General features: G+C 38.7%; 1 protein-coding gene across 1 annotated transcript; it reads left to right on the forward strand.

Annotated features, from left to right (window-relative positions):
• The first annotated feature begins 9,598 nt into the window (after positions 1 to 9,598).
• dchs1b (dachsous cadherin-related 1b) lies at positions 9,599 to 99,602 on the forward strand. Its single transcript, XM_053476349.1, has 21 exons — positions 9,599 to 9,879; positions 19,230 to 21,026; positions 77,122 to 77,310; positions 77,880 to 78,111; positions 78,526 to 78,762; positions 78,902 to 79,939; positions 82,443 to 82,630; positions 82,846 to 82,942; positions 83,609 to 83,766; positions 86,107 to 86,956; positions 88,095 to 88,334; positions 88,812 to 88,937; positions 89,047 to 89,256; positions 90,890 to 91,756; positions 91,924 to 92,037; positions 93,487 to 93,698; positions 93,859 to 94,010; positions 94,267 to 94,397; positions 94,541 to 94,827; positions 95,111 to 95,252; positions 95,368 to 99,602. The coding sequence occupies exons 2-21, from the start codon at positions 19,251 to 19,253 to the stop codon at positions 97,953 to 97,955; spliced, it is 9,834 nt and encodes a 3,277-aa protein (XP_053332324.1). The 5' UTR covers positions 9,599 to 9,879; positions 19,230 to 19,250; the 3' UTR covers positions 97,956 to 99,602.
• Positions 99,603 to 135,688: the final 36,086 nt, after the last annotated feature.

The raw sequence follows: 135,688 nt of genomic DNA on the forward strand, positions 1-135,688 counted from the left end.
TTTTTTATTTGCCAGTATAATAAAAGCTGTTTCACTCTTTAAAGAGAAGAAATAACACTATAAGTCTAATTTTTTAAATAATAATAATAACAATAAGATTGATTTAATAATTTTCTAGAACTGTCTATATTTGAAATATTCTAGATATTTATATACATTTAAGTTATTTTCACAAACTGATAGTGTTTTTCAGTGTCATAAAAATGAGTTCAGAAAATTTGAGGTTAAAATAGAAGACATATAATTTATGGTATAATCAAAATCCTAAAAATCTGTAGGTAATCAAGAACAAATGGCCGATTTACCATGTTGATTTTGGCAGGAGAGCGTGCCTTATGATCATCTTTGCATTGTCTGAGTTCCTATTCTTTTTCCAGCTGGACATTGGAAACTATCCAGCAACTGGTTGGACGTGAGAACACCTCTGTAAGCTGGGGATGGAGGGGAAATGATGTAAATGGTGTCCTCTCTATTACACATAGAGGCCATTCTCCTGAGAGGAGGATGTACTATATGTAATAGTTTAAAAACCCGATATCAAAAGCAGCTCTGTCAGTCTCCTAGAGACTTATTTTGTTGTGTGTTAAAACCTCAGTCCTATAATCTGAGGTCTGTACCTCCAGATCCAAAGTTACCATAAAATAGAAGTGGATAATTACAAGGAATGAGCACTTATCCATTAATCACAGGAGGCAAGGGCTAAAAAAATGACTGTACACAGAGGAACATTTCTCATTCAATGGATTAACAAAATTACATTTTTGATGTTTATACTGATTATATTTTACATTTAGTTGGACTATATACTTTTCACTGGCATGGTACAGCCTGCAAAAGAGCAAGAATATAAGTGTTCTGTGGTGCTTTCAGGGTTACGTACTGTAGCTTGGACTGCTTCTATGGCTGGCCATATTAAGAATTCTAACCCTTATTAAACTGTCATATATTTAACATCCCTTTATTACTCAATACCATATAACCCACTTCCATTTAACTAAACTCTACTTATTATAGGCTAGGACGTCTAATACACATGCAATATAAGTATGTGCATAGTCTGTCAGCTTCATGGGTATGTATGAGTTCCAGTCCCCTTATACCCCTCCTTCCCCCACAAAGAAATTGGAGCTAAGCCTGGAAGAAATTGGAGCTAAGCCATTTCTCACACTCATTTATTTATTTTTTTAAAGATAAATTAAAGAGGGAAACATGTGTCAGGGAATCGGGGAGAAGATATAAGTCACAGCAGATGAGCTTTCCTGTGTTACTTGCCTTTTTCTGGAGATTTCTGGACAAATAAATAGCATGTTGCATCTCCAGGGTCCAGGTTCGACTCCCACCCCTGTGTGCATGGAGGTTGCATGTTCTCCCCATGCTTGGTGGGTTTCCTCCAGGTACTTCAGTTTCCTCTCACAGTCCAAAGACATGCAGATTAGGTTAATTGGTGTTACCAAATTGCCCACCATGTGTGAATGTTGTTCTAAGGTCACCACTGGCCTCCACAGTCCCTAGTTTGACTACAGAGGTTCCTAGATAGATGGATGGAAATAGCATATGACACTGCAAAGGTATAAACAAACCCTTTAATTAATGATTAAGATGATAGCAAAGATGAAAGCTTTGGCGTGCCTTTGGCGTTTTTTTAAATACTGTACATGTAATCCTTGGTGCATTATGTAAATCAGAGTATTAAATTATTATTGTAGTATTTTGTCACATTAAGACAGTGGCATGTAAGTTTTTTTTCTGCTTTATATATTTGAGGACAGAACAAAACTACAGAAGCTCCACAAATTGTGCATCGACGCTGGCTGTTGTGTCAACACTATCAGTCAACATTACCCAGTTTAGTCCAAAACAAGGTGTCATCAGCAGGCAGTGTAGCTGTGCATCTGCTCTTTCCTGTTCCTTCTCCTGTTCCCATAACTATTTGTCATTACTTTTTTTTAGCCTAAGAATAGGATAAAGTTGCCCATGCATGGGGAAACAGGAAGTAAATATCATCAAGCAAGAGAAAGAGCATTTTCCGAAGCTGAGATATAGCTCTTCAGGACATTCTGTGATTCTCAATAAGAGTTTCCAAACCCTTTGCAGTGTTTCGAAGATTATGGATGAAACACACAAAATAATTAGACCACAACAAATTTATTGAATTGCTTTTTTACGAGTTCTTGCTAACATGTTATCATTGGTGCTGTTAGGGGCAGTAGACTCACGGTCTAGACCGCTTTATCCTGTATACACAGGGTCCTGGATTCTATCCCAGGAGACTTAGGGCATGAGATGGGGTACACTATGGACGAGGCACTTAAACATATACACATACACTCATTCACACACTATGGACAATTTAGAAACACCAATCAGCAGGCCTTTGGAGTGTGGGAGAAAACCAGAGAACCCTGGAAACTCCATGCACAGACCCCGAGCTGGGCAAGGCAACACTGCTAACCACTAAGCCACTATACCGCTGGTATATAAAATAGCACTATTTTATTTTAAAATTAAATGTTACTTAACAGAATTAATCTATTTGTGAACTCCAACCATTATCTGACTGGCTTCATAAATCAAATTGGACTACATTCCATTCAGCAACCTAGTTTCTTTAACATGCGTTTTTCTATTGCATCATTTTTTTAAAACAAAATGTGACAAAATGTATATAAGTTCATGATGATTTTCGCATAAAAAAAAAATCATTTTGCGTAAAAATAAAATATAAATCATCTGATAACCTTTTTTTCATGTTGCAATTATTTATTTAACAAAAATGAAGCTAAAAAGAAACCGAAACATGTGGACAATATAAAAGTACCCCTTACTGCTTCCACAAGATTTAGGAGGGTAAGCTGTAGCCAGGTGCAGCTAATCATCAGCCTTGGATTAATTGATCATCCGGGGGTGTGCAGACCTCTATAAAACCAGAAGTTTTGGATGTTTGTTGGTCTGAAGCATTTAGGTTTGTGTTAACACAATGCCAAGAGGAGAATACATAAGCAATGATCTTAGAGAAGCGATTGTTGCTGTACATCAATCTGGAAAAGGATATAAAGCCCTTTCCAGACGATTTGTAGTTCAATGTTTAATAGTGAGAAAGATTATTCACAAGCTTGCTCTTCTGCTCTGTCCAAAGATTTTAAGTTTTAAATAAAAACAGGGATTTATAGTAAACCTCCTATCTGTCAAACTTTAACTGTTAAATAAACATGCCAAATAGAAATCAGATATCATTACATGATGCATGTAATTGATGATGGTACATGCACAATTTATTTCATAAAACTATATGAGTGACACTTTAATTAAAACTACAACATAGAGATGTTAGACCTTTGGTAACATATAAGCCTTAGTTTTAATGATTGAAATCAGCACAGCTTTTTACAATTGCTCCTTGCCATGACTTTCCCAGATCAACACACAAAGGTGATTAGTAAGGGCTGCTTTCCTGATCTATTTCATGCCACATTCATTATAAAGATTACTCAAAATTTCCAGTGTTCATTTAACACCCACTATGTTCAAATAAGACCATATGAACACACCATTCTACAGCCGTTAATTCAACTTTTGGGATTTTAACACACGTATGTATTTGGCACTGCTGCTTGGTCATTTTAGTCAAAACATAGCAATAGAGAGACTGGCGTGATAGTGAGGTGGAAACTAACTTCCTTTCCCCCTTTAGCAGCACAGTGAGTGACCTCATTGCTCCTTTGAATGAGGGAAGTGTATATCAGATAAAAGGACATGACTGGATGGGACCTCGCCAGCTGATGCAGTGATAATGTAAAACGAGCACTCTTTCTTGCAAAAGTGGTCCTAAAAATTTGTGGAAATTCGCTCACATAAAAACTATAAATCATAATTTATGTTATTATTGATGCTTTTGACATATAAATACTGTATGTATGATTCATCTTTTTCCAAGCTTGTAAATGTCTATTAAAATGTTTAACTCACCTTATCTAAAAGGTTCTATAGAAAACCAGACGAGAACCATCATTAACTCCAACTGAAGCAGAACCAAATGACTTCACTGTGACTGAATCATTTACAACTGCTGATATATTTGGACCAGAAAGACAGACTGAACTGATATCTCTCAAATTCCTTCAAAATAGTCATGCCTTACATAAAAGCTTGCTAAAGAGACTGAGACACTTTCTGAGACAAACCGTGAGCTCCTGGATCTAAGTATTTAAAAGTCACATCAACAGGAATCAAATGGGTTTAACATCTCCATGTGCATTATGCGAATAAATAGGAAGAGACAGGCCCTTCCTAAATGTTGAAAGTAGAGTAACACAATTGCTCCATCTGTTAGCAATGCATTCCTCCCACAAGGGATAAAACAATGAGGTGGGTTGTTATAGAAAACAATATATGTTTTATATGTATATGTTTTGTATATGTTGAAATATTTATATAAAATGTAATCATATGATCATGGTTGTATTGGTGTTGTATTGGTGTTGTATTGGTGTTAGGCAAACTTTATCAGACAAATAACAGCATATAAACACCTAAAAAAACAAAAAAAACATGTGGGCAATAGTTAGTGCCCCTGACTGCTTCCACAGGATTTAAAATGGTAAGGGGGTGCTAATCAACCGCTCCTGATTAATTGATCATATGCAGATGTGCAGACCTCTGTAAAAAGCAGAAGTTTTGGCAGTTTTTCGGGCTGAAGCATTCAGGTGTTAACTTAATGACCAGCACCATTTTTGGGGAAAACCAAACAACATTTCAGCAGAAACACCTCATACCCACTGTCAAGCACACAGGGTTGATGTTTGGACTTGTTATGCAGCCACAGGACCTGGGCACCTTGCATTCATTGAGTTGACCATGAACTCATCTATATACCAAAATATTCTAGAGGCAAATGTGTGGCCATCTGTCCAACAGCTAAAGTTTGGGATGATGCACAGCAAAAAAATCTACATCAGTATGGCTTTTTAAGGAATCAAGGTTTTGGCATCGCCCAGCCAAAGTCCAGACCTCAACCTAATTGAAATGCTGTGGTAGGACCTTAGGAGAGCTGTGCATAAGTGAATGTCCAAAAACCTCAATCAACTAAAGCAATGTTTTGAAGAAGAATATCCCAAAATTCCTCCACAATGACATGAGAGGCTGATAAAGTCATACAATAAAGGATTAATTTAAGGTATTACTGCTAAAAGTGAATCTACCAGCTTTTGAATCATTGGGGTACTTAGTACTGCCCATTTGTACTTTTTCTTTTTGGCTTCATTTTTGTTAAATAAATAATGACACGGTAAAAAAGTTTATGATGTTTATTTGAGGTTGTATTTACCTTAAACTAAGACCTGCTATGATTATATATATATATATATATATATATATATATATATATATATATATATATATATATATATATATATATGTATATATATATTTGTTTTACGTTTTTACACAAAAACACAGAATTTAAATCGCACACACACACACACACACGCACACACCTGCAGGTATAAATAATCTACTTCACCAAATCTCTTTTATCTTCTGTTCTCATATTATCATCTTACTGAAGAACTGCCAAAATCTTAAACATGAAGACATTTCTGTGTTAGAAAACATGCAGCTTTATTTTTGTATTTTAAGTTAGAGCTTTTTTTTTTTTTTGCCATATCAGCCATTAGACACCTTTGTTATATAAAGTTAAACAACACCTGCTGACCCACTAGAATTACAAAAACAACAATACTTTTTAATAAATAATATCTCAAATATACAAAAAAAGAGAAATTAATATATATATATATATATATATATATATATATATATATATATATATATATATATATATTAGCTTTTTAGAATCTTTAGATTTGAGCAATTTCTGGGGTCCAGGACAAAATTTGGTTAGAAAGATGCCACTGCTGTCTGTCTTAATACAAATGAAAACTATATGTCCCTTCTCATTTTTCTTTCAGAGTATTTCACAGCCCATGCACACAAGCTATAAAGCTATACACCCTCCCTCCCTACACTGGTTCTGGCCCAATGAAGGCAGAATAAGGCTGACCTAAAATCCAAATTGATTAATGGCCCTGCTGTCCTGCTGAGATTCCTGGCGCTTCTTAATTTTATTTGCACATCACCATTTACATGATGCTATATCAATACATAAAAACATATATGTTAAATGATTTGCCACCTACTTCTGTAAAGTATTGTATTCCATCTTATATTTATGTAAAAATATATGTAAAATTACATAAATCAATTACTTGAACTGACTCCTGCAAGCTACATTTTGGACACTTTAGATGTATTCTGCAGTGTTTAGTGCTATATATAACTTTATGTTAGGTCTAATACAAATACAAACTGACATATTGTGGCGTGGGCGGGGCGGCGGCTGACGACCAGCATGCCTTGCGGGGATGTCGGTGTGTGTTCACCATGATGGGGAAAGGTGTTTGGGTTGGCGGCTTCGGCCCTGTTTGTGTGAGGGGTGTGTAACATGTGAAATGTGCTCTAGTTCATGCCATACCGGCTGTGTGCTAAATAAAGTACTCCCAGCCATTGCATTGGGTAGCAAATAAGCTCACTCGTCTCTCCAGCATTCTTCTCGGCGTAAAAACGCCACATTGGTGTCAGAAGTGGGATGGAGAGTAACGGGTTCGAGCGCACAACGGAAGACCTACTGAAAATCCAAGCGGGCCGCCGAGTAGCGGAGCGACTACTCGCAAAGAAAAATCCGGCGCTGGATCTCGGGGCGGAGGCTGGCGCAGCGCAAGCGGCGGAGCAAGAGACATCTCCGCGCGCCGTTAGCCGGCAAAGCGACCTGCCGCTGCGCGAGGCCGAGCGCGCTGAGCCCATATCGGCGGTACGTCACGGCGGAAGAGCCGAGCGACCGCCTGCAGCTCGATGGCGCTCTGTTCGTGAACCTAGCCGGGGACAGGGCTACCCGTCGCGGCTAGGCAACGAGCAGCTCTCCGACGTTTCGCGGCGAGGCGACGGCGCGGGTGATCGTAAGGAGGCGCTGCGCGAGGTCGAGCGCGCTGAGCCCATAATGGCGGCACATTACGGCGAAAGAGCCAAGCGACCGCCCGCAGCTCAGTGGCGCTTGGTAGGTGAACCTAGCCGGGGACAGGGCTACCCGTCGCGGCTAGGCCTCGACATCGCTTCTGAGATTCCGGGACGACGCCAAGGCCACGGACCGCCGGACTACCACTGCAGCGTTCTCAGGCCTGATGGACAGCCGGACTACCGCTTCAACGTTCTCAGGCCTGAGGGACAGCGTACACCAGCAGCCGCTAAACTAGCGCCGGGTGGACGGTTGGGGAGCCCCGCCGGGCTCTACATCGACTGTGTGCTGGATGGCGTCTTACTGCGGGCGCTCGTGGACACCGGCTCCACTGTTTCGCTGCTGCGCTCTGGATTACTGGGGCAAAGCAAGCGTGTTTGCGGACGGCCTGATCCTGCCTTCAGCATCGGCACCGTTGCTGGGGGCTACGTGAAGGTAAGGGCGTGTCGCACAGTGCGAGTCCAGGTGGGTGGACGGACTTATTCCCACGGGTTCGTTGTGGGGAATGTCGAGGAGGACTGCATTCTGGGGTTGGACATTTTGGGTAGATGGGGTGCGGTGCTGAACTTGTCCAGCGGTACTCTTCGTGGTAACTTCGGGGTAGCCAGGTTGCTTGGACCCAAACCACAGCCGGACAGGTTAGCAGCACTCACCCGGGGGGCGGAACTTCCGGTAGCAGACCGAGCGGGAAACCCTCGGTGCTGCGAGCGAGTGGAGCGCCGTGACGACGTAGAGCCCTCGTCGCCGAACATTGTTCCCGTGCAGTCCTCCAGGCTCTCCAGTGGTGGGCAGCCATCCGAGCCAGCGTGCAGCCATGTTCCTGCGTCACCCGCAGTCGCTCCGCCAGTCTCACAGAACTGTGAACCGCTCATCGCCAGGCAGAAGGGCCCCACCCAGCGCTCGCGGGCACCGCTGCAAGACTTTCGGGTGGGGGCACCCATGGAGCGAATGGGCGTGGACACTCACGGCCAGGGGCGAGATTTTGCTTCTGGCGAGCAGGTGTGGGTGTGTTCCTCCGGAAGGAGAAGGAGGGGGCTCTCGGCCGGGCGTGTGTCTCACTGGGTGGGCCCCTGTACGGTAATAGCCCGGCTCTCCGATGTCATCTACCGGGTGCGGTTGGCGGGGCGGGCACGAGTTTTGCTCCACCGGGACCGTCTTGCGCCTTGCCAGCCGCACGCCGGGGGAACATTGAACTCTGTGGAGGCCGGACCGCCTCAGGACTACGTTCACGTTCATCCCTCACCTGCCAAAGGACACCGGCGTTCCCACCGCCAGCGCCGACCGCCTCCACGCCTCCACGCCTCCACGCCTCCACGCCTCCAAAACAAAGTTCGTCATGGTGACCAGGGACGGTCACAGCTCGGGTGGGGGCAGTGTGGCGTGGGCGGGGCGGCGGCTGACGACCAGCATGCCTTGCGGGGATGTCGGTGTGTGTTCACCATGATGGGGAAAGGTGTTTGGGTTGGCGGCTTCGGCCCTGTTTGTGTGAGGGGTGTGTAACGTGTGAAATGTGCTCTAGTTCAGGCTGACGCTGAATTAGAGGTAGGCTCCTGAGTGAAGGTGCTGCTCATGCCATACCGGCTGTGTGCTAAATAAAGTACTCCCAGCCATTGCATTGGGTAGCAAATAAGCTCACTCGTCTCTCCAGCATTCTTCTCGGCGTAAAAACGCCACAATATTGTTAGGCTATTTGTTATAATTGACTGAGAAATATTGCATATGCTTAAGACAAAATTGTTCAAAAGGAAAAAAAACATTTCAATCATCAGGACGAATTTTTCACAGATTTCACACAGTCCATCTTTTTTCAAATGATGTAAGATATTAGTTAATATCTAAATGATAATTTATAATCTGTTTATCATCTAAAAACTGCAAAATTCTTCCTTTATAAATATCTTGTAATAACTTCTATGATTGCCCAACAGGTTTTCCTTTATAACTAACTCTTTCCAGATTTTGGGTCGTTTCACTTACAACATTTTTAATTTTCATTCCTGACATATCTGTAATAATTCTTCAACATGCCTTTTTCTTTGTCTTTCTCTTTTTAGGCCAACATGATCATGGCAAAAAAAAAAAAAAAACTCGCTCCTGTTTTCTTCATTTGGGTGAAGCCTGAATTATTATTATTATTATTATTAATACACAGGCCCATGTTTGCAAAGATTCCAGCATCCCAGAGACCTGCACTCCTAGACTAACGCCTTCTTCTCGTCTGGCTCTTTGTCTTAAAGAACATTTCTTCACGGCAGAGCATGGTGGCACCAAAGCTTAAGCAAGCACAGCCTTTCTTTCCTTTTTTTTCCTTTTAGAGCAGCTCCTTTCTTTCTCTCCGCTCCCCCTCTTTTGTGTGACTCCCCACGTGTCTAATACATTAGCGGCTCTAATCAGAAAAGGGCGGAGCTTCGTCGCCGTGTCCGATTTCACTGCGCGCTCGCGCTCAACTGAATTAGACAGACGCTCGTGCCTGGACCGTTATACTGCACAGAGAGGCTTCAGTGTTCCCTTTGATGCGCGTGGAACAGGACGGTGTATAGGACCCGTTGGCCTTTCTTTTTCTTTTTTTTTTTTAAATATACGGGCTGAAAGGACTCGGGGCTGAGCACGGCATTCACGCGCACCTGACGGGTGGCACGCTGGAGTGGAGATCCGATATTTGCGGCTGAAACACAAAAGCGCGTTTTTGTGGGCTGGATATGGATTTTAGCCTGGATCTGTAAAAACCTTATCTTGTTGGGTACACATCAGCATCCGAGCAGGGTTTGTGGAGGAACAACAGGAGCACCAGCAGGAGCCTCGATCTCATGCATGTAAGCAGATGCTTCATTCAGTGTCTTTTGCCAATCGATGCGCAGAAATGTCTTTTGCACTGGCCACAGAGGTCGCTTTATGTGCTTTCAAGACAAGCACACCCCTGAGCCATAGGTGATGTCTTTCCCATTCATGCATTTCCATTTTCAAACGCATGAGCCGGTTATCAGACTGGCACTGTAGGAGCAGATTCATTCATCCCAGCATCTCTGCTACCTGCCCCATTTATTGCAATAGCTGCAACCCTTTAACACGTCACGTTATCATGCAAAACACATGAATGATCACTGTAAGTGCACATTCAACACTGGGCATTTTGCGTGGATTTGCTGTAGGACTTCAGGGAAGTAGCATTGTGTTATAGTGATCAAGACAGAAGCAGTGATCTTTGTACAGTATAGGGGCAATCCTGATCTCTTCTTTTACAATTTGATAATGTATAACTTTATAACTTAACACCACATTCTTTAACTCTTTTGTATGATAAACCAATAAGGTTAATATCTTGTGCATGCATTAAGCATTGTAGACAGATACATGAACTAAACATGTAGATTAATTGCTTATACTTGCTATTTAACAAAGCGATTATACATTTCACATCCATGTCGAATTCACGATTTGTACAGCAGTATTAATCTGGTATATTATTTTATCACTTCTCATATAGACAGAGAAGCAGTCACTGTATTTGTACAGGTAAATTTGGGCAACCTCAGTGTAAGTGGTCAAGGAGTGATCCTTTCTCCTTAAACGGACGTGCATGGAAAATCAACACTCATCATAACTAGAAACATATGGTCATTTGCTGACCACATTTAAATTTTTTTGTCTTAGCGTCAGTCGGAGCTACAGCTCGGCTTAGGCTGTGATGCCTCCTGGAGGGCTGTGGAAATCTTTCTGCTTGTGCGGACACCTCGCTGGTCTAATGATGACAGCTAACATTTAAGTTTAAGTTCCTCGCGCAACTCAAGGGACACTGTTAAATCGACCACAGTACATGCACTTTAAAAATTCTGATGGTAATAAAATTGCTAAGCTGTTTTACCTATATATATAGGTTATATACTCTGATGCTATTCATGCACACTTTCACACATGGATTTATTTAGAGTTGACAATCCCACTGTTGGCTTATTTTTTTAATGGAAACTTAATAACCCAGGGAAACTCACACAGACATGGGTAAAGCATATAAAGAAACTCAACATAGACAATAGTCCAAGTTCAAGATCAACCCGGGGAGCTTGAAGCTGTAAGAAAGCCATCTACCTGATGCAACAACTAATAGCAAGCAATAACATGCATATTAATTCATTCATTCACATTCAGTAACCACTTAAACCAGGTCGGGTCTGGGAGACATTGTAATAAAGCGCATGTCAGGTCAGGAAGTACGGAACATGTGCATTCCCAGCGTGGGTTGTGGATCACAGAGCTATAAAATATAACAGTGCCCAGTAAGGGGCAGTCTGTTAGCACTGCTACTCGTCATCGCTTGGATTCCGATCACAGAGCTGCTCTTATTAAGGACTGATTCCTTTTAATGTTACTGGGACACACATGCTAACTTAAACCCTAGGAGAGGGTGTGTTAGGATGTCAAGGGCATGATACTATCCCACTGTACACTTTGCTTTAAAAGCATCTTGATTACTCTTGTACTGGGAGATTTGGTGATTTATTTATTTTTTTACATTAGTAACTTGTAGTCATCAGTTTCCAGGAGTAATCTGTTTCTGATGAAGAACCAATTTGAAAATGAAGTAAAAATAAGCTTCTCTGCTCTTATTTAAACTATTGCACCAATGTGCATGCCAGCTCAAATGAACAAGGCAAATAGAATATAAAAAAAACTTTTCCTCTTTAGTGAGAAGGGGGCCATAATGGAGATACCTGATTTCATTTGTCACTTTTTTTTGTACCACAAACTGCTCTCTCAGTCCCTATTAATTCAGATTGATTTGCAAAAAGACTCTGTGTTAAATACCAAATACTAATGTCAGAAAATGAATGCAGCTGCACACACGCACACACACACACACACACACACACACAAACACACACATTAGAATGAGTACCAGATGACAGGAGTAAGAACTACATCTGATCTTCTGCCTTAAGTAGCTGGAGGGAAACATTTATACAAGAATTACACAAGAAACTCCAAACCCTCTCCACTAGCTTAGGGCATCCATGAAATGATCTGTTTCTTCTTTTCTTGATCATCAGTGTCTTACCACATGAACCAAAACAATTCTGTAGTCTAACACTGAAAGCCTTCATGTCTGCAGATCATTCCATTTTAATCCGTTTCTTTCTATAGTTACACTACGCTTCCAGCCTGCTGGCACACTTGCTAAAGCAAAAGCTATTAGATCTGAATGCTTCAGGATAGCATTGCTGTTCTTTAATCTTCTCATTCTGCTCGTGCAACATCGTTAATGTTAAACATAATGATAAGGACAATAAAGCTGTCGTGTATGTGTGGTGACGTTTGAAATTTGGTTTTGTTGAATTATGTTTTTGATCATATTCCATTAAGATACTGTTCATAATATTAGTAATTATAGGATGTTGGGCTCATATGTATACGGTAGAAGATTTTTTTTTTTTTGCACATTGTTGATCTGTAAGTATCAGTCCAGAGATGTGCTTTAAAGTACAGACTACTGTATGTGCAATAAATACTTGAACCTACTCAGGAGAAATAAAAGGCACAGGAGCCAATACCGCTTCGGTTATATCAACTACCATCTTCAGTTTAATTAAATAGCTTTGAGCTGAGTGTCTGGCTCTGGTAGTGTTTTGCCCCAGTAATGGGTGTTGAGCTCAAGCCTAACTTCAGGCAAATGGTCTGGAAACAGAATGCTTAGAGATAAGGCCTGAGTTTGCCCAAGTCCTACAAACACAGCTGAGGCATAGTTCCTGTTCATTTCCTATAGAGTAATGAATGTAGACTGCCCTGTGTGAAAGTTTTAAAATGAGCTTGTCATGTAACTACAGTTTGTAGTTTTTTTTTTTTCTCTTTTTAACATTTAACATAGGGCACAGTGGCTTATTGGTTAGCACTGTCGCCTTGCACCCCTAGGGTCCAGCTTCGGTTTGTGTGCATGGTGTTTGCATGTTCTCCCCGTGTTTGGTGGTTTTCCTCCGGGTACTCTGGTTTCCTCCCACAGTACAAAGACATACAGATTGGGGAAATTGCTATTCCCAAATTGCCCATAGTGTGTTAATGATTATGTGTGTGTTTCCTGCAAAGGATTGGCACCCTGTCCAGGGTGTACCTCGTCTCATGCCCTAAGTCTCCTTTGTAAGATTTTGTTCATCTGCATTATTTTTTGCGTATTAAATTCAAGCTGGTAAAAAAAACCAAAACAGTTTACTTAGTTTGAGGGTCTGTAAAAATAAAATACAAACTCTTGGCTGTACAGTCAAGTCTAAACTGAGATTAATGAGACCCACCACTATATTATTCATGTGTTCTATTTTAATAACCTTGCATTACTCACATATATGCTGGTAAAGTCAGATTTCGTTTCGCAAATGTGTAAGAAAAGTACACATGCTTATTTTCTTCATTTGGACTCAGTAGGCAATTCAAGATATTATTCTAGAAACAATATTATGAACCGAACCAACCAAAGCAGGTATGTTTTTCTCATTATACAGTAAATGAAGCATAAAGCAACAAAATTTAAAGTTTTGCTGAAAGAGCAAGAAGGTAACTCAGAAAAAAATGCCTTTCCTTTTGTGTTTATGTGATTAAAAGTTTTCCTGAGCGTCCAAAATACCAGCGTAATTTCAGCACGACTACTGTGCAGTATATTGCATCTTAAGAAAAATCAACCAACTGAACTTCATGAATTCTATTTCATCGAAACTGTGATATCCATAAATACATTAACATGTAAATCCAGTCATTTTCTTTCTGTAACTTTAAATACAATCTGTTTGGATGCTTTTTAATCGCTCAGAGCGATTAAGTCCGATCTGAGCATCACTGCATTGTTTCTAATGGCTGGAATGTGAACGGGGGACGCAAGAACTCAATAAACCACAATTCCTGTGTTTAACATCTTGACATCTCCAATAACCCAGGCAGTCCATGCTTGTTAATAATTCAGTGATCTCGTTCCGCCCGCTGTCTCTGTTTTCCTTTTAAGTTTGAAGTTTTATTTCTCTGGAGAGCATGCATCACACTACAGTTGTTTCGCCATCCAGGTCTGATCACAACATGGAAACCGCAGGTTGTATTAGATTTGTCTTTGTCACTAACTACTTAGAGATGCTCTCTCTCGCTCTTTCTCCTTCACTCATATACTGTTCACACACTCACACGCACACACGTGGCGATACTGTACTGTATATGTGCTTCCATGAGGATGGACAACGGTCTCATGTGTCATAATACAGTTAGACTATTTAATTTCTACCAATTGAAATCCTACAGGGTATAAAATAAAAGAGCTAAACAACTGGTATGAATTAATTCAGTATTTAATATAGTTAGTACTGTATATGTATATACTTACAGTAGTGTGCATATATATATATATATATATATATATATATATATATATATATATATATATATATATATATTTGTGTGTGTGTGTGTGTTTGTGTGTGCTAACCACTAAGCCACTATGCCGGCAAATAAAAATACTATTACACTATTCATTGATTTGCTTTAACTGTACAAATTGTGTCTTAATAAATTCCAATAGAAGTTTAACTAGAATAGTGGAGTGCAGTATGTGACAATACGTTTTGTAAATGGAAACGTTTGATATACTGTAGTGTAGTAAGTTCCTTGAAGGCTAGTCAAAACTAAAACAAACATCATATTTCACCCTTGGTTAATGTTTCATGGATAAAAGAATGGCCTAAACGTTCCAACAGAGAAAGGACACTCGGTATTGATAAAATATATTCTTTGGAATCGGAGAATTAAAAGAAATGAAAAGAAAGGAAGTGCAGCGCGTCCAACCCAGTGATAACGTAGACAGTGCAGGTTTACAGTGAAAGCAAGTGGCCCACAGGAGCATGTGGTCTGGCATAAAATATGTATCACCTGGACCTGGCTGGGTCACTGCCTTGAAACCCTTGCTTTGTTTCCTCTGGCCTCACTTCCAGCTTGGAGGGGAAAAGTTGGAGGCCCTGGTGTTTATAGCTGTGCATTTCTGTGGTTACTACACTTTTTCAGGACGTTTCATATCCCATTAAACCTGCTTCACGAAGAGGCTGTAAAAAGCGAACAAGTGGACTGTGTGTGTCTGTTGTAGGTAGAAAACTGTCCGTTAAAGTCTTCCACTGCACTGTCACTGCCGGCTTGCATCATTTGGTATATCTGTAAATCAAACCAAATTCTGACCTCATTTCTTCACTTGCCCCTGACAGATCCTGTGGTTTTGTGTATGTATCAGTAGGTGGTGTTTTCCGCAGCCTGGATGTACAGTGTGCAAGTGGAGCTAGCCACGAGTCACATTCTGGCATTTATAACGGCCTGCAGTAGCATTTCAGGCCCATATCGATGATTTACTGTTAGGAAGTGTTTGTTGAAGTGCACAGAGGGTATTTATACACTAAAAATCGCAGCGTGTAATTGTGCCCAGGAGCGTAATCGCTCCAGAATTTCTTTATTGCAATAAAGACATTCTAAGGGTAGCATTTTTTTCTTGCCATGTGCTCAGTAAATGAGTCTGTGTTTACACGTTCTAAAAGATACTGCAATAACTCTGCTATTTTACTACTTTGTGGAATCGTCAGGTTGATATGATTTAGTGTTTGACATACTCATATTAAAAAGTCAGAAATAGGTCGCACAAATACAAAAGCCTTACAGTCCCTCTGAAACTTTGTTTCAAGCTGATATTTCTGTTCATGCAACATATAAATGTTTTATTCAACTAGTGTGAACTTGACTGGGGTTTCTGTAATTGTCAAGTCAGGTAAAGAAGAAGTCATTTAAACAGAACTGTTAATTACAGCAAAAACAGTTGCAGAATTTGAATAAAGATGGGTATAAGCATAGATTGCGGATATATAGTTTAAAATCTTTCCGTTCAAGTAAATTTGTCTTTTGATTTTTATGCAGTTGCAAAGTCAATATTCAACTGTCTAGTAAAGGGTTTCACCAATGCTTCCTCCGATTTTCTCCACGCGATATACCGAATGTTAATGCATGCTAAAAATGCACGGAATTTTTGTGTTCTACGGCTCAGTCGGTGTGCTACATCTGCTGTCCCTGCTTAGAGCGCTGTGTTGCATGTAAAAGGATCGGTCTCCATCCGTAAAAGTTGTCGCTGGCCAGGCTCCGTCTGCCACCTTTGCCCCAGGGCTAATTCTCAGATGACAGCTGGAAGGCTATATGCAGAGGGCTTGGGCTTTGTACTTGTCCAAGTCTTAGACAGAGAATTAGGGGTGCATTCCTTATTTTATACCCATTCAGCTGTGGGATGCATCATGTCTGCATTATAATGTTAATGTATAATACCTGTTGATAAGGAATGTGTATTATTTCTGTATCTGCTGTTGAAACATATATCTTATGTAAATCATTTAAGACAAAGGGCACTTTTACTAAATCATTCTGACCACACGTTCTAGAGGGATGCTTTATCTTCATAAGCAGATAAGTGTGAGATTAATGTGTAAACATTTTAAGATTTATTTTTTAACATTTTTATGCTTTTTATCAAACTGTATATATTATATAAATATATTGCCTTAATTCTGGATTCTCCTGGACAAAAGAGTAAAAAAAAAAAAAAAAAAAGATGCTGTAGGGAATATCATGTCTCACAAAAATCTGTACTGCATGTCTTCAGGACACACTACATACTGCACCACGCAGATCCTGATCTCCAGCTGTTCTGAGCTTGCCATTGAAGTGCTGAAGTGCAGCCATGTAGCTTAGGCAGTGAACAGAAAAGGTCCCCCACTGCTAATTTTCCTCAGACGTCCCTGTCAATCATTTAGCCTGGCCTGTTTATTCTGTGTGATCGAGGGGCAGTTGGGACCTTGACATATTTTAATAAGCTGTTAAATATAAGAATATATATAAAAAAAGAATGTTGAAATAGTGTGGTAATTCGTGACTCTGGAGCCTATTTAACTTGGCTTCTATTTGTCTCTGTGTTTCCACTGAGTCTGTTATTTGCATTAAGGAGAAACTGAGGCTGTTGCAGTCCTAACCAGTGCCTGCAGGGGGTGCCTGCATACCCCCAACTGCAGCGTAACCCTCAATACTCCAATATTCAACACCAAACCTCATAACGCTGTAGACAGAGATTGTTCTATTGACTGTAAGCCTATAGATTTTCTTCCCAGTATACAGTAGATGTATATTAGTCAAGCACACTTGTACATCCTCTTGCTTGCCCAAATGTACTTGTGCAGTATTAGACTCATATAAACACTGTGACACGAATGAAATTGAAGATGTACATAAAAAGGACATCATGTATAACATGATAATGCAGTCTCTGTCCACATTCAGGCCACATGTTTTAAATCTTTTCTCTTTGCTTGCATCCATTGAGTATCCTTAGAAGAAAATGTATCCTAAAATGATTGAAAACTGAGAGTTTGTGGTCTAGACTACTATAATAAAACAAAACCGAGCAAACAACTAGATCATTTAAATGCAGATTCTTTTTTATTTTTATTTTTGTGGCTTGTATGGATGCACTTTGTCAGGAGTATTGACAAGGACAAATTGCAGTCATAATCTGAGCATAAATGCAGTCTTCAGTGATGGTCCAAGTTATTCGCCAGTAAGGTTTGGAGAGTCGTACTTCCACTGACAAGTTGCATGCCTCCCCAGCATAGCGCAGGCTGAACTCAGGGGTTTGGCCACAGTTTCAGCCAAAACTGGAAACTGTCTAATCTCTGTAATGTTTTTTTAGTGTTTTCTAGATGAAATAGCATCTGTAAGTCTGGCCACCTGTGGCCCTCAGTGGTCTGCATTCCCATAAGTGACAGGAGTGGAGCTGTCAGCTTCAACACACAATCCTGCCTTCTGTTTCTCTCTCTCTCACACAGTTTACTGTTACTTACATCTCCATTTTGAATACGTTTTTAGGAATTATGGTCTTTTGAGGCTTTTAGATTGCTTGTCCCATATTCAGAAAACATTATTTTATTCCTGAATTAAAGGTAGCTTGGGGAATGAGGTTAACAGGTTATTCCTGAAACTACCTCTAATAACCTACTGTATGTTGCAATCATGTCATGCATTCTTGATATAAATCCTATAAAAGCAGATTTACATTTAAGGTATTAAAATCTATTTATTCTAAAAATATTTAAGTCGGTGTATATTGGACCTATAGGAGGGCCTAGGGGGGGTCAGGCACAGCCAGCCGCACCCTGAATTTAAGCAAGGCCATCCATCTGAACACTCTGGAGTGAAGGATATACTTACTGTATGCACTCACTTTCTGTATGCAGCTCAGGTTTGTTTTGTATCCAGAGCCAGTCGCAGTAACACTTGGTGCAAAATGGATAATTAATCCTGGGTGGGAGGGACTCCTTGGGTTTGGTCTCACCTTACATTGTTTAATAGCTACAGTACAGTATAGCTTGCTAGGTGACAAACATCTTTGCTTAAGTGTGTGCCTTTAACAGCACCGTGGTCCGGGTTCTATCCCTGCCTTCGGTCTGTGTTTGCAGTGGTTTGCATGTTCTGCTTGGTGGGTTTGCTCCGGGTACTCCTACTGTAGTTTTCTCCTACGGTCCAAAGATGCAGATTCGGCAAATTAGTGTTTTCAAATTGCCCAAAGTGTGTGAATGAGCATTTGAGTGTGTGCATGTGTGTGCCCTGTGATGGATTGGCACCCTGTCCAGGGTGTACTCTGCCTCATGCAAGTCTCATGAGATAGGCTCCAGGCCTCCGCGACCCTCTATACGGGATAAAATGCTATAGATGATGAGTGAGTCATGATGAGTGCATACAGAGATATGGTAGTCGCATTACTGTATATCACTTTCAGTTGACATGTACAGTATTAGTACTTTGCCTACACCAGACCCCATGACCTTTTCCATTGCTTTAAAGTCCAACCTTTATGACCCCTAGCAGATTTAAGTGTTTTTTTTCTTATTAAATAAAACTGGCAGCATGTAAGAATCATTATGTTTTTAGAAGAACACTGTGTAGAACATTGACAGAGAGCTGTTCTCCAACACAAATGTACTCTACACCAGTGATCCACACCAGGCTCTTTATGCATTCCAGTGCCTTATACACAACAGTGGTGGAATTTGGCATGTGTCTGGTGTGTGAATGCATTTTATTAGTGTGATTCCAGGCTGTGATCTGTTTTATTTTTCTGTGCTTGCAGGTGTAGGAGAACCGTGCTGTGATGAATTTATTCAGAGGCTTTGGGGACAATAGCTGGAGACCGAGGATGTTTCTGTTTGTTTTTTTAACTGTGCATTCGTTAACTAAAATGGTCAACGCGGATCCAATAGCAAGCATTCTGGAGTTACAGTTGGATGAAGAACAGCCTGCAGGGACGATAGTGGGTGACATCAGTGCTGGGTTACCACCTGGAGAAACAGCCACCCTTTACTTCATCTCTGATCATGTGGACACAAACCTGGGAACTGACCTCAACATCGATGAGACCACAGGTATAATCAAGACTGCTCGGCGTCTGGACCGGGAAGAAAAAGACCATTATAGCTTTATAGCAGTTACCATGACCGGTATCACAGTGAAGGTGTCCATCACAGTGAATGACATTAATGATCATGCTCCAGTGTTCCCCAAGAATAAGGCCTATTTAAAGATCCCTGAGCAGACCGCAGTGGGGACAAGGTTTTCCCTGGAGCCAGCCACTGATGCAGACAAAGATCAACTCACCACCCAGGGTTATGTCATCAAAGATGGAAATGTGGGGCAGGTGTTCAGACTGGAAACTAAGAGGGTGGCAAATAAGGTCCTTTACTTAGACCTTGTTGTCAATGGTGTCCTTGACAGAGAAAAGAGGGCTTCTTACTCTTTGGTTTTAGAGGCTTTTGATGGGGGATCTCCTAAAAAAACAGGTCAAATGACTCTGGATGTGACAGTGCAGGACATTAATGACCATGCTCCTGTTTTTAATCAGAGCAGATATCATGCCATCATCTCTGAAAGTCTCCCCCAAGGTAGCAATATCCTACAAGTGTTTGCCTCAGATGCAGATGAAGGTGACAATGGTCTTGTGCTTTATGAAATAAACCGCAGACAAAGTGACCCTGATCGATATTTTGTCATTGACCCTCATTCTGGAATCATCACACTTAACAAGCCTTTGGACTATGAAGTCAGAAAGGTCCATGAGCTCGTTGTACAAGCCAAAGACAATGCCAGCCATCCAGAGGTCACTAATGCATTTGTCACTATCCATGTTCGTGATTACAATGATAATCAGCCCACCATGACCATCATCTTTCTGAGTGAGGATGGGTCACCACGAATATCTGAGGGCGCCCAGCCTGGGCAATATGTTGCCCGTATTTCAGTCTCCGACCCAGATTATGGTGAATATTCAAATGTCAATGTCTCTCTAGAAGGTGGGGATGGTAAGTTTGCCCTCACCACTAAGGACAGCATCATCTACCTTATCTGTGTTGATCAGGTTTTGGATCGTGAAGAGAGAGACTCATACGAGCTCCGGGTCATGGCTACAGATTCTGGCACCCCACCACTACGAGCTGAATCCTCTTTTACAATCCAAGTCACGGATATCAATGATAATCCCCCACTGTTTGATCAGCAGGCATACAAACAGACTATTCCAGAAGTGGTTTACCCTGGTAGCTTTGTGCTACAAGTAACAGCACGAGACAAGGACCAGGGTCCAAATGGCGATGTCCGCTACAGCATCCTGCCCAACAAGGGGACACATTCGAATTGGTTCACCATTGATGCTGTGACAGGTATCATCACGACAGCTACTGAGCTGGATTATGAGACCCATCCAAAAGCAAGTGTCAATGTAGTGGCTACAGATGGTGGAAAGCCCCCTTTATCGTCTACTGCCATGGTGGAAATCAGTCTACAGGATATTAATGACAACAAGCCAGTCTTTGGGAGCAGCTCCTATAATGCATCCATCAAGGAGAACACAGCTGCAGGGACCTGTTTCCTTGAGGTAGGAAGTTATTGAGGCTATTCTTTTTTGATAATAATAAGTAATTATTAAAAATGATTTTGGTAACTATTTTATCAAATCACCACCAGTGTTATCTATAACCAGTATCTAGACATTTTGTTCTGCCAGTTTCGGGGATAGAGTTGATTTACTTTCTTTGTTTAAGAGATGCATTTAGGAAATCCCATACAGAGATTTTTTTTTTACTTTACAAGCTGTATGTAAACAGACGAGGTCTCAAAAAAGCTAAGCAATCAGAATTTCACTTAGTTTCCATTTCATTTTAGAATCCCATTAAAAATTTTGAAAAACTTAAAAAAAAAATATTATACAACAGTTAGCTTAAGTCAAATAACTTAATTGAAATTGAAAGAGGTGTGTCCCAATTGAATGCTGATATTTAGTATATTTTGCCTGCGCTAGAGCACATAACCTTTTCGAAAGCTTCAAAGTCCAACCTTTATGATCCCTAGCAGAATTAAGTGTTTTATTTCTGATTAGATAAATGCTAGATGATTAACTGTTTATTACATTATAAGATTACAATTCATTTATACATTATATGAAATTATAATTCCCAGTTAGTATTCCAATTAAAAAGCTGGGGAGCAGAGCGCAGGGTAGACTGGATACAGCACCTGTTAACTCAGATACTGCAGAGTTAAGGACTTTACTCCTGGGCACAACAGTGGCAGCTTGGTGGTGCTGGGGCTTGAACCTCTGACCTTGTAATTCGTAATCCAGAGCCTCAATCGTTTGAGCCGCCAATGCCTATTGCTACACCCATTATGGGCTATATCAGCTATTATATCAGCTAGTCTACACATTCCTTGGCAGAACGCAACACTCTATCCAGCTGTGGCCTATTTGGTAACTACTAAATTTTCATTGACACAGAAAAGAATAAACAGCATCATGGCTATGGCCGAATTAAAGCTGATTTTTTATATTCAGTACAAAAGCACCCTTGCAGGATTCCCTGCAGTTTCAATCTGGGTTTGTGCATAACCATTCTTTAGAGTAAACTTTTGGTATAGTTTGGTGGTTGTTTCATTTATGGTTTGCCATTGCCTCTACCACATTCATATATGTTCTGTGAGTTTCACATCATCCCCTGCCATCCTCCTATTGGTGACATTTTAATATGCTCTACCAGGTAGTCTGCCAGTGGGCACATCCTTATGTGTTCTAAGACTACTGATCTTAACTAGGAAATAAAGAATTCCTGCTGAAAAATCTGTCTGAAACTTGTACAGAGTAAACACAGAGGTAGTCAGAGCCACCATGTCTATACTTAGACTTTCGTTAGACTGTTAATAATATTTAATTTGCAATTCTTTCTAATAACAAAATGGATCCATGTTTTATGCTGATTATGTCTTGATCTGCCTTAAGGCCAGTGTGATCAAATTAGCTAACATTAATAACTTAGGCCATTCATCTTCTCAAGCTAGTTTTGCCTTTGTGCAAAAGAAATTGTTTTCTGTTTTTCCTTCTTCTCTGCATACATGAACTTCTTGGACTTCAAAGGCCTGCAAGATTGTATGCTTTCAAAGAAGCATCTGTGCTAAAAACTGCTTCCAGAAAAAACAGTTAAGATAAATACCGGAATTCCACGTTGTTGCCGCTTCATTTCACTTTAATATTTGAAGATGGCAGTTGTCTGTGATCAGAGAAATTGGAATGTGGGTTCTGTGTAAAGGGGACGAGCAGAAAGGAAAAGGAAATCATAAGAGAAGTAGTTCTACACCGTGAAAAAGGGAATGTGAAAGGAGTAAAAGAGAAAAGAAAAAGGAAAGGAAAAAAACAACAGATCTGACAGAGCTTTTTCTTTTTATATACCAAAACCATTGATTGTTAGGCACTAATGATAAATGCTTTGGATTGAATATAGTTTTTTTTCTCTGTATTTCTTGGCAGTTATTATTATCAGACACCATCTTTAGATCTCATTTCATGCCACACAGCACTAGTGTTGGTTTTTCCCTGTTTTTAGAATGTCCTTTTATTTATTCCACTGCATTCCTCAAAGCCCCACTATACCAAACAGAATACTTGGCCAGTCCACAGGATGAGATTGTTTTAGCTGTAGCACCACTGCAAACCCCATACGGTTCCAGCCTCTCCATACCGCACACATGGGCATGCATAACTCCAAACCGGCTGTGGTTCCAGCTTCTGATCCACACAGACATAGAAATTGGTCTTTGTGGTAGGTTCCTCTCTCAGCAAGTCTGATTCAGATATGTGACATGAGTTTCTTATTACATAAAACATAGTGTTGTATTTTTACAATCTTTTTTTCGTTTCCTGGAAATGTTTAATTTGGAGTGTTCTGAAAATGAGCATGTAATTGGTAAAAATCTATGCAGTGCATGTTTTTATGTTAAGTATGGGCTTGCTACATTTTACTAAGTGTTCTTGAACCATCCTATTCATTTACTTGATGGATACTTTTTTGAAAGAGGAGTTATTTAGATAGTCTACAGCCTATAGAAATTAAATAGGATTTACCATGGTTAGGTCGTTGGGTACTGTAAGTTTAGTTAACCAAATTGTATTAAAAAAATTCTCCCCATGTGTGCTCACTGAAGGTAATTTCTTGGGTGTTGGTGGAGATAACCCATTTGTCTTTCTCTTGATATAGTTTGGTAAAAATGAAAAAATGAAAAGTTGAGAACGATTTTCCAGGTTCGAGATGCTCAGGGTTGTTCCATTACTCTGGTTTTAGCGTTATGGTTTTGTTCCTTCCTTCTCACAAGGTTAGGTCTGTTATACTGTAGTTAGCGATAATGATTTTCAAAGCTCCCGTTTTTTTCCTCCACAGAATTAAAAATGAATCAATTTCAGTTTACAAATGAAAGGGCTCACCTCAAAACGAGATAAATCAATTCCAGTAGTTTTAGAAGTGGAAAAACAGTATATAAATAGTTAATATTTTGTGCATAGTTTCTTTGAGTCACAGTGCTGCAGGGCTCCAGATGGCAACTAAAACGGTCACCAATGCGCCTAAATGTTTTTATTGTTTGACTAGTTTTTACCAGAACAGTTACCAGTGGCAACCGTCCACCAACAAACAAACTGAAGAGGCATGCAGTGATTTCTAATCCTCAGCGTGAGAGTACAGTGGAGCACATAATGGTATATCAGGGCTGTGTTCAAGAGCACTGGCAAACATTAGAAAGTTTATCAGACCATTTACAGTAACTATTGTACATTTTAATTTAACATTTAATATGGTAGTATAAGTTTCTTGTCTCCATGGCTCCAGTTTAATTCAACTGGGTTACATAGATTTGGCTGGTTAGATTAAAATCAAAAGGGTTTAATTTTGGCTCTTAAAAAAATGATAATGCTTTTAAATATTATAGGCAAACTAATGTATCTGAGAAAAATAATTTGCAGAACGAATGGACGTCTGAATGTAGTTTATCCCAATTCACAGTGAAAGCCTTCACATTATTGTCTAGAAAGATTTACTTGATATATTTGGAGGATTGTTCAAAGCATACTTTGACTTTTATTACATTTGAGACAGGAGATTTTGTGTTTATCAGATTTGTACTGACCTGAGGAGTAGCTGTTTCATATATGAATCATACATTGTTTTGTTTTTTTCCCCCCTAAACTATGATCTACCCAGCTGTGCTTGAAAACGTACCGTATCAATATCACATTGTGGAATTTTTACGTGTGTTATACATTAGACACGGAGATGTTCAAGAGCACTCTGGGGCCATTTTATCTATAGTATTTCATCACTCCACAGCTTGTGTGATGCAGGACGTTTATTATGCTTGTGCAGTATGTATGTGCATGCAAGTGCAGGTGGGGAAACAGTGCATAAAACTGCAGTAATTTTTTCCACCTGTCTCAGCAATCATACACGCTATGGTGTTAAGTAATATTTTTTGCTGGATCCACTTGGAAAGACTAATCAGATTTAATAAATCCATGTGTTTGAACACATCTGGGCTGTTGTTAGTGAAGGAAGCTACCCGGCACAGTTTCCTGTAATATAAGATCTGGCCTATGGTGGGGTCATGGTAAAACGTGCCCCACTAAAAATATAAGCCAGACATGGGCTACCTGTTCTCACGGACTATGGCACACAAGACTGGAGAGAACAAAGCGCTTTTTATAAAAGTTAAGTAAAGGGTACAGCAGAAACAAGCCGTATGTATAATAGATGTGTTGGCTCGTAGAAATGTTAGAGTATTTCTAATTCAATTTCATTTACTGTTTTTATTTGTTTTAATAGTCTCATGAATTTTGATACTTTTAAATGTAATTTTTAGATTATTTTTAAAATTTGGCCTATTTTTAATATAGGAAGACCATTCCTGTGTTTTATAGGCACAATAAGTTTGTGTGCAATCACTTAAAAATATGTATTTTTACATTATTAATCCTAAATAAAATATCCATCCATCTAGGAACCTCTGTAGTCCGACTTGAGACTATAGAGGTCTTAATAGTCTCAAAAGTCTGACGCAAATTAGCCTAATCGGCATGTCTTTGGACTGTGGGAGGAAACCAAAGTACCCGGAGGAAACCCACAAAGCACGGAGAGAACATGCATACAACTCCATACACAAAGAGACAAGAATCAATCCTAGCCGGGAATCGATCCCGGACCCTGGAGGTGCAAGGTGACAGTGCTAACACCACATCACCGTTGTGCACAGTAGACTGACGCTAAATAGTACTACAGTTTCAGAGGTTTGAAAATACTAAGGTTTTTTTCATATTTTCGCATTTTGAAATAATCAATACTTTTACAATGCTGATGTCTGTTTGATTTGGCTAACAGGAATTTGTTTTTTAAGCACAATCCTGACAGCAGTGACGTATGAGAGGTAGCTGGAAAAAAACTCGAGAGCAAAGGAAAAAAGATAAGAAATTGTTTCTTAGATTAGAAGAGATTCACAGTAATTGAGTGTGTGCATGACATGGGTAACTTTGTATGATTCAAAGACATGCCGATTAGGCTAATTTGCGTTCCCAAATTGCCCGTAGTGTGTGAATGAGTGTGTGTGTGCCCTGCGATAAATTAACACCCTGTCCAGGGTGTACCCTGCCTCATGCCCTAAGCCTCCTGGGATGGGCTCCAGGTCCCCTGCGACCCTCAATGCAGGATAAAGCGGTATAGAAGATGAGTGAGTGAGTGAGTGAGTGAGTAAGTGAGTGAGTAAGTGAGTGCAAGACTAATGTAATCTGGTCATTTCTTATAATACCTCAGGAACTTCCTGTGTTCTCTTTTGTTTTCCAGTTATTTTTTACATTTACATTAACATTGACAGCATTTAAGAGATTTAATGAGAAATGTGTCACGCTTGTACATACTGTTTAGGGTCCAAATGTCCAACTTATTAAAAAATGTATTCTTCTAGAAAGAAAAAAAAGGATTCTTCTATGGTTCTTTGCCTAGTCAGCCATTTTTACTCATGTCCAAGAAGTCAAACACTCTTTGTCAAGTGCATTTGTAAAATCCATCAAGCACCATGATGAAACTGGCTCTCTGCTGCAGAGGAGAACTAAATTTAGAGTTACCAGCCTCAAAAATCACCAATTTACAGCACCTCAGATTAGAGATGTTATAAAGGCTTTACAGAGGATAAGTAGCAGACAATTCTCAAAGACAAATACGATGATTGCATATTTTGGATGCCTTCAGCAATGTCTTACAATGTAGAAATTAATAAAAATCATGAAACAAAAAGCTTGGTGTGTCCAAGGTTTGACTGGTAAATATTTATTTTTATTTTTTGGTAAAATACTTTGCGTTTTGTTACATTTTGTTCGTTTCTTTTCTTTTCTTTTTTTTTTTTTTTTTTTTTAAAGATGAGGGATTTGGGATTATTTAGAAAGGAGAATTCAAGAGTCTACTGGGGAAAAGTCCCAATTACCTTATATGCAAAATTAATTAGCTTTTTGCTATTTTCACACTTGGTTGAGCAATAACATGTTTTTGAGGTTGAGTCTGTTTATGTATTTAACATACTGATACTGATAGCAATTGGAATAATTTCCAGTTGTTTTATTCCCTCTTTGTCTGTCATATTAAATCTTGCCTCCTGAACGTCTCCTGGGTCACGGTGGTCTTAATGGTCATCATAATCAAATTTCATGATGTGTTAGGGTAGAATTGTATGGATTTTCAACATTCTTGGTCTCAAAGACAGATGGTAGAGGCCTGGTAACATGGGACAGCAGGTCGTCTCGGGGAGTGTCTTCAAGGGTAACACGTTTCTGAAGCAATAACTTTCCCACAGTGTCAGATTTAGTCAATATCTCCTTGAGTAAACACAGATAATGGCATGAACAGCATGACACTCTGTCCTGACAGCATGTGTGTTAATCTGACCTCAGGTTTTAGTGCTAGCTACGGCTTGAAGGACAGAAAGAAAGACATTACAAAAAAGTCTGGCTATTGATGTCATTAATTAACAAAAACAATGTATCTGCCAAATACAAAGCTAATTAACAGAAACACGATTCTGAGATTTATTGTCACAATGGTATATCTACTTTAGTTATTACCTCACATTACGTTTTATGGCAGAGACTAATACCATGGGAATTCTTCCTTACGGTAAATCTGTTTAAGTTCAATTTTACATTGTTTTGTCTTAACCTAAATGTTTGCTCCAAGCTGTTTATTTTCCTGAAGGTCAGCAGGAGTTCCCAGTATGCTGTGTGTACTCACTTTGCTTTTTATACAGACTCACTGTCACCATGATGTATTTTTTTTTTTTTTTTCTTCTTTTTTCTCCCGGCTAAATTCTCACATGCATTTTCAGGATAGAGGTTGATCTGAAAAACTTCAGGTGACCGATACCGGTTGGAGATGTATTGGTCATAATCCTATTTGTTATTCCAGCTGCTTGTCTGTCTTCAGTCCAAGTTCTAAATCACCAATTACAGTGACCAAGTGCCAAATCCTGCAACCCCATTTATACACACTGCGTTGCATTTTCATATACAGTACATGCAACCATAGATTCTAATCAAGTAAGATCATTTGACATTATATAAACAAGAATTAAGCAATTTTTTCATCCCTATCTTCTCACGAGCAACAATAACACAGCCGCTGCTCTTGGACTATACCCATATTCAGCTGACATTGTTTATGGCTGCGAAGGTTTGCTTTTAACAGTGTGAGAGAGTACAAGCGTAGGGCGAGGGCAAATTCTCTTTAACAAACACAATTCCTTTTGAGTTGCCAACCTCTATAATCCTAATCCCTTGCCCAGAGAAATGAGGAATGACCAGAATAGTAGGCTGAACCCAGAAAAACAGGCCAACATCCGACAGTAATCTAAAGTATTTCTTTAGAAAGAAAAGAAAAATATTCTATTCCAGTATTTCTTCTTTCTCAACATATAGTCCTAATCATTTTTCTTTTTTTTTAATTCAGCCAAATGAGACGTATGGAAATGTGATCCATGTAGGGTGAGAGGAAGAGCCTCAAAGTGGAGATGTACAGTACAGTACACTTAACCTAATAGGATGGGGAGATATACAGTATATACAGTATATAAAAGGAAAGATCAGCAAATGTTTTCGATCTCTACGCTTTTCCATCAATTTTTTTTTTCCATTAATGAGCTTAAGTAAGTGAAATTAAATTACAAGGCTACTGCTCACTGCAGATGTGCAGTAGCCAGCAATAATAAGAAATGCACGGATTTAATGAACATCTTGAGCCATTTGCTTTAATAAGATGTGATACGCCCAAGCATTGGTTTTGGATTACCCTTACAGGTTCTCATGCTAATTTCCAAAGCTTTATTTTTTTTTTACCTTATAGTCACAGTCTCTTGACTCATTAGCTGAGTACCTAACTTATGCACACAAATGTAAAAAAAAAAAATAAAATAATGTACGCTTACATGTTTTTTTAAAAATATGCTTTTCTTTTGATCTATCCTGGTCTTTGCACTATCTTTCTCATTGTGACACACAAAGTTTTCCATAAACTGTGGTTTGCCTAACCGATCTGCCGTCTGTAGACTGTTAGGCACCCAGAGTATTCCTATCATGCCCTGTCCAGCACAGACAGTAATTCCAACATCTCTCTGGTGGTCCGTTTTCTGACATTCATTTTTCCAACATACACACACACACACACACACACACACACACACACACACACACACACACACACACACTCTGCCAACTCTCAGCCAACCTCATTGATGTCTTCTGCCCATCACCGTATTACTGGCCCTCATGAAAAACACCACATATCCTCCCATCTTGCCACCGAGTACCCAGTGCTGATCTGAGTGGTTTGTTTTAAGTCAAAAAGACCTACAAGGTTGAAGTCTCTGTTATGGGAAGACAACCCTGCTGCCTTTTTCCAGACCATATGCTGAGTTGATTAATAGCTTCTTGACCTGGTTGAGGTCAGCTTGGTTGTGTTGGCATCTCTGAGTGGCTCTTAGATGTAACTGTGAGTACACACTTCCCATTACTGAACTCCAGTCATTTTGGTCTGAAAATCCAAGCAGGTTAAAAGAGCAAACAGCAAGTGTATGAGTGCAGTGAAAAGGTCCGTCCCGTCAATGATCATTTCAGCTTTACTGTAATTCACGATAGCTCAGTACTAGCCAAAAAATATAAACCCGTACAGTATATAAAGTTTTCAAAAGTGCCACATTGATGATGCACATGTGCTTTTCATTTAGAACCTTAAAAATAAAGTAGAATAGAGTAGAAGAGAATTACTTTTGTCATTGACCAAGTATAATCAATTGGTTAATATCTCCTGCATGTTACAGTTATAGTGAATATTAATTTCTTAATTACAATTAAAATTCTTAATTAATTAATACAATACTTAATATAACAGAATTAATGTTGTTGGATTAATGAAACAAGCTGGCCTACAGCATGGAATTATGGCTAAAGAACAAGCAATCGTACAGTAACTGATCGCATAGTCAGAGATAAACTGATGGTGTTAATTATACCCCTGACACGTACTGTACATGATATTGTGGGATGACACTGTGACACCACTTCTACTAATGTGTAATATGGTGACTCAATGATACTTAAGATTATAATCACAATTATTCAGGTCAATATTGAGATCATGACGATGATTGGGCACATGTCTTCTGTTAGGAAAAATGTGATGGCATCTGTTATTTCTTTATGCCTCAAGACAGCCCTCAGTCGGTGCTGTTCTTCGTCAACCTTATTGAAAAACCTTCTCCAAAGTGTTTTTAAACAGCTGAAATGAATTAACCTTTCTTGTGACAAGAGTCTCTCTTTCTGCCAGCTTTCTTTTTTCAAGCCAAACCAGAAATTCCATAAAATAAAATAGTTTATTTGCTAAGCTAAAAACTGGCCACAGATTTGGGATGCTTATAGGTTTTGCTCAACAGTGTCTTCAACTATATGAGTGAGTTTGGGCTTTTAGGGAGGAGCGAAAGTGCATCACTGTAGAGCAAATAGATGTGTTACATTTATAACGCAAGCAACGATAAACTTTTGCCTTAGATAGCCTCAAATTGTACTAGACCATTGTTCATTGTAAGCCAAGTTTAAACAAAAAGCATGCAAAATGTCTTTCTCAACGGGATTTCCTAAGTACCACGGTCTTACAAGCTTTAAGCATTGCCTTTTCGTGACTACAGTGAGGTTTACGGGGAAGTACAACACAGTAGGCTTTATATCCCCGTGTTGGCTTGGTCCTCTCTTTTCCCTCATATATTTCCAGAAACTGGAAAAAGGGGCATGTTGACCTCATGTCTCCTCAGGCAGATCAAATAAGTAAGAGATGCTGAAAAGAAGAAGAAATAGTTCAAGTGGCTGGTTTTGGACTGCAGATATTTGGCTCAATGGCTGCCACTGCTTACTGCCAACCTGAAAAGAAAGGGAAGTTTAATACATGCTCATTATTTCCTTTAAAGCGAAATTGTTTGTCTCTGATTTCAGTGGCAGCTCTTTCGATTGCACGACATGCCTGACAGTTCCAAACGTTTGGGTGTTTAAGGGCTAGTCTGCAGTCTCCTATGAGTTATGTGAATTCTCAATGGGCCACTGTTAAACATTGTTCCATTCAGCTCCACTACTCCTCCCTTAGATCTGGCCAGGGTATATAAAAAGTAATCATTTAACAGTCGTTTGGTTCTTGAACATTTAAGCATATAACCAGTATGCACAATGGAAAGTATGACCCATTCTTTATAAGAACAACCTCTGCGTTTTCATTTTGTCCAGGTGCTTAGTAACGCTCACTCACTTTCAGCAACCACTTTTTCCTGATCAGCAGGATCAGTATTATTTGCCAATAACTGTGTTTCATCTGTCTGTGGTTACATGAGCTGAGTTAATGCTGTGAAAATGTTAAACATGTTTCTTTTAATTAATCTGGCTAATTAATCTTTGTAGCCAATCGTATTGTAATACACCCTTCTTTTAAAACCTTTTAACTTTAATAATAAAAAAAAAATCCTTTTAAAGGGTATATTTCATAACAAAATTCAACATGTCAAAAAAAGGCAGTCTGGGCTTTTTTCCAGGACAGGTTAATGGCCGTTAGGTCTTCAATGAAGGTCTTTTTCTATATGATCTTTGGGCACCCTGGCTTTCTCTTCCCCTAACATGGAATCTAATTCATGGCTGTCCTTGGGAGCAAGAATGGTGGTAGGTGTAGGATATGACCCGAGAGTCAGCGATGTAACTCGGCCATGATTGCGGACAGTGATCACGCCAAATGCCTAAATGTAAATGTAAATGATTGCGGACAGTGATCACGTGGATGTTCGTCAACGGACTTCTTGGTTTGTTAAGTAGTCTTGCTACGGAATGCAGAGGATTTGCACAGAAACTACTGGTTGGACAAACTAGCAAATTATCAACAAATGAAAATGATATGCACTTACAGTCCAGATAAGGTGCTGTCATAAACTTTAATAAAAAGAAAGTGTCTGGTAGATGTGCTGAAGATAGTATTGCTGATGATGCATTGTCATCATCATTGGTCTTCAACATAATCAAAAGGTTTTATGTTTGACAACGCTATAAACCTTTTTTCCTTGGTTCGGATTGCTGGTATTGTATTACCACAAAAGCACAATAAAATATGTAATAAATTGCATAGTTACATGGCTATAAACAAATTTACAGTCTGATTTACCAATTTTGACTAAACTGTGGTCAGTGAAGTTATAGACTTTTGCAGTTTGCAAAATAATACAAAGGCCTTACAGAGATGATCAAAGCAAATTTGGCGGAATATTTTGGCATCTGTGCACAAAGGCTCAAAGAAAACATGCACGAAATCAGTTTGTAATACTTTTTGCATATTTTACAAAAACATAATAATTTATAAGTACTGTGGTATAAATGTCTACATTCCACAGTCTCATTTAAATCCAATTTGAATCCAAAAATAGGATGCTTTGAATAGCGTTCCATGCCAACCCTGTCATATATCTTCAGCTAAGCACTTTACCATCAGACTAACTATTCCTACCCTGGACTTATGCACTTGCAAGTTTCCATAAATCTTTACACTTTTTCTCTAGTTTTTGTATGCGACTGTTTATAAAGTATACTGCCTTTGGGACAAATATCTTGAACTAAGCTTGTTGTATTCAGTTGAAAGAGGCAGATGTGCAGGTAGTTCATCCAGCCATCCAGGAGCAAACCATGCTGCTATTGAATGGAACCGTTACACACCTGATGAGCTGGAAATGATTACCTCCTTACTACTAAACCTTATCTACAAACAGTCTTCAAACACTATACAGATGTGCTCGTACTGATCAAACAAAGAACGCATCTGATTAGATATCTGGCCTTCTGGCTGATGCTAAGTGCTTTGCAGTATGATGGTAGTTGGAATGCTTATATAAGAGCCTAATACCAAGCATGTTAAATAATGCATAAAGAATCCATTCCTATGCTGTTTAAATTCATCTCCTAGGTGTGTGGCACATGCAGCGTTTAGATATTGTTGAGTACTAGTGTTATAAATGCCAGTAGGCATTTATGCCTCATTAGAGCCCTAGAAGCTTCTGTGTGATGCATGCGACCGGAGAACTAGCTGTTTATAAGCTAAGTGCTGCTGTCTTATAAATCAGTTTTGTTCCTCTTGCTCTTACAGTTCCAAACTTGCAACTTTGCATACAGTACGTCTGAAAATGGCTGTATACATTTATATGTGTTAGAGTAAGATGAGAGACAAGAGGGGTGACCGAAAGATGGATATTCAAGTGAGATGGGTTGGGAATGTCACAGCAATATAGAGAAATGTGGGGTTTCAGCAATAAATTTGTGCTTGTTACTATGGTTACAGAGGAAACGCTAGGGGAAAAAATTGTGAAAGGGGGTGTAAAGAATGATGTGTGTCCTTGTTGGCATGTCTGACTGCGTATTGTGTTTGTGCACCTAACAACACTACGTAAGATTACGAACTACAAGGTCGCATCAGACATGAGCGCCTTAGAAGAATAGGGCTCCTCGAGTTATCTTGTTGCCTTGACAATCTGCTTTAGACTCAAACAATAACTTCTCTATTATATAATTCACCCATCCTATTAACCCTGAAAACATATGTGTACTTATTAGGCCAGAACAGTCCAGAAGAGCCTGCGCAGAACTTCTCCACATGCACATGCAGTACATACACACACATTATTCCAAACAGGAATAGAAGGGAGTAATAAATGCTAAACGTCTTTTACCATTGTATTACAGTAAGAGATGAGCTCCTATACATCTGTAGTTGAGTATGTGGTTGAGCGAATGTACATGAACTCACGAAGCACTCAACTTTTTTTTTTTTTTTTTCAGTTAAGGGTATATTTTGTCCAAAATGCTTACTTGGCTAATTAGAAATTATTTAGTCCATCGGGAGTGTGAGCTAATTTGCATTATAATTGAATACGTTTCTTCTGGCCTTAATTATCTTTTTAGAGTTACATTTCATTTTACATTTTTAATAAACCTATCTCTTCCAGTCATATCCTTAATTACTCTACCAGTCATCTCTTATTTGATTGCTCTAATAGCCCCGAGAAATGTTATTAGAAACAAGGTCAGTGATTAATGTACTAGGATACTAATATCAGTTTTGATCTCAGAAATCCTAACTAATGCCTGTTTTTGAACTGATTTTGATTTGCGCTGATTTTAATTTAAGATTACACACAGTGACATTACCAAGGTTGATACTATGTGAGCTTTAAACACACGCTACAGTTTGTTGATCTTCTCTTCAGGTTTTGGCTCTTCTTTGCATTTAGGTTAGGTTGGAATGGAATCAGGCCAGAAAAAAGGTCAGAACTAAGGACACACCCACATTTCGTGTTTTTTTTTCCCCACGCAGAATTGATTTCCAAGAGAAATATGAACACAGCAGAGGATGTAATGTATCCCATAACTACAAAACGTAAATATTGTTCTTGATACGGAGAATTCTGTAATTGATGGTAAGAGCAGTGAATAGGCTATTGTGACTATTGTCATATTAATATATGTAAAGGAAATTGGGAGAAATATAAAAATCCTGTTCTTTCCTCGCGGACAGTAGCTTTGGCTTACAGTCGACTTCCTTGACATTCGCTGAGACCATTCATCATCCACCCAGCCAAGCGACCATGCACCGATACACACTGATACGCACCTACACACACATGCACACACACTACCCCTATTCAAGAAATTAATGTATTCTATCCTTTTTTCAAGGTTAAATGAAAAGGCAGTGGAAGGTTTGTGTTCGTCTGGCGAAGGGAAGTAGAGAAACAGTCTTTTTCGTCTTTGACTTTAACATGATGGACTGCGTTGTTACTAATGGGACTAGCTAATGGAGCACTTTTCCTGCTGCTGTTTGGAAAATTATTTTAAAGCCCAGTCCGATGGGATGTAATAATCTATAAAAATTAAGATGAAATAACAAGACTGACTTTTAAAAACGTCTCCTTTTTATTGAAAACTAACAAACTGCAAATTGTTAATGGTTTTTAATGATTTGGTTGTATTAAAAGAATATATTGTTTTTTTTAAATTCTACAATAAAACTAAATCAATGCGTGATAGAATGTACGACTAGTACTGTAATGATTACAATTCCAAACTTAAGGGGAAACAAATAGACTGTTTAACACTACTTCTGCTTTATTTATTTATTTATTTATTTAAAATGTATTTTTAATTAATAATATTAAAAATTAATTTATTTAAAGACATGATCCCTACAACCTTACAACCCCCTTTGTCTTTTCCTCCCTATCTCTCTCTTTCTCTTTATCTCATTATCACTAGGTATGAGCTGACAATTATCAGTGTTTGTAATGTGTCTGAGCGCTGGAGCATAGTGTCTGGGATAAAATGTCTGCCATCCCCCAACCTGATAATAAGGCGGCTTTTAGCTATGTTCGGAAATCAGGTGACCATGGTAACCGGTTCCCTTGGTGACCGCTTTAGAGGTGAAAGATGCAGGAATAGACAGACAAATGGTGTAACGTAATGGGTCCAGTCTAGAATTGTGCTTTTTTTAGACTTGTACCTTCACCTCTTATTGTTATTGTTGGAGAAATAGTAATTAATTTAAAATGAATTAAACATGTGACTTTAAATTTGATTTGCTTTTTGGCCTTTTTAGACAGTAAAACAGTCTGGAAGTGAATTATACAACACATACTGTACACATTTATTAAAAGAATTTAACTGCTTTGGTATGGTATGTCATGGTGTGATTCCCAGAACATCAGCACATTACTCTTACTCACCAGCAAATAGTGTTTCACTCTGGCATTCTGGTCCGGGATTAATCTAATTCCTATTTAAACTTTGTCACATTCGCAGCCACACACGGTATGATATGCAGTGAAATGCTTACACATCCGCCCGTGAGATAAAAGAAGGGTTTCTCTGTGAGAATGAATTGCACTAGCGAGTAATCCCAATATAGGTCTATTGCATATACAGCTTTTTAGATAAACTAGGAACTGACAAAGCCATTTTTAACCCTAAAAAAATCAGGGGGTCATACTCGGCAGCATTATCTTTCTGTGAGCTCAGTGTGCTTACTTCCTCACAAATCTTCTTTTCAATTATCTACAGTAGAAACAAGAAACTAATAAATAAGATGTTTGGCATGCACACACACACACACACACACACACACACACACACACACACACACACACACACAAGAGAATGTCACAGAAACGCTCCCAGCTATAAGACTTGGAGCGCGTGTGCCAGTTCGTGCTGACTTTATTTTTTGTAATCAGCAAAATTGAGTTGCCAGTCGTTCTCCGAGCCAAACTACACAGTCCTTTCAAATCCCACACCCTTGTCAGAACGCTAATGTGTTTTTATACAAACCTTTTTGTCTGCACTGATAATGATCAAATGGGTCTAACCGAAGTGGGGAATTTAAACCTGTTTTTATTTTCCATGTCAAACCAATTTTGAATGCATTAGCGAACTATGTGTTCTGAATCAACCAGAAATGCTGCATGATTGATTGCATTAAATACCATATGTTCAGCTGTCTATACTTGTACTGTACTTGTACAGCATCAGTACCAGCACTGAAACATACTGTAAACTCTAAATGTGACTCTATGGTAAACGTTACTGTGGCCTGATGTGAACCAGACCGTTACAGTCCATCCCAAAGTGTCTTCTTATTTCATACATTAATCTATTTATATGGAGCATCCTTTATACAAGTCCTCATGTAAAGAGTACGTTAATATACTGTAAGCATTGCATCTGGAACTGTTGTCAGAACAGGACTGTTCTGGAAAATCAATCAACACATTCCGACCAATTGGAATCAAGCAACAGCTCTATGGTATAAAACTATTTTATAACAGCACTGACATGTCTGCAGTTGTAAAACTATTAGTGTATATCTCTGGTTCTTCTTGTACATTAAACTGTCATATATCATGCTGTACTGCATGTGACCTATCAAATCAAATCAGGTATTAAGTCGCACAGATTACAATGCTTGACTTATCACCTGTCTGATTTCATGTGATGGGTCACATATGATAAGCATCAAGTATTAATTATGACATAATTAATTAGATTTGTCTTGCCTTTCTTATTGGACATCAGAACTCATAGCCGGCCTGAACTTTTCTAGGACACATCTTAGTGTTCCCATAATGTAGGCAAAATGATGCTGTAAATATGTATATATGGATGTATAATGAATTTTCAATCATTTGGATTATATATGAAAAGTACCACGCAGGTCAAGAGGCACAAAGGTCACAGAGAGAGGCCTGTAATATTAGGTGACCAAAGGTTTGCATGGCTGCTGTGTTAATATGAACAAATGATTAATTTGCCTACTGTGCAGATATTTTCACAGACATATTTGTACAGTTATATTTTCATTCCTTCAAAGTGGGAGTTGGCAGCAGTTTTGGGGTGAACGTTAGAATATTGCATGACAATTCTCATCCATCAGCCAGCTCTCCTCATACAACATCTATCAAGCAGGGTAGCTTTTTCCAAGACACATGAAGCCAACTACATTTTTTCTTAACTGCTGCTTTTGCGCAGTGTAACACACATGATAAAACAGTATGTGCTCTCAAAGGGACTCAGCATTGGTTAGTATTGTCAGAGCTACAGTATGCCTCCAGCAGCACTTGTATCCACAGAACATCCAAACATGTCAGATAAGGGCTCCAACCCCCAATGGATAGATTCAGGTTCACTGGAATACTGATTGCTACACACACCTGCAAACAATCTTCTATCAGTATAAAAGGAACTTTGTACGAGACTCTTGTTGCGAAGTATAATGTCTGATTTAATCCTACTGTAACATTACCAAACCTTATGCTAGTGATTGACTTTAAGTGTTTGACCTCGTTTGTTTGTTCCGATTTTAATTTCGGTCTAGCCCTATAGTAGAACGCCTGACCCTTTGCATGTGTTGCTTAGTGATGCCGATTCTGGAATACCTTTGGTAGCTTTGATTGCTTGTGTTTGGTGAATAATAACCCTCTTTCGACTGCACTCATGTCGCCGCCTCTTGCAAGTACAGTATCACTGTGATTGAGAGAGGGAATAATCTGTAATCTTACTCATGTGATGTCACAGGGGTTTAAATTGGTATTAAAAATGCTATAAAGATTTTATTCACCTTTCTGGACAAAAAAAAATATATATATATAAATATAAATAAAAAATATGCACTAATATGCTGTAATGGATGTACATTTGAGGGGACCACCTCAATGAAGTCAAGGTACTTTTTATTATCGTTTCCTCTAAAAGTGAAAAAGTGCTTGGAGCAGGTCTTAATGACAGATTATGAATTAAATTGTCTCTCCATCTCCACTGCTTGAAGAATCATTCGGTGGCGTATGGGATTATGATTTTAAGGTAGATGACATCATCTACACTTGAGTAATGACTTCCTCTTGTTAGAGATTGCCATGCAGGAAGTTAACACTTCTTTCTGATTAGATAAAGGCAGAATGAGCTGTACAGCTTGGCTAAGATTCATATCTGTAATCAAAAATAGAGAACTCCTTTGAAGAACACACCTCATCCATCAACAAGTGCAATCATAAAATTTGGGAGAGGAAAGAGAAAGGAGACAATGGGCTCTGCATCTGGAATATGTTGGAAGGAAAAGTAAATGCTTTCATAACTGCCTGAAATTTAAGAATCAAAGTTGATTTTTAAAAAATTCTTTTCTGATGCAAAAATCAGGATTTGGATATATTTTAAGAAGCCATGTCTTTGCGACTTCCTATTATTATAGAACTTTAGCAATTCATTGGTTGTACCCATCCTCCCTGTGTGATTTATGCTATACCTTTTCTAAGAAAGTCAACCAAAATTCCCATTTTTCTGATTCGGGACTAGGCGGCCCTACCACCCTCAATTTTGCGCATGCCCCCAAAAGCATACTGTATGTAAATATAACTTATATCATACAGGTTATATAATATAGACATCATAACGTTCAGCTGGGTTTTCTGAGTGCAATGGAATGAGCTTGACCAAACACACTGTTTTTGAATTATAAATTTTTTATATTATATGGTTCACGTTGCTTCACTAACTCCTAAACTCTTGGAAAAAAACCTTCTTCAAAATCATGTCAATCAAAAATATTTAAGTCCTTACACAATCTGATTCTTAAAAAAACTAAATAAAATAACTACCAATATCCCTCTCTCCATGATGGACTGACAATTTTGTACACAACCCAAAAAATCTTTAATCAAACCTGTGAACCAGGTCTCATACCTTGTGGAAACTTTAAATGGTGAAACTAGGTCAAACAGTTTAGAAGAGTTGTTTTGGACCTGGCAAAAAACAGATTTTCACATTCATGCTGCACTCTGGTGTCGGGTGTGACACGGTCATGCAGGCATAGACGTTTCTAGGACATCCAGATCAAACCACGCTCCCTACAAGTTTTCAATGTTTGACCTACAGTACAGTAGGAAAAGTGATGCCCGTGTGCCCCTACTTCAAATTTGTCCAGGAATTGCCTCCAGTTTCATGTTGATAGAGGACGTGTAAATGGCAAAGCCATTAAAGTGAATAAAGTGATCAAATCCAACTTTAGTGAATACGATTTATTAATTATTTTAAAATATTAAGTTGAACAATTTTCTTGTGCACTGTTTTATTGTAATTTTGTGATTGTGGCTTTAACCTTGTATTCTTTACCTCATATATCTAAAGCGTGTAATTTTAGGGCAACAGCTAATGTGTGAAACGCAGCCTCTGGAGTTTTAAGCTGAATACCGTTGTCAGCAGTATGACTTTAAACTGAGTAAAGCCAGTCGGCTGGGAGGATAAACAAAGCTTTCAGGTAGCGGCCAGGGGTAGCTCAGTAGTTAAGGCATTGGGCTACGGTTCGGAAGATCCCAGGCTCAAACCCCACAACCACTGAGTTGCCACTGTTGGGCCCTTGAGCACGGCCCTTAACCCTCAACTGTTCAGATGTGTAATGTGATAAAAAAATAAATAAAAAAAGTCGCTCTGGATAAGAGCGTCTGCCAAATGCCTAAATGTAGCGTACTGCGGGGAAGAAATCCTGCTTCAGTCTGAATGAATTGTAAGCGTGAATTATTGATCTTATTTCCAGAATAGAAATGCAATGAGTTTATATAAAATAACCATGTTTAAACCATGTTAAATTTTTTTAGAGGGGATTTAAAGGGGGAGTTAAAGGAATCAGGAATCCCACAGTAGTGAGGGAGCAAAGTGTCACTACAATTGCTGCTGCAAAGCTAATACAGTAAGTAAGGATAAGACAGTTTCTCAGATCCAGCATCCCAGCTTCAGACACAATACTCCTAACTCTCCTTCTGCTATAGCTGACATCACAACAGGAGTATATCGTGGGAAACTAAAAATTAGGCTGACCAGTCTTGTTAATTATTGAATTCAGGCGTTTCAATCAAGACCATCTTAATGCTTCAGCATACCAGGACATCTTGGACAATGCTATGCTGTCAACTTTGTGGCAACAGTTTGAGGAAGGCACCTTTCTATTCCAACATGACTGTGTCCCAGTGCACAACGCAAGGACGATAAAGACATGGTTTGATGAGTTTGGTGTGGAAGAACTTGACTGACCCGCACAGAGCCCTGACCTCAACCCCATCGAGCACCTTTAGGATGAACGGGAACGGAGTGTGTGAAACTGCAAAACTACCTTGCAGTGTTTTTCCTGCATGTCAACTCTCAGAGGTCTCGCCATCAATGTCAACATGGCCTGTTCATATAACCTCTTTTGTTTTCAGACCTTTTTTAGCTGTTCCTCAGCCAGATTTATCACTGCTTTCACTTCCACTGACGCACACATACACACTGTTACTTCCTACGGTAGACTTTCAGGATGTTTGTCATTAGACTGCATGGTGTCATTTGAATGACTCATATAAGCGTTGATTCTCATGACTTCATACTTATTATATCAAGTCACATTGCTCCCAGTTACTTTTGTATTTTCTGTGAAATTGAGTTTATTTTAGGCAAAATGTGGATGACAAGGGAATTGTTTGTGCTCTCCCAGTGAAAAAGGTAGCTACTTGGAATAATAAATAATACTTTCACAAACATTGATGCTGGATCTCAAATGTTAAACTCTCACAATTGCATCTAATTTTTGTTGAATACACTATTCGTTCTGGAAATACTATGAAACTGAATCATGGACACATGTAATCCCATACGGATTCAATTCGATTTTATTTGTATAGCGCTTTTAACAATGGTCATTGTCTCAAAGCAGCTTTACAGAATCAAAAGAAAATGATGGAAATGTGTATGAAATGTGAGAGAATGCATATGAATCAAAATGAGCAGATTGTCCCTGAAGAGCAAACCAAAGGCGATGGTGGTGAGGAAAACCCTCTCTGAGATGGCAATTGGAAGAACCCTTAAGAGGAACCAGCCTCAACAGGGAACCCATCCGCATTTGGGTCATAATGGATAGCAGAAATTGTTTTGCAGTCATACTGTGTGTTAGGCAGCTGGAAAATAATGTCTTTGTCTTTGTCAGGGATCTGTTTTGATACTGTATTTTATGTTTTTATTCAACTGTCCCAGGTTGATTCTGCACTATTTGGTCTTTTTGCAGGTAAACCATTCCAGTTCACAGTGAGTTATGGTCACTGATAACTAACTAATTCAATTTTGGCATTCTTACTCAAAATATTAGAATAAATTTACTTTGGCAAGCTTAGAAAAATTTGCTTTGGCCATACAAACTGTATTAAAATATCTTAGCATTGGCCGCCTCTATCTAGTAAGCAACATGCACAGCTGCCTAAAGTCCCACTATCACTGTTTTTGTCATTAAACGTTTTGAAAACAAAGTTCTAGGATAAAAAATTTGGATTGTTTAGTTATGTGCTTCATAATGGCTATGACCTGAGGTCGGACTCTGTATTCTATCACTAATATACTGTGGTGTTTCGTTATCAGTAAATTTAATTGCATGCTGTTTAGACAGACTTTGAATTCAGCTGTTTATTTGACATATAATTTTTCAAATACTTTGAAAGACATTTCTGTTCTCTTTTCCTTTGCTTGTTCTTCCCCACTACAGCATAACTAATTTTCGTAGGGGGAGTATTTTATTTTATATGGGGCACCTTGACGTACTCTAAACCCCAGGTAGCTCATCTTACGATGATTCCAGCTTGAAGAGTATTTTGTGTAAATGCAGGAGTTGTTGCCTTACTGGGTTTAAACATCTGCACTGAAAATTGACAGACTTTCAGAGTAAGAATCCATCAAAAGCTACAGTCTATCCTTTTCTAAAATGTGGGAAGCATTAAAGAAATATAAAGGAAGTAAAGTCACCCTGATGTAGAGGGAATGATGTGGAAACATGTCATATGAACTTTTTTTCAGGCTAATTAATCTTTAATTTATTTTTTTTGCCAGATAAGCATGTCCATGGAATATGTCCCATTTTACTCAATACAGTACATGCTCAATTTGTTCCAGCCAGCAGGGACTTCAACACATTACATTAAGCACCAACTGCAATTCTGTGGCACAATAGTCATTAGTCCAATTTTAGGCAGTGAAAACAGACAGGCTAAATGCTGCCTTTTGTCTGGCACCAAAAATAAATTTCATGTGTAAATGCAGAAAGAAATGTCCGGTGGAGAGAATGTGACCACATTTACCTCATTAATGAAATGAAGGATGTTGATGCATTGGGGGCAGGGGTAGCCTGGTGGTTAAGGTGTTGGACGGCTGATCGGAGGGCCCCTTGTTTGAACCCATGTACTGCCCTGCTGCCATTGTTTGACCCTTGAGCACGGTTCTTCACCCTCATTTACTCAGATACAGTTGGGCATCAAGCTGGTAACTCGGCCCCATAAAGATATATATGGATATCCATAAAGATCCAAAACCAGTCTTTGGTCGTTATAGTCTTTAGTGACTTGGATCTCTTTTCTGCTGTAGATATGTTCATACCATACATATGTAACACAATTTTCTTTAGCAATCCTAAATTTCTACAAGCTTCTTGTGGCATTACCAGTCCTACATCTGCCCAGTGCAAATAGCAGAGTGAGCTAGAGCTAAGCATGGACCAGCATGCCAAAGGCAACTGTGGGATCTTCTGATTCCCAAGGCGAAAATGAGCAGAGTTTAAATTAAGCTATTAAAAAAAAAAATTCCAGAAAGAGAACTTCAAACCTTTAACCCATCAACGCTTTGATTAATGGTAAGGAGACGGATTGGTGCTTTATACTGGGAAAAAGAGGCTTCTCCAGGTTGTATGAGTCATTTGCGTGGTGGTTTCTGCTTCCATCCGGCAAACCCATTTGGGGAAAAGGGGGTACATATGTGCTACACCATATGTCTGGTGACGTAATTCGGTTTTATTCACTGTGTGAAGCACCACGTTTTTTGATTGTGTTAGAATATGGTCTTGAAACCTTTTGACTCGTTTACAAAATATTCATGTGTTGGTTACTGAGCTTATATCAGTGGTTAATGTGACTGATTCACACACTGGCATGCAGCACAACACCTGTACGAGCGAATTATTATAAATATTGGATTGGTATATTTATAAAATTGGGATACTTATAGAATCACAATACAAATCAAATCGGCTCCTAGGTATCACAATAATATCGTATTGGGCGTTCCCTGGTGATTCCCATCCCTAGTGTTTATAGAAAAGTGGAACGTTTGGTAGGGTACAATTCAGTTTATTTTGAATGATGTTCTCCTCATCCCTAATCAAGATAATCGATGTGCCTAAGTATAATTTTTAAAAAACAGTAAGCAGATTTTAATTTAAAAAGCAAGCTATAAAGTCAGAGGCAGAATCTTTGTTCTTTGATATGAGATGTGAGACGTACATTTAAGTTCAAATATATGAAAAAACTACAGTACAGTATGTTGAAACTGAAAAAGAACTAGTGATTTCTAAGTTGAAAGACATGTACGGATTACTGGGATCTCCCTGGTGCTTGTTTTTATTGTAGGACTGTAGATTCGGTCCAAGTTTCTTGAAGTTAATCATGCAGCTGTTCCCATCCCAGTTTCCAGTGTAGTGTAGTCTTTGTGTCTTTAGGCAGAAGCATTTTTGGTATTAGCGTCTGTCTTGCTTTCCAAGTTCAGAGCTTTCTGGTCAGAGAGCATTAAATTTTTATTCTGTTATGACACTTATGCTGTAATAGAAAGAGAGAGAGACAGATCTTTGTAGGACCTCATTGCCATCGGTTTTCATTGTCTGCTTGTGCACATTGTGCTCCAAAAATCAGACTTTTACATTTTTATAACTTAATAAATGTGTTCTCCACATTGCTTCATGCGTAAAAGTAGAAATCGAAAGGGGTCCGTTTACACTGGGTGGAGTTGTTGAAATCAGTCAACCATTTTGTCATTGTCAGTTTATAATCAGGGGACCAGCCATAGCCAGACTGGGCTGCGGCCATGTGTTCATGCTCTAGGCGGTGTTTTCCACACTGCAGGAACACCGATCTGAACAAAGGCACATTTAACAGGCACACCTGTGCCATAACTCTACCTGACAGCCTTATCCTCTGGGCGTCATGCCCTCCTCTTTCTATCCTTCACTTTCTGTCACACTCACTCTCTCTTCTCATGCCCACTGTCCATCTGTGTAAGGGTTTCCCTGGCATAAATTTCCTTCTGGCTCTGCCATCCTTCTATTCCCCCCTCCCTCCATCCTCCTGTCTCTCTGGAATGAATGGGAATAGGAGACCTGGAAGTTTTTAACAGTATTGAAAACTAAACACTCCTTTTTCTTGGTATTTTCACTTATGTGGCATATTGTGCTAGAGTTTTTGATTGCAACATTTTACGAAGGTTTTCTGCTCTTATTCTTTTCCGAAGCAGAATGCACAACAAGAAACAGCAGTTGTCTCAGTGTCTTTTCAATATTAAGCTCTGTGATTTCTTTCCAGCTTGCTAGTTGGTATATTCATGGCCTTATATGTAGTATTTATTGTGAATGGTACTTTTTGTTCTGGTTGGTACAACCTGCCCTAGTTATTTTGTTGTACCACCTCAATCCTGGAATAGTTCAAGCAAGCGAACGCACTAGTGGCCCAGTAGGGTTGAGTGGGAACCTTTTACAGAGAACTTAGCATGCTTTACACTTCTTCTGCAGTTTCCTGTAATTTGTAATTGATTTCAGCTTGATTTATTGTCACCTATTTTACAGCAGGCACTTTCCTAACCAGTGCCCCAGCCTCACCACAGGAATTTAATCAGCGTTATGCTTCACTGAACGTGTCATAATTTGTCCACCGTTAGAAAGTTTAAGGTATTTCATGCAGATGGGCGATAAAGGAAAAACCAACATAAAATATTTTAGTGAGCTGTTAAACTGTTTAATAAGCCTTCATAATACGAGGGCTATACCGAAAGTAATGCAGAAGTGGGCAGAACCTTTTTATTAACTGACATAAGTCGTTTAAATTGCACATGTTGGTAGACTTATTCTTCCTCTGTACAAAGGTACTACTTAGCATACAGTAGTCTCCATTACAAAGCAAGGCGTTCGTGCCATCGTTGATCCCAACTCTCAGATACTCTTTCTTGTCATTAGTCGCAGTTAATGGTCTCCCACTGTGTGGTTTGTCTTCAGTTCTCTGAAACACTCAAGTCTTTAAAACTGTACTTGAAGCATAAACACCATTTTTTTCACAAAAGAATTTGTGAGATTATTTGAATGATCTTGCTCTCAGTGTGGACTGAACATGTTGAAAACACCCATAGGAGTTTAATTGCATCTACGACTAGTGAATGTGAACATTTTCATCTAACCATTTAGTACCCTAATGCCCATGACTTGGGACATTATCACACTGAGTGACACCATTCACTCAGACACAAAATGTTTTATCATAGTGTAAGGGTGATGAGTTTGAACATTGTAGTGATGTGCAGTGGTCCCTTTCTATAAGGGGACCGCTTATATAAGTCCAGAATAATTAAGCAAAATCTTTTTTCTTGTAATTTGTGATCTTTGAGATCTAACATAAATATTCTATATATGATTTATTGCTAAATAAGCTGAATGATCCTAATAAAATATAGCTCAGGAACATTTGTAGAATTCTGGATGTTTGGTTCGTACTGTATGTATAACCAAATTGTCCTGATGAAGTATTTTAGGTGGCACAGTAAGAGTCAGTAAATTTAGTAAGAGTCAGCTGACACTTTCTGTTAATTGTGGCAATATGATAAATTGTATATGGAATTGCCATACACACTCACCTAAGGTTCAAAACACCAGTGTAACAGGTGCAAAAATGGAAGAAAATCTTACAACAGTATTTTACTCATTGTTTTTGCTATTTATCCAGTAACAAAAAGTCTTTTTTTTATGCCCTGAAGTGTTTATACTGTTGTGTTTCTTTATCGGAATGGTTCCAAATAGCTAATCATTAGAAACCTCCATGAGAAACCTCTTTTTTAAAGAGCATATGACTGGAAGGAAGCATTTATTCTCATGATGATACATTGAGAACATCATTTGAGTTGCTGTAGACATTATCGTGTCCATGTTTGTTAATGATAGTTAGATTTTTTTATATTATAGAATTCTCAGAATGAAGTTAGCCATAATAAACACAGGCTCTCGGGTTCTGTTTTTTCCCTATAGTTTAATATGATTTCTTAAGCTTCTTAGTGTGGTTACAGCACTATACAAGCTCATTTGTTTTTTTGTCATTGGAAAAAGCTAGCTTTTGAAGCTGAATTGATTTTACTATGGGGAATTCTGTGAACACACAATGATGTGAAACATCTGAGGATGTCCCTGACACCCTCTGAAAGGTTCTTGAATACAAGAACTCATTGTATAACTTTCTGCTCGTTAAAGCACAAAAAATGTCACGGAAAAAAAATCAATTCCAAAGTGAAAAAAAAATCAAACATTTGTTTTAGTCAGATTAATTAAGTAAAGTTGATATCTATAAAAACATTAATAACTTTACTGCTATTTTGTGTTATTTAGGGGTGAGTTAAAATCAAGCAACATTTCAGCATGTTTGTGCGGTTTATCCTGTCATGATTTCCATTCGCGTCCAAGCTGTTGTATTGTTTCTAATGAGAACATGTGAATTATTAGCAACAATGATTTCATTCCACTGAGCTCTGTTTTCATCTGGTGATTTATTTTAATTCATTCCCTTCGGGCTTATTTTAAAAAATTGTTTTAATTGCAACTCTTAAACTTCATCCACTAGAGAAAAAATAAAGACCATGGCCTCAAGAAATATCCATGGGCCAGGAGACCATGGTGTAGCCGGGATTCAGGAGCTTGGAGTTCTCCGTCTCTGGAGAGACTGCTGTTTGTTTAACTATCGTTCCTTGTCCGTATTACCAGCCTGCCAGAGACAATGCCCAGCTATTCGTGCAGGGTGTTGATTTGAGATTCAAACCTGCTGTAAACTACTGAGTTTAATTGCTTTATAACCCAAACATGGCTAAACTCATTTGTATCACACTCTAAGGTAAGGTACTCATTTCTTCAACAAGTTCCCATAGTACTCAGTTATCGTAACCAAGGGCTCTGCAGTGGACTGTGTTTCTCCGCAGGGTGTATTCCTGTCTTATGCCCAATGTTCCTAGGAAAGCTCCAGAACCACCATGGCCCTGACCTATGTAAAGTGGTTACTGAATGCAAGTGAATGTGGTGGAAGGGTCTGGAGATTATGTGTCTGACCTTTCAGAAGGTTAGGAAAGTGGTGACAGACACCACAAGACCCAGGCTGTCTGTAATGTGATCCCATTACATCAGCAGTCTCGGGTCAGGAGTCAAACATTAGTTTGCATGACTCTTGGCAGAAGTCAACTTAAAATTCAATTCAGTTCAATTCAGTTTTATTTATCCCAGCACTTATACTGTATGGATTACTAGAGACAAGCCGAGATGCTAGTTTTGAATTATTTGAAAAGGACAGTGTCTTTCTTCATATATGAGTCCAAGAAGCCATTCCTAATTGTCCCACTGTTGTTAACTGTTCCTTACACTTGCCCCCCTTGCTAGTAGTCTGCCTTGCAGTTAGCTTGAGACACATTGTTAGAGGTGAGAAAGTCCAAACCCTCTTACTGTGCTAGCGTTATTCTCACATCACTCCATATTTCACTGACTGACCAGCAAAGTTATAGCTGGTAACATAATGACTCTGTTAGTGTTAGCTCTGTGCAGCTGCACACGAACGTCTGGAAACAATTGGTTTAAAGTTTTTATTGTCGCCTTATGCTTAATCCCCCTCACCCCCCCACCCCACCCCCCTTTATTCGTATTATCCCATCGTATACTGTGCTTGTGGGAGCAGATTAAACTTTAGTCAGATGACTTTTGCTGGTTTTGGTGTCCAGCTTGGTCTGCATCTTGTTCACATTTTGTAAGCAGTGGTAATGTGGACAATTTCAGGATCATGGAAAACTGGCTACACATACAAAATGATGGCTCTACTTACTTACATCACGGTCAAAGCATGTGGCTTATGTATGTCTTGTCTTATTTATTTTTGTACACTGTTCATCTCTCACATGTTCACTCTGTTAAATGTCTTTACTGTCAACTCACTAATGTTCAGTGCAGTTGTTTGGCAGCAGTGGCAGGCATTCTGGAGGCATTGTGGGATGCAGATTTTACTTACTTTGGCCCTGTCACCAATCTAATGGTCTGACCAGTGTAAACAGGAATTTAGAGAATGGACCAAAACCCAAAAAGAGAAACAGAAGAAAGATAACATTGTTAACATGCATGTGGCTGATGGCACCATAGACGAGATGAGTTCATTAAAGAAATGTTGATTTTTATGAACCAGCCCAGTGATGGTGAACCCTTTTCACATATGCAGAATTTAACAGCAATTAATGAGGAAGACTGAGAGTTTGATGCAAACAATTATAAATATGAAATAAATATATAATTAGGCAACTATACTGTGTACACAAGAATTGTTCATATTATTATTATTATTATATTATTATTATTATTATTATTATATTTTTAAAGACATCAAATTATAAGTGATCACAATTTATTCCTTGCGGGGAAAGTAAGTATTCTATAAAGAAAACTCTGATTTTTGTGTCACAAAGGAAGAATATCATGATTTATCCAAAGATTATTTATAGACACTAATTATGCAGCTTTCATCCTGGTGCTTGATGAGTTTTTCAAAGACACTTGACAAATAAACTTGACACTTTTGCAGTGTCTGGGGAGATGATAGCACTTGAGGCTAAAGGGTTCTACCAGTTCAGATTCTTCTCAAGTCTCTCTTGGTTAATTTTTGTATTTTCTTCTCAATGTCTCGCACTTACTATCTTTTGTTTTTTTTTGCAGTATAAAATTGAAATTTCAATTGATTTGCATGCCTTCGCTTTCTATCATCCCCTTTCTCGGCCCACTTTTAAGGCAGAAAAAAGCTGCCTAATAATTATGTATATCTGACTTTAGGGCATTCCTCATTTTAAGCCACACCCCCCTCAAGACAGCTTTTACCTTAAGTGCTATATTCCAGAAAAAATACATATGATACAAAATACAATACACATATACAAATACAGTATACATATAAAACAAAATACATTCTATTATGTTTTTACTAATTACATATTCTGCACATGATCTTGCTCTCAAGAAGTCCAGTGAGATCAAGCCGTGTTATTATTATGTCCGATCAGATCGCACTATGCTTTCACCACATGCTTATCATTTGCTTAATGTTTTGCCATTGCGTCTGGCATAAATACCATGACACGTTTAGTACTTTTCAGCACAAAGGGATGGTTGAAGGAATTGGAGCCTGTATTTATAACAGAATTTTCAGCATATGACATAAATTCACTGATAACCTGCTGCATGCATGCTATAAATCTGAGAAAGTAATACAAAATGAATGCAGTCTTCTACAAAGTGGCAGGGACCCACCATGGTCATAGCACAAGCCTGAAGACCGTTGTGGGAACTCCATTGATGTAGCAAGAACGTTGTGACATCCCAATGACAACTCAGTCAGAACGCCGTCCAATCTTTGATTGATGATTCCTGGTGGGATCCAGAAGAGAATGTTTTTTCTTATGAATCTGGTTCCAATCAAAGTTTCTTCGACATGTTGTTTCAGGGAGATTTTCTTGCCACTCTTGGGGCTTTCTTATTACGGATCGAAATCTACATCAAGATTCCGGTACAGCTTTTTTGCCAGTGTTTATTGTTAATGTTCATAGTGTTACACATACAATTGAAGAGTTGCTGCTTTTCATGGAGGTACAAAATATACACGTTTCATTAGGAATGAACAGGGAAACCTGTTTTTTTTTTTTGTTCCACACAGTATACTGAACGTGAAATTCCTGAGTATGTGCATGTCCGTAAATGGAGATCAAAGCATCAATGGTTGAATGTTATTTCATGTGGTGGTGACTGAACCGTGATACGTAAATGCCTGGTTCACCAATGGGTTGGTATCACTCAGTGAAAAAGATCTTAGTTGCTGACAGCTCACACTTTTGTTGTAACCCTGCCTGAAACCTGGGAGGGAAATTAACACTGGTTAAATGTCATTCCTGTCCAGCCTGACAGCTCGTACTCTTTGCAAGGCTTCTGTAGTCGTTCAATTCACCAGCACTCTCTTTTTCCTGCAACCTAAGCAGAGTTGGTCCTTATCAGCAGAAAGAATAGCTGTCAGTCGAAGAATTGATTTAGCACATACATTTCTTTTTCCATGGGTTTTAGAGCCAGGGCCGTGAACACATAAATTAACTTAGAATTGAGGGAAGATGATTGCAACATTTGTGGTTGTTTGATTTAAAAAAGCATCTATTTTTCAACAAATTTAAAACTACAAAGAGCAATCATTTGATCATGACCCACAAAGTCTCTCAGATATAATGTGAAGGCAGTGTACGGTATAACAGTGTTACAACAGATATGTCAGAGGTAGATAGATGAAGTGCTGCTAGAGCGCTTGCGGCTCAGCCATATTTTTTCTCGTTATCGGAAGAAAGAATATTCATATCATTCTTTATAAATGTATTAACATTTTTTAAATGCTTGAAGACACTATCATCAGTAAAGCCTTTTTTATGTACGAGGACCATTAAAAACAAATGGAACGGTGCAAGTTAATTCATTATCTATACCGCTTATCCTGTGTAGGGCCATGGGGGGGTGGGGAGGGGGCTGGAGCAAGCATACACTACAGGCAAATAAGAAATGGCAATTAACCTATGGTGTAGGTCTTTGGAAGGAAACTGGAGTATATGGAAGAAAGCCACCAAGCACAAGGAGGATATGCAAACTCCATGCAAACAGGACCAGAGGTGAGATTTGAACTCCCAACCACTAAACCATCATGCAGTCATAGCCCAAGTTGTCGTTTATAATATTTAGTGTTGTGTGATGTTAGTAATATAGCATGGCGTACTAAATAATTTATTCTGATCAATTGATTGAATATGAGGCAGCAGGGTCGGGGTTCGAATCCCACCTCATGTCCGTACTGTATGCATAGAGTTTGCCTGTTCTTCTTGTGGTTGGTGGTTTTCCTCCTGGTTTCCCCCCCACAGTCCAAAGACACGCAGATTAGGCTATCCAGGGTGTATCCCGCATGGTGCCCAAAGTCTCCTATGATACAGTAGGTTCCCGCTACCCTGTATAGGAAAAGCCGTATAGAAGATGAAGGAATGCTTTATTGACTGGGTGGGTCAGATTTCAATTTAAAATTAAGCCACACTTTTAAAATTATTTTAGTAAACTTTCAACTGGTAAATGGTCTAAAATGAAACGAATTCCTTAAAAATATGACTTTGAAAAATGTGCTTTGGCAGAAAAACAAACCACTTTCACATACTCATATTTTGCAAGATTATCAGCTCTTTTTCTTCTTTGGAATTTCTGGGTACTTGGTGCATTACTGCCATCGCTTGAAGTGTGGAGAAGATCATCGCTTTTTTTTTTGAGACATGATATATATAACAGTTAACACAAGTATGCATCAGTTCAATGTTTAAAACATACTTTTTGTGTAGGTTTTCATACTGCAAACATGGCAAAAAAAAATGAGTTGGTTGAGAAATCAGAAAATAAACATTAGCACTATTGAATTAAAAGGAATGCAAAACAAAATGCAATACCCCCGGAAATAATCTAATTGAATTTGAGGTCGAGATTGAATTCACAGCTCTAGTATAAACTGTGTGTTCTGCAACAGATCACAAGTATTGGAAGTGACACAATATGACTGGTTCACCTTTTACTTCTGACCCTGTCACTACATGAATGTGAAATTCATTACATCTCGGATGACATGCCTTTAAAATAACTCTCATTTGGAGCTGTTGGTGTATGTCGAGCCCTACTACTGTTACCCCACCCCCAGCCTCTTGTGAGACTGCTGCCACATGTGTGTGGGTTTGCGGAGGATACCCATGCCCTTACATGCTCGTTCCCATCAGATTAAACGAGTAGCTGTGTTTTCTTCCTCTTGTTGTTTCCACAGAACTTTTAGTGTACTCCATATGGTGCAGTTTTGGCCTTTAACATGAGTAACAGCAGCACAGAGCTGGTGACCCTGCAATGTGCGCTAACCTCACTCCCCTAAGGAGCAAGGCTTCGGCTTTCTTTAGGCACGTGAAGGTAATTTACTCAGCCTCAGGTCACTGCGTAAGGGGATCTGGCCTCAAGAGCAGCGCTATGTAAACACACTCTTGTCTGCAGACTCTGTGGAAGCAGGAGAAGCTTCTGTTAAAAACTAATCACCTCGTACCGGGCATGCACAAGGTTAGAGACGCCAGTTTGTGTTTACAAACATAGATTAACTGGTGTGTATACTGTAAGTTTCGTGTAGCCAAGACACACTGGAGGATATTAAAATCTCTTCAGCTGTGTTTAAATTAAACCAGCAGCATTATTCTGGATACATCGTAGTGTAAACTGTTTTGAAAAGAGCACAGACAGTTTAAGATGAGAATCTGACATTCGGTTGACCATGCATCTGCTCCGGATCAGTTCTGTCAGCCTGCATCATCTTACCGATAGGAGAGTTGCTGCATCCCGTGTGCTATGAACACTTCCAAAAGTGTATTAAAGCTCGAAACCAACTGGCCAAAAGGAGTTTTTCCAATTTGAAAATAATGGCATTAGTCTAATCGTCATGGCAGATTTATTCCAAAGCTTACGTTTATATATTTTCTCTCCGTAGTTTGAATTCATAATAAGACGGTCGGCTCCTTGCTGCGTCTAACCTCTTGACTCCTTTTGTGTATGTTTGCATTTGCTTACTTGCTCTAAAAAATTACCTCCTGCTTTGATCCAAACACTATCTGCCGTCCCATTTTTCACTTCAGTCATGTGTTTTCATTGCTGTCCACTCCATACTTCATGTAGTAAATCCTCTGATAAATGTCCATTATGTCCATTATGTATACCTCCACTGCCAGAACATGCAAACCTCCCCCTGTCCTCATATGATCCTGGACTGGAAGCGTACTAAAAGCGGTTTCAGCGTGGCTCAGAAAATGGTAGACCAGATAAGTAAGAAAGGGTATCTGTCTTCTGCTACAGGACAAGTTTGAGTTCAAAAGCACATGTGCTGGTGATGTGCAGACGTGTTTTTCGGGCAGGGTGAAGAGGTTAAGAGGTCAAAGGAATGGAGGAAGGGAATATGGCTACAGAGAGGTGGTAGATTTCTTTCCCCACTGTAGATGAATCCAATACTGCTGACTGGCAGCTAACCAGTATCGTGATTGATTGCATCACGGTGAGCAAAATGAGCTCCTTTTGTAACGGTGATCTGGCATTCTGTCTCACTGCAGAACAAACAGCATGCAGGCAGCACTGTGCTGAGTAAGATGTAATTAGAAAAGTGCTCAGTTGCAGGAACACAGTTGTGCTTTTACTTTTTTCTTTTTGCATTGTCCTACCTTTTGTGAAATCTGATCCTTGCGCAGCTCTTGAGACGTAGAATTCAGTTTTGTCTTCTTAGCTAAAGGACAAGACAATCTTCAGCAATTTTCTATGTGGGAAGAACATGAACGGACTCCTCCACACACTCATGCAGACAAGACCTACAGAAGGGCCATAGCTCATTGGCTTAAAGTTATAAAGTCATTTTAAAGTCATAAATCAACTAATTGGGCCTCTCCAGAAATTCCAGATTACTCCAGCACATCAATCTGACATTAAACCTTCACTCTGGAAGCCATTACCTGAAATTACCTCTGAATTAAAGTCTTTTAGGTCAAGACTTTTTTTTTTCTTTGAACCGGTTCATAAGTGAGCTTCGGATTCCAGTGCCCAAATGTCAGCTGAGACGTACAGTAGTGGCGGTATAATGCTAAAATAATGTATCCTCCTTATTATACAGAGAAAACATTTTAGACTTACTTGAAGTCAATTATTCCTACCGTTAAAAGGCAAATCCATGCTCCCCTGATGAAAATGGTGAGCATTGGTTCCAAAGACAACTTTCAGAAGTTTTATCCTTAGACAGGAGACTGGAAATCACAGGAATTTGATACATTCGAAAGCTTGAGCAAAGAACGAAGTGTGGTGAATTTTATTTGCTCATTCATGCGTTTAAACTTGAGGATTCATGTTCATTTAGAAATATTGTGCTTTTTTTCCCCCTATCATGCAGGAAAGCAGCATGTCTTTCTTAAAACTTTGTCTAGCTGGGAGACAATGACAACTGAACTAGAAAGTTAACAATTCCAAGAATTTTTTTTTTCATGGAAGAGAAACATAAAACAAATCCAGTATTTTCTGACCTCGAGAGAATATTTATTATGTACCACATTAATACAAAATACTAAATCATTAAGTTACTTTCTAAGCTCTGTTTGAATATCCAGTTCACTGCTTTATAATGGACAACTGATGATTTTAGTCATGATAATGCTTACTTCACTGTAAGGTCGCATGCATAAAATTTGATGAGGCAGCAGGGTCTTATCATAGGATTAAAATGTGACAAATTACATTAAAAGCATTAAAACACGCCATCACGTTATATATATATATATATATATATATATATATATATATATATATTAATTGAAATGTACAGTAGAGTATGAAAATCGTTGTGGGTCTAAACAAGCTTAATTGCCTTTTGAAAGAAGTTGTAGTGTGAAAGTGTCCTCTTGTTTCTATGGTTACAGCTTGTCACCCTGTTTGTATAATGAAGTGATATATGGCACTCAGCTCATTTGTAAGAAATGTGTAAAGACAGCGTTATCATTTGGGACTGAAGTGCACATGGAACGAAGACGAACCAGATACAGTTTAGGGCTGAATAATAAACAAAGAATTGAATACAAAAATGTAGATTCTGTGTGCTTGATTATTTTCCTGGGTTTGGTTATGTTGATGTTTTTGGGATGGTTCCAATCAGCTGGTTATTCATTTGTTCAGTCCTTTGTTCATTCATCATCAATAATCCTGTTATCCTGATCAGGGTCACTGTGGGTCTTGGCAGTACTGACTCAAGGTGGGAGAATGTATTCCAGGTGGGACTGCAGTCCATCACAGGGCTCACTTATTTATATACTTATTTACATTTTCAGACACACTGTAGTAACATGTACAAGTACTCCAGGACTAGTTTAAGGAAATGGTATAAAAATGTTGTGTTCTGACCATCAATAAAAATCTTTGGATGTGTCTCTATAAAAAAAAAAAAACTAGAGGAAAACCCCTTTTTTTTCTTCTATTTTTTTGGGGGGTGGCACTGTATCCTTTGACAAGGAAAAAAATGCAAAAATCAATTCGAGAAAATTACAAGGACCAAAATATACAAATGCAGTATGTACAGGATATATTATATATAATTTTTGTTTTCCTGCCAATGAGACAGGAATGGATGTAAATAATACTGATAATCAAATCAAGATAACTCTCATTCCACTGTAATGTTTCTTTCAATTTGGAAGTAATATTGTTTTTCCATAAGTTGATTAGGTTATAAATGTAGAAATCTTTCACAGGAATTGAAATCAGTCTGCTTTCCCCTTTTGGTAGCTACAGTATGACTAACTTCTGGTTAAGATACAACACACAAAACCTATTTCGAAACATATTGTAATTCAGTAAAACCTGTAGCTCTGAGAAATATACAGGACAGTAGAATATGTTAAAAACTGGAGCATGTGAAGCGTTTTCCCAGGCTGCCAAACTTTTACACCTGAGGCTTTATTTGGAAAGTCAATTTCTGGCCGGTCCCGAAAGACATCACGGCCTCAAAATACCTCAGTTTTTGGTTAAACTTCTGAGAACAGAAACACTACAGTATTCAGTTACGCTTGATTTTACACACATTGAACCACTTTGCACTCCTTCAGCTGCTATCTTTGTAAAATGATGTTAATATTTACCATGAAGTCATAGTTTGCAATTATGAGGAGCACTTGCGTAAGTCTGTAATTCTTTTTTCATGTTTTATTGCAAATGTTTTCGCTTGGCATGCGCTGTTAACAGTTGGTCATGTAAGGAACAGTGGATTGTCGCTGCTGTTTATTGTCTTGTTAACTCACACACTCAATGTTTCCACATTGTTAAATCGATTATTATGCTGAGCCAAAAAAAAACAAAAAAAAAAACAGGGAAATTTACAGCATTTCTATACCATCACTTTCATCATGAAATCTATGATCTTCTGAGCAATGTGCCAACTGCTCCATTCTTCTATTCAAATAGGAAACATATTGCGCTAAGTGATGGAATTAGCCATGTTATTCAAAATAAATCATGGCAAGTACAGTCCAGTATGTGTACTTCCTAGGATGTTTCAAGCAGCCTTGAAGGAAAAGGTTTCCTAAGGTTGGGTCCAGATACAGACTGTATCAGCCTGAACCGAACTTCCTTTCTCCTGGCCCTGACAATAAACACTGCTTCCTGCTTTATCGCATGACTTCCTGCAAAAGGGCGTTCTACATTGTCTCATCCATTGAGAGTTAAGTGAAATGTAGGCATTTAATTGCTTGTCTGAAATCAGACACATGGCTAAAACAGAATGAACTCTACTGAACCATTAGGTTTTTGTAAAAAAAGTTTCTTTTCGACGTTTTTAAGCGGTCAGATAATGGTGTCTCAGGCGCGTCCTAATCGCAGACACTTGATTTCCAGACGTTTAATACTTACTGTAAATACAAACAAATAAACAAAAGCAATCAGGACACAACAGGAACAAGAACCGGAACAGAAACAGGAACCCAAACAGTGGTGTAGACAAGAGACGTGAGACAAAAGCTGTGTCTCAGATAAGGGATACATTCGAAGACCAAAAAGTCACAGCGTCACAACTATGACTGTCCCATTTCGCTGGCTCGTTCAAATGCAGCTGCCACATGTGACCTTCTTTCCCCTGACAACGAAGGATCCACCAGTGGATCCCATAATTACTAATATTTATCATGATAATCTGATAATGATAAATATAATCAATACCAATCAATGCACCTAGGAAACAATAAACGCTCGTGTTAGCATGCAAGTCCCAAGCACCAAACCAAAAAGACAAAGGAAAGGCAAAAACAGAGACAAATATGGGAAAACCATCACTTTTCACCTAGTTTGAGAATTTAAAGTAGTGTGAAATAATATACTCACCCCACGCTGATGACAGGCCTAGTTGATCGTACTATTACAAATTGATTTTCATGCAAGGTAAACATCGAAAGACTTGTGATATGCTTGTCAAATCTTGACACTGCTCACACTATACTGTACAATGTCCAGTCGGATCCCCTGACATGTTGGAAATTCTCCATGACATCTGACACATTTATTTCCTTTATGTCTTTTGTCTTTTTACAATGTGTGAAAGACATCGTCCTATTTTTGCATGGTTTCGCTACAATGAAAAAGTCTTGACAGAACCATAGAATGTAAAATTTGAGGTCGGATTGCAGAATCTTGAGGGTTGTACATAGATAATGAAGTGTAACACCATATCCATGTGTTAGACAAGCACCTTATCTATGTCACAATACAAACATTTGGATTTTACGCTGAATATAACAGGAATAGTCATAAACATGTAGACAGCTAAAGTGGAAAAAGCGGCTTGTCTGAAATCCCTGCATTCCTCCCGGACTCTTATAATCTCCCTGTAAAAAACCCTGCTGTAGTGCATGAGAGCAAAGTGCAATGTGGAAACATAAACCACATCTGCAGTATAAACCACATCTGCACTTAACTGACATGGGATTGGCCTATTTTTGTACGTGTACATGGTCACCTAAGAACTTACAGTACATGGCTTTCTTACTCATGGTTCCGTACTGGCGTCTACTTATCGATTTTTCCATTGCTTTCTGAATTAAGCCCTCCTTACTCCTTATCCAGAAAATAAAACCCAGTTAATGGCACTTGATGATCACCAAACATCTAAAAACAAGCTCGCATCCTCATGAAGGTATCATTTTTATTGTAACACAACCCGTTAAGAACTGAAGTGCAAGTGAATGTGTTACAATACAAACAACAGAAAGGACGTTAGTAGTGTGGATTCCAACGTGGTCATGCGATACTTGGAGCTCAGCCTTGTTTATTGTACTCTTTGAGAATGATGAATAACTGTTAAGGCGAACTCTCTGACTGCGTCTGTGATAAGCTGAGGTCACGGAGCGGCTTGGTTGAAGCCGTACAGAAAGAAGAAACAAAGGCAGTCTGCTTAAGATGGACAGTTTGCATGAAAACAAAGGAAGAATGAGGAAAATTACATTCTGCTGTTCCAGACACTTGCCACATCCTTAACTTCGTGTTTTCTTTGCATGTTACTTATTCGGAAAGCATGCATACAGTAAACATTATCGGGTTTCCTATGAGAGTTAAAAAAGCAGTTAGAAAGAAAACATTAACATACACTCTTGATTAAAACCGAGATCCCGAACTTTAAAATGTTTTGCCATAAATTTGTTTATAAGTGTGTGTGTGTGTGTGTGTATATACTGTATGTGTGTCAGGTGTGGTTCTATGAACTGACCGGGAACAAGAATTCCGTCCTTTTCCTTTTATAGTAAAATTCCGACATTCGCTTAATTAACTGCACATGTTAAATTGGATGCATATTTATAGTAAGCTGATTTGCTTAGTTGTGGATGAGTTGCAGTGGTCGTGATTGTGGTTTCTGTACCTCATTTTGTCAGCTGTGGCTTCAAATTAAAGGACGTTAGTGACCTGGTTAGGATCTGAAATGATGTGTGAATCTGCCTACCGCATATATGGGAATTGCATTACATTTAATTCTCTTTGTGTTCACATGGCTGTCTGTAAGTGTGTGTATATACAATTTAGGTGTGTGTGGCTTTGTGCTAGGAACTTCTTCAGGAACTAATAGATACGTGCAATATAATATTCTACATATGCACACACTTTGCACTTTGGGTACTGCAACAGATGTCTGAGAAAAGGAAGAATTTTTATTGTGCAGTTTTTTCCAGGTGTGGTTCTAGCCAGCAATGATGTCACACTTTCATAGTTGTTTATTCTTTGTGCAAGGAGTGTAATTTTTTGAAAACTTTCTATCAGGATATAGTTATGTAAAGGCCTGCAGAAAATTACCCCACTGTTCTAATCACATTTGTAATCTTCTTGGGCTCTTTCTCTCAGTTTGACAGAGGGATGTAAGGGCTTCTTCGGAATGTTAATCTTCAAAGGGATGCTGGAGTTTTAACCCTTATTCTCACTTTCATGCCAAGGACATAAGTCAGACTCATATTCCCATCAGCACTCTGTTCCCAGAGGTCAGGAGGTCAAGACATCAGAACAGGCTGGCACAAACTCGTTCATCCGCTGTATTCAGTCATAAAGCTGCGGTTTAATGTCTTGCCATGTACACCAGACTTCAATTCATGCACCTGCGCAGTTAGATTGTTTTTGTTTTTTTCAAATATTGGATGTTTACTTGATTTTTATCTTGAAGATTGTTCTGTTTGTAGATTATCACAAATTATCACAAATGGGTTACTTAAATACAGTTTTTCATCAGCCAGATACGATGCAACAGCCCTTTCAGAACTTCTATAAAGAGAAACTGTCTTGTTTGTCCTCAATCTTAGCCATGTACAGTATCAAGTGCTTATGGGGCCACCTTCTATAAAAACCCTTGGTATTTTCATGTGCATGTTTCGCATCACTGATAATCAAAGGTACTGTAACAATTACAGCTAGGCTGATTCAGTAGACTATTTAGTTCCTTTATATGGTATAATATTGCTTCCTGATCTTATTCATGGATGGTTGACATGGCATGGCCTTTTTTTTGGTCCAGAATAGCCCAAATAGAACATAGCTATTGGTAATGAAATCTATACATATAATAAAACTGTAAAGAAGTTGACATGTCTGTACATTAAAGACATTTGCGGAAAAATAATTTGAGGAAATTTGAGGATGAGCAATAGAACACATCAAGATGGTTTAAAAAATTTTGGTTTGTCTGTCTGACTGTTTGTGCACACATCACATAAAAACTACTGAATTCATTTTAATGGGGTTTTCACAGGTTTATTTGGCCGAGCTTGAGGTAGCATATAGGCCTTGTTCCATCGCAATCGGCCTTCGGGAAGAGATGATATGTTAATTTGAAATTTCAATGGAAAACACACTTATATCATAAAAAAATCGATCTTGAAAAAAACCATTAGTTCGTCTCAAAATTCCAAAAATGGAGAATATGAATAAACATACGTGCTCATGAATGTGCAAATGAAATCTACTTAATAAACACAATCTCACACCTTCATTCCACACACTTCACAGTATCACTTAAAAATTTTAATTAATCCCAAAATTTAACAGATTTTTTTAATGCGCTTATAAATGTGCAATTAAATTCCATGCGAACGAAGTCTTGGGCACATCTAGTACAATAATTAATTGCTAACTCAAATGATTAATCATTTAGTCTGTAGTAAAAGATAGTTCCTATCATATGGGGTGGATCGCACACTGTATGATGTACTGTAGTGTCACATGTGAGGATTAATGCGTTTTGCACAAAAGGCAGGCCTTGTGATTACAATATATTCTAACATGTTACACCTGCAATATGGTAACAATGATTTTAAAAGTAATTCTAATAAAACAATGTATAATATACAGTATATACATATATATTTCACATCAGCGGTCTTCATTCTATTGTTCAGTTAAACATGTAACTTATTTTCCAGCTTGCATCTCCATGGCTTCCTGTTCTTCTTAACTTTCTCTCCAGTGATTGGTTCTCTCTGGTTACACAGTGGATCCTTTGGAATCTATATCTTTATCAAATTACTTTAATAGTGTATATTTCCTTGGGTTTTTTTTTGTTAATAAACACTTATTTCTTTGTGGTTTTGCGGAGTTTCTGGTTTCTTTGAGTCTTGTGTTTTTCTGGTTATGACCTGACCAACTTTCTGATTTCACAAATATGTACTTGTGTATCTTGTGGTGGTTTACTGAACCTGTTTAGACGAGTAACATGGTGCACCACTGACAACACCCCAACTAAATGTATTTTGGGTTATACTGTACTTATATCCAGCAACCTCACACTTGCCTGCATATAATGACAAGGTTAGAACTAAAGCTAAAGACTATAAAACCTCAGAAACAGGCTACCACTCAGGACGGAAAAAGCTTGTCCCTCTCTGATTATTTCTATCCTCCTTTGCTCCACGGCCCATATTGTCTTTTTACAATGTCCTTAGACCGATTTTCTATTTTTTTCACAGCGAATGCTGAGCTGAGCTGAAAATGACACGGCAGAGGACTGCTAGCTAAGCTTGAATGTAGGCTTTCTCTTTTGCAGATATAGAGAGAATATAGACGATAGGAATCCTTTCCTAGTCATGTCATTTAAAGGTCAGGAAACATCAGCAAAGCAAAAGAAGTAAGTCTGGTTTAGCGATTATGGAGCCAGAGGGAAAAGATGCTCTCAGAAAGCAGTGGTCCATCTTGAACTTTGCCTGTAGGAGTTTGGGGACTGTAGAGGTCACTGAAAGGCCATCCTGAGGCATAGAAGAAAAAAAAAAAAAACCTCTGTTGTTGTTCGAACTTTGTTACTTTCTTCAACTCATTGTTTGATAATCAGCATGAATGCACAATGATGCAGATTAACTGTTTTTTTTTTTTTGCCCTAACTGGAAACACGTGGAAGGCGGGTAATGTGGTTTCTTCTCACAATCCAAAGACATGCAGATTAGGCACTAATTGGCATTTCCAAAATCTCCACAGTATGTGTGTGAGGGTGTGTGCTTGCATGGCTGCGATGGGTTTGCACCCCAGGCCGCCTGCAACCCTTTACAGGATAAGTGGTGTAGAGAATGAGTGTAGGGAATACTTGGAGCTTGCATGTCAAGTTCATCTACATTTCTAGGAAGGTCAGGGCTGCTGTATGCATCATTTTAAAATATTTGTTCAGACATCGCCACTGTACTGTATGTCCTGTTGAACCTATTAATTTGAAATTGTCCTTCTATTATTACCCAGACATTGGCATCACATAGAAAGATTATGGATGTCTGGTTTGTACAACTGACATCATTTATCTACGACTTGAAGATAAATAGATTCAGGCGACCTTTTAATACTCACGCTTGTAGATCTCATAGTCATCTGAAGATCTGGCTGGCCTTTCCAGGCTTGTCCATTTAAATCCTCTTAAGTGTACTTTGATCAAGTAATACAGTAGTCCACCACACAGCTCAACACGCCATGTGACAACACAAGCTCTTTATCCTGAAAAGGAGTTTTAGTTCGAATATGTTTTTCATGGGTCTACCAAGGGCCTCGCTGATGTAGTGATTCCAGTGTAATGTCAAGTTTATTGGAATTATATTACACATGAAACAATACGGCTTTGTTCAGATTACAATGCACGTTTCTTAACTTAAAAAATATAGTGTACTAGATGCGTTTCATCATTTAGCACTTTATCCGGTATTCAAGATAGACAGACCCGTAAAAAACTGAAACGTGGGGAAGATGCGGCAGGTCCCGTGTGAATGACAGGAACGAGGCTTGATCTGGGTTAATCCCCGTCCCTCCAGTATGCCTGTTGTTTTGTCTGTTCTGGACGAACATGGGTTTTAGTGAGTAGGCCATGGACTGGTGTTTGCACAGCTGTAACTGATAAAGTTTCAATGAAGAGTAAAGATTAATATCAGGATATTATGTATTAGCCAGTGTATCCTTAATATTAACCCTGTCCTTTTAGGAATTGCGCAACCGCTTCGGACAAAGTGCAGACGTTGTCCGTAAACAGGTTACGACAGATGTGAGATATCGGAGAGGACAGCGAGTCGTCTCTCGTGTGACAGAGACAGTGTGTCTCCTGATATATTGCTGGCCATCTGAGAATAAAGTGAGTCAGCAGAGCTGGTACCATGTAGAAGAAATTACGTTTCTCAACTGTACATGTGGTTCCTTCGTCAAGTTCTGGGGGAGCTGGCGTTCCTGCTGTCCTTGAACAAATCCTTCATGAACTCGGTGACTCCAGCAGCACTGGAGGAGTGACAGTGAAAAAGGGAGACGGTGCATATGAAAAGTGTCACAGAGGAAAATCTGATTGAGCTGAAAAGCATCGATCCTGAGCACTGCTGCTTTAACGCTTTGCATGTGGAAAATCCATACTAATAATGCATGTGGATTAAAATCAGATGATTTGCAGTGTGAAATTAGTGTTATCTTTGCTTCTCTTTTTTTTCTTTTTTTTTTATACTCATTTTTGTAGAATGTAATCCTGGAATCCAAGGCATCTTTATAAGACCGCAATAAACCATGGCGCACTTAAGCCAGTGTTTCCCTAAGGAAATGCTGTTAATTAGGCTAATAGCACACATTATTCAGAAAACAGTGACCCTGTTGCTCTTATTCCTCATCAACTATTAACATCGAGACTGCAGAATTCGCAAGTTGCTCAGCTTTAAATGCCACGATGTTGTTACATCCTGACAGACTGACGTGCGTGACAAATATACAGCCTGCATTATATATATTCCATCCACTCTGTGGTATTTTACTCTACAGATGGAATATTCCCAAGTGTGTGTGTGTGTGTGTGTATGTGTGTGTGTGTTATCTGACAACACTCACAGTTCTTTTTCTCTCAGCTGGAGCTGTGGAGCCCTCTAACCCCTGTGCTATCTTGCGCCTGGCCATTTTGTTTTTCTTGGCCATTCCTGAAGCCTTAGGTAGCCAAGAGCAGAGAAAATAGATGGTGAGTAGGAGTGCACTGGGGCGTCCTGTCTGGTGCACATGTCTGTGTGTGCATGCATACGAGAGCCCATATGTGTGTCTTTTTAACATGCTTTAGTACTCCTACGAACCTCTAGTCTGTATCACAGGCACAATTTATTACCACTCTTGTTTCAGGGAGTGAGTTCATTATCATGTGAGGGTATGGCACGCAGCGATCCTCTTTGATCCAGGCCAAGCTTAAGCTTATCCAAGTTTTAGCATGTCCTGGGTTAGCACGTTCACGCTCCCTCCTGCTCGTGCAGGCCACACAGTGAATGATCTCTCAGCAAGGCCGCTGCCATTCACACAGGAGAGCATGAAGGGTTACATCCACACATCCGGCCTGTGACCATCCACTGACAGCTTTATTTTAGAGTGCAGGTCCCTGCTGAGCTTCTCGGAAGTCTGCCCTTCTTGAGCAACAGTGCCCTTTGGGGGAGGGAGGAAATCAGTGCTTGTGGTTGTGTACTGCTTTGGATGGAACAGGTGCTTTATGAATCGTAACGCTCTCCGCTTTTCCCAAGGTGCTGGGAAGAGCATGCGTGTCACTGGCACGGAATCGCTTTCGGTCGTTGCTTTTTCACATGTGTCTGTGTATTTGAAGAGCGAGATGGTGGAAGCGGCCGTCCTGGAATGTGGTTTGATTATTTTGAATCTGGAATTCTCTTTCAACAGCTCTCTTCCCATCCCAAGGCTCTTTCCATAACTCAAATTCTGACTGCGAGGACTTCCATAAATACCACCTCGTCCCGAACATTTTTTTTTTTACTCTTATAGCCTTTTTTTGTGATATTAATTTATAAATGACTATAGATTTTAAAAGGTAAAAATGGATCAGGACCTTAATTATTTGAAAAAAAAAAATACTAGAGGTGTAACTCGCGCTGTCAATCTTCATCCCTCCTCCCACCTCAGTATCTGTTTCTGTTTCATCCATCAAGCTTTTTGCTGTTCACTGATTTATATGCATGGAGCTATAACAGGTCACGACCCTGACTCACTTCATTGTGTTTTGGGATTTTCACCCTTTAACCATCTGGGTAAAATGTGTGGCCTGACAACATATTGATTTTGGAGCACTAGAAAAAAGAATAGCCACGCCTCAGCCAAGCAAACATCGGTGTTAAATCAGATTAGTATAAATGAATTGTGCCCTTAGAAAATCCGAAAAAATATAGTTAATGTCACAGAGGGAGCATGTTGTCTTGATGTAAGCAGCTGAGATGGTTGTTACTGTGATTTGTTTCTTCACACATGGCTTTTGTGTCACGATTTGCAGGCTGTGATGTGCTTTCACGCTGGTCTAATCCAATATGGCTTCCATTAGAGGCATTGGGGAGGCAATGCTGAGGCATTTTTCAAGGTCTTAAAACTAAACTGGTCTCAAAGGATTTACCTCTCTTTCTTTCTCACCATTTTTCCCCCTTTCTGAATTTATGTTTTTTATTTCTCTTGCACAGCATTTGTTCCTGTCCAAGTTGCGAAAAGCTGTGTACCCTTTCTCTCACCTTCAGTGCAGTACTCAATGCATTCCCTATGCAGATCCTTAAGTCGTAGCAGGATTATTAGGGACTTGTTCTTGCCTCTCTCTGTTCCAAGAGTTGATGCCTCTTTGATGTGTGCACCCTCTTTGACCTGCTCTGTTATTTAACTGCTTTTACTCCCCCCTAATGCATGCAGTCAGAGCCATCTAAAACCATCCAACGACTTTACATTCTGTGTTATATTTCCCTGCCGGTTATTCTTTATCATTAGCACAGTCTCTGTGCTAGGTCAGTGCATCATTAGGCCACATCAAACAGCACACCGGGGAAAGATAAAGTTGTGATCCTGAATAAGATTGGTTAGTCTGATGCACCTGGGATGTTGGATATGTAATGTTCTGCCAAAACATAGTGTCTTTTACAGAGGATGAATTGAGAAGTCAACTACTGGAATGGACCTTTCAGGCCACAAAGCTGTAAAGTTAAATCTGTCAAAGACAATGTTCAAACGGACGGGTATAAACTGTGCATTAAACATTGCTGAAAACTAATACTGTGCTGCCAACTATGTAGGACTTTGTATTTAAATTAATACTTAGTGATGTAGTTGTATCATTCGAGGAGAATGATCAGATTGGTTTGAGTTGTCAGGAAGTCTGTTGTAACTCAAATAGTCACATTTTATAACCAGGATGAACAGTAAAGCATCTTAGATCTCATACACATCAAAACTTGTGGTGGATGATCTACAACTGTAGAAGACAATTTTATGTTCCACTCCCGTGAGGCTATCATTTACACACACTCACCAAAACCCGAACAGTTGAAGACTGGAAAAAGACCAGGTCACCTGTTTGGCTAAGTCTTTGCCTATCTTTATCTTAATATGTATATATTTATATGGACTTTCATGACCACCCTTTTTTCCTGAACGCAGCATCATGCATTTTCTTTTTTTTTTCAGAAATATTACTGAGACGTGCATCACAGCTCCTAAACATACCAGCAAAACCAGTGCTAAGGCTACACAGCATATGTGTCAAACGATGAATCTCATGCGTCATGACAATAAGCATCCTGTACATCCATGACATGCTTTTACTACAGATGCTTTTTTGTCATTATTCTGCTCGCTGATTTTTGTTTGACAAAGCAATTTATATGCATTTACTGGCACTGGATGTAGGTTTTCCGGTTGGACCAATGGCTAGCGTTCAGCACTGGCTCAGGTCTGGTCCCAGACTGGGAATCAGCTTACTTGTGGGATAAAAAAACTAGCATCGGAAGTATGAGCACTTTAAGGATGTAATTCAGTTTGAAATACTAAATTTCAAATACAACTTAATAACAATAATGTTCCAACATCCGTAACGTTGCCAACGTAACATTGATACCAATAACCATGCCACAATCAATCTAATGAATCTAAATCTAATTCTAAAGAGAAATATCTATGAATTAAAGTTGATATAGTGTAGCAGGACATACTGTGTAAAGACAGATGGTTTTCATGGTCGAATAATTATATATTATTACAAGTTAAATTATTTACAATTAAATTAATATATAACCTGCAGTTAGACAGTCAGTGTGTTTGTGCGTCTCAGTGGGTCTTTGAATGCAGTTTTCTCTTTTTTTCACTTTTGGTAAATAACCCAATTTTTTATCCTGTATAATTATTCGCAGACGGTATCTGTAAAAAAGCCCGTAGTTCTTGCAATGGGGTTTTCTAGACCACCACATATAAGGCATGATGTGGAGTTCAACTGATTGCAATTGACTGTGGATTATTGTTTCCAGGTTAACATTTTACCTTTCCTTATTGAAGGGTAAGGTGAATTTATATAAATACTAAATATGATAAACTTGCATCACTGGAACCGCTGACCCTAATGAATGTGTAGCAGGTCATCATTTTGGAGTTCTATTTATGAATGCAATTTTTCCCATGGGATCGTCTCTCGGTCTCAGCAGATATGTTTATGGTTACTTTTATTGCTTAACAGGTTAGCCAGTAAAGTCACTGTTTGTTGGTAAGTTTATGTATTATGTAATGGTTTGGGACAGGTAACATTTGGTGCACTGACCCATTTTTTATTACAATAAAAATCCTTTTTGGATTTGTGCATGCAATAAACTTTTTGTTTTATTATTTTTTTTTATCTCTCAGTTAGATTAGATTGAGTTCTGTGCAACCTGGTGTCTTCATGAATAAAGTGATTAATATCATTGCTTAAATTAACCCTTGTGTAATTGAACATATAATAGGCTGTGTCCCTTCGTTGCATCTGTTTTTCTGTTAAAACAGCTGTTTCCGCATTGTATCTAAAAATGGATGAATCGTTTCTTTCAGAGCCACAGAATAGGGATGTCAGCACCAAAGAAAGCAAAGGGTCATAGCTTTTGACCTTTTGACCCTGTCCTTATCATGCGCATCAGGACCATCACCAACCCTAGACTGAGCAAGGAGTAGATCAGAGACCAGATTTTAAAATACATAACAGATTTTTAGTAAAACAGTCCATTTGAGAACAGTTTTGCACTTTGCAGACAGTGAAAATGAGAAGTTTATACAAAATACTAATAATATTCAATAGTCATTCACTCAAATGACTAAAGAACTAAATTTGCAATGGACAGTTTTGTACTTGAACCTCCAAGAGTGAAAACAGACTTACTATTAACTTGAAAACTTTTCCTGTCATATAACTGAACTTTTAAACTTGTAGTATGCAGATATAATAGGAATTGATTTATGATCACACTCTTTGGTATCATCTAAATGAGGAAGGGATCCCTTTTGGGGTCTGGTTCCTCTCAAGGTTTCTTTCTATTGAAATATCAGATTTGCTTGCTCATCAGGGACAAACTCATGGTTGTGATAGATTTTTTTCCCTTACTGTATATAAATTATAGATATAAAAATGTATGTATAATTTTTTAATATTTTATATTTTATTTCTATTTTTATGTATAGTGGTTAGCGCTATCTCCTTGCACCTCCAGGTCCCGGGTTTGATTCCCGCCTTGGGTCAGTCAGTGTGCATGAAGTTCGCAGGTTTTCCGCTAGTGCTTGTTGGGTCTCTGCATTCTAGAACAATACTAGAGATTTATAAACTATGAAATAACACATATGGCATTGGGTAACTGAGTAACAATAATAACAACCACAGTCAGTTATTATTTTAAGACACGAAGGTCAGCTGTTCTGGAACGGTTCTTGGAAGAACAGTATCGTCAAGTGCATTTGCAAAACTCGTCAAGCCCAATGATTTAACCGGCTCTCATGAAGACCTTCCCAGGGAAGCAAGAAGCAAGACCAAAACTCTCCTCTGCTGCAGAGAGAGTTACCAGCCTCAAAAATCACCAATTAGCAGCACCTCAGATTGGAGCCGTTATGAAGGCTTTGCAGAGCATCAGTAGCAGACGCATCTCAATATCAACTATTCAAATGAGATTACTGCATATTTTAGATGCTTTTAGCCTTGTTTTACGGTGTAGAAAGAACTTAAAATCAGGAAAGGCCATGGAATTAGAAGGTGAATTAGAAGATCCAAACTTTTGACTAGTAGTATATAATATTTTAACGTATCAGCTAATAAATCTATAATCAAGATAAACCAGCTCCTATGATACTAATAAACCATCTTTTTTAAAATCACTTTAATATTTGTTCTCCTGACCGACTAATCAGATAATTACAGGAGTATTCAGGGGAAAGGGGTGTTCCTATAAAATTGGCCAGTAACAGGATAGCAGGTTGTATTGCTGGTTACTGGAGCAGGATTGTCTCGATTTGCTTGCATTTATGGAGCACTGACAGTATACCCCTATGAACATTACTCTTCCATGCTTGACTGATCCTTCATCCGAATCCTCTCCTCACCAACCCCCCTCCTCTGCCTTTTTCTTTCCGCATCCGTTGTTTCATCCCCCTCTGCACCACCACAGACTCCAGTAACAGGAGGGATGTCAAGCATTACACACTGCCCTTTTCTACCATGCCAGGGAGTTGCTTATGCTTCAGTAGTGATTAGGCTCCAGATTGAAGTGTATAATCGAGCGGGGTCAGTGTAAACACATATAATGCTTTTTGGGTTTGGGGCAGCCACATAATTTAGATGAGTTGTTGAATGACAACAGTGCTTTAAGGGGCTTAAATTTCTCCTTCCTAACAATGCGGTTTCTCACGTTCTGTCATGCTTTTGAAAGTGCTGTCTTACTCGATTTTTCACTCTCCCCTTAAGTCAGTAAAATCACTAAGATGAGAAGCCTGGGCCACTTTAGTTCTTTTCTATTTTATGAGGATCTCATTATATCCTTCACCCGATGCTAATATTATCCAATGGAAATTGTGTGGAACATCCGATATTCTGTGGGTGTAGACATGGTCAAGAAAAGCATTAATTTGCATAGGCTGAAGGTAATTATCTTGAATAAGCTTTAGTGTTTCTTGGCTGGTCCTGCGCGGCTGTCAGCATGATGCATGACTCGCCAAATCTATTGATTTCTCCAGTGCCAGTGCTTAAGACTCAAGAACAAAGGAATCAATAATTAATGATGAAAATAATTTTGGTGTTAAATAACATGTTAATAACAGATATTAAGTCTCTGGGAATAAAGGGGAAACTCAAATTACAGCAGTTCAAGACATGGTGAAATGAAGTACTTTAGATCCATAGAAACGTGAAATTTGTATGTTCACAGAGCCATAGAAATCTGGTATGTGTCACATTAGGGTAAATAAATTGGAATTGAATTACTTAAGTAGTAATGTGAACTTATTCGTAGTTAGTGGTGGCCACCACTGGTTTACCTCTCCACACTTCTGAGTGTTTTATGTGAGTACTGTAGCAAGAAAGGAACAATATTGAAAGTACACAGATGCTTAGATTGGATGAAAGGCAGAAAAATAGTATTGTTATTGGTATCATTCGTATTTTGCCAGAAAAGTTGCAATTAGTGACATTTTAGCAGTGATTTGTATTTTGCCAGTGCTGTTATCTATAGATAAGTCATACTGTACTGTATAAACATTTAAACCTCAAACGCCAAGGTTTCAGACAAAGTTATCTTCAATGCACACACTCCTCGGAATTCTGCATACACAATGTTTTTTCCTTCGACTTGGTACTTGTAGCTCTTGACTTCACTTCAAAGAAGAACACAAAAAGTGGCACTGTTCTTTTTCTTTTTGATAGAAGCAACAAATTCCACAAGCCTATAAAATAAAAAGAGTCCTGTGGCATTTTTACAAAAGCTTAAGGAAAGAGAAACATCCGCTCTGTACATTCACTTTATAGCAGAACCACTAAAGGGCACCTCCTAATAGTCTAGTCCGTAAATCGTCTTTAGAGTTTACTACATGACAAACAGTTCAGTTTGTTAACCAACGGATACACCGCCTTAGCTGGAACAACCGCCTGTTGAAGTGTGTTTCTTCTCATCTGTTTTAAATTTAATTCAATTGCTTACTAATACCTTACATTTTAGCCTGCTTGAGTGTCTTGAGTGTCTAATTTTAAAAATATTGCTGAACATACAGTACAGTTACCATTATAATTAAAATAAGCTTTTTATAATAAATATAATCTGGCTATGTAAGATTTGTCATGGTATCTATAGAAAGAACATTTCTATAGGAACATTTCAAATTGCTTTGATGTTAAGAGGCTTTGAAGTTCATCTTTAATGTTTAAATGAATATTCATGATGATGGCATTGGAAAACATTGGTTCAAAAGTTTTTCTGCGATGGCTTGTGACTGCGATGACTTGAATAGACTTAGGACTGAAGTTGCCACAGACACTTTTGTACCCGACTCTCCATCAGTATACAGTTCATAACCTCGACCTCAACTGAAACACGTTTCCCGTTTTACAACTGCACTTTCAAACTTCCTTATAAAACAATTATAGAAAGGATTATTTATTTATGGTCGTGGTAGCTGGTTATCTGTGTCATCCAAATGAGGATGGGTTCACCTACTGTATGAGTCTGGTCTTTGTAATTTTTTTATTTACTCCATACAGATTTTACCTACAGTATTACAGTAACTATGCCTTGTATAATTATTAATATATTTAATAATTATAGTTGCTCTTTACAAATAAAAAACAACATGTTGACATTTCTGTTGTACTGAAATAATCTACATTAAGTCTTTTGCTAGTGGGTTTCTTTGATAAGCATGCAAATAAACTTTGTGATGTATTTTCATTACTGTACTGTTCATGATCAACACTGCTACTAGACTAACTGATCTGTGATAGTGTGTACATTGTGGCACAAAGGGAATCGATTTATCTGTTCTCCATCCATTAAAAATGATAAAATTAGTAACCAAACCAAAGCTTATACATTTATAAAAATGAACTACAAATCGTGTGGTTTAGGGGAATCACAGCCACAACTCTATGCAAAGCAAACCTACACAGTGTTTACATGGTACATGTTCTGCATTAATCTTTGCGCCCCATTGGGACCTACACCCAACTATTAGTTGATTGTATCATCATTCCTCTGACCAGATCAATACTGAAGACCACAGAGTGTTTAGATGATACAGTTGATGAGTCCCTCCTGGTTGGTGCTTGTTTGCTTTGGAAATGCAATTATGAAAATGAAATGTTTTACTACAGTACTGACATGACTGAAATCAATAGTCTGTGCTTACATATTTTTAAACAAGACTTTTACACACCACTGTAAGTGCCATTAGAATTTGTTGAAATAATGAAAGAAGGATCTTGACTCAATCCACTCATAGCACCTTACTGTAGTCTTAAGTCATAAGTCGTATTACTTCTGCCATTATTGTGAAGGACATTATTGTTATAAACCATCAACTGAAGGACAGTTTTTTGGGTCAACTGCCATGGTGAGTCTGGTAAGATCTGAACACTGTTTTTGAGCTCTAGAGCTGACTACCTTTGTACCATATGTTCTGCATCAGGTGTAGATGCTAACCACTCTCATTGCTGCATGCACGTCTCTTGTAATTAAGTTAGGTTACTTCCTATTTCAAGTGTTGTGATGGCAGGGAAAGGGTTATTATGGTCACTGGAAGAGACAGAAAGCACTTATAGATCTATAAAAACAGGTTTTTATAGGACCGGAGCACTGTAATTAGCTGGCGTTTGTGGATCTTGCACTGGCAGCATCATGGAAAGAAATCAACATCTACAGTTTAGAAGGAAATCTTCTCTGTAAACCCATGATTACGAACAACAAACAATATCAACAAAAACAAACTCCAGTAGTAAGGACATGGTACAGTATGTACACGTTGAACAACCTCCAATCTACTGTAGTTATGCAGAATGATTCAGATTGTTTGTACAGTTGTAATGTAGATGCTGGACAACTATAGGTTTTTTTTGGTGCATGTGTGCAATGTTTTCTAAAACTAATACCTACATGTTAAACAGGAAAACACTTCTTATTGAAAATGCACATTTTACATTCAGCTTCTTGAAATTAGATGAAAACAAAAGATAAACCGTAGCATTAGTAATTTAGACCACATGTTACACATTTAAGCAATGCAATACCAAACAATGTACAACACATACAAATGGAGAAACCACAAGAAGGCTTCAGAACATTAAATTTTTTTTTGTCACTTCATAACTTTGACTTGAATCCTTATACAGACTTGTCAGTTAAATCTTAGGAAGAACCATTTAATGCAAGTTAAACTCATTGATATCATGCGTTTGAGCTAAATATGCCAGATGTAAACCCTCCGACACAGCCCTGACTACTTAGTCATTATTATTAAAACATTATTCAACAACTTCTTTGGAATGACTGCACTACAGTAAAAGAAAGAGAAGAGGTATTACCGAGAGTGAAGAACGGAAGTCTCCACCTGTAAATCAGCTCTTAATTGATCATACAGAGGTAATCAGTCTGATGTGAATAATAATAATAATAATAATAATAATAATAATAATAGTAATAATAAAATCAAGGTCCAATTCGTTACTTGTACTGTACCATAGTGTTTGGTATTTAGGGGTCGTGTGCAATATCTCATGAGAGACATATGACCCTAGAAAGACTTGAGTTATGGTATACAGCGGTATGTGTTCTTTCCTGGGAGTGATTGCACAGAGTGTGACTTCAGGAATAAATGGGTCTCCGTGATAAACGTATGCCTTCATCCAGACAGTATTACTGCTCTATTTCAAACTGGTCTTTCAAGCCACCTTATCTGTAACCCTAAACTGTACCATAACAAAAAGGTTATGTAGACTTTTAAACTTCCTACAGTGCTGCTTTTACCCTACACATGTTTAAATAATTCAATATGGACTATGGCTGCTTAATGGCTGGGTTGGCGTTACAATCCTCTTTTTTCTTCTTCTTCCATTTCTGTTTCTACTGCTGGAACATGATAACCAGCCAGTAATCTAAAGACAGTTTTTAGCAATCATTGGCCTCTTTTTGCTCAGTCGACACACAGACACACACACACAGAGGCTCTGGTGGTTCAGGCAACTCAGCAGATTGGGTTCAACGCATAATTTAGCAACGTCAGGTCAAATTATTCCAAAGTGTGTTCTGTTCACATCGATCCCATCGATCAAGCTCTGAGTTACAGAATCAACTCAAATGGAGTTACAATTTAACATTTTTTAATGTCTGTCTGTTCTAGACATGATACATAAGCAGTGCTGTAATAGAATGAGACTCCAAAGCGATGATTTTGAATTTGCATTTACAGGGATAAGTGGATGAGGGTGTGACACATTGATCCACTTTCTTTTTTTACTTTTTTTTATCCAATCAGATCATCTTTTTTAATTAATGATTGAATGATGAATGAGAAATTTAACAAGCATTAATAAGAGAAGCTCTGTCTCATCACTATTGCAATTCAGGCTGGACTGATTGCTTCCAGGTCTTTTTTCATTTAAACTACACATCCTTATATTGCTTTTTTATGCTTTACCTCTTACACTTTTCATAAACGTTTTTTCTTATGGGATTTTTAATGCCTGTGTATTTGTCTGTACCTCAGGATTTTATGTGTTTCCATGTCAGAGCAAGCATGGAGAATCAATGTAGCCATCCTCTTTCCCCAGAGGTTCCCAACAGACACCCAATAATTCTTTTTTTTTCATTTGCACCCCGTGAGGCTCTCAGTCATGACCTCAAATCCACAACCGACTGTAACCCAAGCTTTTCCAGCTTTGGTCGTCATGCCGATTACCCCCACACCTGACTTAAAACCTTAAAGGCCTTCCCACAGAGAAACAGGGATCTAGAATGGAAGGTGAATTCTTAAAATAAATAACAACAAACTTTAAACTATAAAACCTGTCAAATATATTTCCGAATTTTCTTGAGAAACATTCTTTCATTTTTTTTTTTTTAAGCACTGAAAAAAAAAAAGTTAGTCTTTCTTCCTTCCCAAGTGGTGATCTCATCTATCTCTAAGATAATATCCAGCTATTCTAGTGTCTATACAAATGATTCTAAAGTCATCCTTTGTCAAGTTGTATCTCACTGGGCTTTCCTGTGTGGACAACCGACTCCTGGACAGTGCAGTGTCCAAAATTAATATCACAGATGCCTGAACTTCTTGAATTACATAAATATTGCAGAAACACTGACAGCTAAAAGATTACAGATCCATCCAAGTGATCTTTTTCAGGAAATAAGGCAAAGTGGTAATGGTGAAGATATCTGCAGCTGGGATAACAACCTCTGAGGGTAGTCTTCTTTGTGCTAAGTGAGAAGGATTTCAGTGGTCTATGGCTGTTGAAAGCTGACTGCTTTTTAATGAATTCTGCTCTTAAACACGTACCACCTGGAAAGCACGGTGGAGCCACCCGTTTAGTATATGTTAAAGGGTTTTACTGTTTTACTTAAACACCTATTTATCCATATCTGTATACAAAATTAATCATGCACATTTGTAAAATTGGTTCTCTATGTAACAGGTATAAAATTGGTCTATTGAAAAAGAGAGCTGCTGTTTCTGTGCACAGATAGGGCTATACCGTATGATCAATATTTGTGCTGACCAGCCAGTCCGTTGACTGTTTAAAACTGTTTAATCCAGAGCAGTATTGGAACGAATGAGGAAATCCACAGCAATATCATGAGAACGAACTGCCTCACCTCTGTGCAGGCTCAGAGACACATCATCGCGGCCTCTCTGGCCTGATTTCAAAGTCTCAAGGTCTTATAGAAAGGTCTATTTTACTGCTGGTGTAAGAGACATGAATCAAAGTTATAGGATCGTGTTTTAAAGCCAAACATACATAATGTTTTTCAGAAACAGACGTTGTAAAGTCTTTTTCTCCGAATGTTTTGAAAGGAACGTTTTGTTGGGTTATACTGTAGGCTTTTGAGGTTACATGCATATATCCAAGTGATGAATGAGCACTTTCTTGGACCACCAGTGTAATTCTGTTTACTGAGCGCATCAGGAATCAGCGCATCGACCAGAAAGAGAAGATCAGAGGTCAAGACTTTTCCATTTCACATCCTTATGGATAGCACCTGATGTCTGGTTCCTTGCCATGTTTTGGTGATGCGTAGCTGTCAGGTGTGCAACACAGCTGGTTGAAATGGATTTGTTCATATTTTCCTCTTGTGCAACAGTCGTTTTTTTTTTTTTAGCTTGTTGATCTGTGACCACCTAAGCCCAGTTTTTCTGCTCATCTTGCAGTTTGGCTGAGCATAACATGCCAAGCTTGAGGTTAGTATAAGCGTAAACCAGGAGATCCGAAGAGAAACAGATCTCTAAACAAAACTTTGCAGATTTTTGGTCTTATTCAGAAACTTATGGAAGGCAGATGGACTTGACCTGACCTGAGTTGTTAACTTTGGCTTCCTTTCTGCCAGGTGGTGGACAGATCATAGTCATTCCATGGCCATGTCATTTCCCCAAGGGGAAAAAAGAAAAACGTTCCTTGTATTAAAAAATATTACTGTGCCATATATAGATATACTGTACACACACACACACACACACACATCTAAAAGCACCATGATGAATCCGGCGCTCATGAAGCCTATCCAAGGAAAGCAAGACAGTCAGAGAAGAAGGTCATTTACAGTTACTGTACCAGCCTCAGGAAACACCTATTAACAGCATCTCCGATTAGACCCATCATGAAGTCTTTACCGAACATAAGTGGGAGAGACAGCTCAACATTAAACATCAACTCTTTAATGGAGATTATTGCATGTTTTTATTTTACAATGTAGAAAGAAATAAAAATTAGGAGTGACCATGGATTTGGAAGGCGTGTCCAAACTTTTGACTGGTATAAAAAAGCAAGAGTTATCCATCTTGATAAGAAATAACAGACTGTACAGTATTGTTAATACATTTTCTGTTTGTCTTTGTTTTCTCTAGGTGACGGCAATCGATGCTGATGGCGGTTCCTTTGGTGCAATAACCTATTCTATAGGATCTGGACCCTCCAGTTCTCCTCCGGCAGTGTTCAGCATTAATAAAGAAACTGGCCATATCTGCACTAGCGCAGTCCTAGACCGGGATGAGGGATCTGAGAGATACGATTTCACAGTCACTGCTACGGATGGGGTGAGTGAGAGATTTATAATATACTGTAGATTCATCATTATGATCCGAAAGGCAGTGTACTTACAGTACAGTATGTGTGTCCCATTGCAGATTATTGCTAATCTTTTGCTAGTCCAATAACATTTTTGTTCGGCTTGTGTAATTAATAGCAGGGTGTTTTTTTGTTCTTTTTTTGGTAACATGTAGGCTCAGTGCTTTGACATAAATGTGTATTTGTGCTGTCAGATCACATCCATTCTCCCAGACTAGCTATCAGATTCAGCGCTCAGTACAGTCCCCTTTCGCTGCCAGAAACAACAGCTATGAGCTCTTCAAATAAGATGCCATTAAAATGCAACTTCCCTTGGGCGCACTTACATACAGTAACACATATTTAACCACTCTCGCTCACTTTCTTCCTTTCTTACTCTGTTCACACACACACACACTTCTACGAAGGCAATAAGTAACAGTTCCCATTGCCATTATTTATTATTATTTACATTATTTATTTATTGAGCTGGTAAATTAAAGGTAATTACAAGCCCAGTAACTCTCCTTAAACACCTCTCCGGCTTCTCTATCCTCAGGGTGGCCTGAGCTCATCTGCCCATGTTACTGTGGCATTGTTGGACATTAATGACAACAGGCCCATGTTTTACCCTGTAAACTATGCGGTCAGTTTGAGCTCTCAGAGTGCGCCAGGAACCTCTGTCCTCAGAGTATCAGCGAACGACCCCGACGCAGGAGAGAACGGCAAAGTGACATACCGCACAGTGCCTGGCGGGGGCTCCAACTTCTTCACGCTTAACAAGGACACAGGTCTGTCTTTATTACAAATACTCAATATCTTATAAATGATTGAATATGTATTGTAACACTCATCATTGTTTAATTTTTAACTAAGCCTTTTGCTTGATGAAACTAATAGACGTAGTCGGATTTCATTTTCACTAGATCCTTATTAGTGTCCTAAACTTACCACTCTATTTGCAATCAGTCTGTGCAATTGAATGGTATTGACTTGGATGAAATCTTTTCACTATAAATAATTGCTTAGTATATATATATATATATATATATATATATATATATATATATATATATATGTATATGATGAAGCTGTTCTTTATCATACATATCTATACAGTATAATATTGCACACCCCCAGAGGTGAAGAACATGAGTGATCTCTGTATGCTGCGCTTTTTTTGTGTGGCATTTGTTTCTCTGCAGGGGTGATTTCTCTTTCCCGCTCCTTGCATGGGAAAGACAACTCTGTCATTGCAATGGTGGTCACAGCAATGGACGGAGGTGGGCTCACGGTGCCTGTTAATGCCAGAGTGAACATCAGTGTTGTGGCTGGCTCCGTAGCTCCCCCCGTCTTTGAGCAGGCACAGTACTTCTTCACGGTGTCGGAGGATGTGCTGAGAGGCACAGAAGTCGGTGTGGTGTTTGCCAACAGCAGGAATGGTAAGTGATAAATTTTTCATTTTTTAATCTTAATGTATAACCTATAGTAGTCACTTGATGTTATATGCCACTATATGCACACACGCTTTTTTCCGTGTGTCTGACTGTACAGTATATCTCTTTCCTATTCCTCTTCCAGGAGCCAATAAGGACATCTCCTACACCATTTCCTCTGGCGATCCTGAAGGCTACTTCACTGTGGACGTAGAGACAGGAGCCCTGCGCACCAGCCTGCCTCTGGATCATGAAGCTTGGCCATCACTGGAACTGGAGGTCCAGGCTCGCAGTGGCTCCCCTCCAGTATTTGCTCAGGCGCTTGTCCGCATCACCATCACGGACGTCAATGATAACGCACCCACCTTCATGCCTTCTTCTTCAGAGTCTCTGCTGCTGCCCGAGGCTACCAAGATGGGAACAGTTGTATATCGGGTAAAGGCAGAGGACCGCGATTCAGGGGCAAACGGGCAGTTGAGCTTTGATCTGCTTTCTTCTGAAAGTCAGCGGACATTTAGTGTTGACAGAAGCAGCGGTGAAATCCGCCTGATAGGAAGCCTTTCTTATGAGAGTGTTCCTCGTTACGACTTGCTGGTGTTGGCAAAAGACTTCGGTGCCCCTCAGCTTAGCGCCACTTTCACCCTTGTAGTGCACATACAGGCTGAGAATGACCAGGGGCCGGTGTTTGACACAATGACCTATCGTGTGGAGCTGAAGGAAAACACACCACTGAACACGCGTTTCCTGCAGGTACGTGCCCTAAGTAGGGATCAAGGTGGAAATGGAGCCTCCTCCTCAAGTTCCCCTCCAGTCTCCTACCATCTCCGGCCAGATGGGGACGCGGCAGGGTTTGGGATTTTCTCAGACAGCGGGTGGCTGTTCGTGAAGAGTGCACTGGACAGAGAGGCCAAAGACATCTACCTGCTCACTGTACTGGCCAGCTCAGGCAGCGGACAGCTGAAGAAAACAGGCAGCGCCACTCTGAGGGTCTCTGTGACCGATGAAAATGATAACTCTCCAAGGTTTTCCCAGGAGAGGGTCTTTTTAGCAGTAAGGGAGAACCTGCCAGCAGGAACTGGATTTGGGAGAGTATCAGCCACTGACCGTGATGCTGGACTCAATAGCCGGATAACTTACAAACTACTGCATGCTGATCGCAACTTCCAGATCAACTCTCAAACTGGTGAGAACAAAACGTTTTAGAACTCCTTAACTGATTCATTTGCTCTTGTTCATTATCAGTAAGCATCTTGTCCTGGGCACAGTGGTGGTTAATCAGGATGGAATACACTCTCTGTGGATGGAATACACTCTAGACCACTACAGGGCTCCATACCTACACACAGTCCCACATAACGTATTTGGAGTAGCAAATCCAGCTATTGTTATACTGTCATATTTTGGGTAGTGGGACGAAGCCACAGAACCCTGAGGAAACCCACATGGGTTTACACTTTTGAGTTTATGCGGTTAATGTCTCCGTTTTTTTTTTTTTTTTTTTTGCTTTGTTTAAATTTGGCCAAGATGTTCCCATGACTAATATAATACTTATGGCCAAAGAACAGATTATGCAACACTATTATTTCTTCCTTGCATTTAAACTACATGCAATCAGTAGCTTCCCATTCACAAACTCACATTTGAGTATCCGGTTAATGGTCAAAACAAACTAGGCTGATTTAATACAAAAGCTCAGTTTCCTGTCTGATACCATCAACTTTTCTACTCAGCGAGTTAATTCATACAAAACAAAAGCCTTTCCGAGGAATTTCTATTTATTCATCTGATGTATGTCCCAACCAGGATCTGAGGGCCCAGATGTTCTGTACTCTTGTAACAGCTTACAATTCCAATTATTTTCAAAGGTACAATGTTACTGTACATTTAAAATATCACCGTCAACCGATTAAACATTTTAATCTAGTTAATCACAGTTAAAGTCTGTGATGAATCTTGATTATTCACGGTTTTAAAATATTAGATTGACCTGGAATAAAGAAATAATAAAAGCAGCATGCAGTTGCTGGGTAAGATGGGGTGTGGCAACCCACCTGAAGCGGGTCTCGAACCCGGATCCGCAGATCCGAAAGCTACAGTAATAACCTAGATTCTTAAATGTATTCTTGTAAAAATAGTTCCCATTGAAAGTAGCCCGAGCACACAACTCTGTTTTTTTTTTTGTCAAACTTCCACCTCAAAGCGTTGCTGTTCAGCACATCTGATGATGTTTCCTCGTTATCTTATTATCCGCGTTAAACATGCCTTTATCACGCGCAGCCGGGTGAAATTATGGGAAGCTTCAGTTAAACAAGTTAATGAAAAAGAAGTTTTTAATCAAGATCAATTCAATTACACAATTAATCTCCATCCACACAGATGCTTATTATTTTGTGTGAATGTTTTCACTTGTGATTAAAACTGAAAATTTAAGTTTGGCATTCTCAATTTCTATGCTTTCCTGTAAGTTATAAATGTAACTAAATTATAAATCATTATATAAAATGTTTTACGGTGCATGTAGTATTATAAGATGTACAGTAATGATACAGTACTGTCTATGCCAGGAGTCGGCAACCTTAAACACTTAAAGAGCTATTCGGAGCCGTTTTCCATAAAAAAAGAAAACACCATCTAAAACGAAGATAACAGTGCATATACTGTATGTATAGTTTTTTACCTTTATGCTTTCACTTACTTACTCATTCACCATCATTACCACTTAATTCTGTATTCAGGGTTGCGGCAGGGCAATCCCAGGAGACTTACAGTAGGGCATGAACCGGGGTACACCCTGGAGAGGGTGCCAATCCATTGCAGAGCACACACACATACAGTACACACACACTACGGACAATTTTGAGAACACTGCATATCTTTGGAGTGTGGAAGGAAACTGGAGTACCCAGGGAAACCCACCAAGCACGGGGAGAACATGCAAACCCCATGCACACGGAGACGGGAATCGAACCCGGACCCTGGAGGTGCCAGGCGACAGTGCTAACCACTACACCACTGTGCCGACTTACTTTTATGCTATGTATAAAAAAAACTATAATTTGTTGGATTTATGAAATCAATGAAAATTTCATTTCTGCATGCAAGATAAACATTTTGAACTCCAAGAAAAGGATACTTTCAAATAAAGATTCTCAATGTGTATTTGAGTTCTCCTCATATTAATGCAAAAAAAAAAAAAAGACAAACTTAAATTATCGACATGCAACAAACCCAAAATGTCGTCTGCTTCTGTGTGCTGTAATATTTTTCTTGTATGTACTAGAGCATGAAGTGAGCTGTCAACCTGAATAAAAGCTCAATAAATCGCGTGCCGGCGGTTATCATGCATAATTTAAGCGACAAAAAACATGTTTTATTTTAATGTTACAACATCACAATAATCTTCAAATTTCGAATTACATAAAAAAATAACTAAAATGAAATAATTTAAATAAAATACTCATTATTTATTTTCAGAGTTTGGAGTCGCGGGTTGCCGACCCCTGGTCTATGCCAACCCCGGCAAGCATACTGCAAAAAGAATGTGTAGCCTATTTGTCATTTTTGGTGTGATAGGATGTTAGGTTCACCACTCAATACCGCTTATTTGCCCTCAACATTTTAATGGTTGCATATTAAAGGGCATTAAAACTTTATTTTCCTGGGTCTTTCTTTTTTTTTTTTCTTAGGTGAAATCAGCACCAGGGCAGCTCTGGATCGTGAGCACCAGTCCAGCTATCAGCTAGTGGTGGTTGTACAGGATGGAGGGACTCCTCCTCGGAGTGCTACAGGAACAGCCCATGTCACTGTGCTGGATGAGAACGACAACGCCCCAGTCTTCAGTCACGTGTTGCCTGGCAGGGAGCTGATCATCCAAGTGAGAGCCACATAGACACATGTCAAGGATAATTATATAGATTCTAGTCTTTAATGAAAAGTCACATGTGTTTTGAGTAACAGTGAACGATTATTTGCGGGTTGCTACAGTATAAGTAAGAGCGACATATTTGCATAGATACAGTATAGGAGCATACAGTACATGTTTTGTGAAGTCAGGTGTGTTTTATGAATATTGTGTATGTGGTGTTTCAGGTGCAGGAGGGTCTGCCTGCTGGCTCACTGCTAGGAACATTGCAGGCAAAAGACCCAGATGAAGGCGAGAACGGCACGATCTTCTACTCATTATCTGGTAAATAAGCACTGGTTCTCTCATATGAGCTCTGTGTCTGGAATGAAAAGCTTTCCAGATGTACAGTAACTACTTGACTATTTTACTGGAAAGTATAAATCTCTAAAGAAAAAATTATATAGTGCATTACATAAATATTTACCACTTGAACATTTCCACAGTTTAACATGTTACAGCCTGGAATCAATACTAATGAATACAATGCAACATTAATGCAAAATTCTTTTTAAATGAATTATAATAAAAGGATAAAAAGTGCTGTTCGATTTAGTATGCGGTGATGGAAACATAATGCTGAAAGTTCCTCTTTGGCTCTTGGTCGCTATTTGTGGATGATCTCTTCTCGTCAGTATGGCGGTTGGGTGACATACAGTACCTGCCATATTTAATCTCCATTTTCATAGTTTTTATGTAATATTTAATTTATCAGTGCTCATTGTTTTATATCCAAACATTGATACTTTTGCACAACTTTTTCCCAATCCTCTTGTAATAGCTCTTTCATGATGTAATTAGTTTTTCTTTGTAAAAAAAAAAAAAAAAAAACTCCTTTTTTGTGTCACGTACACATCACATAGTCCGTTTCAATTGCAGGCTGAAACCCTAAAAAATTTCCTCTCTTTACCAAGAAAACCCTTTTCAGCGATTTCATTGTTTCTATTTCAGGCTCCAGAGCAGAACGATTCTCTTTAAATCCTAACACAGGAGAGCTGCGGTCAGCTGCCACATTGAGGAGAGCTGAAAAGGCTGAGTACAGTTTAACTGTAACGGTCTCGGATCATGGCACACCACCGCAGAGCATCAGCAGCCTCCTGCGCATACAGGTCAGACCTCTGAGTGACAGAGTGGGATTAAAACTTTGGCTCGCTCGAATGTTACCTGTAATTGTAACATGAAAGTTCAACACACTACGCAGTTAACTAATAATCAAACTGGTATTTATAACTGTTAAAAATGCTTTCAAGCATTTTCTTAACATCTTGTATTTGTGCAATTGCATGGAAAATATCAAATTCTTACTTTTCCTGTAAAGAGAGGATAACAACTGTAGTGTCATGGTTTTGGAGAGTAAGGGGGTAAAGCAAAGAGTTTGGAAAAACCAAACTGTTAACATCAGCCCCCCTTTCAGCACCAGGTCCTGTAATTCAAATCCAAATGAGAGAGTCCAGTCAGCCACAGAGACGGGTGTGAATTGCACATGTGCGTCATTTAGTATTCCATAAAAAGCGCTATTTTTGTCCTTATATCTGCTCAGAAGTGTGCAGATCCCACAGAATATACTCAGCAGAAGTCTTTCTGGCGAGCTTCGGGCATACATGACCCATAGTGCATTTCTCATTTCTATTTCCTAAAAGGGAATAAGATGCTAATTGTAGGGAGAGCGCTTGCCAGTGATAGCTTTCTCCCCCAAAGAATGAGCAAAAGGGAGAGAAAAAAAGGGGACCCTTAAATCAAGTGTTCCCAGATGGGCCATGATGGAGCCCAGCTGCGGCCTGCTCTGATCAGACAAAAAAAACAAAACACTAACCTCCAGCCCTCTCACACGGTAGCACTCGTGGACGCGCTTACACTAGATAAGGTTTCACCACAACAACATCAATGTAATATTCCACATAACAGTCGAGAAACAACAGGCGCATTGGGTAGTTCCAGTACGTTGAATTGTAGGGAATGTTAAGTAATGCTGTTATAGACATTTCACAACTCCTCTGTTGCTCAGCAGTCAGAGAAGACTGTTTGCTTTTCATGAGGATTTTAGTATGAGAGCTTTCACCTGTTATCATTAGAAAGCATTTAAGTACATTTCCAGGCTCCGCTCAAAGGCGACAGGAAATGAGCACACGAGTGCTTTTATGTGGCAGATGGATTCATTGCACCTTAATTGCAGTCTAATGTCGACTGGAACATAGTGTTTTGAAATAAAAGTATGGAGAGCAATTTGGTAACTACTGTAATTTATTTTGCAAAGTTGTGATCGACTGTATGACATTAGAAGCTGCAGAGTCAAATCAGTAACAATGGGAATGTTGATAAAAAATACAGAAAACTCCTTAGAAATAAGAATGCTCCTTTCTTGCGTTGGTATGCAGTAATAATTAGAAGAAGACGCAGAGTGTGAAAGTCATACATCAGATTCTGACTTGAGGGCGAAAAATGTAATTAAATCAGAATGTACTTTTATGTTTCTATTTCAGTTCAAATTCTAATTATTTTGTCTAGAAATTCTTTGTAAACTCAACTCAGACAATTTAGATACAATTTTTTCAGGACTAGTCACATAAAGTTTCTTGCTTACAAGAAATCGCTACGTTTTTAAAGCAGTGCTGCTGCACATTACTCATTTTGACTAGTGGCACACAGATGAGAGATGTTTTAAACAGATCAGACCTGTTTCGAATTTGCCACATGGAGAAATAAACACATTATTTCTTGTCTGTTCATTCATCTCTGACATTCTGTCTTCATTGGTGATTTTTTTTTAGTAAGCCGTGTCACCAGCAGCGTTAGGGAGTCGTCAGTTTACAAGCTGAAGTACAAACATGCAGGCATTTATTCCCATGGAAATCTTTTCACGCCCACATTGTAGTTAGCGGTCGCCGCAGCAGATCATCTGATCCACACATTGTGATTTTGGTGACACAGGTTTTTAATGCTAGGTGTCCTTTCCGACGCAAACCCTCCCATTTTTATTCGTGCTTGGAATCGGCACTAACGTTGCCCTGCAACCACATGGGCTGGGTAGTGAACTTTGTCCCTTCCATATTGCATGTAAGAAGCCTAGCACTGAGCTAATGAAGTGCTAGTTGAGTCCTATGTGATGTGGTCCTGTTATGTTTCAGTCCAGTCACGAGTGGCTAACTACTACTAAATGCTGGTACCTATTGAGACCAGAAGGTGGATATAATGGGGAATATTTTTAAAAATGTAAAGCGTCTCTATTTTCTAATCTAATGTCTCCATGTCCCCGTTGTTACTATAGCACCTCTTAGGTCCACTGATTGATGTGAGCCCTTAAAAATTGGACCCTACAAAGTTTCTGTGTTTTCAACAGAGCTCTTATTTGTCCAGGGTCCCTTGCAGAACCAGTAATATCTCAATTTTTTGGTTTATACCCAATTTTTATGGTTTATGCCTGTTCTTAATTTTTTTTTTTCATTCAACAGGTTGCTAGTTCAGTGAAGGCTCCACCCAAACCAAACACCCTATCAATGACGCTTAACACAGTCGAGGGTACCAAACCTGGCTCTGTGATAGGTTCGGTCCACCTACATGACCAGCGAGATGGGGTGATTGATGGACAGGTGACTTATCTGGTAGTAGATGGCACTGATCATGATGGCAATTTTATGGTGGATCGTCTCACTGGAGACGTGTACTTGGCCAGAGAATTGGACTACGAAATGGGAGCTCACTATACTTTGCAGATTGAGGTGGATGACTTCACAAAAGCCTTTCCTAGCAGTCATGTGATCCAGCTGGATATCAGTGTTCAAGACAGTAATGATCATGCACCACAGTTCCCTGAAGATCCTGTGACTATAGTTGTCCCTGAGAACATGCAGTCAGGCTCCTCCATTTATGCGTTCCAGGCCTCTGATAAGGACGGCAGTGGCCCCAACAGTGAGGTTCGCTACTCCATCCAGCATCATTGGCCTGATCGATCAGATCTTCTGTCTCTCGATCCCATCACTGGTGTGCTTACACTGGGTCAAGAACTTGACCATGAGGAGACCTCGAGCCTTTTTCTGGTGGTCCGAGCAACGGACTCAGCTACAGATACGAGCCAAAGGCGCTGGAGCTCGGTCACAGCCCGCATCTTTGTGACTGATGAAAATGACAATGCTCCCGTATTCAGCTCCCCTACAGCAGTTAGTGTGATGGAGGATAAGCCAATGGGCTTTGTGCTGCTTTACGTCATTGCCCGTGATGCAGACCAAGGCGAAAATGGCAGAGTGTCTTACCGCATTCAGGCAGGCAACACAGCAGGACGATTCAGCCTCAATCCCAATACTGGTGAGCCTCACGTTCCTTTTTACTAACATCTCCCACAAAGCAAATTTAAAACCTATTTCAAGTCAGCTTGTTGTTTATTATGATGTTTATTCACCATACTGCATAATTATAAGACTATCATTAATAATAATGAATGCATTGGCTAGCAAGCTGGCCATAAGTGTTTCTTTAAAATGTCTTTATCAATGTTACAAAAATCAGTATCAAAGAAAAGACAACATTCGACCTTGGTGAAGTTGCATTTTTTTAAATCAACAGTAAAAATCATAGCTATGTTTAATAGTAAAAGTAATGCTTGAATTTGATGAGGAGCTTTAAGATTGTACTTTGGGGCAATGGGAAAAGGTCACGTGGTCTGATGAGTTCAGATAGACCCTATTCCAGACCGATGGGTGTGTCTGGGTAAGAAGGGAAGCAGAATGTGATGCACCCAAACCTTTGGAGGCAGTGTTATGATCTGAGGTTGCTTCAGTTGGTCAGGTCCAGGCTCAGCAAGATTATGTGGCAGTAAAATAAAGTCAGGTGACGACCTGAATGTACTGAACTCAATCGCCAGGGAATCACATCAGTAAGTTTTTCTTCCCTGAATGAGCTCACATACTGTAGACAAACAAAAACACAACCAATAAAACATTTTATAATAGCTTAGGAACAAGAATACACAATTCTTAAGGATTAGTAGGGAATTCTACTTGAGGATTAGTAGGAAAAATAATGATGTTACGAAAAGCAGTGGCCTCAAACAGAATTCACACATTTTATACAGCCAGTAAAATATGGCAGACAGAAAGACTGTCTAGCCATCACTTACGCCCCTGAGTGTTGACTCCTGGATGCTGTCTGCTGTGCTTGGAGGACGCTTTATCTTGCTTTATCTTGGTGTCAATATAGTTGTGTATTTTGCGACTGCTTAAGGGATGAAATGATTTTAAAGCCAACAAAGCATAAGCCACACTGCTCCCAGTCTCCAATACATCAGTGCACCAAATTCAGGTTTTATGTTGTTCCATTTATTTATTTGTTTTGTTTCTTTTTAAAGGAAATATTCCTCAAAAGCTAAATTATTATTTTAATAATCATAATACTGTAAATAAGTTATTTATTCTTTAACTTCTTTCTGTTTCCCCTGCCTCGTCAGGTTCTCTTTCCATACTCAAAGCTCTGGACCGTGAGGAGAAGGACAGCTACAACCTCACTATTGTTGCAGAGGATCATGGGATACCCCAGCACTCCACCACCCAGGTCCTGTCTGTCCGGGTTATTGATGTCAATGATGAGGCTCCGTTGTTCGAGTCGAGCGAGTATGAGGTCCAAATCCGAGAGAATCAGCCAGCCGGAACCACTGTACTCACCGTCTCCGCCACTGACAATGACCAAGGTGAGAGGCTGTGTTTTTTTTTGTTTTGTAAAGGCGTGCTTACCTTCAGTTTTTTATCACTTTTATAAAAAACTTTTTGTCTCTGTTTAAAGTACTAAACAATACTGTAGGAGATCACATTTTCTGTGCTTAAATGCATGTGTCTCTTCAGCTTAAATATATCTTAGTAAGGTTGGAGGAATTCAGTGGTGAGGTTTATTGCTAACAACAATTCTTACTCAAATGGTGGAGCTTGTGCTGACTGTTCTCACTGAAGTTAGTTTAAAGGCATAAACCAGAGCCGCTGTAAAAGGCCACTGTTTGAGTAAACAGATGCTGGCACCAAATGATCTCCCTCTGCACGCAAGCTTGTAACCTGTTGCCAATAACATGCCACTGTGGAGAGAAATACCAAGGTGTAATGGGATGTGCAGTGTGTTTAAATCAAATCACTGTTTGCAGTGCATTTCATTTTACTTTCTTCTATGTCTGTTTCAGGTACAAATGGACATGTATCTTATGGAGGCGTGACAGTGGAAGGTTTTGTCATTTCACCTGAAACTGGTGTCATTTCACTTACCAAAGTCCTTGACAGAGAACAACAGGATCACTACAGCATTACTGGTAATACGCTGGTTCTTTTTGTTTTTGCATAATGATATCCCCATCCAGTTATCAATAAACTGCTGATTTTGCCAGTCATGCTTATTTCTATTTGTTATAAATAATGTAGTGTATGCCAAAGATGGAGGGATGCCCCCGAACTTTGCAAAGTCCAAGGTGCATATTACTGTAATGGATGAGAATGATAATGCCCCGACTTTTGGGAGGCTCCAATACAGTCTGGAGCTGCCAGAGAACCTTGATCCAGTCGAGATTTTTATAATTAAAGCTACTGACCATGACAGTGGCGACAGTGGCCGAGTTGAGTACAGAATAACTGGTAAGTAAGACTCTCCAGAGTGATGATCTATAGTACAGTATGTTACATTTGGGAAGTACACTATATGTTCAAAAGTGTATGTACTGTATACCTGACCATTACATCTATATATTGGCACACAATTGTATAGAAATTCTTCATACGCTATAAACTGACCTGCCTTTGGAATGAATTGGAACACTGACTTTGGTGCAAGCTTTCTCAGTTGACGTCAGTGACCAACCTCATGGCCCAGTAGGAATTTTTGGCAGTCAAAACATTGTGATGACATTAATTTGGCAACATTACATACACTGGAAAAACATTGGTATTAGGTTGTTTTTTTTAAAAGTTAGAATTACTTTCATGAAATCACGTCAGAACAACATTGACTACAGGAGGAGTCAAAAATGACTTTAAAATAATATGCCGAACTGACTGGACCACCAAGAACGTGTGATGCAGTTTGGACACTGTGCATACACTTTATTACAGTAGAGTAATTAGGAAGATAAGATGCACTGAATGTTCCTAAAAGAAAATTAAACAGAGAGATAACATTACAGCACTAAGAGATGTGTGACATAAGATACACACACTGCTGGTGGGAAGCTGATGTGTCTGTTTGAATCTCTAATCAGAATTCTAAACCCTTTAAGAAACTTAAGGGACCATGGATGTGGTCAGACATTGTGCAAATGGATATTAATCATCATAAATGCTCCAAATAAAGGTTAAACTTTTATTTTGATACTGTGTTTGCAATGTTGTTTTTGGGTCATTCATTGAACATGATCTCAATTTCATACCAATAAAGTCTTTATTTCAAAAGCAATATTGTTGCATTTTGCACAGTTGTCCATAGTTCCGGTAAAGACCAATTCTGTGTTAATGCCTATGACTTTGTAATAGGCACATACAGTGGAACCTTGGATTACAAGCATAATTCATCCCGGAAGTGGGCTCGCATTCCTAAACACTCGTAAACCAAATTTTATTTTCCCATAAGAAATAATGGAAACTTAAATTATTCGTTCCACAGCCCAAAAACATAAATACATAAAAATAATTAATACAAAATATAAAGGAAAAATAAAACACATTAACCTGCACTTTACCTTTTAAAAAAAAAGTAAAAATAAATCTGTTTATGCGTGCAGTGTGTGTGTTATGTGTGTGCGCGTGCATGCGTAATTTGACACCGTGCCGGTTCACAAAAACACACATACAGTACACAAAGTAAAGGCAAGAGAGAAAGTGTGTGAACCCGCACGATGTTAAAAACTGCGCGCGCACACACATAACGATAGGCTGTGGGAGGAAATGCGTGCATGGATGTTGATTATACCAGTGAGAGATGCGCACTAAGACCCAGCAGGGGGGGTGATTCCACAGCGCAAGAGAGAGAAAAAACATTGGCTCAGTTGGGATCACGTGACGCTCAGCGTCAAAACAAGAAGCGCATGCGTGATACATGATACTCGGTACTCGTAAACCAAGAAATGCTTGTTTTTCGAGTCAAAATTTGACACTTGCAAACCGCCTTACTCGCAATCCGAGATTTTACTGTACTATATGGCTGTGATGGTCCTCATACATTTGGTAATATTGCATTTTATTTACCTTAATAATATTACAATTTTATTCCTCGTAGCTGGAGACCCAGATGGTGACTTCCAGCTGGACAGCAGTTCCGGGACCTTGTCCACCTCTCGGCCTCTGGACAGAGAGAGAAAAGGAAGGTATTCTCTGGAGGTTGTTGCTCAGGATCATGGAAGTCCATCTCTTTCTAGCACAGCTACAGTGGAAGTCACTGTCCTGGATATTAATGACAACAGTCCCATATTTAGCAGTAGCAGCTATGCTATAGACATGTCAGAAGATGCTGCTATTGGGTCACTAGTTCTGGAAGTGACAGCCAGTGATGCTGATACAGGAAAGAATGGTCAGATTCTATACCTTCTGAGCAAAGAAGCAAGAGGTGCGTTTACTATAGACCCTGATACAGGTCGGATCCTCACCGCTGCCTTATTGGACAGAGAGAAAATAGCTTTCTACAGCTTTCAGGTTTGTGCCGTCGACATGTCCCCTGCTGGACCCCACAACACCTCGGCCCAGGTCACAGTTACCCTCTTGGACGTAAATGACAATGCACCCTTTTTCATCCAAGATCCTCTCGTCATCAATGTATCCAGCAGGACGATATCCAGTAACCATGTGGTTGCCACTATGAGAGCAGAAGATAAGGATTTTGGTGCCAACGGTTCAGTATTTTATCGGTTTGCCAAACCGTCGCAAGGCTTCTCTATAAATTCTCTTACTGGAGCGATCCAAACAACTGAGGCAATCAACAGCCTGACCCAGAGCCAGTACATCCTCATTGTGGAGGCCATTGACCAGGGCAGTCCTCCTCAGTCCTCCCTGGGAGTAGTGATTGTCTATGTAAAGGAACAAAACTATGATGGTATCCGCTTCTCCCGTACCGCCAGAGACGTCAGCATCCAGGAGAATGCAGCCAAAGGTTAGTGACAGGGTAGAGTAAATGGGCAAATTGTCATGCTATCATTTTAAGTTAATTAATATTAATAACTTTGATTGTTCAGCAAACGTTCTATGGACATTTCTTTCATATGAATGTAGTTCAGTCAGCTTGGCCATCACTGCAGCATGATCTGCTTTGATCCTCAGGTACTGCAGTGGCACAGGCACAGGCGCAGTATCCAGATGGCACCCGCGGGGGCATCATTTACAGCATCTTTAGTGGAAACAAACAGCAATCCTTCAGCATCAGCTCCAGCACAGGTCAGTTTGTGGTTGAATGCACATCACTGCAGCTCAGATTTCTTATGACTTTTTAATAGAGACAGCAAGGCAGTTTGAAGAATCAGGCTAGATATACTTGGTAAGTCTGTAAAGTATACTGCACGAGAGTATACCGAATAAAGACTTAATTTTATTTCTTTATTTAATGGAGTGTTACATGTTTCATAGTTACTTTGACAAGATGTGTGCTACCAAAAAAAATTCTCACATAGTGTTTTTTCCCTGAGGCTAAAACATGAACAAAAAAAAAACTTTTAGATTCTGTTGTAGATATTGCATCCTCTATCCCTCATTAATCAATAAGGAGTTTTCGTGCTGCACGCTTTGAGTTTCACAACATTTTCAGCTGAGCCACCAACTTGTCCACACAAATGCGTTTAGAGATTAGTATTGTAAAACACATCATTACATGCTTTAATATTTTGCACATTTTAGTTCTGGTATATGTACTTTCACTGTTAATGATCCCCCCCCAAAAAAAAGCTACAAAGCTGGAAATTTGATTTGCGGCCTGTTTATGGCTGATAACTGAAGCATGATTTGATATGTTCTTTGCTGCACAATAAAGCAGTCAAAATAATGCTGTCCTGTAATCAGTTCTTGCTTTAAGTATGCAGCAAGGAAATGGAAAAGTGGTAACTTTTCTTTTATTATGTATTGGCCAGTAAAAACTTGTGGTTGTGCAACCACTACTTCTTACATGAGCTTGTGTAATAAACACTTCTAGTAGGCCCTACTTAAAAATTACAGTTCAAATGAGATCAAAGTGTACGCTTTGTAAATTCTGTTGAATAATACTAACTGAGGAGGTGTAAAGCAATATTGCTCAACCATGAGTGCTATAACGTTTAAGCACGGTGGTAATATGTGGCAGTTTCTTTGTAATTGTACAGGTGGTGCACTCTAAACTATTAACAGATTGACAGGTAGCACAGCATCCTGTGTGGTATGAGCAATTTATTTGCTGAGTTTGTTTAAAATTGTAACAAAATCTGCGTGATTATTTAAAAATTGTGATGCTTACAAATCAAATAGGCTTCTATGTATCATGATAATATCATAATGGGGGGGGGGGTGGTATAAAGCTGCATCTAGTGAAATAATCTTTATTTGCTCCTTTTTCCAGTCTCCACTTTATATTCCTTATATTCTCTGTCTATTCCGGTTTCCTTCCACAGACCAAAGACATGCCATGTTCTCTAATTGGTTTCTCTATAGTCTCTATAGTCTGTGATTGGCTGTCTAAATGCCTCATTAGAGTGCTCTATCTAAAGTGTACCCCACCATTACCCTGTGACGCTACACTGGATAAAATATATAAACAAGAATAGATAGTTGATTAAGCATTAACTGCCTGTATATTTACTAATTAGACAAATTATGAGCGCAGTACCGAGGTTTAGTTGTCATTTCTGTTGCTCCATACAGGTGAGATTTGGGTACAGAGCTCTACTGGCCTGGATTTTGAGGACACGCCAAGACTCCGTCTAGTGGTGAAGGCTGAAACTGCAACCTCCAGCTCCTTCATGGCTGTTAACCTGATTCTGCAGGATGTCAATGACAACTTGCCTCGCTTTCAGCTGCAAAACTACATGGCATATATGCATGAGGCACAGGGCTATGATTCCCCAATTATACAGGTGTTCTTTTTATTCCATACAAATAAACCAAAGCTTGATAAATACCCTAATTGCTATAATGTATCTTTTACCTTACAGTACATTTTTTTGACATTTTGAGTTACTTCACAAAAAATTTAAGATGACACTGCGATATTTATAGTTACAATATTTTCTTCAGGTTGTAGCTGAAGATGTGGATCAGGGCCCAAATGGTCAGGTGACCTATTCCATCCAGTCTTCTGGTCGTAGTGGACTGTTTAAAATTGACCCTCTGACTGGCAGCCTCACCACTGCAGCCATAATGGACCGGGAGATCTGGATGCAGACAAAGTAAGTCTTCCTTTCTCTTTGTGTACGGAATGTTTGTGTTTTTTTCTAGTGTTTTGTAAAAAGTACAGTACTCATCTTCAATTTGCTCAGCTTTATCAGCCCATATACAGTATGATGTTTCTAAAGGATTTAATTTCTCTTTCACATATTTGTACAGACATATTTATACAATGCATATTGATTTTAGTTTTCTTGGGTCATTTAAAATATATTTTGAATGTGATATTTTGACTGGTTAAATTTTTTTTTGTATCAGACTAGTGATCACAGCAACAGATCGTGGTAACCCCAAGCTTGTTGGCTCTGCCACTGTGACTGTGATTATTGTAGACCTCAATGACAACAGCCCCACAATCCCGATACCAAGAGAAGTGCGAGTCCCAGAAAGTGAGTCAGCCTTCTTCTGTAGATTAATTACATCTTTCATGTTAATTAGACTGTTTTCTGTGTTTATAGTCAATAAACTGTTCAAGATCTTCAGTTGTTTCCTACATTCACTGAATGCATATTATGTATATGTTATCTCCCAGACTCCATTATCGGCACAGAGATTACCATGGTGACAGGGAACGATGTTGATTCAGGCCCAGCACTGTCATATTCTCTGTATCTGGACAAAAACTCACAGGGCAAGTTTGGAATCCACCCCTACACTGGCAGGGTGTTTTTGACTTCTCCATTGAACTATGAAGAGAAGACGTGGTACACACTAACTGTTAAAGCCTCAGACTCTAAGCATCAGACAAATGCTAACCTGACAGTACTAGTGGAAGATGTAAATGACAACGTGCCTACATTTACACAAGACCTGTACCAGGTACGTATGTAAATAATATATACTGATGGCACAGTTTGTACCCAAGAACAATTCATTAGTTCTTAATAAATTTAATCCCAGATGTGTGTGTGTGTGTATTGTGTGTGTGTGTGTATTGTGTGTGTGTGTGTGTGTGTGTATATATATATATATATATATATATATATATATATATATATATATATATATATATTAGCAAGACATGAGTTAGTAAGTGAGAAATTGAAGAAAAAAATGAAAGAAAAAACAGAGTATGGTAACTTGCTCATTTGTGGCTTCCTAGGTGGCACTGGCAGAACATTCTCCACCTGGGACTCCTGTAATTACAGTAACAGCCACAGATCAGGACTCCGGAGAAAATGGAAAAGTCACCTACCGACTGGTATCATCATCTAAAGAGGGTTTTTACATTGACTCCAGTAATGGTAAATTATTAATATTTATTCTATTTAGGGCAAATACATTAAAATATTGATACTTTTTAAATTAAAATTCTTAAAATTAAACCTTAAACCACTTAATTATTATTTTTTTTTGCAGGCACGTTGTTTACCAGTCAAAAAGCTGAATTTGACCCAGAGCGACCAACTGTAAAGGTGGTTATTGAAGCTCATGATGGAGGAAAGCCATCTCTATCTGCCATTGCTACCATCCAGGTCCAGCTAACAGATGTGAATGACAATGCTCCCATGTTTCATCAGTCAGAGTACAGAGCCACCGTTCCTGAGGACCAGCTTCCTGGAGGCACCATCCTGACCCTGGAAGCAGTGGATGGTGACCTCTCCCAGGAAAACTCAGGTTTCGACTTTGCTATCGCAAGTGGAAATATTGGAAATGCTTTCCAGATTGAGAGTAGTGTTCGCTTCATAGAAGGCCATGGTTTCCAGACAGTAGGCACACTAATTCTTGCAGAGCAGCTGGACTATGAGGTAACATCTCGCTACAACCTCACCATTGTGGTGTCTGACCGTGGGGTTCCCCAGCGCAGCTCCAGTGTGGCTGCTATTATTACTGTGAATGATGTGAACGACAATCCTCCAGCATTCAGCCGTGCTGAGTATGTAGTCTCCCTGAATGAAGGGGCATCAGCTGGTAGTGAAATATTACGGCTGTCTGCAACTGATCCAGATTCAGCTCCAAATGCAGAGATCCAGTATAGCATTAGCTCTGGAGATGACATGGGTCTGTTCTCTGTAGATCAGTGGACTGGAGCCCTCCGATTGCAGAAACCTTTGGACCGGGAATCTCAGCCTTCCCATGTAGTAATTATTCAAGCTTCAGATGGTCATGGACATTTTGCCCTAGCTCCCATCAATGTGGAGGTGAAGGACGTTAATGATAACAGGCCTTACTTCCCTATTGAGACCATGACTGCAAGCATACGAGAAAATCAGCCCCCTAATTCAGCAGTCACTGTGCTGCATGCTATAGACCATGACACAGGGGTCTATGGACAGCTGAAGTATTTTATATTGGACAGATCTAGTCAAGGAAAAGACTCCTTCATGGTGGATCAAAACACAGGAGAGGTGCGTTCTCGGCAGTCATTTGACTTTGAGAAGGTGAACTCTTTCCATTTCATGGCTTTGGCAATAGATGCAGGCAACAATTCTGCTACAGTTACTGTACAAGTCTATGTCACAGGCGAAGATGAGTATGATCCAGTCTTTACCTCCTCAGCTTTTTCCTTTGAGGTACCTGAGGGAGCCCAGAAGGGCCAAAGTATTGGTCAAGTGCAAGCCAGAGATGAGGATGGTGGTGTTGATGGGATTGTGCTGTACTCATTACCAAGCAGCTCCCCATATTTTGATGTCAACAAGACCACTGGTGTGATTTACCTCAAAATGGATGGTGCTAGTAGTTCTAGTAGCCAAAGCCATTCAAAAAAGGAGACACGCCTTATGACCATGGATGTCGTTGCTCGTAGTCCTTTGGAAAATTCAAGGGTTACAACTGCTCAGTTAACTATTGATGTCACCAACACATCCTTTGGACTTGTGACTGACTTTAACATTCTCCTCATCAGCATTATTGCAGCCTCTCTTGGTGTAATAGTTATTTTAGTCATAATTGCTGTGGCCCTGTACCTAATAAAGTCCAGACACAAGAAGAAAGGTCAGAACACTGGGACAGCAGCTTCAGACACAGCGATACAGTTAGATGAAACCAAATCAGCAGGTGGGGAGAGGATCTATCACCAGACCCTTCCAGGCTATGCAGGTGATCAGGGAGGAGGTGGAGCTTCCTACACAAGGGGAGGCTCCTTGGATCCATCACATTCTAGTGGAAGAGGATCAGCCGAGGCTGCAGAGGATGATGAAATTCGGATGATAAATGAGTATCCACGAGTAGCAAGCATTACCTCTTCCATGCAAGAACACATCTCTGCCCGAGGGCCGGACTCAGGTATACAGCAGGATGCTGACCAGCTCTCTGACATCTCTGGTGAAACAGGTACTCTAGATTCAAGCCAGTGGTTCAAAGGGAAGAAATTGGGAAGTTTAAGTGGCACCTTGCTCTCTGGTCAAGTGCCGGTCTATAGAGATGAAGGAGGTGGCTACCTTGGAGTGGGCAGAGGGCTGAACATATCTCATCCTAAGGATTATGGCTTCCCAGAGGATGGCAAACCTTCAATTGATGGCTCTCTCACTGCTATTGTTGCTAGTGACGAGGAGCTGCGAGGCAGCTATAATTGGGACTATCTTCTTAATTGGTGCCCACAGTTCCAACCTCTGGCCAGTGTTTTTACAGAAATCGCCAGGCTCAAGGATGAGAGCCTACCACCCAACAACCCACGGAGACCATTCCAACCGAAAATCAAGACAGATCCTAAACCACCTCCTCTCATTACATCAGTAGCCCACCCTGGTGCAAAGTCTGTTCCACCCAAACCTGCTATTACTAGGACATTTCCTCACCTAGCAACCCTTAGGCGCTCTCCTATTAGTCATGAGGGTTCCATCTCATCTGCAGCCATGTCTCCTAGCTTCTCTCCATCTCTGTCACCTTTAGCAGCCCGATCACCTGCTGTTTCCCCTTTTGGTGTTACACAAGGTCCATCAGCCTCAATGATTAGCACCACAGAGCACTCCCTTGAGCACAGTGATGACACAGAGATGAGAATCTAATTCTGTCCTGAATTTCACACTGTGGGGAGCCTTGGGAGTTTCCTTTTTTTTTCCTTTTTAGAAATACGGTCTCTGTGGGTATATTATAAAAATGTAAGAGGGACCTTTCAGCTTTGAGCTTTTTTGGTAATTGTTAAAAACTGTAACTAAAACAGGAAGGGTTAAAATGCTGTTTTGCTGTGAAATGACGATACCCTTCATTAAGCAGATGTGGACTGTTGTGTTTGAAGTTCTTTCTTTCTTTTTTTGTTTGTTTGTTTGTTTGTTTGTTTGTTTGTTTTTCCTGCCTGGCTGGCCAGGGAGATAAGCTTTAGTGCTCATTTGTTCTTTCTTATATTGACGACTGACAACTTTGGAACATCTTGCAGAGTCAGTCCAAGATGGCTGCTATCACCACTATTTTTGCGTCCTGTTTGAACTCTGTGAAGGTGCACCAAGAGATTTCACTGCATATGCACATTAGAAATGGTAGCTTAATTTGTATATATATATTTTTTTTTTATTGGTTTAATTTTTTTCATAGATCATGTTTTTTAATAATGCAATTACCTCGCATTTATAAAGCACTCACATTTACATTCTGTATATGTGTATGTATGGTAGCCATAGTGCTCATGCATTACTGTTGTATAATGTTTAGCATCACCATACTGTATGGGTGTTGAATTCTGCGTGATTTCGGTTGTGTGATTCTTGGCCTGTTATGTGAATGATTGCGATGTGTTGTGATAATTGTAATGTATTGATAATAAGATGTTTTGATAATTATTTATATAAAAGTCAAACCATAGGGATCTCAAGAGTACCCATGATACATTTTATCTTATACTTTTCTCCTGTCTTTTCCTTTACCTAAGCTTGTAGTCTCAAAGCAAAGAAAATCATTTACATACTCATATTCTTTAGGCTTATCTGGGACCTTTAGAGTAACGGATAAGAATCTAAATATGTCGTATGTCAAAGGAATTTCTGTACTGACTTGCTATGTGTTTGTATGTTTGGTTATTTGTGTTAATTTCCACACTGTACGGTGTAATATAATTGAACTCTTTTTTAGAGAAAAAAAACTTTTTGCTAATGTGTCTTACAGTCAAGTGCTTCCATAGGGTTAGAAAGCAAATTAATAATGAACACCAGTGAAGCAGTCCACTATCAAGTGGGTAATAGTATTTTCGCACGAGATGCACCTACTTTTGGAATAAACCCTGGACATTCAAAGCACCTTAAAATGTCCATATTTTTTTTAATATATTTATTCACTCTTCCCAGCACAGATCACAGTTATAGCAAACATCGTCCTGGATATACTTCCATCCTCCGAGGACTTGCTACCTCTGATGCATGTGTAATACCAACACTGGAAGCTGGAATAATACAGCAAATGAAAAAAGGGCCTGAAATTAATGTTGTAAAAGAGGGTGTAAAGGAAACTTTTAAGCAAGATTGAAACAACATACAGTAGTTGCTTAATCTTTGGCAGCAAAGTGATAGAAATTCGCATGTACATATATTTAAAGAAACAATTGAATTCCTGTGAATGTCTTGCATCTTGATGTTTATTCCTTTCTCCTTTTCCTTTTCAGTTACAGTACATTGTGCCAACAAGATAAAAAAGATGTCTCAATAAACTCTAATCATTTGGCATTAGCAGGAATCAGAGTCGAATTAATTATGCATTATAATGTTCAGTCATGTGTAACGTTAGTGCTCCATCTTTATTTTTTTTTTATTATGTGTAATTGTGTGTGTGTGTGTGTGTGTGTGTATGTGTGGGTGTGAAAATACAACCTCAGACGAATGACAACATATACTTTTTTCACCATGCTGTTATTTATTTAACAAAAATTAAATAAAAAGATAAACACATGCGGGCAACACTAAGTACCCCCCTCAGGGCGGGACATTGACTAGGCCAATCCGAAACCTTAATTCTTTTATTTTTCAGCTATTCTGATGGCCAAAGATTTAATCGGATGTTATCTTAGATGTGCAGCACCAACTTCTGACAAAGTTCTAGTTCTCAGACTAGAAGTTGCCCAGGTACAGTAAAAACAAGCCTAAGGTGTTTCTACTGAAATCCTATTTGGTTTTTGCCAAACATGGCACGGGGCATTAAAGCCAACAACTCCACTTTGGTCTCATCTGTCTATTGGATATTGTTCCAGAAGGCTTGTGGTTTGTTCAGATGCAGTTTGACGAACCTCAGTCATGCCTCTATTTCCTTTTTAGACAGAAAGGTTTTCTCCTGGGAATCCTTTTAAACAAGCCATACTTGTTCAGTCTTCTTCTAATTGTGCTATCATTGACTTTAACATTTAATATGCTTTGTGGGACCTGTAAGATCTCTTGGGTATTTTGTGTTTCTCTAAGCATTGCAGGGTCTGACCTTGGGATGAGTGTGGTGGGATGTTCACTTCTGTGAAGTTTCAAATAACAATTTCCAGATTAATGTGTAGCAACAATTATAGTAATGCATAATTCTATGCATTACTATCAGATTATTTTTATGATGTTTTTGTACAAAAAAAACCAAAACAAATAATTAACAGGGGAGCGTAAACTTTTACACATGACAGTATGACCCGCTCAGTAGGTATGACCAGTGCTTTGTCTTATACTTTGTATAACCCCACTGATGTCTAAAGAGGATCATAATATGCACAATGGAATGGTTAATTTATTTCTTTGAGTATTTAGAGTATAGTCGTGGCCAAAAGTTTTGAGAATGACACAAATATTAGTTTTCTAAGTTTGCTGCTAAACTGCTTTTAGATCTTTGTTTCAGTTGTTTCTGTGATGTACTGAAATATAATTACAAGCACTTCATATGTTACATAGGCTTTTATCGACAATTACAAAGCATTTATGCAAAGAGTCAGTATTTGCAGTGTTGGCGCTTCTTTTTCAGGACCTCTGCAATTCGACTGGGCATGCTCTCAATCAACTTCTGGGCCAAATCCTGACTGATAGCAACCCATTCTTTCATAATCTAAACTTTCGGGTTTCCTCATTACAAAACGTTTTAGTCTGATCTGCTGCACCACTAAAGTGAGCACTATTGATTGTTGAATCTTTTTTCTGATTAAGTTCCAATATTGGCCCTTGACAATCCCAGAAAACTGTAAGCATCACTTTTCCTGCTGATGGTTGGCTTGGTCAGTGATTGAGGATGATTCCATTCATAACCTGAATAACCTGCTGTTTACTCTCAGGCTCGTAGTGATAAATCCATGTCTCTCCACTAGGAATGGTTCATTTAAAAAAACTGTCACCTTTCTTAGAGTATCTGTTCAGTTTTCCAAATATCCAAATGATTCTGTTTATGCTCTTCCACACCAGGTACAACCTTAGAGCAAAAAAAGTGGTGTGTCTATTTTTGCTCTCACCACAGTTAGAAATGAACTGATGTAACACATTCACACCTGCACAGCAGTGACTGGGGAGACAGCGCTGATTAAACAGTATGGCCAACAGGAGTTTTTATCCAGACTATTTTTATTTTGTGACTAGTTTTTATCCAGACTGTCTCCTCCAGTGGTGACAATCTGAGACAAAAAACAAAAACAAATTAAATTTAATGTTATTTATATAGTGCTTTAAACAATGGTTATTGTTGCAAAAGCAGCTTTACAGTTTATCAGATCAATTAACAGTCAAATGTCCGTAAATGTTTCACAAGCCCTGCTATGCTATCATGTGCGATCCTGTACTCTTGTGCTCTGTTTGAAGTAATCATCCAGTCCCATTGGATGCATGTGACGACAAGCAGTTGGTGAAGTGATTTGGTAATATTTCCATTTAAGGGTATTAATGATGTTAAGGATTAATGTTAAGAACATTGACAACTGGCAAGAAAAACAAATGGCCAAACGAAAAAAAAAAAAAAAATCCTTCTTATTCAGATGCCATCGATACTGAGACTGAGTTGACCAGTGAAAGTTTTCATGAACAGACGCCGAGCACAGCAAACTAAGTTTCTTCTTATTGTCATTTCTGTCTATAATAAAGCCTTAGTCTCTCTCTCACTCTCTTTTTCTCTCACTCTCTTAAAACACATGCGCACGCACACACACACACACACACACACACTTGCTGGCACAAGTGTACACCTTCAATATATCCTTAATTAACCTTTTTATGCTCCAATTAGTAAAGTGAACAGAAACTGCATGTTTGTGTAAAAGTTATGTAATGTTATTTTTTATTATTGCTTTCACTTGTTTGCAAAATAATTTCTTCCAAATAAAACAAGAAACATTTTTTCAGTTTGTTTATACAAACAGAAGCATTTAGAATTAGATCATATAATACATGATATGAATACAGATTGAAGGAAAAAAACAGTATTAGTATATTAGCATGCTGTTGGCCCACTAGAACAGCTTCAGGCATAGATTTTTTGGCTTTGTACCAGAGGTGGAAGTGTGACCAATCACAATAACTTGGGCGCAACTGGGCCCAAACCATGTCATGGTGGAATCGGGCCACCATTTTTGCCCGACTTCGACATCGTCACCAAAAATTCCTATTACCGGAAAATGAGCAAACAACATTAATGTTTAAACAAGATTAATGTTACTAATCTAATTTATGTCTAAAAAGGTTTCCTTTGGGTCCAGGCAATTGTATCTACAGTACTGTATGTGTGAATGTATGCATGCACTGGTGTCATCTCCAGGGGGGATTCACATCATATCATCAGTGTACCTGGTTCCTTCTAGATCCTTTATAACTCTGACATCAAGAAATCTATTAAAATAATCGAATAAATGATTAGCAAACATTTCAATCCAGGGACATGATTTTTTAGACAGGTCCTAACAGCACTATTTCTTTATCCCAGACACATGCTTCCTAAATTCCTCAAGTATTATTAAATTATTGTTATTGTAGCTGTAAACCCTAAGGAACTATTTCAAGGGGAAATGATTTCTCATGTTTAAATTCTTACAACCAGATCCCTAACCTCTTACAGAAAGCCCTGTTTTTTAAGTGTGTATTTAACATGTCTAGTACTTGTTCCAGTAAAAAGGCTTAAGTCATTTCTACATTTGTTTTAGTGTTTGTCTAGTATAATGGTAATGTAAGTAAGCTTACAAAAAAAGTAGTACACTGTTGATTCTCAACGCAATTCAGCAAAGAAAGCTAGCATGCATGTGTAGCATGTAGCTTTATTTACTCTCTGGGTATTTCTCTTACCACCTCTCCAGCTGTTTGTCTTAAACCAGATCTGTCTCACTCTCATGCTGTGAGTTAGACTTTGGCTGAAGCCCAGCTTTACTTGCAGCTCATTACTTTGGCTCATGTCTCAAAGATTTTAACTCAGCATGGCCAGCGAAAAGTGTGTATTTTACCTACTCACTATTATAATTTAATGAAAATTATAATAATGTCAATATCCATAAGTGAATGTAAACCATAAATGATCTTACATCATGCACTTTAAATGATTCATTTGATTAAATCAAAAGCTGCAGGTAGGATAAAAAAAATGTCAAGTTAACTCTCCTGTCTATGAAGTATCTATGTGTTGAGTACTATTTATTATATCCTAAACTTTTGGCCTGGAATATAAGTCTGGATTTTCCATTGCACCATCATTTATCAGGATAAGAGCCCTGTACTGATATTAGTAGCTGTACTTTTTCAGAGCCATTAACATGTCAGCTGTTATATGATTTCTGGCAATAAGGAACAAAAGAGTAGCTTGCTCACACTACAGACTTAAAGGAATCATAATACCTAGGTCAGACCCTGAACAGATTCATTCATCAGCGAAATAAAATAGTCAGTAAATGATCCATACAGTCTCCTATAATTTCATATACAGTAGCATCACAGAGGATTTCTATCGGTGTGATTTCTCAGTGTGTTTGTATGAGCACAGTGCATTTTAAACTTTCCCAGGCTACCTCGACACTTGCTGCCCTTGAGAGTTTACTTGACAAAACATGGTGAAGCTTGTTACACAAACTCCATTTAAAATGCATTAGGCTTCACAATATTGCAGTTGTTAGCATGATGATGATACTAAGAGTGATTTAACATTCTACAATTAGACACTGTCCAGTAATTTTTTTTTATGAATGAAGTAAATTATGTCTAATTTTTCAGCAAGTAGGACATCCACATACTGGAAATAACAGAAGCTGACCACATGGTTATACAGTGCATCAAGGGAACCAGCTCCAGCCCATGTGAACACTAAACACCTCCCTCACAATGAAATCTTTCATTTACAAGAAGCAAACAAAGCAATTTTTTTTTTTTTTTGGGGGGGGGGGACCCTTTATCTTTTTTGGCTGTAAAGTGTTTTACTGAGAAACACAGTTTGTTAAAATAATTCTAATTAAAATAATTTTATGTTTCATGGCACTGGTAGCTCTTTACAGAAGTCTCCAAGCACATGGCAACAGATTCTAAATCACAGTAAAACAGTGCAATGGTGCAAAAGTTTTTTTTTTAAAAAGGCTGCATGTCCGTGATTGACGATCCTGGTCTAGGTGGCTCGGAGCCCAGTGCAGTTGTTCCCATGAACATTAAACTAGTGGACCTCCTAATCTATGAATATCAACAGACAACTTGTCACCAACTTATGGAGGAGATGCATCTGTCTGTGGGAACTGTACACACACCACCTGTACATAACAAGAACTCAGCTAAGAGTTGTTGCAACATTCCCTGTATAGCCCTGACCTCACTCCAATCTATTTCCACATGTTTAAGCCATTAAAGAAGTTCCAGGGAGGCCAGGGTTTCAGACATGAAGCAGGCAGTCTGATCATGGCTTTACCATTCTGAGAAAACTTCCTACGTTGATGGTATCTAAGCACAAGTGAAACACTAAGTGCATTAGTGGAGAATGAGATTATATAGCGAAACAAAGGTAGGTTTTTACTTTGGTTTATTATTTACTGTTATGTTAAAAGTTAGATGTTAGATGTTTTCATTTTGTTTTTTTAGATGTTTTTTAGACAAGCATAAATATGCGTCAGGAAAGGATTTACTCACTAATTTGAGTTTCCACAGCTCTTTTATGGGCAGCTGGTTACAGCAGAATGGTGAGCGATGAGTGTCTTACAGCCCTGATGAATTTCCACACCCACAGGGGCTGACCAATTGGTAAATGCTCAGGGCACACATGGTTGACAAATTCGAGCGAAAAGGTTTTGGATGTGTGCGCGCACTGGCTGTAAGCCCACCATCACAGCGCCACCCCCTCAGCTTCGAGCTTACACCTGTCGGCGAGAATATCACATGTTTTCTTGACAGTCCATCTGCGTTTCCATGTTGCGCTCTGGCTCTGTGAACCACAAAAAGCAAGAAAGTGAGATAACCCACCTTGTTATTTGAGGGTTGGCGTCTTTTGTCCTTGCCATCCATTGTAGAGCCACATACAGAATGAGGTGTTCTTCACCATCGAACTTCTGAGACAAGACCACCCCGATCCCCTTCTTGGAGGTGTCTGTGTGTACCAGGAGGGGGCGATCCAACTTGGGCTTCTGGAGAATGATGAAACAGGTTAGGGGTCCTTGAGTTGCCTGAACACATTTTTCTCTTGGAAATTCTCTTCTTTCTCCATTCTCCACCTTTTTGAGAGGGGTGCTACCATAGAGGAAAAACAAGGGACAAAATGGCAATAATAATTTGCAAGACCCAAGGAGGCATTTACTAGTTTTTATTTTGTTTTTGGCTGTAGGTACGATAGGACTGCCTCCACTTTCTTCTCTAGTGGTTTTAGCAGCCCATGTCCGATCCTGTATCCAAGGTATTCTGCCTTAGTCAGCCACAAGTGACACTTTTTTAGTTTTGCCAAGATCTTTACCTTTCACAAGTCCTTGAGCACTTTTTTTTTGAGGTGGTATAGATGAAACTGCCAGATACGGGAGTGAATTATGAAGTCTTCCAAGTATGTGGTGGCCTAAGAGCTATGATGATGATAATGCAGACTGAAGGGGAGAACCTGGCCATTGCCAGTGGCTCAGGTCAGTAGTAAAGGCAGTTTTTTTATAGCCTCCAGTGTAAGGGACACTTGCCAATAGCCGCTTGTCAGATCTAGAGTGGACATTAACCGGGCCACACCAGTTAGTCCACAAGATCATCTACACATGGAAGGGGATTTGCGCCGAACTCAGATGGAATTTAGCTGTCAGAAGTCATTACATAGATTGATCAACCCATCATGCTTGGTCAAGGCCACTATGGGGCTTGACTATGGACTTGTTGATTCCTCTATGATGACATGTCAGAGCATGCTTTTAACTACAGTGTCAATGGCATGATGGTGGGCTTCCGCGAGTTGGTACCGGCGCTGACAATCAGCCTTGCTTAATTTTGATATCATGGAGACATCGTTACGAAACAGAAACAGAATCCAAATCCACTAGGAAAACAATGGTAAGAGATCAGGTAAACAACCAGATCAAAGGCAGAGACAGAATCCAATTTAAATAACTAGTCCAAAAAAAGACACATTTCTAGTATACAGTCGTGGCCAAAAGTTTTGAGAATTACATAAATATTGGAAATTGGAAAAGTTGCTGCTTAAGTTATTATAATAGCAATTTGCATATACTCCAGAATGTTATGGAGAGTGATGAATTGCATAGTCCTTCTTTGCCATGAAAATTAACTTAATCCCCAAAAAAACCTTTCCACTGCATTTCATTGCTGTCATTAAAGGACCTGCTGAGAACATTTCAGTAATCGTCTTGTTAACTCAGGTGAGAATGTTGACGAGCACAAAGCTGGAGATCATTATGTCATGCTGATTGGGTTAGAATTGCAGACTTGACATGTTAAAAGGAGGGTGATGCTTGAAATCATTGTTCTTCCATTGTTAACCACGGTGACCTGCATAGAGACGCGTTTAGCCATCATTGTCATAAAAAATTACTTCACAGGCAAGGATATTGTGGCTACGAAGATTGCACCTAAATCAACAATTTTATAGGATCATCAAGAACTTCAAGGAAAGAGGTTTAATTCTTGTTAAGAAGGCTTCAGTGCGTCCATGAAAGTCCAGCAAGCGCCAGGATCGTCTCCTAAAGAGGATTCAGCTGCGGGATCGGAGTGCCACCAGTGCAGAGCTTGCTCAGGAATGGCAGCAGGCAGGTGTGAGCGCATCTGCACGCACAGTGAGGCGAAGACTTTTGGAAGATGGCCTGGTGTCAAGAAGGGCAGCAAAGAAACCACTTCTCTCCAAAAAAAAAACATCAGGGACAGATTGATCTTCAGCAGAAAGTATGGTGAATGGACTGCTGAGAACTGGGGCAAAGTCATATTTTTCGATGAAGCCTCTTTCCGATTGTTTGGGGCATCTGGAAAAAGGCTTGTCGGGAGAAGAAAAGGTGAGCGCTACCATCAGTCCTGTGTCATGCCAACAGTAAAGCATCCTGAGACCATTCATGTGTGGGGTTGCTTCTCATCCAAGGGAGTGAGCTCACCCACAATTTTGCCCAAAAACACAGCCATGAATAAAGAAAGGTACCAAAAAACCCAAAACACACACACACACACATATATATATATGTGGCGGGGGCGGGGCGACGGCTGACGACCAGCATGCCTTGCGGGGATGTCGGTGTGTTCACCATGTTGGGGAAAGGTGTTTTGGTTAGTGGCTTCGGCCCTGTTTGTGTGTGTGGGGGTGTGACGTGTGAAATGTGCTCTGGTTCAGGCTGAAGCTGAATTGGATGTAGGTTCCTGAGCTCATGCCATACCTGCTGTGTGCCTAATAAAGTACTCCCAGCCATTGCATTGGGCAGCAAATAAGCTCACTCGTCTCTCCAGCATTCTTTCCGGCGTAAAAACGCTACAATATATATATATATATATATATACTACAGGGGAGACAGGGCAGAGGCAAAGTCGAAACTTGAAGGAATTTTACTGAGAGGAACATGCAGACAGATTTGCAGAGCTACAGACAAGAAGCTGAGAGCAGATCCAGAAACAGGCAGAGTTAGATTTACAGACAAATTCAGGAACAGATTGAAAACGCAATCTGGCAGAGAGTGAACTGTAACTGAAATTTGTAGAGCAGAGAAGCAGGTTAATTATACACAGGAGCAGATTGGAATGGCAGTAGATTAAACTTAACTGATGGGGGGTGAACTGAAATTTAGAAAAAAAGGAGTGAGTAAACAATAAAACCAGTAGTGGATCATGATAAAATGCTTTCATTTATTTATTTATTTATTTATTTATTAAAACTGCATTATCAGGATAGTATTGTACTAAACAAGCAGAGATTCATTTAGAAATATCGCTAATATGAGACAAGAAGTTTCTAGCAACTTATTGCTTATTATTCCTTAGCTAATGGTTTTACATTTATGAGCATAGATACTGATGGTACGTGCAGCTGTGGCTGTTTCTCTTACATATGCAGTTTTTTTTTCTATTGTAAGAATATTTAGCAGTAATAATTTAGTCTCTGTCTGCTATGCTCACACCTGCACTTGTATCTTCACTGCTAGGACAATTCGTTCCACATTTGACCTCCAGAGATATGATATCCCATGAAAAGCAAGTCTGTTCCTTCACCATTTGTTGGAAAAACGCCATATAAAGCAGTAGTAGTAGTTTTCCCCACATTTTATGCAGATTGACAGTGCCTTGTGTGAAAAAGATTATTAAAAATAAGTTTATATTCTTTGTATAACTGCTAATAAACTGAGATTTTTTTTGCGAACCTGTCTTTGAGTTTCCTTTTCTTATTGGGCAAATTTCCTTATGGCCATACAAGAGCAATGTGAGCAGTAGGGTCAGACAAGCGCCAAGCGCACAGCTGTCTTTCTTCTCTTACGACCCAGGGTTGTAAATGAAGAAAGAAAAGATGCTCTTATCAACAATTTGGATAATCTTAAACAGACTCAATTCTGGATCTGTCTGTCAAAAAGGGAAAAACTCGGAAAGATTATAGTGGGCAAAAGTTAACCGTTTACCTTATAAGATAATGATCATTAGCCCAATGCTACCCATCTTGCAAGTATTTGATTTTACTTTAGTTAAAACCAAGAGATAGTTTTCTTAAAGACTTTTAAGAAAGTTTACCAAAATCAGATAGAAGAACTTTGGAAAAACATCAGTTAAGCTAACTAGCTTACATTAGTACACATGTTGTTTAAGTACCCTGTTAGCTGTCTTTTATTTTTACATGGCTGAAAAACAGTGCTCAAATCAGTAGAAATGCTTCCAATAACATTAAATGTGCCCTAACCAGTTATATATTTATGTGTCTATGAAATTTAGCAACTCCTATAGAACAAACAGGGAAGAAAATTCTGTTGTAGTGGTCAGAAATCAAATGATATTAGTGTTTCAGTAGGCAAAAGTGTTACAACACGTAAAATCGTAATGATTTGCCTGATAAATGAAAGCTTATGATGAAATAAATAAGATCTTATGTGTTCTTCTTTTAAGCATGTATGTTATATATGGACTTTTTCCATTACTTCCATAACCCGGAAGTTGGTTAACTTGGTCCTGGAGTGTTGCAGTAAGTTTTTGGGGATTTTTAAGTTGTTTTTTTTTTTTTTCAGCTCAAAAATTGCCCTCCTTCATTGATAAAATCTTCCGTGTAAATCAATGTATTGCTGGTCTAAAATGCAGTGGCCAAGCTGGGGAACAGATTGAGCTACAAATTATCAAACAAAATTGTTACAGAGTATTAAGATGTGTTTATTAGGTCATTTTTAATTAGGTTTACTAAGGTGTTATTGGACGGTGGCAGATCAATAAAAATTTAACCGACAGGTGTGATCAGGGTTTCAGGGGCATGGATGAACTGAAAAATGTGTGTGTCTGGGTGCCTTTATGGAGGTGAAGTATGAGCCTATTTAATTAGGTAGCAATTAGGCTGGTTGGGCAAAAAAAAAAAAATAAAAAAAATAAATAAATAAAAACATATTTTATCCGAAATCTAAAAATGGGATTCTGCAAAGATGTCATGTAAGGGCAACTTTAGTATTCTTTGAACCCAAGTCAGTATATTGGTGTGAAGTTGAAACAGGTGAATAAAATAGCCCCATGAGCTTACCTGGCATTTAGTTACTTGTTTGTTTGTTTTTTTCGATGTATTTTAAATTATTATCCTGAAGATTAGGATTAGTCCTGTGCTCCTTTGAGCCTGTGTCACCTTTCCTCTAATGCCAGCTTAACAGTTAGCAGCTCATTATAGTTTCTTCTTGGGCAAAAAAATGCTAATGGGTACAGATTTGCTTTTTCACTGAATCTTTGGGGGAGTACTGCTCTGACTCCCAAGGAATGCCACTTGTCACATGAAATCCACATTTCTTCTCTTTCATGTAGAGCTGATAAACTAGTAGGCGTGACAGCACTTTTAATGTGGTTTATGTGAGAGGAGAGATTAGGGGAGTAAATCCAGATGTCATCAATATATGTTATAACATAGCACCCCAGGATGTAGCAGATCACATTGTTCACAAGACACTGAAAGATTGCAGAAGCCAAACGATCCCATATGGCATTATGTAGTATTCACAGCATCCGAGGTGGTCAGGAAAGCATTCTTCCACGCATTACACTCATGAAAACACTCTAGATGTACTACAACAAAGAAGTCGTCTGCAGACACCAGTGATGTTGAGGATTCAGTGTACTGTTGTTGCAAAGCCTGTGACAAATATTCTTCCATCACTTTGGTTTCTTTCTAAGAAATAGGATGTGAGGGTGTGGTGCCCATGAGCAGCTTGATTGTGCAGTCATGGGGCAATGAGGTGAAAGGATTTTCAGGCTTTGCTTCTGCTCATGCTCATACTGGGAGGGGGGGGCGATGACTGACATTCTATGGTGGTTGATACAACTTGAAGGTTTTCAGAAAACATTGAAGGAACTCATTATAGAAAGTGAGGTCATTAGCATCTTGCTCCCAGACTGCTGTGGCCCTTGGAGTTTCTTTCCCATGAATAGTCAAAAGAAAGTGGCTATTTCACTCTGCTTTGGGATCCCTTCTTGGCCTGCAAAACACAAGGAGCACTGGAGCAGAAATCCTCTGCATATGGTGGGCTCCCCGGAGTATTTGTCTGGCTATGAAATGGGTGAGATGGTAGGTGACACTGCTGATGCTGGGTTGGATGGAGTTGAGGCCAGCAAAGACTTGTGGCTAAGCCATCTGGACTGTTGTTGTAGTTAATATGGAAAGCAACCATGTGCTGCAAGAACCCCTGTAGATTAACCCCTTCTGCTGCATCTTAGTGTTCAGCACATTCAGTTTGGACAAGCAGAAGCAGGATTCTAAAACACAAGCGTTGGAGAAAACACACAATAACATAAGCATTGTATAGACTGAAACAGCACTTGTAATATGGCAAGTGCTGAGTCTATTAGTGTGGAAGGGAGTGTTTGTTAACCAAGTGCAGGTATAAGTCAGTAATCAGGTGTGCTGCTTCAGGGAAGCTGGGAGATGGAGTCTGCAGCTGCCATGTTTGTATGCAGGTTGGAATTCTGTTTTTGTAACCCTTAAAACCCTGGTTTTCTGGTGGTGTGCCATTTCTTTTGTTTTTTTCTATGACCCCCCCCCAAAAAATCAGCATGCTCAAGTTCTACTTTTTTTCAAACTCATTCCCATTTTCAGGTAGTGGTAAACTTTACACATTTTAAAAATACGGTAATGATAAATTTTGTTCTACCTGACATATCTGAAAACCAAATTGCACAGTTTGATGTCTGAATCCTTCAAAATAACACACACTAGCAAGGCTTCCAAATAAGCACATACTGTACATATTTTTTAAATATATCAACACAGCATAATCATCATTGACCAAAATATGCTGTGTTGCTTATGATTTGTGCCTTCTGGGTTTTAAAGGTTTTAATTTGATGTCATTGTTATGGAATTCTTCTAACATAGTGGTTTTGGGAAAACTGGACATAAACTGATATAATATCAATTCGCTAAGTTGTTAAATAAGCACATCTTTATTATTGCATTCTATTCATCCTATTACTGCAGAATATTCATAAAAATACACATGAACCCTTTTCCTAGCACCAAATATGGTTTATTTTCATATGAAAAACAAGGACAATGAAAGATGCGAATAAAAAAAAAATGCTTGTGTTTTTCTCAGATATGGGGTATTTTCTTTGTGTCAGCAGCAATGAGTGATAGCGCTGAGTGAGAGATGCTGGCAGTCACTGCCCTCTCCCAGGGCACAGGGCCTCCATGTGGAGGTGGGCAGAGCTCTATCAGATATGCCTGACACATCACATCAGCACCTCCCGATTTATGACTCCTCTGGCCTCGAACTTTGAAAGACTGAGAGAGTGTGAGCATGTGTGTATGTATGTGAATGTGAAAAAGTGAGGAGGAAGTAAAAAAAAAAAAGGATGAATATTCTTACAGATAACTGTGTGAAAATTTCAGTCCTGCTGTAGGTCATATTTAAGTTAACATTCAGTATTCAGACCCTCTGTGTAACTATGGATGTTGATTTCCTGGTTCTATATCTCAAGCAGGGGGAGAAGCATTAATCACAGAATACCTTAAGTACTTAAAGCTTAGGTACTTGTGTTTAAAGGCAGTGGTCTACATGCCATTAAAAAAAATATTCTCAGACAAATCACACTTTAATGCGTGAACTGCATGAACCCTATTTTTAATAATAAAATTCAATTCCAGTACTGAGCAGGGGTTAAAACTTTAATGGAAGTGAATCTGAGGTCTGATGCTATATACAGTATTGTGAAGAATGTACTGTATAGGCAGCAGAGTCAAGGGTCTGCTCTAGGATATAACCATGGAAGCTTGGCAATGTTAGGATTTGAACATACAACTTTCTTACTTCTAATTCAAAGCCTTAACCACTGAACCACCAAAATTTGCACAGCTTGATTGCAATAAGTCACCCATCTCCATGACTTCACAATTTAACTTAAACTGAAAAAGACATTTCAGTACCAAAGTTTTTTTTTTTTTTTTTTTTTTTTTTTTTACCAGTATATTAAGTTAAACTCAAACAGAGTTTGTAATGTATTGACCTTCCAGTCCCAAAAAGTTTGACTAAAAAAGTAATTGTGCTGTGTATTGTGAAAAAGTACTGTGGCGGCACAGTAGTGTTAGTGTGCATGGAGTCTGTGTGCATGGAGTTTGCATGTTCTCCCTTGCATTTCTTGGTGGGTTTCCTACAGGGACTCCGGTTTCCTCCTACAGTCCAAAGACATGCAGATTAGGCTAATTGTTATTCCCAAATTGTCCGTAGTGTGTGAATGAGTGTATGTGCCCTGCAATGGATTGGCATCCTGTCCAGGGTGTACCCCGCCTTGTGCCCTAAGTCTCCTAGGATAAGCTCCAGGCCCCCCGCAACCCTGAATACAGGATAAAGTAATATAGATGATGAGTGAGTGAGAGAGTTTAAAGGCATGTTGCACGAAAACAGATGGGTTATTTGGATTTACAGTAACTATGACGCTTAACTGCACATTCGTAAAGTACATTCATTTATTAATAAAAGCAAAATGGGTTCATTCAGTTCATATACACTACTATATTGTTTGAATTATAATTATTATTATTATTATTATTATTATTATTGTTATTATTATTATTATTATTATTATTATTATTTTGGAGCTGACATTTAAATGTAAAAAATGTACTGTGTAAGTAAAATTTAAGATAATTACATTAGACAGAAGAACGGGGGAAAAAAGTTTTAATCTTGTTTTAATGACCAAAAATGTAAACCTTAATGATCAATATATCACTGTCATTATAACACATCATATTACTACAGCTTCATTGTAGCTGGATTTGACATAAAGAACAGAATAAGCATTAAGATCAGTGTCAAATGAGCCACAAATCATTTGATAGATTACAGTTTTTGATTGAAGTCAGAAAAATGTAAACTGTTTCTTTATTATTGGACTGAAAGCTTTCTGACTGATTCATTACTCATGTGTGTTAAAGCTGAGTCAGGGTCATGTGGTGTCTGGTAATAATTATGCCTCTTGTCTTCGGGTTCTTATATTTCCTTGGGTGTCTGGGGAAATGCCCAAAGTAAAATAGAAAGAAGGATTCTGTGGCTTGGCTTAAGATGGCTTTAAAACAAGGAAAATCTTCACATTAGGAATGAATCAATTTAGGATTGGTTTCTTTGGCTTTCTTTTTCATTTTAACTGCTGAAAAATTTACTGACTGAATTTACTTATATAAACATACTTCTGGATGTGAAATGTAGCATTAAAGTGACAATATAAAGATTACTATATATATATATATATATATATATATATATATATATATATATAATTGGCCAGACAGTTTATACATACTGTACTGTACATACATATATACATACATACATACATACACAACATACTAGTAACAGGATCTTGTGCATCAGAGGCTCATCCATGACCACAGAGACCTAAGGCCAGCCCATCTGGTCTGATCCCACAGAAACACAGATAAAGCACAACTCGCTGAAAGGCCATACTGGCCAGGATAGAAAGGCACCAGAACACCCAATTCACCATAGCCTGTCAAGCACAAAAGAAATTACACCTCTATGTTTTTATTTTGATTTTGTTGCATATTTGCTACACTTAAATGATTCAGATCATCAAACAAATTTGAATATTACAGAAAGATAACCTAAAAAAAAAATTTGATTTATTTAGGGGAAAAACTATTTAAACCTACCTGGGTCTATGTGAAAAAGTAATTGCCTCCTAAACTTTATAACTGGTTGTGCCACCCTTGGCAGCAACAACTGCAATCAAGTGTTTGTAATAATGGACAATGAGTCTTTCACATCACTGTGGAGGAACTTTGGCCCACTCTCCTTTGTAGAACTGTTTTAATTCAGCCAAATTGGAAGGTTTTTTAAGAATCTCAACCAGATTTAAGTCTGGACTTTGACTAGGCCATTTAAAAAATATATATTTTTTATTTTTTCCTTTAGAGGTGGACTGAATGGTGTGTTTTAGGTCATTGTCCTGCTGCATAACCCAAGTGTTCTTGAGATTGAGGTTTCAAACTGATTACAGGACATAATTATTCATAATTATTCAGTCTCTTTTTATTGTTGAATCATGAACACTGACCTTACTGAGGCAAGTGAGGCCTTGTTGTTCTGGGTTTTTTAATGAGCTCCTGAATGAGTAGTCGTTGCTCTTGGAGTAATTTGGGTAGGCCAGCCACTCCTGGGAAGGTTTACCACTGTTCCAAGTGGGTAATGGCTATCACTGTGGTTTGCTGGCGTTAGTTGAATCATTTAAATGTGACAAATATGCATAAATAAATAAATAAACAAAACAATTAAATTTATGAAGGTGCAAACATTTGCATGTGTGCTGTGGCATGATCTTAAACAGGCCATTCATGTTCAAAAATCCTCCAATGTGTAAGGGTCCGCCACTAGAGGTCACTGTTTTATTTTGTAGTTTTTGTTGGCCGACTCAGTTTCCCAGCAGCCACCTCGGTCGGGTGATGCGAGTGCACACTTGAACCGAGGTAGCCATCAATCAATCTATAAATAGCTGTTTAGACTGGGAAACTGGGTCGAGCATTTTTGGTAACACCACTGTCATTTGTGTGGGCATTTTGTTTTGTTATTTGTTTAGTTTGTACTTTGATTTTAGTTGTGTTCAGTTGTGACTTGGGCTCTCTTATTGGCAATGTTTCTGTGTATCTTTTGTGTGTCTGTGTTAGTGGAGCTGATTCAGTCCTGTCCTCCTGTGTTCTTGTGTGTTTAGCTAGAGCAGGTAAGTAGTTAGGTGTGTGTTTGGCTAGGAGCGTGTTTAGCTAAGATCTATGTGGAGTTACAGTAACTAGCATGCTTCTAGCCATAGCCCCTCTGTGTCTCTAGCTGTCCTGTGTTTCCTCTCCCCCTAGTGTCCCAGTGCGCCTAGCTTTAGAGTGCTGTCCCTCCTGGCTTTGGAGTAACGACTAGCTTGTTAGTGCTGCCTCGCTTAGTCTTGGAGGGCTGCCTAGCCTAGCCACTGGGTATCCTCTGTCTATGTTTCTGTGCCCCCATTCCCTAGTGTGTGTTAAGCTATTAGGTAAGTGTAGCTTAGTGCATGTTGGGGCTAAAGACATGCTTAGCTAGGTGTATGTGTAGCCATGTTTGTTACTGCTTAACCATGTTTAGCTAAGAGCCATGCCTAGCTGATTGCCATGTCTTTAGCCCTCGTCCCGTCCCTCTCTTGGTCTCTAGTCTCTACGCGTCTCCCTTCTCCCTTCTTCACAGGGCGTGTTCGGTGTCCCTCTAGTCTGTGTCTCGCCACAGGGCGTGTTCGGTGTCCCTCTAGTCTGTGTCTCGCCACAGGGCGTGTTCGGTGTCCCTCCAGTCTGTGTCTTGCCGGAGAGCCCCTGTTAGCACAGAGTTAAGTATTGTTTGAGTTTGTTTGTTCCTTTCTTTGTGTCTTTATTTATACTTTGTTTCACCACCATTAAAAGACTCTTTTTGGTTACACCACCCCTCTGCCTCTATCCCTGCTCCTTCCGCCCACGGCGTTCAACACCTGCCACAACACCCCATTCGTGACACAATGTGGCTGAATTAAAACAATTCTGCAATTCTTTGAGTCCTTTTAACACTTTCAATACTAAACAAAGCCTTGTGTTTTCCTGTTATTTACTGTATTCATTTATTTTTATGCTTACATTTTGCTCATTCATTATATTTTTCCCGACCATAATCTGCCTCGAAGATGATGGTTCACAGCTATACAGTACTTACAGGTTTTAATGAGGCATTTTACAGTTCTTAACCCAGTTTTAGTAGTTTCAGCAATCTCCTTAGTTTTCTTTTCTTGATGCAGGACAATTTTATGCTTCTGAGACATGGTAATATATTTTCCACAACCACAGGATATGTCTTTTGACATGGTTGTTTAAGAAGTGAGGAAAAAAGGGATAAATAACTTGTTGCCAGTGGAACCCTATTATTTACTGCAGTAATTATCCTCTTAAGGCACTTGCTGGGCAGTGTGTAAATACAAAATGTTTAAAAAGCACAAAAAATTATAAAGTCTAGTACTTAATAAACAGTAATTAATTCAACAAAGTCAGTATTTTGGTTTAACAACGTTTTAAGCCCTTTAGTGTCAGGTACAATTTGTGCAGGTTTATAAGAAAATTAGTTGCTAAGTTTTACTGCGCATCCTCCAGCCACCCACAGTTTATCTGGGGACTGACTGACTGTTGCACCTGCTCCTTTTTTGAATGCAAAATCCAGCAGTTTCTATTTTGTCTAAAAAGAGGTGTTGCTTTCTTTTCTGGCGTAGCATTGACGCTAACATAGCTGCTTGCATTGCCAGAAATGTTGGCCCATATTGATAGGATAGCATCTTGCAGTTGATGGAGATTTGTGGGATGCACATCCAGGGCACAAAGCTCCCGTTCCACCACATCCCAAAGATGCTCTATTTGGTTAAGATCTGGTGACTGTGGGGGCCATTTTATTACAGTGAACTCACTGTCATGTTCAAGAAATGATTCGAGCTTTGTGACATGGTGCATTATCCTGCTGGAAGTAGCCATCAGAGGATGGGTACATGGTGGTCATAAAGGGATGGACATGGTCAAAAACCATGTCCATTTAAACAATTTAAACGATTCCCAATTGGCACTAAAGGTCTTTAAGTGTGCCAAGAAAACATCCCCCACACTATTACACCACCACCAGCAGCCTGCACAGTGGTAACAAGGCATGATGGATCCATGTTCTCATTCTGTTTACGCCAGATTCTGACTCTACCATTTGAATGTCTCAACAGAAATCGAGACTCATCAGACCAGGCAACATTTTTCCAGTCTTCAACTGTCCAATTTTGGTGAGCTCGTGCAAATTGTAGCCTCTTTTTCCTATTTGTAGTGGAGATGAGTGGTACCTGGTGGGGTCTTCTGCTGTTGTAGCCCATCCGCCTTAGAGTTCTGCGTGTTGTGGCTTCACAAATGCTTTGCTGCATACCTCGGTTGTAATAAGCCAGACCAACCAGATTTTTAAAAGAAGTGATGCTTACAGTTGGAGAGCCACTTCTAAACATTATTAATTCTTCATTATATCTAGGTCACGTCCCTAAACCTTTGAAGCTGGCAGTTATTAAGCCGCTTCTTAAAAAATCTAATTTGGACGCGAATGAAATAACAAATTATAGACCAATTTCAAACCTTCCGTTCATATCAAAAATATTAGAAAAAGTAGTATCAGCTCAAATATGCACATTCTTGCAGGAAAACAACATCCTAGAAGAATTTCAGTCAGGTTTCAGGCCCCATCATAGTACAGAAACTGCACTAGTTAAGATTGCAAACGACTTGTTTTTAGCTTCAGACCAAGGCTGCATCTCAATACTAGTCTTACTTGATCTAAGTGCTGCATTCGACACCATAGATCATAATATTCTCATAGACCGCCTACAAAATCATATAGGTATTCAGGGGCAGGCATTAAAATGGTTTAGATCATACCTGTCTGATCGATACCATTTTGTAGATCTAAATGGAGTACCGTCTGATGTAATGCCAGTGAAATATGGGGTCCCACAAGGGTCAGTTTTAGGACCTCTCCTGTTCTCAATTTACATGCTTCCCCTGGGAAACATCATTAGAAGGCATGGGATTAGTTTGCATTGTTATGCTGATGATACCCAATTATACATCTCAACAAAACCAGATGAAATACCCAAGTTGTCTAGATTAACAGAGTGTGTCCAGGACATAAAAGATTGGATGACCAATAACTTTCTTTTACTAAATTCAGATAAGACAGAGATATTGCTTATCGGCCCAAAAACCAGCACACAACAGCTTTCACAATTCAGCCTGCGTTTAGAAGGATGTACTGTTACTACTAGCTCAACAGTAAAAGACCTGGGCGTGATATTAGACAGTAACTTGTCTTTTGAAAATCATATTTCCAATATCACAAAAACAGCCTTTTTCCATCTTAGAAATATTGCCAAACTTAGGAGTATCCTATTCGTATCTGATGCAGAAAAACTAGTTCATGCATTCATGACCTCCAGACTGGACTATTGTAATGCATTACTAGGTGGTTGTCCTGCATCCTCAATAAACAAGCTACAGTTAGTCCAAAATGCAGCCGCCAGGGTTCTCACTAGATCCAGAAAATATGATCATATAACCCCAATATTATCGTCCCTGCACTGGCTGCCTGTTCAATTTAGAATTAATTACAAAATAGTACTACTTACATACAAGGCTTTAAATGGTTTAGCTCCCTCATACCTAACCAGTCTTTTGATACGCTATAATCCACCACGTCCCTTAAGATCACAAAACTCCGGACTTCTGGTAATTCCCAGAATTTTAAAATCTACAAAAGGGGGCAGGGCTTTTTCATATTTGGCTCCAAAGCTTTGGAATAGCCTTCCAGACACTGTTCGGGGAGCAGACACGGTTTCCCAATTCAAAGGTAGGCTCAAGACGCATCTCTTTAATCTGGCATACGCGTAACTCATCCCATAACCTCATACTCCAGTACACCTATCCTGAATGGCAACTACGCTAATTCTCTCCATCTTTTCTGTATTTTTCTACCCATCCTGAGACATCTGGAGATTGTGCCAGCTTCAGTAGACAAAGGCCAACCCTGCGAGGTTTCTAAGGCATCTTGAGAAGGACCTGCTCCAGCTAGATTCTGCTTTATGATGGCTGGAGCTACACATCCTGCTCCTGTGCTTCCAGTGATCTGACCCCATCTGCCCTCTGCACCTACTGCTGAACTGAATCTACACAACTTCTGATATATTGAACTTTCACCTGCACAACACACCTGATGTTATTTCTATCTGTTATCACCCAGATGAGGATGGGTTCCCTGTTGAGTCTGGTTCCTCTCAAGGTTTCTTCCTATTGCCATCTCAGGGAGTTTTTCCTTGCCACTGTCGCTGTCACCCTTGGCTTGCTCATCAGAGACATTTCATTCATCATTCATTCATTTCATTATTATCTAGACACATTTTTCTCACACATACACACTTCCAAATATTTTCTTTTCTTTTCTTTTCTAAAAAAAAAAAAAAAAAATCTTTAATTTTTTTGTGTGAAGCTGCTTTGGGACAATGACCATTGTTAAAAGCGCTATATAAATAAAATTGAATTGAATTGAATTGAATAAGTGGTTATTTCAGTCAAAGTTGCTCTTGTATCAGCTTGAATCAGTCGGCCCATTCTCCTCTGACCTCTAGCATCAACAAGGCATTTTCGCCCACAGGACTGCCCCATACTGGATGTTTTTCCCTTTTCACACCATTCTTTGTAAACCCTAGAAATGGTTGTGCGTGAAAATCCCAGTAACTGAGCAGATACTGTAAAATACTCAGATCGGCCCGTCTGGCACCAACAACCATGCCACGCTCAAAATTGCTTAAATCACCTTTCTTTTTCATTCTGACATTCAGTTTGGAGTTCAGAAGATTGTCTTGACCAGGACCACACCCCTAAATGTCTGTCCTATACTGTATATTAAAATAATGGTGATTAATAGATTAATAAATAATGGTGAGGCTGGTAACTCTAAACGAACTTCACCTCTGCATTCTTTCCTGATGGTCTTCATGAGAGTCAGTTTCATCATGATGCTTGATGGATTTTGCAAATGCACTTATATTGTTCTTGAAAGAACTGTTCCAGAACAGCTGACCTTCGTGTCTTGAAAAGTTATCCAGAAAGGCTTTACTTTCATGATAAAAAGCATTTGTAGACCCAGACCTATTTAGCTGCATGTAATACGTAATATGTTACTGCACATCTGTAATGCTATAAACACTGACCCTGAGGTTCCAACTCCCATATCCACCTATCACAAATTACTGTTAGCATTCCACGTCTGGCAAATTCTGACCTCAGTCATGCTGGGGAGTGAAAAAGCAAGATGAATAGAAGTGGAGAAAACTGGTGTACTATATTAGAGAATATTTCTTCCTTCTCTTTTTAGTGTGAGCTGTTCCCACTGCCTTCCCTTATTTGTAAGAAATTTTGTAATCCCTAAACCTGATTTACAAGAATTGTAGACTAATAGAATGAGTCTGACTTAAAAGTCAATACTGTTTAGCACTGTTTTAAACACTTAACTAGAAAGTATTTTAGCTGCACACCACCTCAAAATAATCAGTTAATTGACATCCTATTTTGAGCTGAAGGTGTACTGTATTAGAGCTCGGTAAACACTGAAATGTGCAGGACATACGGTTGTTAAAATGTCATAGAGTAAAAATGGAACATCAAGAACTTCCCAGGAGAAAATAGGATAATGATCTCATCCTAACACTACATAGTAATGTTCATTGCCTGGACCTCAAGGTTCCATGGCTCTTTAGCAACATAAAATTCAATAAATAAATATTTTCCCAGTGTGTGCACAAGCACACACAATTGGCAGTTTGGAAACACCAATCAGCCAAGAAGAAGTCTTTAAACTGTGGGAGAGAACCAGAACGCCTAGAGGAACCACCCCCCCCCCCCCCCCACCCGTAAGGCGGAGGAAAAATTTAAACCCCCATTTAAATTAAATGCATTAACTATTAATTCTAAATAATTGTGAAAAGGGGAAAGCTAAGGACACGGTGGAAAGAAATAAAAACAAATCTTACAAAGATGACAAAGTGGACATCAAGTGGATCCGAGACTCATTAGAGAAAACCATGTGACGTGTAAGTAAAAATTATAAAAAATACCATGATAATTCTATTACTTTGACTTGATGAAATATGAGATATTGAATTAACAAAGTAACATGTCAAACGCATAATCAAAACCAGTCTGACAACTGTTTTGAAACAGGCAAGAATGTAAAGGTTTTACAGTATGAATAAATGTATGTTTCATTGGCAGTATGAGAATCATAATAGTTGGATTTATGCCTGCTTCATTCATATTGAAAAGCGTATGAAAAGTCCTACACTGAATGCCAATTTTCCCCACCTTAAAGCTCAGGTTTCAGAGTAAAAGCAGGAAAATCACTATTACTTCTGAACCTTTTCATCAATTCCATTAAAGATGAATCACTTTAAAGCAGACATACTGTAAGCCAGTTAACTCTTTATGGGTTTTGGATATTAAAGTAGGCCCTTTTTTTTTTCCTGATGTTTGCGCCATTCATGCATTTTACTGTGGCTAAGAGGCTCATCACAGTACTGTGATTGAACTCTACTGTAAATGTCAAACAGTTTGATGCCTTCTTTCACAAGAAATTTCATTGCAAGTTCTGGCTTGAATTGAATGCCCCTTGCTGCTCAAAAATGTCATGTCCTCATATAAGGACATTCAGATCTCAAGAATTTAGGGACAAAAAAATAATTTATTTAGGAAAGTGCTGTGGTTAAAATCAAGAAACAACAGAACAGAAATACCATGGCCAAATTTCCAAATAATTCTCATTTTTCTACATCATACAGTTTTTTTACACCAACCACCTCCCCATCTTCTCACTGCTGTTCAGCACCTACTCAAGGTACTCATACTACTCTTTTAATTGGGGGATGCCTGTCTAGTTGTTTAAGCAGGAACTCCCTGAAACCCAAGACTCCCCATTTTAGTTCCCCAGTTACTCCTCATGTTATTAGGGTTTAGTCTATATTTGCAAATTTCCTTAATTTACATGTCACTTATAACATGCACGGTTAGATTACATTGTTTTGTGTTGTGTTTAGCTTGCGTGCACGCGTCTGCATATGAAACCCATCACTTTCCCACGTCCTGACCTCGCAGTCCTGTTTGCACGGAGGCACTGAATCTCATTTGAGTTGCTGTGTGGACTGGAGAGTTCTGGACAAAACAACCCAGGGTAACACAAACAAGAGTCGAAAAGTTCAAGTGGAAACTATTCACATTACACTCCATCTGTTTTTACTTTAGAGGCTGATGCTGTACCTAGAAAAATCCCTCCTGAACTCATTTATTGCTGTCCATCCCACTGTACCTGACATGTTTTTTCTGTTGATATGAATAATATTATCCTCTGTGAAGCCAGTGAATATTACTTTTGTTCTTTTTCTGGTTTTTATTACTAGCATGATACCGATTTGTCTGTTTTCTTCCTTTTTTTGCCTATACTCACGAATTTCCCAATTCAGCTGTATATCTTCGACTGGGTTTTACTTTTTATCATCAAACACTTTCATCGACTGGGAGCTCGGATCTTTCACTATCTCCTGAGAATAAAATGCTAAAGAGAAAGGAATAAAGAATCTAACCTTTCACCCCTGTGAATAAATTATACAGGTGTGGCTTACGAAAATGGACATAGCATTTACTTAGAAAACATTATGATTTCTCGATACATTTACACATAACCGCAACCAGTCTATGCCAAATATGGCCATTTGTTTTTTTTTTCCATTGGGTGCTGTACAATTTTGGTTTGCCTTCTGGGGTCCTATTTGTTTCTCGTGCCCTACGTCCTGATCATCTTCTCCTTCTATTAGACACGGATAAATATTGCATTTACAGAAAAAATACATCCTGGCATCTTTTTAATGATCCATAGCCTTGTCTGATTTATTATTCTCCTGAGATTTAGCTCCCAGATGCAATGTCCTCAGCATGAATAATGGATGAGACTGAGACCTTTTTTTTTTCCAAGGTGACTTCACCTCACACGTCCCCCCCTCCATGGCTGAACTGGCCACCTATTCTGAAGGAGGGTTGATTTATTCGGCTGCTGACTTATTTATTTGTCTGTTTGCCTCTTTTTGTAAAGCTGATTTCCCCCAGGAGAATGGGCCTGAGAGGTATTGAATGACTCAAGCAAAACCTCCTCCATGCTATCACGAGAAGATCAGATTGCTGCAGAGATTAAACGTGGCATTGTGCTTGTGAACTGCTGCAGATTCATTCGACAAAAATGATTCTCTTAAAGGTTTATTGAGCTCATTATAGTTGCAGGATGAAAAGCAGGTGTATTTCAGTCTTCAGCTCCAGCTTGACTCCACCATGAACAACAAGGAAACGTATTTTTACTCTACTTTCACAAAAATAAATAAATAAATAAAATAGCCACAAGGTTTAATTCACACTTTGGATCCACAGTCCAAAATCTTTTTTTTCCCCCTACATTAAACCATGACTACAACACGAAGTCCAGGGCTATCATCTAGTAGTCATCAATAGGAAAGGGCTGAGGCAGCAGTAGGGAAATTAAGTCCATGTGCATCATAGTGAAACATAAAAGCGGCTATGTGAATGACTAAGCTGTTGTGCGTATTACTTTAACTTTCTCCTGCCATGGAGTGGCAAAGGCCCTTGTTATTCAACTGGATTGCGGGAAAGAGTAAGCGACTTACCCAAAGCCATGGGTCTGGCAAGGAGTAACAGAAAAAAAAGAACGAAAGAGAAAAAGAGCCAGATCACAGAGCAAGGAGCAATATTGGTAAGAGAACTCCAAGGTAGAGGTAATGTCATATGCGGAGTGTCGTTGATTTCAAGAGCACAATTAAAATTGTTAGATTGAACGAGATGACTACATCTTATAACATATATTAACTTATAACTCAAGTTCATCAAAAACCGCAAGGATAGTGTATATATGACTGGTTCTGATGTTTCCTTCCACTGTCCATAAACATGCAGGTAGGTGGATTATCTATGATTTATCACTTCTGGGTGCGAACAAGTGCTCCACCTTTTCTCCACCTTTACATTTACTACATCAGTGAGCAGTTAGATAAATGAATAAATAATGGATGTCAATTTCAATATACTGTATTTAAAGAAACAACCAGCAGTAAGAAAATAAGCCTCACGAAGGACAAGTGATCATTAGCAAATGTTTTTGCAATTAGAACTAGATTTGTCCCTGATGTGACTGCTTTTAAAACACTGATGAGTGCAAAAAACAAAACAATATACAGACACGGTCTGTTGAACATCTGGGTATTCTCTCCCCCTCTTTTGTCTAACACACTCACTCTCTCTGTCCGTTCTAATCCTGTAAATAGCCTACCTTTGAGGATGCATTAAGATCTGGCAGGAGAGTGAAGGAATGCAATACAAACATTGATGCTGAATTTTGGGAGATGCATAAACTGAGCACACTCTGTGTCCTTATAAGGTATTTAAATTGTGATTATCACACTGCTGACACTTTTGCCAGAGATATTAACAGAGTGCAGTTTCTTTGTGATGAATTCCTCCTGTGGAGCAGCACAAAATAAGGGAGTGTTTCTTGATGGTTTATGAAAACCGATCACTACTTTACACCCGAGACTTTAAGGCATCATTCATATGTACGTGATGTGTATGGAAACTTGTACCATCAAGAACATGTTGTTATGATTAGGAACTGAAGTTTAGTGAATGGGTATCTCATAAAGTAGTGTTATCATGAGGCATCAATTGTTTACTGTCTTTCCTAAATTACAATGGAGCCCTCATCCCGCCCTGATGCTATGCTGCCAAACTCAACAAAAACCTGAACAATTAATCTCTGTCTTGGTGATTAAAAAAAATAAAAAATGTAATACCATATCTTTTCATTTGTTAGACTCATCTTACAGATTGTTTCAATGTATCAAATGTCTATGTTTATTTGTAAGATGCCTGTAGGGACAGAGCAGGGAGTGATGTAATTAAATATTACAAAATGTGAATTTGATAGGAAGAATATCAACGAAATTCACAGTTTCACATCAAGGTTTATGTTTTCCCAGATGATTTTTTTTTTTTTACCACTGTACAGCCATTTTGCTCTGGCCTTCTTTATCTACAAGGCCTTTCCATCACAAAACTGTTGTTCACTGGATTTTGTTTTGTGAGTGTTAGCAATCTAAACTCACAATTAATTGAGTTAAGCAATATATGCATAATTTAAGAAAAACAGGATGCACGGGCCTACAAATGGCAAGACAAATCATAACAAACCCAAACCTAACTGTAATTTGACATACTGGGCAAAAAATGTTTGGAACTGATGAGACATTGCACTAGGCCAAGAGAGATGAAAAAAATAAGTTTAAAAGCAAAATTTAATATTTAGATTAGGAGTCATTTAAGAGGCGAATGTACAATTTGCACCAGATAATTTAAAAAGAGAACCAATATAATGGGAAAGCAATGGACTACTACTGGGGCAAGAAGAAGCCAAAAGGAAAAATGGTAAAAAATAATGGCAAATAAAGCCTAGCGATTCTTTAAGCAAATTATGAAACAAGCAAACATACAACAACAATAATAATAATAATAATAATAATAATAATAATAATACTTGTCAAATAAGCAAATAATAAAATAAATCACATTATTCAGTATAATGTTTACTATAACAATGCTGAAGAAAGACTATTGTGCATCAATTTCTAAATGAATGCATTTTTTTTGTTAAGGTTTATAAGTCATCTGTACATACATTTGGTTATTAAAACAAATGTTTTAAAAGTATGGATGTTTTATTAGATCTTTTTTATATATATTTTGACACCAAAATGCTCACACTAAAAAAAATTAATCTTGAAATACTGTTCTTTCTAGGGACTAATTTGCAGTTAGTTTATTCATGCACACAGAAATAAAACAAAAACAGAAACAGACAGCTATATAATTAAGCAATATCACAAGAAAGGTAGTGCTGTTGTAATGAATATCAGCACAGCTACAATGCAGTCGTAGGCACCATGACCACAGAACGACCTCAAGTGTGTTTACTGTATTATCAACAGATTTTTTTTTTATTTGTTTGTTTATTTCACAAATTATTTAGCTTCATCAACATGTATCCTTCCAAGACTGGTGGAGCTGGCAACAGATGGGTAGTGAAATTAGCAGGGTGAAAGTAGTTTTAAATTCTTACCCGTATGTAGCCCAAAGGTGGTAGACAGTCATGTAAATCGTTTCTCTTTATATCTCCACTTATTCTGTTTAAGAATATCAGCTCAGTTAAGTTCCAGGATTCGGGATTTAATCTCATATAGCATTAAATGAAAAGCTAGTGTGCTAGGGTGTGTAATCACTTGTCTGACACACAGTAGGGCTTTGGATTAGGGGTTAGAGAGGGATTTGGGATTTAGCTTTGTTTTAGATGTTTAAATTCAAATTTTATTTGTCACATCCACAGTCATCCACAGTTCGATATGCAGTGAAATGCCTATACGACCGCCAGTGACCTTAAAAAAGAAAATTAAAGCTTATAGATAAGAAATAAATATGAATAAAAAGAAACACAATAGAAAATAAATTTAACTAGGATAAAAATAGAAATATACTGTACAAATTAGAACATTCACAATATAGCAGAATAAAGAAATATAGAGAAAAAATAAAAATTTGTAAAAATGTAGAAATTTGGTGAAAAAAAAAAGGTGTTTAGCTTTTAATCTTACCTTTCCTGTGAATAATAAAAAAAAAAAACATGTACGGTTCAGAGGCAATGCAGTTATTAAGGAGATAAAGTGTTGTTTAAATGACATAAAGTTATCAGATGTGTTTCCTTGATGAAAGTGTTTCCATGAAAGCTTTTAAATTTGGGTTTTGGCAGGCACACCTTACTGACCTACTTTCACCCATGCTAGTTAGTGTAATTAACTGTTATTGGAACACCTGGGGTGCGGAGTGATGCATATAGTTAAAAATCTCAATGTAGTTATCGTCCATTATCACCACTTGTGGAAAACCTCTCTTCCAATCAGATTATTTGGACAGAACTAACTATTGTATAATAACTTGTGATAGAGAGATTTACACAATAAAACAGGTTGAATTCCAAACCCTTTAACATTCTTTTGTTCTGCTCCTCTGGGAGAACTTACAATATGAGTCCACCTACAGTATCAGACTGTAAAATCTCTGTAGAAATTTAAGAACCCTTAATTATCCGAATAAAGAATTTGTTTTTTTTAACTGTTTATCTCAGGTGGAGACCTCCACACAAAAAAACATATACATCTGATCTGTAAGGTCACACGGTTGGTATAAAAAAAAAAAGAAATAAAAAAAAGAAACATTCCCATATGTTCTAAACACTTTTTTAACTTTTTAAAAATTGTGCTTTAGGTTAAAGGTATGGATGAGATCATGGAAAGAGATTTTCTGGAAAAGGTATTTGTTTATCCCATTATCCCCTTGCTCGTTCTGAAAGGGAGAGACTTGTCATTTTAAAAATGGCTGAGGGAATATTTGCTCACCCGCTTAATGACCTGCTTAAGGAAGAACATCCATCTTTCTCTCTGCACACTCCATGCAGGAACCCTGGGAAGTGACCACCATAGTATCTGTAGGGGGTTCATTCAGTGAGTGCTATGTGAGCTGTGTGGGTATTGGTTGTGTGTGCTGAGAAAGTAAGCGCATTTCTTAAAAATGGCTATTTAATGAATATTTTCCTGATTTTGTAACAGCATCATCTCCTCCTATGCTCTAGTCAATTCCCAAAATTGAAATATTTGATCTATTTATGAATCTATCTGTACTGTATCTTGTTGCAATGATGTGTCTTAGCCTTCAATATCAGTTCAGTATGTTACAAGTGAGACACTTCATGAGCCTGAAAGTGACAGACTAAAACTGCAGTGGATACCCACTGATGTGCAGTAAGTGTTTTTGGTGCATTATCTCCATTGCCATTAAAAGAAAAACTAAATTCATTTAAACATTTATATTGATGATTTGTTAGAGCCAATTAATTTGATTTCAGCTCTCAGTCGGCCGATAAATTTGTAATATTCAAATGCTTACCTTTTGTCATTTATAACTGTACTGGCTCTGCACCATTCATTGAAAACTAACACAAGGACCTTTAGAAAATGTGTCACAAATGAGTCGGCACCACAGCATTGCCGATTTAGGATGTAGTGGCGTCTGGGTAAAACTAAGCCTGAGAATGCGTAGATGTAGATCTTTATTACTGTATATTTCAGCATACAACACATGTTCGTGTATGTGTATGAGATCCCACACTTCATAAAGTGTGTACTGTTTTATTATTTAAATACATTTTATTTGCATTGTATAATTAACAAATGATTGAAAAAATGTTGCCTGGTCTTATGAGTCTCAAGTTCTTTTGCAATCAAATGGTAGAGTCAGAATTTGATATAAAAAAACATGAAAGAATGAATCCTTACAGTCCATTATCAACAGTTTAGACTGCTGGTGGTAGTGTAATGATGCGGGACGTTTCTTTTGGTACACTTTGAGCCCCTTATTACCAATAAGGCATTGTTTAAATTCCGCAGCCTACCTGAATATTGTTTAACCCATGTCCATTCATTTGTGTCCATCAAGATAACACGCCAAGTCACAGAGCTAAAATCATCTCAAATTGATTTTTTGAATACTACAATAAATTCACTCACTCACAAATGGCCTCCACAGACACCAGATCTCAATCCAATACAGAGCCTTTTTGGGATGTGGTGAAACGGGAGATGCATATCACAGATGTGCAGCCGACAAATCTGCAGCAACTACTGTGGTGCTATGATGTTAATGTGAACCAAAATCTCTAAGGAATATTTCCAGCACTTGTTGAATGCTATGGGGGGGCAACCCAAGACTAGCAAAGTATACCTAATGAAGTGGCTGGTGAATGTATACTCTCTCTCTCTCTCTCTCTCTCTCTCTCACACACACACACACACACACACACACACACACAGCTATAGGGGGCTAAATTGTGATGGCTAGACGACTGTCTGAGCAACTCCTAAACTGTAGCTCTTGTGAGATGTTCCCAGTCTGCAATGGTCAGGACATACCAAAAGTGGTCCAAGGAAAACCGGTGAACCGACAGCAGGGTCGCCTGGGTGGCCAAGGCTCACTGATGTGCCTGGGGAGCAAAAGCTGGCTTGTGTACTCTGATCCAGTTGCTGAAAGGGTTCCCATAGAAAGGTCTCAGAACACACATTTGCATTTCAGTTCTTGTGTCTAAAGGTGAACTTAATAATAGTTGGGTGGTCTTTATATGTCTGATCGGTGTATACATTAGTGCTTCTAAAGCTCAAAACACACATTGTTTTGACAAATATGAGATAGTGGTTCAAGCAGATACCAAGTCAGGAAAAACAGATAGACTAGAGAATACTTGTTCCTAATGGCTTATTTTGTTTGAGTTGGACTGGATAAATGTGCTAGTGCTATAAGCACATTTCTTATGTTGGCTTATGTCGCATATCTCATATTTGTCTAATGTTTAGGAATTGTGAGTGTTATAATAAATATCAATAGCTTAGGTTGAAAAATAACAAGTACTCTTAAAATAATCATTTGTTCAAAATAAATACTTTCTGAAATAATAAACCTAACCATTCAATAATCTTTAACATGCTTAGACACTCTTTCTAAGCATCTAGCATTTAACATGGGTGTAAGAAAGCTTCTAAGAGGTTATAGCCCCACCAAGTGGTGAAGAAATGCAAAAATATAAACACTGTTCAGGTAAAGACTGATAATTGATGTAACTCATGGTTACAGAATATATGGTTAAAAAGTTTAACTGTTCTATTTGTCTCTCTGTTATATTATATTAGTACATTTATTACCCATTGTGTCTCTTCTAGCATTTGGTGTGGGTCTTCCCCCTTTAATCGGCCAAATGTATCGGCACGGTCAGAGTACAAAAATATGGTAGCCATATGGCAACAAATCAAAGACTTGGTTAAAAAACTGAGACAGTTGTAATCGCCTTATTTTGGATTAAAGTTTGTCCCGTCTCTAAAAATTATTTACTGTAAGTTGTACACAAATGTACTTCCTAATCCATTTTCTAGCCCTATTTGGTCTTGTATTGTGCAACCCAATTAAAACCATGGGAAATCAGCCAATGTATTTTGTAGATTCAAATGACAAATGAAGGCAAAGATGTAATTGCTGTGGGAAATTACACATTGAGAAATAACAGGTTAACATGCCTTTGCACCAACAAACAGGATGTGCTTCAATTTGTAAACTATGTATTAAATAGTATGTTAAATGTATGCCTATGTATGGCATTAGTATATTTGCTGAAACTATGCCTTCCATGGTCCGTAGCCTCTGCACAGACCTTTTTAAGCTAACAGTTGAACTAATAATTTTGCATTTTATTTGTCAAATTTCACATTTTCAGCTTTAGTTATTGAGGCAGAAAAAAAATGTTATTTGATTAACAATAAACAACAATATTTTACCTTTAATTTACTTTACTTACTTTAAAAGCAGTTTACAATGTTATAAATAATTTGTATAAAAGTTTGGGCTGACAAAATCTGCTGTTTAGATGATCTGTGTTTAGTGGATCAGTTTTGTACACATAAGTTGATTAAGAAATGAAGAGGAGAAGATTATTGAGGATTCACAATCAAAGAAGAAATAGCTCTGGGAAGTAGTTGGTAGAAACCAGGTTGTGGTTTTCTCAAAGGCTTATGTGTGTGTCTGCACATGTGTTTTGGGGGGGTCAGCTTGTGCGTGTGAAGACTTTACTACACTGACTGTACGTGCATGTGGTCTGTGTGGTAAAAAAAAAAAAACTCACGTGCGAACTCCACATTACTCATCTTCATCAAGGGAAAAGGCATGGAAAAACAGTCATAGGTAAAAGTATAAAAGTCATAGCAAAGGAAATCCTTTAAAAACACCTTTCCAGAAAGTCTCCTTGGGATATCAGTATGCTACAAGATTCTCCCACATGCACATAACCCGAAATAAAAATAATAAGCACCTTTACACCCCATTGGTAAAGTCAACAACCTCACCTTGCTTTTATGACTACAGTATGCTTTCTGTTTTCTACATTAGGGGGATAAACTACATAAAAAAAAGAACCTAATCATGTGCTAATAACAGAACCTCACATTTTAATTCATACACATTTTCCCACATTTCAAGTTTTCACAAAACAAATAAATTACATTTTCAGTTTTCATTGTAATGTGGTTTCTTCTTATGACTTTGTGGAAGACATTAAACAAGTCATTAACAGCAATGCACTTGAAAATATATGTAAACCCAAATAGCATGTTAGAATTAGTGTGACTGTAAAGTGTCTCCGGGTGAACAAGGGATTCTTGAAATAAAATTGATCACAACTTCTTTTATTTAATGTTTCAAAACATTTATTTTAGCAGTAAAAGTTAGGTAATTTATTCTTATTAAAGGTAAATTTTAAATAAATTAGGGACGGATTTATTTAAAGTCAGCTGACTCTGTACTCTCACTCTCGCTTCCTAACTAGAATATACAAAAAATCATTTCACCGTGCTGAGTTTGAATCTCAAATAGCATAATATGTAATGATGTAGGGTGCACAATCACTAGTCCCACACACCAAGTAGTATCCTTGATTATTTTTTTTTTTGTCTTTGTAATATTAATGTATAATTTACCTTAGGTGTAAATAATAATAAAATCAAAATAAATTAGAGGCAATTAATAAGAAGACAAAGTTTTGTTTAAGATGACAATGTTATGGCATGTACTTTCTTGCTGAAAGTGTAGTTTTTGCCAGGTATCTGCTCTCTCCCCAGCACAGTCAGTGTAATAAATCTATTACATAAAACATTTGGGACATAGAGTGATACATATAGTTAATGGTCTCAATGCTGTTACTGCTTATTATACCACCTTTGGAATGGTTCTTGTCCAATCAGATTACTCATAACTAACTGTTTGATAATATGAGTTTTACAAGCTTCTGATTAGGTAATGGCATACCTAGCGCACCTGATGGTGTATTATTGGCCTAACATTAGAGCCAGTGCCAGTTGACACTGTGGGAAAATGCAAAAAACTATGTCAACATTTTTGGGAAAAAAATTGTTGACTAAAAAGGCATCTGTACAAACAACTGTATACAATTTCAAAACTCTTGGGACTACATGAACATTGACTCACTTAACAGATTCTTATGCAGGGAAGAAGCCCTAATTTTAAGACCAACCTGAAATAAGCCTAGACTGAAGTTTGCAGGTGATCAACAAGATGAGTCAACGTCTTAAACGTTACTTGATTTGAAACACAACTAAGTACTTTGTTGTATAACTTTTCTCTTTTGGCTGTGTTGCACCAATGTTTTGGAACGTACAATCAGTGTAGTAAAGTGTTCACACGCACAAGCTGACCTCCCCAAAACACATGTGCAGACACACACATAAGCCTTTGAGAAAACCACAACCTGGTTTCTACTAACTATTTCCCAGAGCTATTTCTTTTTTGATTGTGAATCCTCAATAATTTTTCCTCTTCATTTCTTAATTAATTTATGTGTACAAAACTGATCCGCTAAACAGCGATCAGCTGAAGACTGATCAGCTAAACAGCAGATTTTGTCAGCCCAAACATGAATATTTTATACAAATTATTTATAAACTGCTTTTAAAGTAAGTTAAGTAAATTAAAGGTAAAATATTGTTTTTTATTGTAAATGAAATAATGTTTTTTTCTGCTTCAATAATTAAAGCTGAAAATGTAAAATGTACATTTGACAAATAAAATGCAAAATGATTTATTCAACTGTTAGCTTAAAAAGGTCTGTGCAGAGACTTCGGACCATGGAAGGCATACTTTGAGCAAATATGCTAATACCATACCTCATTTTACTACTTCATTTTACTGTACACTTGTTTATATTTAGAATTAAAAACATAACTATTCTCACATAATATCTAATGTAACACGTTACTACAATCCTTTTTCTAACTGTTTGTATAGAATCTAAAAGTTTTGTTATGTAGTCTAAATTTTAAAGACAACACTAGGTCAAGCATTTTTTAATGCAATAACAAAATTGTTTTTAATCACCTTTTTGGTTAATCTAGCTCAGTCTAGCTCAGGCCATTACTTCCCATTATTACTCCCCTTTCCCAGGCCTTGTACAGCAGAGAGATGTATGGCCAAATGTGGGAGTGTAAGACAAAGGGTCTGTGTGTAATGGATGAAATGAGAGCGTCTGGTATTTGAGATAGCATACAGATTTCAGAACATGTAAGTATGGAAGAAACACAGAGAGATAGAGAAGGATAGAGAGAGAGAGAGAGAGAGAGAGAGAGAGCATATAGCATATATTGTGCATATAGGCAAAGGAAGGCATTTTTTTACTCAAGTTCAAGTAGGCTTTATTGTCACTTCAACCATATACAGTTAGTACACAGTGAAACGAAACAACGTTCCTCCAAGACCAACATAAACTTACAACATAAATTAACAGAGAAGCTAAACTAGCTAACTAAGAGGCCTAGTTAGCTGGCTAGCAGAGACAAGACAGATTGACCTAACATAAATTAAACATAAATTAACAAAAACTAACTAACTAAGAAAGTCTATCTACTCATATTCTCTGGTTACAATTTTTATTTGGTTACCAGGGGGTATAGCTACAAAACACAGTATATACAGTAAGCAGATTTTAACCAAACTGGATTTTTATTTTCCAGAGGCATCAATGCTTTAACAATAACCACAGATATTCTAGCATTTTATTAGCATGTATTTACAGTCTGGTAAGTACTTATTATTATAAACTAAGTACTTACCATAATGTAAAGTGCTAAAATCAGGTAATGGTATTGGCAAATATAATTACCAATTATGTTATAATAATTATAACCAAAAAGGTTTCTACAATGCAGAAGGCCTGGCTGTGCGATTCTCCACCAATGTCCAAACCCCAGCCACTGGATGTAGTGCCGGTCCCAAGCACAGATACATTGGTAGAGTTGTGTTTGGAAGGACATCCAGTGTAAAACCTGTGCCCAGTGCCCAGGTTTTTGCAAATCAGATAGTCCGCTGTGGCGACCGGGAGCAGCTAAAAGACCAGCAAGAAGTCAGTGTTTTTATGGCTAATAGTATTACACTTTAGAATATCACTTGCCTGGTGTGTAGTAAACTACATAGCAGACTAGTACATTTTATGCACTAGGTAGGTACATTGTTGTGCAATAAATTGATGTATTTTGGTCATATTTTGTTCATCTGGAACCACAAATATGCAAGATTAAAACCACTACATCCTGTGATTGAGCTTGTTCCTGTAAGAAAATACTGCCTGGAACCCCTTATCAATATCCTGCATGGATCCCACATGGTCTTGATTCATAATCACTGAGGTTAGCCTCAGGTGAGACTGATTTTGGAGAAGAAAAGTTACATGCAATTTTGAAAGAATGTGTCATTCAGCATCTAAAGTAAGATGCTATCTTTTGACGCATGTGACATGGCGATGTGTTACTACCTTACAGCCCCAAGGTCCCTGAACTTTAGATCAGGTTACTTTCTTCTGACTTTCAGCAGCTCCCATAAACATTGCTTGCAGTGGTCAATTAAAAGTAGAAGTAAAAAATACTTTAAAAATACCTATTAGGTGTAAAATAGGAAATGTTTTACCTAATGAAATAAAGATATAATGGGAGAGTTTTTATTTTTTATTTTAAACTGCTGAGTTAAATATTATGTATGGTTTTAAAGGAACTATAGCATTTTGCCTAAAAACTCATTTAGTCTGGGTAAGTTTGCTGATTAGATGCATGACTAAGGCTACACAGTTTGGTAATGAAATAATCAGAAGTAAAATATGAATCTGACTTGCTGCCTAGTCAGTTTTCAGTATGTTACTGGAATCGATGCTCGTTTACTACATAGCAAACAAATGTAATCTTCACATATTTCACAATGTAGCTAATGAAATAAATGCGTGTTTGAAGAGGCATAAGCCGCTAGACTGCAGCATGAAGTTTGAACAGCACCGTGTTTTCGCCTGTTTTTGTTGTTAATGCCAGATTAGACTAGACTTGATTCCTGTAGTTAACATAATTGGCTAGACAGCAATGATAAT

This window comes from Clarias gariepinus, chromosome 17, assembly GCF_024256425.1.
Source record: "Clarias gariepinus isolate MV-2021 ecotype Netherlands chromosome 17, CGAR_prim_01v2, whole genome shotgun sequence".
Lineage (NCBI taxonomy): Eukaryota > Metazoa > Chordata > Actinopteri > Siluriformes > Clariidae > Clarias > Clarias gariepinus.

Coding starts and splice junctions, on each gene's coding strand:
- dchs1b (XM_053476349.1), top strand. CDS start 19,251: ATGAATTTATTCAGAGGCTTTGGGGACAATAGCTGGAGACCGAGGATG. Junction 86,957..88,094: donor CAGCCTCAATCCCAATACTG/GTGAGCCTCACG, acceptor CTGCCTCGTCAG/GTTCTCTTTCCATACTCAAA. Junction 94,398..94,540: donor AGAAGTGCGAGTCCCAGAAA/GTGAGTCAGCCT, acceptor GTTATCTCCCAG/ACTCCATTATCGGCACAGAG.